The following is a 139,996-nucleotide window of genomic DNA, read 5'->3' on the forward strand; positions in this document are numbered from 1 at the left end:
TCCCCCACCCCTCCCCCACCAGCCCATCCTCTGCTGGAACTAAACGCTCTGCAAATGCAGTTCGAGTTTCTCTATTCTGAAGTGAGGGTGGGAGTCAGCTGTTTGCCACCCTCAGGCGTGTGGCTCCCCCCTTCCTTCTCTCTGTTTGACTTCAACCTTCCTCTTGGTCATTGCAGGTGTCTGTAACCCTTCCTTGCACACTTTCTCATCTCACAAACATATTTCGAGTTTCTGCCTGGAACTGGGAACTGGGCATCAGCAACCTTCATTTCACGGAACTCTCAAAACAGATGAGAACCGGGAGGCTCAGAAAAGTTAAGTAACGTAGTCCTGGCCACACGATGATGAACGAGGGAGCAGGGACTGGAATAGAGGCTGTATTGTGAGATGGTCCACGCTGATTCCCGAAGGAAACTTTTCTCACCCGGGTCTCCTCAACAGGTCAGATGCACTGAAGATCTGACCCTGAAGGGAAGGAGGGTGTGGCCGGGTCACCAAGCCCGGCTCGTTCTGTACCTGCCCCCTTTCCAAGATTCTGATGGAGGGCACCGGCCTTGGCAAGTGTCTTAGGCCCCTGTTCCTGACCCAAGAAGAGCTGGTGCGGGGCGGAGAGAGGCAAAGTGAGCTCACGGCTTTCGCCATGGTGCAGACGGCGCGTCCCTAGTCCGGGTGTGCGGGAGGGGGCTACGGAGTCCGGGGCCCGGCGCTCCAGTCCGTTTTTTCTTGCGGATCGGGCAGGGGGGCCGGCCGGGGGTGGCGCCGGGGGATTCCCTCCCTCGTGCGAGCCGGGGACCGGCCCCTCTCCGGGCGCGGGGCGCAGAGCCCGGGCGGCGGACTGCGGGGCCCGCGCGGGCCGCCCCAGCACCAATGCGCCGGGCGGGGCGCTGGCGACTGAGAGGGCATTGAGCAACTGGGCGGCGGGCGGAGAGCGGGGCCGACGGCAGCGCGGGACCCAGTGGCCGCGCCCTCGCCCCTTTGGGCTGCCCCGCCGCGGTCACTGCGCCAGGTGAGTCCCGCGGCCTGCGTCGTCCGCCCCGGGTCCTGGGTCCCCGTAGGGGCGCAGCTGGAGCCGGGGAGGCAGCGCAGAGCCCGACCCCATCCTGTCGTCCCACGGCACATCAGCCCGGGGCTCCCGGCCCCAATTCCCCAGCCGCGACCCTTCCATCCCAGCCGTGCCCCCACGCGCACCCCAGCTGCAACCCAGCTGTGACCCAACCCTGACCCACGCGACCCAGCCCCGCCTCGAGTCCCCAATCCCAACCCACTCATCCCAGCCGTTCCCCCACGCATCCCAGCTGCAACCCAGCTGCGACCTAGACCCACCTGGAGTCACTAGTCCCGACCCACGCGACCTAGCCGCAACCCACGCACCGTAGCTGCGACGCAGCTGCGACCCAGCCCCTATCCACGCGATCCAGCCTGGCTCGCTGGATCCCTCCTCCCAGCCCGACGGAGGTGGTAAAAGGCCCATGCTCTTTGCGGTGGCCTGGCTGAGAGAGGTGTGCTGCGGCCACCCAGGGACTTAAGGGGGGCCCAGCTCAGGAGACCCGATAATGCACATTTGCAGTGCTCGTGGGGATGCTGGGGACATGGGCGGGGGGGTGCAGCGGGTCCGCTCTCGGGGCACCTGTCAAGGGCTCTCCCTGAGAGAGTAGGGAGGATGAATGGACGTGAGCGCCACAGGCGCAACCAGGGAGTGGAATCTGTCTCCGCGATCTGGGTTTGGGGACACCGGGTGGTAACAGTCCCCGCACCGCGCCTGGTGTGCCTCTGCAATACACATAGGTCCTATTGGCACGCACTCGGTCCCGCCCCCGCCCCGAAAAACTTCAGCTTCTTCTGGCAGCGGGTTGTTCCTCGGCCAGTGGCTGATCTTAGGGATGGGAAAGTTGTCTTATGAGAAGACTTCGACATGGTTTACATTTTTGGGTCTGCATCCGACATCTGACGGAATACCAATTTATCCCAACAGTGTTGTTGCAGGCAAGGAGGTGAGAGTTATCCCAGCCCCCTACTCAGGCTGAGTTCCGCCCTCAGCTCCACCCTGCAGCCGAGTCCCCCCTTCCCCAGCGTGAGTCCTCCCTGTAGATCCTCCTCTCCCTGACCCATGTGACCTCAGTTTGTGCTCTCTGGCCAGCTCAGCTTCTGGCCCCCTGACGCTTCACCTGCCTTGGTCCACTGTGGCCTCAGTTCTCTTCAAAGGCCAGCCTCAGGACACTCAATGCCCAGGAGCAAACTAGATTTAAAATCTGTCCTTAACTCCACAGGACCATGTTTCCCCGTAATCCAACCTTGCTCCTCCATTTGTGATGGAGTAAATGAAGCTCTAGCCCCTGCAAGGTGGGAGGAGATGCCCCGTACATGGGACTCTGTCCCAGCCAGCAAGGTTGGTCTCACTCTCTCCAACGCCCAGGGCCTTGAACACTATCCACAGGTGTAATGAACTCTCCAAAATGAGCTTGGGAGCTGTAACAATTCAACACCCAAAGTAAATCAGCAACTACCATAGAAACAAAGAGGGGTATTTAAAAGTCCGTCCTCTGCTCCTAGCTCCTTTTGCTCCCCTTCTCCACAGTGTCAGTGTCCCCTTGAGTACCCAAGTAGAACCCAGAGTAGCTGGAGGGGAAGGGAACCTTGGAGGCAGGAATCTGTGGCCCTGGGGAGCTAGGTACCACAGAGTCTCTGACCTAATTCACTCCTGCAAAATGTCAGCTAGCCTGGTGATATCAGGTCATTGTTTCCTGTCTGAGATCAGCTGTGGCTGTAGCTACCCCTTCTATAGGGAGGACCGCTCTGCTCTTTACCCACACTGCTTTGTTCCTGTCTGTTCCTTATACTCCCTGGTATGGGTGAACTATTAGCTCATTTGCCTGGTTTGAGATAAAGATACACAGTGCCTGAAAGTATTTGAAATTCTTTCCACCCCTGGGGGAAGACAGCACCCCCTATACCAGTGAAACTCACATCTGCCCCACCTCTCCATCCCAGGCAAAGACAGGTTTTCAGGAGATCCCATGGGGGTTGGGGAGACTCCAGGGACCTGCTGAGTACAGGGGAGGCTGGGAGGATGAAGGAGTAGAGAGTTAGAAAGGCCTAGAAGGACTTGCCATTGGCTGGGTTACTCAGCCCTTGCCTCTGAAGTACCAGACGCCGTTCCATGGGCACCAAGAGTACAGAGACATCCAGGAAATCTTTCCTGACTGGTGGACCCCACACAAAGACAACAAAAATCAAAGATCCCGGCTTGACTCCAGACTTGTTTGGGGCAGTGTTTGCAGGTACAAGGGCTGGCAGGTCAGAGAGGTGACAGGCTTTCCTGAGAAGTGACAGCCTCAGAACCAGGGCAGCAACCACAAAGACATATGCAAATGTGTCAGTTGCACGCTGGGACTCTGAATTTAATTGGTACTCAGATGACTCAGAAGATGTTAAATTCCTTTATCCAGGGCCACAGGAACGTTGACACACAATGAAAGCCCATTCACACACACACAAAACTATTACTATATGAACTGGGACTCCACTATTGCCCACTCTGTTCTGAACAAGTTATGGATAAGTTTGCCTAAGCTGTACCTAAACCAGACTCTTGCAGATTAGAAAGTAGGCTCAGAGCTTCTAGGCCAGCAACTCAAAGTAACACAGCTAATACACCAACTGGGTTGGCCTTGCAAGCCAGGCAGCCAGGCTCTGAAGTACCCAGGACTAGGGTCCACATCCAGCCCCTTGGCTGGATACCCATGGCTGTGGGGGTTGGAGTGTGACATAGGGGCTGGAAAATTTTGGCCTGGAGTACTTGGCAGGGAGGGGGGCATAGGCAGTGGCAGCTGACCGGGTGGGCACCAGAGGTGGTGGGGGGCATCTAGGCTGGCTCCAGCACCAGCACCAGCGCCAGGTGGGATCTATCAGGCTCATGTAAACACTCCTCACAGGCAGCTTAACCACTTGAGTGTGTCTGGCCTTCAAAGCCAGCCGGAGAGGCCGAGGAGGGAGGAGGGAGGTACCGAACTCCCTCGGGGGTAATGATTTATCTCCAGTGCAGGTGGGCTCTGCTGGGGCCTCTCTGGGAGGCCAGGGGGTAGGCTGGGCACCAAGGAGCTGAAGGGGAGAGGAGAGAGGGCTGGAGGCACCATGCTAGTATCTCAGGTTTCTCATTAGTAAGCCAAAACAACTTAGAGCTAGCGGTGAACCAATCCCCATTTCATAGATGATGAGCTGGAGGCTCAAGGAGGCAAAATGACTGGTCCAAAGACAGCTAGCCCCTGGGCAGGGCCTCTTGGGAGAACAGGTCAAATGCTCACCCCGCGCGAGAGCCTAAGTGGGTGTGCTATTGCAGGTCTTAGGCAATGCGCGGCAAGCCTCTGTTGTGAGCATATGACCCTGCCTTCGTTAACCCTGAAGGCAGATGCAGATATGTCAGGCAGGGACCGGTGCCCCTGCCCCCATCACCCTGGCCACTGGGTCCAGAGCCCTGGCTCTCTCTGGGCTGGGGGATTATCGCCATTCTCTCTGTTTGTGGCCAGGGCGGGCATTGCTGCTGTTTTTATCCCCTCACAAAAGCCAGGCCCGCCAGGCCTGCTGTGTCAGAGTTTCTGTGGCTGGGGAGGCCTGGTGGGGTGGGGGGGGGACCCTCACTTCCTTTTCTCCCTCCAACCCCAGAGGGCCATGCAGAGTCTGCCTGCCTGCCTGCCAGAGGCCACTGCTCTAACATCTGGATTGGGACAGGTGAAAGGCACCTGGGTGACTCAGCACCAGGAAGAGAAAGCTGAGGAGTCACTCATAGGAGGACAAAGAGTGCTCCTTTTCAAATGTCAGGATATTCTTGCAGCATGAGGTCTGTAGGGTAGACTTAAAGAAGGACTTCCATTTAGAACTAGCTGATATTAGTCAGAGCAGAGGCCAGCTGGTTTGATGTGGGTATCCATTGTATTCCAGTAACTCAGGTAGCTGGCTCCAGTGTTGGGATACAGGATGCGTGGAGGCAGGAGAATGAGAATTTTTTCTTCAGGGGTGCCTGATAGGGAGTGTGCAGTGTCCAGGCCTCCTGAGTTCTACAAAGTTCAAGGCAGGGAATCCCAAAGGAATAGAGAAGGTGTAAGTCAGGGACTCCAAGGCACTGTGGACCTAACCCTTCTCTCTCCTTACCCACAGGTCTATCTTGGGGGTAGTTCTCTGCTGAACTGACGAGACTTCCCATGTGACCCTCTGAGGTGGCTTTGAGCAGGACAGGACCTCTCTGCGGACCGATGGAGAACCCGGCTCCATAACCGCTCAGTTTGCAGCTGAGGTTATGGAGGATTTGGGCTGCAGCCCAGGCCTGGGCCTCCTGCCACTGACCCAGCCTCAGAGCCTTTAGCAAGAGACCACCCCTCCCGCCAGGGGCCCAGGGCTGGGCAGTGACTATGCGGCTTGGGCTGTGTGTGCTAGCCCTGGTTCTGAGCTGGACGCACCTTGCTGCGGGCAACCGGGGGATCAAGGGCAAGAGGCAGAGGCGGAGTGAGTACCTACTGGGCTGAGACGCCAAGGGCCTTGATGTGGGCGGGACTGGGGACCTATGGTGGCTTTCTTCTGCAATGGCTGTTTCGTTTGTCCCTGCTTAGTGAGGACTATGGATTATCCGGTGGGCGGTTTCATTTGTTGAGATGTACTGGTCTGTAAACCTCTTGCCATTAACCCTTCCTTCCTCTTTGAGACTTTGCTTTCTGGCTCAACGCCTCTCTAGGAGGCCTTTTGACCCAACACCAGTTTTGTAGGGTATCCATGGTGATGCTTCATACTGTGGAGAGAGTCCCTGCCTGAGATGCCCCAAGGCTCAGGCGTTCAAGGCACCTCTCTGAACTGCAAAACTCTGGACAGGGTCTCTGCACATCTGGGCAGCAGGCACCCAGCTAGATGACAGAGAAAGGTAGATGAGTTTCTCCAGTAACTTAAACCTGTGGGATTCCCAGAGCCAAAATCAGCACATCCTTCAGAGAGGGCAGCACATACTGCCAGAGTTCTGAGCATAAGAAAAGCTCATAGTCCCAGTGCTGGGGAGGCTGGAACAGGATTGTCATGACTCTGATGTCAGAGTTTGATGGACTACAGTGAGAGACACCCCTGTTTTAAAAATCAAAACTAAAAAAGAAAGAACAGGGCAGAGACGGCTCAATGGTCAAAAGTGTTTACTGCTCTTGCAAGGGACTGGGTACAGTTTCCCAGCATTCATGATGGGTGGCTCACAACTCTCTGTGACTCCAGGAGTATGACACTTCTATGGATACCTGCACTCATGTGCATATTCCCCCCACACACATGCATACACTTAATTTAAATATTTTATAAAAGAAAGGAAAAATTAGCAAATCCAGTTTTCTTTTCTTTCCTTCTCCCCAGCCCGTGTCTATTTGAAACATAATGTTGCTATGTTGCTCCAGAACTCTCTATGTAGGCCTCTAATTTGCATCCATCCTCCTGCCTCATGCTCCTTAAAGCTAGGTTAGCGGTTATTCATTATGGAGCCCAATGAACAATGTTCAAAGTTAACTTATCAACCTTCTGGCCTGACCCAGGCACCCCTTACCCTCGAGAGCTGCGGTTACAGGGGCATTGTGTACCGGGAGTAGCCAGGGTATGCTAGTGGCCCTGCCAGAGAGTTGGGTGGGGGCCTCTCACTCCCAAGGCCTTGCCCCTCTTTCGACATCCCCCATCAAGGACTGTCACGTCACGCAGGCAGGAAGTCTTTCCGAAGTCTCGCTCAATTCTCCCTTACTTCACTTTTCTCATGGGATTGATGCCTGCAAGCCAGAGAAGGCTCAGGGCCAAGGTTTTCCACAGGAGGGACTCAGCCAGCGGAGGGAGACTCAGGGAACCGATGAAGCCGAAAACCTCCAGCTTAACAGTTAGGGACAGTGAGGGTCCAGCAGCAGCAGCCTCCCCACGCCTCTGTTGTGGCCAGTGTTTTAGACTCCGTGGGCCAGATGCAGTTTAGTGGTTTATAATCAGTGTCCTTTATTTCTGAAACGGGAGGACAGAGAGGCATGCCAATGAGATGGAGAGTGGGGCCAGCCCCACTCGTGAACAGGCACAGCAACCCTGCTCACCCATAGGGGGTCACATGCCCACTGGCACAGGTAGCCGTCAGACCTGGGTACAAGGCAGTGGGTACTGATGTACACGCTCTCAAGTGGGATTTAGCAGGACTGACTTCTAGCCGTGGCTATCAAACAGCAATTTCCATAGGCTTGACTTTGACCCAGCCACATCCGGTGCCAGAGCAGTGTGTGCATCAGCTTGTATGACTGACACATGCCAGAGTGTAGGGCGGGGAAGGGGAGAACTCCAGTGCTATGAGGGTCACCAGGCATGAGGGTGTGTGCTGTCAGTTGGTACTTGTTGCTCGGCAACCCTGAAACACTCCCTGTAAGGCTTCGGTGTCACCACACAGGAGCACAGACATCTGCAGGATGACAGGCAGCGATGTGGGGGCACTGCTGGCTTGTTTGTGATGCTAGGTATACACCAGGGCCTCGGGCCTGCACACCCCAACCTTTACTGTATATGTAAGTGTCATATGTATTTATATATTGTGTTCTTGACACAACTGGAGTGTGGCAGTCAGAGGACAGTCTTCACGTATCAGCCCTTGCCTTTCCCCCTTCCTGAGACAGGAGGTCTTCACGGCTCTGAGCCAGTGAACATCTCACTGTGAACATCAGCAGAGTTTTCTCCCATTTTTTACACAGTGATGCTGGGACTATAGATGCTTTTGATATGGGGTCAAGCTTTTATATGGGCCCTGGAGAATCCGAAATCGGGTCATCAGGCATGTGTGTGGCCAGTACTTTTATCTGATGCGCCATCTCCTCAGCCTCTCTCTCTCTCTCTCTCTCTCTGGCTTTTAAGGCGGGGTTTCTCTGTGCAGCCCTGGCTGTCCTGGAACTCACTCTGTAGACCAGGATGACCCCAAACTCACAGAGATCTGCCTGCCTCTGTCTCCCGGGTGCTGGGATTTAAGGCGTGTGCCGCCACTGCCCCCCTCTCTTTTTAAAGCTACTGTTGTACAACATAAAACACTCAGACATCAGTTCACCAGGACCGTTTTGTGCTATGGTTTCTGGGCATGCTGGAAGGGAGGAAGAAAGGCCAGGGCATGTGTGGAAGGGTGTTGGGCTGTGGCCAGCTGAGGAGTGGCTTGATGTGCAGAGGAAACTCTGGCTTTTGCCTCACTGCTATCCCTCTTGGACGTGTCAGTCAGTCACCAACAGCCACTTGTGGAATCTGATTGACCCTCGGGTGATTTGAACCTGGGAATGTGTGATCATGAGGTCTGAGAGGTGGTCTCCCTGTATGGAGTGGGGGAGAGTCAGGAAAGGACATCCTGTTGGCCGTACCCGCTTTATGCTCCCTGACTCTCACTAAGCCCCCTTCAACCCCAGCTCTTACCAGCATACCTTCCCTTAGTTCCTTTTCTATCCGACTCCAGGACCCTCTACTCCATCCTGCCCTGAGCCCTTCCTGCCTCTTCTCGCCACCTGCTCCCACTCTGGCGCTTGCCTCCCTCCACTGCCCATGCTCCAGTCCTGGTCAGCTCATTCCTCTTCTCTCTCTCTCTACACTGAAAATCAGCGGATACAGCCGTGACGGTGGGAATCCATAATCCTAGCTCTTGGGAGCTATATAGTGAGACTAATCTGGACTACAGAGTACAACCCTGTCTAAAGAGAAAGGAAGAAGAGAGTTCCCCACCTGTGGCAGATGGAGCTTGAAAAGGACCTGGGATGGGAAGACACCAGTCATCCCAGTGTTGTGAAACTAGGGAGCACGGCAGCTGAGAGAGTCCCAGGAGGTAGGGAGCACTTGATTGTCTGCTCTGGAAGTGGATGCAGCCAGGAGGAGGTGGGAGCTGGTTAACCACTAACTTCAGGGAGTGCAGAGCACTAACTTCCCCCACTGACCCCCCAACAATGGGCTCTGTCCCTGGGAAGCCAGTACCCATCAGATTGGAGCCCACACTGGCTGGGATGAAGCCCTCCATCATTGGCACGGAGTCCCTGCACCCGGTTGCCTAGAGGAGTCACGGCTGCAGGGAGGAGCAGAGGCCAGCTGCCAATGCCCTTTCTCCCTGCCCATTCCAGGACAAGGACTCTGAACTTGCCCTCTTTTGAGCCGAAGCTGGGGAGAGGTCACCAAGATGCCTCCAATGCAGATCTGGACTGGGAAGGCAGGAAGAGGGTGCACAGAAGGGCAGCTGGTCCCTGTGAGGAAAGTGAGGGTCTTCACCATACTCCCTTAGAGTTATACTCCAACCCCAATGGGCTCAGTGAACATGCCATAGATAGCCTCTGGTCCCGGGGAACCAGGATTAGATCCCGCTCCAAGAAGGGCCCATGTTGCCTTTTCCTCTCTCCTTCCCCAGGCCCTTATTCCTTTACCCACAGACACACGCCTCAGGTCTCCCTTACTGAATCCAGCAGTTATGAGGCTGGAGTTCACCCACAAGCACTATCACGGTTCCCACAGACCCCCTCACTGACCTAGCCCACCTACTTCCTACATGGCCCAGCACCACTCGCTATACTCCAGTGGATGCTCGACACCTTCTATGCCCTCACCACACCCTCCTTGAGACCCTACACCACACGCTACCCTCAGTCCAACACTAGACAGCTCCACCCCATGTGAGTCGCAATCCTTTCCTGGCTCCCATTCAGAAACAAAACGGATTCTGCCCTCCCAAGCCCTGTCTAGTGAGAGGAGTGACATCTCAGAAGAAAGAACAAGAGGTTGGATCCACCAAGATGAATTCAAATGCCGGGGAAAGGCGACCACAGCAAAAGACCCATCCAGACTGACCGGGAGGGAATCAGGGAGGACTTCCTGGAAGAGAAAAGTAGCCTAGGTTAAAGGGCTGACTTAGACAGGCATGGAAGATGGAAAGAGTGGCAATTTGAGGGATGTGGTTACTGCTTGGAGTTGGATTGAGAAAGGCCAGTGGTGGAAGTGGAAAGTAGGTTTTACCTTTAGAAGTGATACAGTGTTTCAGGTAGGGGGTGGGTGACATCCCCGCATGTTTGGTTATACAGGGATGCCTCTCAATGAGGCTGTTGGGAGTTGGAGGAAGGGAGAAGAAGAGACCATGAGCAGGAAGCTGTGTTTCACAGAGGGGCTGGCTGAGCCACCAGGCAGGGCCATCATAGCAACAGCAGCCCCCTTCACCCCTGTCCTGAGGATTGACTCTAGGGCCTCATACATGCTAGCAAGCCTTTACCATGGAGGCACAGCCTTGCCTGTCAGACCAGGAAAAAAGGGGGGGGGGCTTGAGGATCTGGAAAGATAGCTTAGTGGCTAAGAGCACTGGCTGCCCTTGCAGATGACCTGGGTTTGATTCCTAGCACCCTTATGTTAGTTCACAACCATCTGTAAGCCAAGTTCCAGGAGACTCAACACCCTCCTTTGATATCCAGCACCACACACATATGTGGCACACAGACAAAACATCCATACACATAGTTTTGTTTTTAAATATGCCTGGGAAGCAAAGAGTTCCAGAGTAGAGGCAGTAGAGGGACAAGTGGAAAAGGCTGGTGTCCTCTAAGCGCCTTGCCCTCCTTGAATCAGAGAACCCTCCCCAGCTAGGCTGGCAGCCCAGGACCTGATCATCACGAAAGCAACAGAAGGGAGTTCTATCTGGTCCCTTTCTTCAGCAATGGGGCAGAGCCTTGTCTTCCTTTCCTTCTGGGGGCACTCTGGGACACTCAGCACCTTAGGGCCTTTACACAGTCTGTTCCTTGTGGGAGGTGTGTGCCCTTCCCCTAGCCAGCTGGCTCAGAGAGTGAGTGCCCATTACTCCTCTGCAGCTATCTGTCCCAGTGCCAATCTTGCTTCCCTAGTGCTGGCTAAACATTGCTTTATACACACACAGACACACACACAGACACAGACACACACACACAGACACAGACACACACACACATACACATAGACACACCCACACACACACACTCACAGACACACAGAGACACACACAGACACACACAGACACACACACATACACACAGACACACACACACACACACACTCACATACACACAGACACACACACTCACAGACACACAGAGACACACATACACACAGACACACACACACGTTCTCAAATAGCCCAGGCTACTGAGAAAGATCTTAAACTTCTGATCCTCCTGCCTCTGCCTCCTGTGTGTTGGGGTTACAGTCTTACACTACCACTGGCCCATGTAATGCTGGGGCTGGAGCCCGGGCTCCATGCATACTAGGCAAGCACCCTCCCCACCCAGCTACAGCCCCAACCCTTCCCCTTTTGTATCCTCTGTGCCTCCTGAGACACTCATCATCTTCCTTGGGACTGCCATTCAAGATCACATTCCCTGTGTGAGCACCAGTCCTGTCTCCATGGAGCCCCCTCCTCCAGCTCCAGCTGTCCGTTTCCTCCCTGCCACTGCAGAGATGCCCTAAACTGAGAGTGCCACGGGGCTCCCGTTCCACCCTAGTACACATTCCTTGGTTCACCAAACTGACCCCTGCCTGTCACTGAGTTCCCACATCTGAGCTTCTGAACCCTCATGCCAGCTTCTGGGTCCTCTGCTAACCCAGCCAAGTCCCGCCACTTCATCTGTATCATCAATGTCTCTGCCTTCCAGAATCTTGGCATCTTATCCCTCCTCTCCCCCCTCTTTCCTTCTCCCTCTCTTCCCCTCTTCTTCCTTGCCCTTCCTCCTCCTTGTCTTCCTCTTCTTCCCCTCTCCCCTTTCTTTGAGGCAGGATCTCACTCTGTACCCCATGGTCTGGAGCTCACAGCAAGCTTCCTGGTGGTATTGCTCTCTTCCTCTCACGTAGTTCTACTTTATTCTGGAAGCCTTCTCTTCCATTCACTCCCCAGATTACTGGAGTTTGGCTGTTTTTCCCTTCTCAAAGTCACACAGCCAGTGACCACTAATGGCACAGCCTTGTAGGCATGTTTCAAAGCTACGTCTCGGCCCCCTCCCAGCCCTGTCCCTTTAACCTGGTTCCCCCTCCCCATTCTGCCAGCTCCCACCTCCCCAAGATCTCCCCTCTACCTCTTTCCAAGTCCCTCTCCCTCTGCTTCACTGTGGCACACAGGGGCTGCTGGGGCATGGCCTGAGAGCTTCGTCCATCCATCTACCCTTACACTCCTGAAGTTTTACCAGCACCGACCCCTCCCTCCTCACTGCTGCTCCTCCACGGAGCTCTTCCTGAAAGCCATGGCTTTTCTTCTATTCTTTGCTCCCCGCTCTGTGCCTCCTGTACTGACTCCCAGTGTGGTTGTCACCCATACCTCTGCTGATTGCTTACTTGACTGAGGCATTGGCTTGCTGGTACCCCCCCCCCCCCGTTCCCATGGGCACCCTCTTCCTGTGGCTCCTGTGATGCAGGGTGCTTTTTAGGGTCCTTCCCAGACTCTCAGTTAGGCGCATCAAGGCTAACCTCTTCCTTCCCTGTCTTCCTCTTTGCTTCCCAGTCTCTGGAACCATTTACCATCTCACAGACCTATTTGTCTTTTCGTAAGTATGTGGGCGTGGCTTGTTTTGTTTTGTCTTGTTTTGTTTGAGGCAGGGTCTCATGTAGCCTGGCTGAGACTAACTTAGAACTTGCTGTGTAGCCAATACCGGCCTTGAACTCGGATCCTCCTGCCTCTACCTCCCAAGTGCTGGGATTATAGTCCTGCAACAGCATGCCTGGTGTCCCACTTGCCTTGGATGTGTCTTTTCTACTGTCAGTCTACTGACAACCTTCATCTCTTGAGCTCCAGACCCACAGGCCCCACTGCCTGATGGCCACCTTCCTTGAGTGTCCCTCAGGAACTGGCCACTCAGCATGCCTAAGCACCTTCTCATCTCCCCACCCAAGCCTGTTCTGAGATTTCTGACCCAGTGGAGGGTCAACGGTCACCCTGTTACCCAAGTTCAATGTCTCCAAGTCCCCTTAACTTGTGTTTTGCCCCTCCCTTACACCGCATGCAACCCAGCACGTGGTCTCTGGGATCTGCCACCTGCCCATCTCAGGTCTGTTTGCCCCTTTCCCAGCTCGTGGTCCTGCCCTGGCCCATCACTTTTTGAAGCTGGTTCTAAGTACCCTAGGCTAGCCTCAGGTTGGAATTCCCCCTACCTTGGCTTCCAGAGAGGACTGCAGGTGAGTGATTCCACTCAACGTCCCTGCTTGGGAGTTTTAACCCGGGCATCTTTCTGCTTCCTCCTTTACCAGATCTTCAGCCCACTGTCCGCCATACTGAGGGGGCCTTACTAAAGTGAAGCTCTGACCACAGCTCCTGTCAGCCTTCTTGCTGCCTTTGAGTTAGTGTCTTTGGGTCTTCTTTAGGTTGGAGGTTCTTCCTGGTTCAGCCTTGCTTCTCTTTCAGCTTCCTAAATTCCCATTCTCACCGTGTTCCTGCTGACCCTGGGTGTAGCACACTTTCTTAGCCAATACCGACATCAGCCCAGAAACGTGCAGTGTGATTGGTTGAGTGGACAGTGAACACTGGGGTGATGAGAGGGCCTATGCAAATTTGTCCTTTTGTTTGTTTGCTTGCTTTTTTTCTAGACAGGGTTTTTCTGTGTGGCCCTGGCTGTCTTAGAACTCCATCTGTAGACTAGGCTGACCTCAAACTCACAGAGATCCTCCTGCCTCTGTCTCCTGAGTGCTGGGATTAAAGGCGTGCACCACCACCTTGAGCACCTTGATAGCAAGATTTCAATATTCATTCTCTCTTCTTAGCCTCTCTGTTAAGAACAGATTTGCACCTGGTGGTGGCATCTGCGCACACCTTTAATCCCAGCACTTGGAAGGCAGAGGCAGTCAGATCTCTGTGAGTTCGAGGCCAGCCTGATCTACAGAGCAAGTGATAGGATAGGCTCCAAAGCTACAGAGAAACCCTGTCTCGAAAAACAAACAAACAAACAAACAAACCAACAAACAAAAAAAGCTGAGCCTCATATGCAGGCCCAGCATCTCAGTACTGGGGAAGTTGAGGCAGGAGGCTTGAAAAGTTCCAGACTAGCCTGGATCTATAAAGCAAGTTCAAGCAAGGCTAACCTGGGCAACTTAGTGAACCCTTATCTCAAAGTAAAAAGTAAAATGAGGGCTGGGGATGTGGCTCAGTGGTAAACCATTTGCCTAGCACTCAAAGGCCTTGCATCATCTCCCAGTGCTGAAAACAAAAACAAAGGAATAAAAACCCCCTGTAAAGACTGCCAGGGGGACACCTGGGTCATTTCAGCCATTGACGCAAAAGCAAAAAACCGGAGTGAGCATTCCTTTCCTTGACAAACAAAACAGTGGCTCAAAGGACCTTCCATGGAATTCTGCAGTGACCCACACACTTGGTGCATGGCTGAGAAAAAGCCTGAAGACTCCACAGAGTTGCTGTGCAGCATTGTAGCATATCTGTCCCTGCAGTGAGCACAGCATGCCAGGCAATTCAAGAGCGATGCTTAATTTTACCAACTCAGTACCACTGACTCCATGCAAACAAGTTTCATATTGAAGAAGTCATCGAGCTATGCTCTCGGTTTCCATGCCCTCAAGAACAGCCTCCATCTGCCTTTTGTGCTGTGTGCCCCGTGCCTGAAACACATACTGGCTGGTGCATCGAGGCTCAGTAATTTAACCTCTTCATCTCCTCATCTATAAGAAAGGAGGATTGATCATAACAGTGGGGTAGGCCTGTGGCTCACACCTGTCATCCCAGCACTTGAGAGGCTGAGGTGGGAAAATTGTTTCAAGTTCAAGAAAGCCTGGGCTGCATAGCAGTCCCAGGATAGCTTAGGCTACAGCATGAGACTCTTGAAAGCCAAAGAACGAAGTTGGGGAAGTAGCATGATTGGTAGAGGACTTGCCTGGCACTGTGTTTAATCCCAGGAGGCAGGGGTAGGTGGATCTCTGCGAGTTTGAGGGAAACACTAACCACAGAACTGAAGTTCCTTAGTGTGGCACAGAGAAGATACCTTCTCTCCCACCATTCCCTTCCTAAATTATCTGTGTGTCCCTCGCCCCTCTCTTGTCCTTCCAGTACCTTTATTTTTACTCTCTAAAGGACAAATTTCTACTGATCCTCCAAGAAGAGGTCCCATGGCCCCTCCTTTGAGAGTCCTTTCTCTCCTCCCCTTCCTCCCTTTTTCCTTTTCTCTTCCTCCTCCTTTTATTCCTCCTCCTCTTCGTTCTTTGACAGTCTCTTACCATATTGCCCTGGTCTGTCCTCAAACTCATAACCTCCTGCCTGAAATGCTGGACTGCATGCATGAGCCACCATGCTGGCTTTTCCAGACTCCTGAGTCCACTGTCGCTGGCTTGGGCTGCCAGCAGTTGCATGCACACGGGTGTCAGTCCCACTGAAAGCCAGTCCCTCTGCAAAGAGGCTCAGTTTGACACCTGATCCCTGAGCTCCCCTGACATGTGGTACATGAAAGGTGATGGGTCAGTGTGAGCTGAAAAGTTAGTGAAGGAACAGAATGAAAGCGGAGTCTACGTGCTGCTGTGGAAGGTCACAATGCCTTCAAGGACAGCACTAAATCAGGATGTTTCAATCTCACCATCACAGACATTTTGGACCACATGATTCTTTTTGTCCAGGGCTGGTCCACACACTGAAGGATGTTCAAGGTTTCTCTTATCTTTACTTTTTGATGCCAGTAGCAACCCACTTCTCTGGTTGTAATGATCAAAAAAGTCCCCAGCGACTGGGGAGATGGCTCAGCAGTTAAGCACACTTGTTGCTCTTACAGAGGACCTGGGTTCAGTTCTCAGCACCCACATGATGGCTCACAACCATCTGAGGTCACCCAGGTGAGGTGGCATCTACTTGGGATCCCCGAATTCAGGAGGTGGAGATAGGGGGACAGAAGCTCAAGATCATCTTCTGCCTATGCGAGACTCAGAAAAAAAGGGGGAGGCAGGTGCTCAAATGTCTCCTATGAAGTAAAATCTCTCAAATTGAGACCACTGTTTCAGGCAGAGGTTGTCTTTGAGTCTTTATCCTTGCAACTTTTAATCCAGAATTCCTCTTGATCTCAAAACTTCCCCCACCCCACTCCAGACAGGGTTTCTCTGTGTAGCCAGTGTAGTACTGGCTGTCCTGGAACTCACTCTGTAGACCAGGCTGGCCTCGACACCTGCCTCTGCCTCCCAAGTGCTGGGATTTAAAGTGTGTCCTACCACTGCTCGGCTTGATCTTAAAACTTTACCAGCAATTGAAAAGCTTCCTTGGGTACCTGAGGCTGACCTGACGTTTCCTCCCTTGGAGAGAGTTAGGATATTTCCAGGAAGGTACAGATTGAGTTTCATCTCTGGGGATAAAGAACAAGTATATAGGCGCAAGATATGCTGGAGCCAGTAAGAAGTTAGCGGTGCAGATCTAGGTGTCTACACTAGCTACTTAGTTAGGGGCTCTGCGTTTGTGCCTAAGGCAGAGACCTGTTTGCACATCCCTACCTTCTGAGATACACATTCTCTTTGTGTAATGAAGCCCCCTCAGGATCACTCCTGATCTCTGTGGGAGCCTGGAAATATGGGGGCTCCTCTGCAGCCACCTTCTCATCCTATTTTACCTGCAGTCAGTGCTGAGGGGAGCCAAGCTTGTGCCAAGGGCTGTGAGCTCTGTTCAGAAGTCAACGGCTGCCTCAAGTGCTCGCCCAAGCTGTTCATTCTGCTGGAGAGGAACGACATCCGCCAGGTGGGCGTCTGCCTGCCGTCCTGCCCGCCTGGATACTTTGATGCCCGAAACCCTGACATGAACAAATGCATCAGTGAGTGTGGGGGTGGGGGATGGAGAGGCCCTGGACCCTGAAGGGCTGTGCTTTAAACTAGTTAGTGATGGCCAGCAAGGAGTGTAGAGGGGGCACAGGAAAGAAGATGAGGCTCTTGTTTCAAATATACCGGCAGACATCCTCCTAGAAGCTCCATCCATAATCCCACTGGGTACAAACCGGAAACCCACTCTCCTCTGTCCATATCTGCACCTACCTCTGTTCCCACAGGTCACTCTGACTGACCCAACTGAGATCCAAAAGCTAGGCCCTCGCTGTGCTGCCCAACCCATCCACTATCCACAACTCAACTGTTGTCCCCCCTCCTTCCCATTGTTATAGCTAGACTCCCAACACCTGCTTCTCCACCATTTCCATATCCTGCCCATGCAGCCCACCCTCTGCACTGCAGCTACCGAGATGCTTCTGAGATCTACAGCCTGGCCCACATCCCTGCTGCTAGTCCAGCTCTACCCAGGCTTTGGGAATCTTCAGTAGGGCCACTCTGGTCTTTTATGACTCCTCTTGGCTTCTGGTCCTGCTTTTCCACCCCAGCCACAGCTCCATGTGTTGCCAGGCACATACTGCCCCATCTCCACCCCACCCCTTGACTACAACTGGGTCATTCTGGGGGGCACCCGGTGAACCAGTGCATGTGAACCATACCCGTGTTTCCTCCCTCCGTTTAGTGCCTTGAACCGTAGAACTCATTTCCAGACCTCAGATCACTGAGCCTCACAAAAGCCTTTGGAGGGAGGCTGGGCGGAAGGGGCCATAGGTTCTTAAAGCTGATAATTTGGAGGCATGGGTAGATGCCTGGTGCCAGTGCAGCCTTCTGAATTCTGATCTCAGCTTGGCTACCAGCTCTTTGTATGACCTTGAGTATATCTCAGCCCCCTCACAGCTCATCCTAAAATTGGGAGTGCTAGTCTTTCCTCCTCGGGGGTGTTGGGAGACACGCCTATAAACCTCACGGTGTCTGGCACTCAGTAAACGGGAGCTGCTATTGTTGTTTTGGTTCTTATTGTACTAGCACCCAAACCCAGGGATCTAAGCAAATGGTGGGAGCAGAGGGGGAGACGGAAGGAAGGGAGGCAAAGTTGAAGTTAAGCCACCGAGGCAGAGGTACAGAAAGAGGGGGGTGGGTAGTGAGGTGAGTTGAGGTGGGTTCTGGGAGCTGCCCTCTTGGTCTTCAGGGCATTGGGAAAGAGGAGGTTCCTGGATGTGCCAGAGTCTGGTAGACTGGCAGCTTGGCGCTTCAGGTACCAGAAACTGGGAGGAAGCCAGTACCTCCCAGTCTGGGGAGAGGGGATAGTGGAAGGCCTGTCTGTTCCCAGCCAAACCCTGTTCTGCCCACCTCCCGCAAAGGAGGGAGCTGGCAAGAGGGGGAAGGGAGGGGCCCAGGAGTCCAACCCAGGGGTTCCTGGAACTTGGTTTTGCACGGGGAGAGGAATTTTCCCTGAGACTGCTCCCAATCCTCTGAGCGGATTTTTTCTGCTCTGGGCAGGAGGAGACCCAATGCTGGGGTACTGGGGTTGCCCAGCAATGTGAGAAAGGGTGCCACACAGGTGTTACCTGGAGGTTCATTCTTCCATTCAGTCCTACTCTTTTTAGAGGGACTCTGGGATGCGGTGGGTTGCTGAACTGGTCTTCTCTGTCTCCACCAAGCCCAGAAGGACCCCTCATCTCTTGAATCCCTTGAGCCTCAGCTTGGGTTCTGGGATCTGAGACTTCATTTGGGTTCTGATTGGCTGTTGTTGGCAAGAGTACCAGACAGTACTCAGCAGTGACTACTTCAGTGTCCTATCCCTGTCCCCTCCCCCTTTGAAAGATGCCCTCTTCGTCAATCCCAACTGAAGACCAAGATCCTGACCTCTGTGAGTGGGTGTGAGCAGTAGGGTTTGGGGCTGGGGGTAGCAGTAGGCTTTGGGGCTGGGGGTAAAAGAATGTGCCCATCCTGGCCTGGGCCAATCTCCATTCTGTTCCTGTCCTCAGAATGCAAGATTGAGCACTGTGAGGCCTGCTTCAGCCACAACTTCTGTACCAAGTGTCAGGAAGGCCTGTACTTGCACAAGGGCCGCTGCTATCCAGCCTGTCCCGAGGGATCCACGGCGGCCAACAGCACCATGGAGTGCAGCAGTCCTGGTAAGGAGCGGGTGGCAGAGGGTCCAGAGCCCAGAGCAGAGAGGTTGATGGAAGACTGGTGAAGGGTGAAGGGTTGGGGTAAGAGAAAGCTCACCTTCCCCAGCCACCTTTTGGGGCGTTCTTTCTCTGTGGTCCATTGCCTCTGGGCTAAAGAATTCAGACCTGAGGTCTGGACTGAGATTGGGTGGGTGCGTTAGGGTTCCCTAGGGCACTCAGGGCGGGGAGGGGGCGGTTCCTTTGCCTCTTCCTTCCCTCCCCCCTACCTCACTTCCTGTCAGCACAATGTGAAATGAGTGAGTGGTCCCCATGGGGGCCCTGCTCCAAGAAGAGGAAGCTGTGCGGTTTCCGGAAGGGATCGGAAGAGCGGACGCGCAGGGTGCTCCATGCTCCTGGGGGAGACCATGCTACCTGCACTGACACCAAAGAGACCCGCAAGTGTACAGTGCGCAGGACGCCATGTCCTGAGGGTGAGCTGCAGCCTCTGCCTCTGGAGTCAGTTGTGTCTACATCCTGCCGGGTTTCCCATGCTGTGCAAACTGGGGGCATACCCTGGCTGAGGACAACTCCCTGAGATATCCTGTGGCAGAAATTAGAAATTTCTGTGGGCATGATCCGTGTCCCATATCTTCTGTGTGGGCCATTTCAGAAGGGCCCTCGGAGAACAGAGGGGGTTGGGTGGGTTAAGCCCCAGAGATTTGAACTCACTGAAACAAGGCCACAGACCCTGCAGTTGTCGATGAAGTTGATACTGTCCACCCTGCCTGGTCTCAGAGGTAGCTGATGGATGGCAGGGAGTATGGACTGTCCCACTTGTCCTGATGCCTTCACTGAACAGCCAGGAAATGCTCTGGGGTCTATGGGGTCCAAGGGCCGAGAAGAGTGGAGTGGGGTGGAGACAAGTCTCTAGGGGCTGTATCTTGTACTCATGCTATAGGGTCTCCTGAAGAGGTTGCAGCCACAAGAGGCTTTGAGGCAACCTCCTACTGCCTTCCGGCCCAGCTTCCTTGCCATGACCTTCTGAGGACCCTCAGGCACCTAGAGTGTCTGCACATCCTTGGTTGATTTTTCTCCACTATCTAATTGTTGCAGGGCAGAAGAGGAGGAAGGGGGGCCAAGGCCGGAGGGAGAATGCCAATAGGCATACGGCTAGGAAGAACAGCAAGGAGCCAGGCTCCAACTCTCGAAGACACAGAGGGCAGCAGCAGTCACAGCCAGGGACAGCAGGACCACTGACGTCAGTAGGACCCACCTAGGCACAGTGCCCAGTCTCCAGATCTGTGTGGAAGAGTCTTGTGCTGTACTACATAATGAGAACTTTCCAGAACTGGGGCATCTGGGACAGCAAGTCCATACATACTCCATTCACCCACCCACCCACCCATCCATCTGTCCATCCATCCATGCATATCCAGGCACACACACATATGGCCACATCAACACACACACACACACACACACACACACACACACACACACACACACACACACGAGGTCACCAAAGATACTTCCATCCTGTGGCCCAGCCATACACACTCAGTTTATGATGCTCTCGGAAGACATGTCTGAGAGAACCTTTCCCAGCATCTGAATCTAAACTTCAAGGAGTGGAGCCTTCTGGAGGAATTGCTGGGGCAGCATCTGCCAGGTGGATGGCAGATTAGAGCCAAAGCTGGAGTGTGCTTTCCCAGGCCCCGAGTGGCACTCCCAGCTGTGTGACTTGATTGTTGGAGATGAGAGTCATTACACATCCAGGATACGACCTGACTTGGAAACTGCTTAAAAGTTTATTTCAAATTAAAAAGAAAAGACAAAAAGCAAACCAAGCTCTCCATTCATTTTCAGGGTGTGAGGTTTGGTGGGTGTACACAGGAGCAAGGAGGGGCAGGGCCTAATTGTAAAAGCCCCCTAATAACCAACTTTAGGGATACCTAGAGGATGTTCACCAAGTTCTCTGCATTTTTTTCTTTAAATTCAAGACATTTATCTGAATGTATTTTGGCATATGTGAGTTTATATACATCCCAATCATGCAGGTTCTTACAGAAGCCAGAGCCCAGGGAGGTTGTGATCTGCTGGTATGGATGCTGGGAACCGAACCCTGGTCCTCAGCAAAAGCAGCAAGTGTTCTTAATCGCTGAGCCATCTCTCCAGACCTATCTGCACTCTTGTTCATTAGAATGTGGTCTGTGAGCCAGCTGTGAGCTTGTTGGCAAACAGCTTGTTGGGAATGAGACTCGGGTGCCATTCCAGACCTTGTGTCTCACAGGGTGTCCATTAACCAGGCTCCAAATGGTTCACACACACAGCCTATTCAAGAAGCACTCCTGTGACTTCTCTGAAGGACTTCCATCTGGGAGGTCATCAGCTGTATATCCTAGGGGGAGGGAGAGAGCAGGATCTCTGACAATGTTTGGGAACTGTCCTGGCCAAAGGTACAGGGATGGGTGGGATGGCTTTGGGTGGCATGCTGGAATCTGCTGGCATTGGTGCAAACAAGCTCTGCACCAAGTGGTTGGTTTCCACAGAGGGTCAGACTCAGCCTTCCCCCACAAAGCTCAGAGGATGATGGGAGAGACAGATGTCCATCAAATGAAGGGGCAAGCAAGACCCCAAGCACAAACAGGGAGTCAAGGGCAGAAGGGCAGGCAGATTCTGGCACAGACATGGAGCTGGTAAAAGTGGAAAAAAAAAAAAAAAAGGCTGAGACAAAAAACATGGAGCACACCTTTAATCCCAGTACTGGGGAGGCAGAGGCAGGCAGATCTCTGTGAGTTTGAGACCAGCCTGGTCTACATAGTGAGTTCCAGGACAGCCAAGTCTGTTACACAGAGAAAACCTCAAAAAAATGTTATCCTCTGACTTTCATGCACGTGCATGGACACACACACACACACACACACACACACACACACACACAATCAGTAAATAATGCAATTTTTTTGACAGAAGCTTAAATTGTATTTAGACTTCATGAAAACCAACATTGAGTGAAGCAAGAGATTTGCATACTCAGGTTGCTTTAAGAATAGTTCTTCAATAATTAAATTGAATATTTTTAAGTTTTAAATTTCACCGATCAGCACTAAGAATTCAATTTTTTCAGTTGCCCAGTGACCATATTTGAAGAACTCAGTAACCACATGTGGCTGGCGATCATTGCCATACACAACACAGTTCACTATGTAGACCAGGCTGGCCTCGACTCACAAAGATCTGTCTGCCTCTGCTTCCCATGTACTGGGATTAAAGGCGTGTGCCACCATACCTGGCATCAACAACACAGTTCTATAGAGGGTACAGTATAATCAAATGTCCTGTGGCAGAAGGGAGGTTGGTGTTCAAGGAACTGGAAGAAAGCCAGAATGGCTAGAAGGCGTGGAACACAAGTGAAGTGAAGAAATTCTGGGAAGAGTCTCTGCACTGGGCTTGCTTTTGTTCTGCAAACCCAAGTCACAAATAGCAGACTCCGTGACTGTATTTGCACTTTGCAAAGCTCCTGTTGTCTACTGTGTGACTGGAGAGCTGCTCAGGAAGCTGAGGCAGTCATCCAGGAGAAAGAGAGAGAGCTTGGAGGCTTGGGCCTGAAAAGTGACACTAAAAATAGAGAGAAATGAGCAAAGTTTGGAGAATAAAGGGTTTGGTGATGCTGTGTGTGTGTATGTGTGTGTGTCTGTGTGTGTGTGTCTGTGTGTGTATGTGTGTCTGTGTGTGTGTCTGTCTGTGTGTGTGTGTGTGTGTGTGTCTGTGTGTGTGTGTAGAGAGAGTAATGCCCCTGTCTGGCTCAAACACCAGACAGACACAGGACAGTGTGCTGAGGGGAAGCTTGGGAGGGAGACCAGTGTGAGTGGAGGAAGAGTATACACCTGGCTTCAACTGTGTTGAGTTTGAAGTGGGGGCAGACACTGCCTGATCAAAACACGGGTCCCGAGAGGTCCTGGCTAGGGAAACCCTATCTCGAAAAACAAAACAAAAAAGGAAAAGGCCAGAACATATTTAAAACCTTCTGGGAGAGTCCGGGGAAGGGAAAGATTGAATACACAGGAGAAAGAGGGAGTGAGTAATAGGTTTGGGAGAGTGGTGTATTCTTCTCTGGGACTAGGTGACACGGGTATGAGAGGAAGCTTGAAAACGTGGAAGCTAGGACACAGGTCTGTGCACGCGTACCTCAAAGGTCTCATCTCACTCGGGCCCGCCATCCCTTTACTGCTGCTGGTTGAGATTAGGAGCCTGTGTTGGCCCATGTCTGGTCCCAGGCTGTCCATAGCAAGCTGCAGCTTCTTCCCTGTCATGTCTAGCCTCCTTTCCCTGTCTTTGGCAGTCTTTCTGGACTCGTCGGTTTTCCATCTGTGCTTGTGTCTCACTGCTTCTTTCAACGGCCTCCTTAGGCCGCGTTTTGTTTTGTTTCGTGGTTACCCTGTCTGTGTACTCCCATCCTAGTCATCCTATTTATGCGTCGGTTTCCCTTGGTTTAGCACTCCTCTAGACCAGCCCTCAGTCTCTGTATGTCTTGGCTGTGTCTACTTCGTGTCAGCCAATCCCGCAGATCCTTATGTGATTCCAAGTGTGTTCAGCAGCCTGCAGTCTTGGCCTTACCTGGGAACGTGTTAAAAACAGAGTCTCCGACCATACATAGATGTAAAGAACTTGAATTTGTCTTATAGCAAGGTGCCCCTGGAGAACTCACATTTGCCACACTTACATAAGATGCCTTCTGAAACCACACCCAATCAAGTTCCTGAATAAGAGAGGGGTCTCCTGATGCCTGTGTCACCCTGCTGATGCTGAGGGAGGAGCTCATTTGCTTTTTATCACCACACCTCATCCATCCCTCACTCCCAGAAGCTGCTCCTGGAACCCCAACAGCTCAGTTCTGAATCTACAGATGCATAATTCAAGCCTCGGCTTCCACATCTGCAGGATGACTGGTTGGAGGACATTCTCATCCTGGTACCTTGTGAACTTCTAGATTTGACCCTAACACAGTCTGGGCACAGTGAGGCCCAGGCCTATTCTTGTCTGTTTCTGAACTGGATGGTGATGTAGGTTTAAAGTAACGACTGGTTATCTTCTCACAGCCCTAAAACACCCACCTGAGGCCAAAACCCTAGGGCTGCCAACAACCACAGATAGTCCTGAAATAGCACTTGGCACTTTGGAGGATGATGGGTGCTGGAGGACCATCTATCTGTGTCGAGATGCCTGGCTGCTCCTCCCTGCTCCTGGTTTAGATGGTGTAAACACATAGTTCCTATGTGGTTATTTGCCCACATGGTTTTGGAAATGTTAACTTTCTCCTCTATGGAGTCACGCACTTACCCAGACCAACACATTTCTGGCCATCTTTCCCACCTCCAGCTCTGGTATGTTTCCCATCCCTGTGTTTGGGGTGATGAAGTTATGTGTTTTCTAGATTTTTCAAAGTGGGAATTCCCCCCTCTTCTCTGGTTTGTTTGGTTTGGTTCAAGAGGACTGGGAGAGAGCTCAGGGTCAGGGTCAGCTCTAAGGCCCTGATGCAGGTCCCTGACACAGGGCCAGGCCCCTGGGTGCTGGCTTTTTGCCTCAGACCCCTCCAGCTATAGGTCTGCTGTGCGTTCAATGGGTGGCTGATGGAAAACTTCATGGTGTTAGGGAAGGGGAAAACAGGCTACGAGAACGGGTTCTATCTGGCAGGACTAAATGGATTCACTGGAAAGGTCTGTGCCGAAGGTGGATGTGATCAAGAACAAAAGCCTCATTATAGGAGAAGGAGGTGATCTGAAGATTGATGGCCTCGGGGGATGCTGAAATGCAAGCATACCAGGGTTGGGTGCACCTGCTTTAGTGTGGCCTACCTCCCCACTCTCCCAGAGAAAAAACCAACAGGATGAAGAATAAAACTTGGCCAGGTGTGTGGTAGAACCTCTCACTGTGGAGTCAGTGACCGTAGGATGCGGGAGAATCAGCATGTGAGCCCCTACCTACCTCCACCGTCATTGCCTACCAGGTCAGTGCCTGAGGATAAGGGACTCTGGCCAATTGCTGGAGAAGGTAGCTTGGGTTAATGCCCTAGAGCCTTCCAGAACTTAAGTAGGAAATTGCGAAACAGGGCTGCATTTTGAAAGAGAAAGTATGTGAAAAATGGTTCCTCCCTCGCCTGCCCTCCCCGGGGCTTGGTGTAGGGAGGTGGGTGAGATGGATTCCTGGCTGCGCCCACTCTTGTGTGGGAAAAAAGGAAGGCGTAAACTCCCAGCAGCTGCCAGCCTGTGATTATTGATTATTGATGGTATGGTGCACTTTTCCCATTTCTTGAACCTGGTTTATGGACAAGGCCAGCTGCTTCCTCCAGCTCAGTTTTGTGTCTTTAAAGTGATGGCTTCTAGGGGCTCCCTTTCCAACCTCATGTGGACCATGGCTGTTGACTGCGTATTTGGAATGTCTTCAGGTTGAGCCTGTCCATAAAATGGGAGGCATTTGGCGGTTCCATTGCCTTTGGCTCCCAGTCTTGGCCCTGGCCTGGCTGTCTTCTTCAAGGAGCTGTGTGGGCCTCCTGCCAGCATGCTTCCCTGGGAAACATTGAAGTGAGTTAAAGTCAACAATGAGCTCATCTCCAAAAAGAATAAGCCAGCAGCCCCAGGGCATGGAGACTGGCGGAGGCTGACCAGAGAATGGGGACAGAAGAGGGGATAGGTGACGCTAGGGCAGCCAGACCCGATCCAAGTCTGGCAAAAGAAGTGGTGGCCCAAGGGACAGCAGAAGCACTTTCTGACACCAGCCCTGGAAGGCAAGCTTGGCACAAGTGGTGATGACGAGGGTGTCACATCCCCAGAGACCAAGCAAAGTGTTCTTTTAAGGATGGGGCGGGGGGTGGCTGGAGCATGACAGAGGGAAAGGAAGAGGCTGGGGTGATGGGTCCATGAGTTGTGGCCTACCTGTCCTCGGGGCTGCCTAGAGGAATGGGGTGGGCACCAGGATAGACATTTGGGCAGAGACAATGTCCTTCTGCCATCTCATCTCAAGTGTTGGAACAGGGGACAATTTGATGTCAAGGCCAAGAGCAGAGTGGCCTCATGCTTGTTACAAAGTCTGACATCTGTGTGCATGCTGTGTGTGTGTCCAGATGTACATGTATATGAATGTGTGTGTGTGTGAGTGTGTGTGTGCATGCTGCATGCCCGTGTGTGTGTGTGTGTGTGTGTGTGTGTGTGTGTGTGTGTGTGTAGGCTACAGGACAACCTTGGTGTTATTCCTCAGGAACTATTTGCCTTGTCTTTTCAGACAGTCTCTTCACTGGCCTCAATCTCACTAAGTAGGTTAGGTTGGCTAGCCAAAAAGCCCCAGAGATCTGCCCATCTCATCCACCCCAGGGCCAGGATCACAAGTGCATGCCATTATGCCCAGAATTTTAAAATGGGCTCTTGTGACCCAACTCGGGTCCTCATCCTTGCTAGGTAAGCAAGCATTTTACAGACCCAGCTATCTCCCCAGTCCAGAACCTGATGTTTAAATCTGAACATTTCTACTTATTAGATTTGTCTCTAAGGGCCCTACGTGGGATTAGGGTTTCTGACTGTGCCAGGGCCTACTTCTGATTGCTCTTCCTGAAGGGCACTGGACTGGTCTTGACTCACATGACTGGATTCACTGTAGCATTTAGAAGTTCTGAGTGGGGACACTGAAGCCAGCTGAAGCTGGAGCCATTCTCTGTGTGCATCAGAGTGCAATCTTACCTCACTCCACCAGCTCAAGGGCTGTGCTCCTACTAGAGGAGGGTGTCCATGCCTCCCTGATAAAAGCTGGTTGTGCCAGGCTGAAATACACATAAGAAACCTGGCTCAGGCCTGCACTATGCCCTGGAGGCTCGGAGACTTTGGCAACGACTGCCTTGAATATACACTTGGCCTCTCTCCCAAGGGCAGGATCGTTGCCGATAGACTGTGTTTGATTTCTCTCCTGCCCTCACATTCATTCTCCCAAGATATTTTATTGTACGAGGTATTTGCCTACCATGCATATTTACAATTCTTTCCCTGCCACCAAACCAACAAAGTGTCCACAGACATTGAGTCTTGATTTCTCACAAACACATTCTCGCTGATTCCCATGCTTACCCTTCTCCTGTTTCCACCGTTTTTCTTTCTCCAAGCATGCTTCACCCTCTGATCCTCTGAGCCCTCTCCATGCTGGATGAGTGGTGGGGCATCTCTGCTCTTCTAGAGAGCTGATACTGTCCCATGCACCAGAAGCTTTAGTCTGCCTTGTTTTTTTGTTTGTTTGTTTGTTTTTAATGTGCACTTGAAAGTTCTTCAGGTTATGGTATGACTTACTGTCTCCACATGTCTCCTGGATATTTGACTGATGACATTTGCCTTCTGCTATCATGGACTAAACCATGGAGAAATGGAAAAAAGAGAATTGATGTAAAGGTTCCATTTAAATTGTCTTCTTGTGTGTACAGGTATGCACACCAGTGTGTGCACATACGTGTGGAAGGTAGAGGTCAGCCTTGCATGTTGTTCTTTGGGAGCCATCCTCTTGTTTTTAGAGGTAATGTCTCTCATTAGCTTGGCACTTGCTAATGAAGCTAGGCTGGCTGGCCACACCTTCCCAGAGCTGGGACGATGACATGTATGTGCCACCACACCCAAACTTTTTTGTTTGGGTTCTGGGGATTGAACTCAGGTCCTTGTGTTTGCAAGACAAGCACTTTAATGACTGAGCTACCTCTCTGGCCAGAATTTTTCTTTTATTGCCTTTCACTGGAGGTGATACTTGTTGATGGTTCTGGCTCCTTTCCCTTCTAAGAATAAAGGGAGGGGAATGGGGTCAGTATAGCAGATCATTGGGCACACCAGTCCCAAAGCAATCTGACATTCCATCTCCCTGTCATTTTCCCAGTACTAGTCCTGACAAGCCAACTTTCCAGGGGTACTGCCTGCTGCTCCCATCCCCTGCCCATCTTCTCTTCTTATCACTCACTGGTGCCAGTACAAAGGGACTGTACTAGTTGGGTGTTTTGTTTTTTTGTTTTTGTCATCTTGACTGACACAGCTAGAATTATCTGGGAACAGGAAATATCACCGTCAGACTGGCCTACAGGCAGGTCTGTGGGAGCATTCTCTAGATTAGTGATTGGCGTGGGTGGGTCCAGTCCACTGTGGGTGATGCCATCCCTGGGCAGGTGGTCCTGGGTGTGTGAGAAAGCAGGCAGAGCAAGCCATGGGGACTAAGGCAGTAAGCAGCATCCTCCATGGCTTTTACTTCAGTTCCTGCCTCCAGGTTCCTGCCCTGTTTGAGTTCCTGCCTTGACTTCCCTCAATGGTCTGTGATCAGGACATGTAAGCCAAATAAACCCTTTCCTTCCCAAGTTGTTTTTGATCATGGTGTTTATCATAGCAATAGAAAGCAAATTAAGACAGGGAACATCACATGCCGACATGTTGTACAACATGTCTCCACCCCCTGCTTGCCTGCAGCTAGTCCACTCCTTTTTAACACTGAACAAATGATGTCTGATTGTCCTCTGTGAAGCACTCCACCCAAGGGAGTCGTCAATCCCCTCTGCAATGCTGTGGATGGTTCATCCATTTGCAACTTAGCCATGGCTGCACCCTCTAGTTGAATGTCCCTTCCAGAAATTAGTGCTTGAGCCCATTCCTGTTTGGTGGGAGTAGCTCGAGATGGAGATCCCAGGCATCTGCTCTCTTGTTTTCATGGCACGAACACCTCTATTGCAAAGATGGTCAATGTACCTAAAACCGGAAGGACTCTATGTAAGAAGTGTGGCAAGCATCAGCCTCACAAGATGGCCCAGTATAAGAAGGGCTAGGGCTCTCTTTACACCCAAGGAAGGCAGTGCTGCCCCTGGAAGCGGAGAGGCTATCATGGGCAGACAAAGCCAAGTTTCCAAAAGAAGGCCAAAATCACAAAACAGGCAGTGCTCCCAGTGAGTGTGTTGAACCTATGTGAAGATCCAAGAGATTGCCGACCCTTAAGAGGCACAAGCATTTTTAACTGGGAAGAGACAAGAGAAAGGGCTAAGCGAACCAGTTCTGAAACGTGTTGTTTGAGCGAAAAATGCTAAAGCTAAGTAGAAAAAATTACCTGTTAGAGAAAAAAAAATTATTGTTAGTCATGAAAAAAAGAAAGAAGCTGGGTAGCAGTGGTGCATGCCTTTAATCTCAGCTCTTGGGAGGCAGAGGCAGGTGGATCTGTGAGTTCGAGGCCAGCCTGATCTACAGAATGTGTTCCAGGACAGCCAGGGCTACACAGAGAAACCCAGTCTGGAAATACAGAAAGAAAGAAAGAAAGAAAGAAAGAAAGAAAGAAAGAAAGAAAGAAAGAAAGACAGACAGACAGACGGGAGGGAGGGAGGGAAGGGGAGAAAGTAAAAGGAAGGAAGGAAGGAAGGAAGGAAGGAGTGCTTGAGGTATTCACTGCTGCCCAGGACTCCCAAGGATAAGAAACACTTAAATGATGCTTATCTCTGCTCAACCTTGGCTTTGCAGTGCTTCACATAGCTCAGCTCAGCCTTGTGGGGTGGACCACTACCTTTATGCCTGTTTCATAGATGATGAAATTGAGGCATGGAGGGTGGAAGGGTAGAACCAAAGGCACAGCTAATGAATGGAGAGTTTAGGATTGGAGCTCGGCCTAGCTGGAGTGATACACCACTCGCCATGCCTGTGTTCCTGTCTGCTTTAGTATCCTACTTGTTCAGAGTCTCACTCCCTTACAGGAAGAGGGGTCCCGGGGGTTGGGTGACTCGGGCTCACAAACAATGCCCATAGTTCATAGGGCTTCTACCAGTCTCCCATCTTCCACTCAAGCCTGTCTACAACCATTGCTCATGACTGCTCAAGACGGGCTCACCAAAGTTGTAGCTGGCAGGATGTATCTCAGTGGCTGCCTTGGCCTGAAGACCCCAGTGTGCCAGGGCAATGTTAGACAAAATCGTCTCTCCCCTCATGCTTTGACCCCAGGCCACCAAAGTCAGTCTCAGAGAACCCAGTTAAAAGGACTTTTTGAGTAGGGTTCCTTCTAGAAGTTCCCTTCTTCTCTGAGATCAGAGGGAAAAATCCTGGGTCTCCTTCAGGGGCGGGGCATTCAACTGGCAGACCCTTTTTGGCCTCAAATAGCTTCTCTGCCCTTCCCCATGAAATCTAAACCTCTGCAAAGAGCCCTCTGCTGGCCCACGAGAGCATCAGCTACACTCAAAATACACAGAGGGTGCCTGGTTTGAATTTGCAGCGCCTGCAGGGAGTGTGTGTGTGTGTGTGTGTGTGTGTGTGTGTGTGTAGGGGGTTATTCCATATTGGAATGGGGAACACTCTTGAGAACAATGGCAACTGCATCATCTGTCTGTTACATGCCTAGTCAACTTGGGGAATGTGCACCAGTGTCCTTGGATAGGGATATGGGCAAGTGATCTTGTAAAGGGCCAAGGAGTAAAAATATTTTTAGGCTCTGTGGACCATATGTTGTCTGTTGCGGCAATTCATCTCTTCCTTGTAGTGCCAAAGCAGCCAAAGGCCATATGTAAACAAATGGTGTGGCTGTGCTCCAGTAAAACTTTATTTATGAACCCTGAAATTTGAATTTCATATCACTTTCATGCGTCATAAAACGTTATTTTTATTTTGACTTTTTCAGCCATTTAAGAAACTAAAATCCATTCTTAGCTTTAGGGCCATATAAAAATAGTCGGTGGGTGGGATTTGGCCAGTGGGTTGTAAGTCTGCCTATCCCTGTGCTGGGAAATAAGCTAAATGATTTGGTTCATGTTTTTTTATGGGCACGGATGGTGTGAGAGGAGGGAGGCGTGGTGGGAATCCAAGTCCCCAGTCCTGGACAGAGTGGCGAGGCATCCTAGGACCACAGACAACTCTCAATCCTTCAAATTTATTAAAAACAACTAGAAAGTTCCTCTATCCTGATTTGTAGGATATGTTAGAGGCATAGTTTTTCTTCCCCCCAAAATGAAAAGGTGATCGTTCTCTCTCTCTCTCTTTGTTTTGTTTTTGTTTCTTTGTTTGTTTGTTTGAGACAGGGTTTCTCTGTGTAACAGCCCTGGCTGTCCTGGAACTCACTCTAGAGACCAGGCTGGCCTTGAATTCACAGAGACCCTCCTGGCTCTGCCTCCTAATACTGGGATTAAAGGCATGCGCCACCACTGCCCAGTGGTGATCATTTTTCTCATGAGTGCTCTTTCCACAAGTTACACCCTGAGTTCCAGGGCTACAGAGAAACCATGTCTTACCAAAAAAAAAAAAAAAAAAAAAAAAAAAAAAAGGAAGAAAAGAAACAACAGCAACTAACCAACATAATCACCCAAGGGCTGGGGCAATGACTCAGGAGTAGAGAGCTTTCAGAGTTTAGATGCCCAGCACCCACCTGAAAGCTATACAGGGGGTAGCCTGTGTGTAATTGCAGCACTCAGAAGGTGGGGCTGAGACCTCTAGAACAAACTGGTTCCCTGCCTGATTTTGGCGAGTTCTCAGTTCATTTGAGTGATCTGCCTCAATATGTAAGGTAGATAATAAATTGAAAAAAAAAAAAAAGAACTAAAAGGAAGACAAGGCTACTCCTAAAGTATGGAGAAGATTTTTATTTTTATTGTAGATGTAATGGGAAAAGCAGGCAGAAGGAAGAGTCCAGGCTGTACATGGCCAGCAGACTAAACCAGACCACAGTAGGAGAGAGAAAGAGGGAGAGCAAGAGAGATGGCTAAGGCCAAGAGGCCAGAGACCAGCGTAGCCAAAATGGTTGAGTTACACAGGGATCAGGTTGGGAGAGGGGAAGCAGAAGCCCAGCACCCAGAAAGGAGTGGTTTAAGGTAGGGGTATGTAGGGGGTGGGGTGGGAAGTGCTGGGAGGAGCCATAGGCAATGAGCAAAGCTAAGAGGCACCCACACACACATCCATTTTGGTATATAATGGGCACCCCAGATAGTCCTTTGTCCTGGGTTTTTCCTAATGTCAACCCAGAGGTCTCCACAAGGTATATACACATGTATGCACAAGCACCTACCCCTACATACACAAACATTCTGCCCCATCCTCACATGGTACACATATACATGGAAATAAATAATTGAAAACAATACAAATAAAGGTTGGACCACTTTTTCATCTGCATCTTGAGAAATTACTCACCTTACTGTTTCATCTACACACTGACATAAATCTCTACTTTGTAATTAAGGTTCTGCCCTCCATCTAGATCAGACCAGACATAGGAGCAAGAGGCATGGAGGAGGTCACAGAAACCTCAGTGTCTTCTTGAGGAGAAGCTGCCCCAAGGATAAAACTGACCATCTGATAGAATTTTCTGGGACACAACATTTTAAGAACTGACTTTTCTGACTCTTCAGGGTGACAGTATTCTTCTGGGAACAAGCCACGGGACCTGGTGGACCTTTTAAAACAAAATTTCCTAAGGAATAGTGGAGGAGGTAGGCAGGGGAGGGGAAGGATTACACAAAGATTTAGTCTAACAGCTTAAAAATCAAAAGGGTCACTGAACAGATAGATGCCAAATATAATAAGAAACACACTGGTCCTGGAGAGATGACTTAATATGGGCCTCCAGCCTCCTTGGAGCTTAACAGTTATCTCCAATTTGGAATTGGACTTTCAATTCCCACATCAGTGTGTGTGCTCTGGGTGCATTTCTCAGGATGCAGCCAGTGTCTTGGAGTTATCTAAACCAGGCTGAAAATGAAAGGCTGTTTAAGGTATCTCCGATTAAGCACTTCTCTGTTGTTCTTAAGCAGCTGGGGATTACAGGGACCCAGCAGTAGGAAGGAACAAAAGGCCTCTGTTTGTTTTCCCAAAGTTTAATCTAGGAACCTTTCTGAAGACCTTCTTAACCCTGAAATGTGAGCGATGCCAAGAGAGTAGTCTCTCCATCACTTTTCACAGGGAGCCAGCTTGCCAGCTTGCTGGGTCCTTGTGTAAAACGTTCCTGGGCATTTTAAACTGAAAATGGAGGCATGGGGCTGGAGAGATGGGCCAGCAGTTGGTTAAAAAGAGCACTTGGTGCTCTGGCAGAGGACTGGGTTTTGGTTCCCAGCAGCCAAATTAGATCACTCACAACCACCTGTAATTGCAGTTTCAGGAGATCTGATGCTCCCTTCTGTTCTTTGTGGGCACTGCATACACTGGATGATGTATACATGCAGCTAAATGTTCATACAGACCAGGCTCCCCTGGAACTCAGAGACCCACCTGCCTCTGCTTCTCAAGTGCTGGAATTAAAGGTGTGTGCCACCACACCCAGCTATAAAATCCTATTTTTTTTTTTTACAAAAAGAAATGGAGGGTGATTTGATCAGTGAACCCCTAACTTAACACATCCTGGTCTTCTATTCTCTGGTTAACTGTTCAGATTGTATATAATGGAGTTTTGCTTGGTTGTTTGTTTTCTACAGATGAAACAAAGCAACCAAACCCTGAAGCCTCATGAACAATCCTTCCATGTTCAGCACCCCCTGCTTTGCCACTTGAATTGCTTTGCATTGAGTGATAGTCACTCTAGAGTCTGGCCTTCTCTCTCTCTCTCTCTCTCTCTCTCTCTCTCTCTCTCTCAACAAAGTCTTATGTATGCCAGGCTTGCCTCAAATTGGACATGTAGCTAAGAATGACCTTGAACTCCTGGCTCTCCATTCCCCACCTCCTAAGTGAGACATCACAGGCATGTGATCACCCACCATGCCCAGTGGGAAGGGTGGAACCCAGGGCTTTGCACATGCTGTGCAAACACTCTTCTACCTCAACTATGTCTCCAGGACTCTTTTCATGTGTTTGTTTACTTGAAGATCAGGTCTCCCTGTGTAGCTCAGGCTGGTCATGAATTCACAGCAATCTTCCTGCTTCAGCCTTCTGACTTCTGGGATTATAGGCCCTTGACACCTGGCTCTTAGGGAATCTGCTGCCAGTGAGGGACCTAAACAGGACAATGAGGAGTCTCTGTGGCAGTCGCATTGAGAAGCATAAGCCAACAAGCTGTTGCTAATTAAGAGCTAATGTCTTTACAATGGAGCCCTGCCAAAGGATAAGGACCCTGGGCTGCGGCATAAATACAGACACTGGGGCAGAGCCAAGACAGGTTTTCAGAGAGCAATGGAGCCCACTCCAGTCTTCCTACCTTGGCTCTGCTGGAGAAAATGAGAGGATGCAAGATTGCTGAAAAGGAACCCATGTCTTCATGGGCTGGCGTCTGGCAGATCATCAGAGAGCCTCAGGGTGACTTTTAATTTAGGGAAGAGTTTGCTTTTCAGAGCTAAAACTCCGGTGTGGAGCTGGGGATGTAACTGTTGGTTGCTAGAGTGCTGACCAGTACACACATGTCCCATATTTTATCCCCCCTGCTCTGCAAAGCACATGCTTAATCACAGAGCTTGGTAAGTGGAGGCAGGAGAACCAGAAGTTCCAGGTCATCCTCAGCCAAGTTTGCCAAGTTTGAGGCCAGCCTGGGCTTTATGAGATCCAGTATCAGCAAAACAATAACAGCAAAAAGACTAAAATGTCTATGTATACAAGAATCATGGGGGAGCTGGGAGTATAGCTGAGTAGTAGACTATTTACCTAGCATGGGTGAGGCCCCACGTTCAGTCCCTAGAGCCATCAAAGCAATCAATAGGGTCACTAAGACATGAGCACCGAGCTCAGTGGTAGAGCACTTTCCTAGCATGCAGATGACCTAGTCTGACCCTAGTGCTGGAGGGAAAAATAAATCATTAAAAGGCAGATCATTGCTTGCTGTGGTGTATACCTTTAGCACCAGCACTCGGGAGGCAGAGGCAGGCAGATCTCAGTGAGTTCAAGGCCAACTTGGTGTTCAAATCGAGTTCCAAGACAGACAGGGCTATTGTCCAGAGAAACCCTGTCTGGAAAAACCAAAAATCAAAAAGAAAAAAAAAAAGGTAGATTATTTCACCTTTGAGCCCCTTTTCTGCAACCCTGTGGAATGGGGATGTTCTCCGGACAGGCTCAGGAGGCTGCATTTTAAACCATTCCCCCCCCCCCCAGTGATTCTGATGCTGGTGGTCCTCAGACTACATTGAAAAATTCTTCTTTAGAAGCAACACATCTGATACCCATGACAAATGGAAACGAGGTCAGGATTCTCAGCTTCCTGTGAAAACATCAGCTTAGTATCCAGCACAGTTTGTTGGCTTGCTTGTTTTCAGAAAAGTGGCATTTCTAACCCGTCTCTGGGGGACTCTCCCCATCCACACAGACCCAGGGCTGTGAGCAGCAGGACTACTGAGCATGAGGCGCAAACCCTGGGTCAGGAGAAAGAATGAGAGCATTGCATCTGCACTGCTTCTGCAATGTGCTCATGTACCGTAACTCATAGAATCACCCCGCACGTTTCTAGGGTAGTTAAATTAGTCTGTCTGCTGTAAAGCTGAGGGAGTGTCTTGCCTCCTCTAGTTGCCATACATTGTGGGGATGGGGGGAGTGACGAAACACTCACTGTATTACAACTGTGGGAAGGAGGATAAACAAAACGCACTGGTAACTTGAGCTTAACTCACCTCCATCACCAGGCTCTTCATCTGCTGGTAGAACCGCAGCTGGCTGTCAGGCTCAGCAAATGCTGTTTGAAGGGTTGCTAGGTCAGACTGTGAAAGTAGATGGGAAATTTGTACAGTCAACACAAACAGGGTAGGAGAGTAGGGGAGAAACAACACACCATATCATCTGGGAAAAGAAAACTCTTTGGCAAGACTTCACAACAGCCTGATTCAAAATTTCATAATGAAATTATGTCTCTGATCAAAGCCTGCATGAGCTCATGGGCTGATTTTTGCCATTTGTGTTTATTCTGGTTTGCACCAAGTTGAGGCATCAGAAACACATTAATCTAATCTTCTCTCTGGGAGGAGGCTCTTGTACCCTCATTTGGGGATCAAAGGGGCAGAGTAGAGCAGAAGGGACCATCTTCAGCCCCTCACTGAATGTGCAGTGTTCTTTGGTTGGTTCTCAGGGTTCCCTTAGCCTCATATCAGGGGCAGAGCCTTCCTAGCAAAGTTGAGGTTTGTGGCACTTGCCCTTGAGGCAAGAAAAGCAAAGGTTAAGGAGCTGGGCAGTGGTGACATACGCTTTTCTTCCCAGTGCTTGGGAGGCAGAGGCAGAGGCAGGCAGATCTCTAAGCCTGAGGCCAGCCTGGTCTACAGAATGAGTACAAGGACAACCAAGGCTACACACAGAAACCCTGTCTTGAAAAGCAAACAAAAAGATAATGTCTTGTTCTATAGCCTCGCTTGAACCTCCTTATATAGTCCAGGCTAGACTAGCCTTGATCTCATGGCAATCCTACTGCTTCATCTTCTTATGATCCTCCTGCCTCTACCTCCTTCAGCAAATCCTACCTGCGTGCACCACCACCACGGCTCAGCTTCTCAAATGCTGAGATCGTAGTCTCGAGGCACCACACTCAGATTTGTTTTAGGGTCTGAGGACACAGAGGTGAATCCATGTACAAGGCTTCCACTTTCCTGAAGCTCATGGTCCAGATTTGTGTAAACAGCCAATACTCTTGTGAATGAGATCATTTCAACCAGTGGCATGTGCCATGAAGTACAATGGACTGGAATAACAGAGAGGAAGTGGTTGATTTAAGTCAATAAATCAGGAAAAAAAACTTCTACCAATAAGATAAATTGCTAGATAAACCAAAGGCATGTAGTTCAATTTGAAAACAATGAGTAAACAAAGAAAAAAATTATTCTGCAGTAAAGTCTCTCTACGTAACTCAGGCTGGCTCTGAATTTGTGACAATCCTACAGCCTTAGCCTCTCAAGTGCATTATGTTTCCTTGGATTCTTTAAGTTACCCTGAACAGTGCTTGGAATATAAACTAGAAAGTATGTTTATTTCTTTTAATCTGAAATTCAAACTTTGCTGTGTCCAGTATTTTTTCTTTCTTTTTTTTCCAGTATTTTTTCTTGATAATTTTCTTTTCATTTTGTTTGTTAGCCTTGTCTTTTGAGACAAGAAAGGTCTTGCTCTATAATCTGGACCGGCCTGGAACTCGTGGCAATCTCCGTCTCTGGAATGCTGGTATTACAGGTGTGTGCCACTATACTGACTTACTTGTAAGGGGTTGCGGTCCTATGGACAGATGATATTTGAGCAGGGAACTGACCAGAAGGAACCTGCTATCCAGATTCAGGGAAACAGTGATTCAGACGGAACATCCGGTATAAATGTCAGAAGGAGGGACAAATGAGATCAGAGGAAACGGAGCCAGATCACAAGTTTTGTCTGGATGGAAAGGAGTTTGAATCTGTTTCTCTCTTCGTGATAATAAGCCATTAGAGAGCTAGAAGTGTTTTTTGTTTATTTGTTTGTTTACTGTTTGAGCTGAGGCTTGAACCCAGAGCCTGGTGTTGTACTGGATGAGTGCTCTACTCCAGCCTAAACTTTGAAGGAAGAAGATGGCCTGTTCTGATATCAGCCTGCTGCACTGTTGGGCAGCTTTTGGAAAGATTAAGAGTGAAATTCCGATCAGCTCATGCAGTGACCTGAGAAGAGGATTCTCTCTTCCAGGCGGAACTCACAAGGAGCCCAGGGCTGCCTAGTGACCTGGGCGTTGCTATGGAGGAGACGCCTGGCGGTTGCTAGGCCTGGAGAAGTCTAGGAGGAGGAGAGGGCGGGGCGGAGGCGGAGCTGGGCCAGCTCGAGGAAAGCGACGTGAGTTCTCAGGAAGTCGTTCTGGGCCGCGCGTGGCGCTAGCGGAAGTGACGTCACCCGCGTTCGGGGTCCAACGTGTTTCGCGTAGGTCGCTTTCCCAGCTGGGAAGTTTTGTAGTGGTTTACCTCGCGTGTAGCAGAGCGGTGTCGGTCCTGTCGTCAGGATGGTGAAGCCCAAGTACAAAGGACGGAGCACCATCAACCGGTCGGCAGCCAGCACCAACCCGGGTACGGCGGGTCGGGCGGAACTAGGCCGTGGGGACCTGGGGGAGGAAGGCCCGGCCTGTGCGGCTCCCGCGGTGAAGTCGGGGGACGCGTCCCGCTCGCCTCTGTCAGCCCTGCGGCCTCTCAGTCCGAGGGTTAGAGGAAGGCGGGTGCACAGTGGGCTAAGATCCTGGAGTCCTGGCACACGCCTGTCATCCCAAGCACTCGGGAAGCTGAGGCAGTAGGATCGCGGGTTCGAGGTCTCCTGGGCTATAGGGCACAGACTCTGAAAACACGAAGTGGAGTAGGTGGACCCAGGGGACCTTTTACACTCGGCCATAACATTCGTGCCACCCTAGCGTCAACTGTATAAGTGACACACGGTAGCATTGGCTCTTGGAATCAGATGATGTATAGGCAACCCTGCAGGGTGAGTATGATGATTGCAGTACAGGTGTTTAACACTGGGAAGGCAGAGCAGGCGTACCTCTGTGAGTTCGAAGTCACCCTGGTCTACCTAATGAGATTCTTGTCTCAATTAAAAAAAAAAAACAAAAGCAAAATGCTTTAGATAGCTCTTGTCTCCATGAGCCTGCAAGGCTGGCTGATCCCAGTATTTTCTTTTACTTTGCATAGTTAAGATTTTAATTAGATTTATAAAAACACTTAAGGAGACTGCAGAGCCCACTCAGAGATTAAGAGCTCGCTCACTCTGTTCTTGCAGGAGGGTCAGAGGTCAATTCCCAGCACCCAGTTCAATTGACTCTCAACTACCTGTAACTCCAGCTCCTAGGGCTGTCTGATGCCTCTGGCCTACACTAACATGCTTATACTCACATACATACATATAATTAAAAAAAACCTTCAAGTATACTGTTCATGTAGCAATGCTATGTGAGAATATACAAAAATTTAAGGTAGCTGCATTACTTTGCTATCTTTCATAACAGTATTTAGTCATATATTGCCATTTATTTGGAAAATATACTTAGGATTGGTTGGTAATTAGTTCAATGCTTTTAAGCAGAGTTTATCAGCAGCTTTAAAATACAGATGTAAGTAAGCCTTGGGGATTAATAGAAAGAGATAAGAAAAGGACACACAGCCAGGTGTCCAGGTGTGTGTATACTTCTCAATAAATAAAAGAGTTCCAGTGGCTGGGTGGTGGTGTCACATGGCTTTAGTCCCGGCACTTGGGAGGCAGAGCCTGGTTTACAGAATTGAGTTCCAGGACTGCTACACAGAGAAACCCCATGTGTGTGTGTGTGGGAGGGCGGATTCCAGTAGTTTAGTTTTATTTTGGGTTTCCTCTTAAAATTGAGATTATGAGGGGCTGGAGAGATGGCTCAGGGTGTAAGAGCACTGGCTGCTCTTGAAGAGAAGCTGGCTGTGATTTTCAGCACCCATCTGTATCTCCAGTTCCAAGGGGTCTCACACCCGACACTGGACACTGCATTTGTGGTACAGACATTCAGTCAGGATATCCACACATAAAACATAATATAAATCAAATCGTTAACATTAGAATAGGAGGACTAGTTATGAGTTCACAGAGGGTTTCTAGATAAGCTTCTAAACTCAGGAGCTTCAATTTAACCCAGTGATGATGCTTTTTAAGCATCATTATTTCTTAGAAGTTAAGACTACAAATAGTTCCTTTTTATTTTTTAACTTACTCATTTTTATTTTATGATCGTTGGTGGTTTGCCTGCTCGAATGTCTGTGTAAGGGTGTCAGATCTTAGAATTACAGACAGGTGTGAGCTGCCATGTGGGTGCTGGGAATTGAACCCAGGTCCTCCAGAAGAGCAGTCAGTGCTCTTAACCACTGAGCTGGGCAATAGTTACACAGGCTTTTAAGGCCAGCACTTTGGAAGCAGAGGCAGGTGAATCTCTTGAGTTCCAGGCTGGCCTGGTCTATAGAGAAACTGTCTTAAAAAAAAAAAAAAAAAAAAAAAAAAAAAGGAAAAGGAAAAAAAAAAAACAACAATGATTATTTTATGTATGAGTTCATTCCTATAGCTGCTTGTGAGCCATCTTGTGGGTACTGGGAACTAAACCCAGGTCCTCTGCAAAAATAGCAAGTTCTCTTAGCTGCTGACATCTCTTCACGTCTTTATTTATTTATTTATTTATTTATTTATTTAGGATCTCAGTGTATCACCATGACTCACTGTAGCCAAGCATGTCTTTGAACTTTAATCCTCTTGGTTTTCTAATGCTGAAATTACAGGCTGTGCCACAATAGCTGGTTTGTGAAGTACTAGGGGGCAAACCCAGGGCTTTGTACATGCTAGGCAATAATTTTATCAGTTGAACCACATAATTGCTGTGGACATGATAGTGTTTAGTCAAATTTGTTAAAGATGGCTACTGATTTTATGTGACCAATGTAGAGTGTGATTGGGAATTCAAAAACGTATGGCTGTGAGGACATGACAGTGTAGATCTTTAATCTCAGCACTCAGCAGAAGCAAGCCGACCTTTGTGAGTTTAAGGCCAGCCTGGGCTATATAGTGAATTCCAGGCCAGCCAGAGTTAAGATGTGAGACCCTGTCTCAAAAACTGTCAAAAAGACAGAGGGTCTGAAGAACAGATGCTAACCCTGCCTGTCTCAAAAAAAAAAAAAAAATTAAAAAAAAAAAAAAAAAAAAAATCTCATGGCTATCACAATCAGTTCCTCCCACAATGGCACTTCCAAAGTTCTTGTCATTTTTTGCATTTTTACTTACATATTTTCTTTAAGAAATAAAAAACCCACAATTCTGGAAAAATTAGTTTATATAAATAAAGCTGAATGAGAGCTTTAATGTTTGATATTCCAATGTCCCTTTTATCACAGACTTTTTCTTTATTCTGGGGCAAGACAAGGTAAAACGAGAAGCATAAGATTCCTAAATTACAGTTGTGAGGTATGAAGTGTCTAGGTGAATGGGCCTGAGCGTGCTGTAAAGTTTCCTTGTGGGGCTGCTCTGTGCTCCTGCTCAGGATGGTTCTTAGAGTCCTTATTTAAGAGGGTCTGGAGCTGGTTGTGGTGGCCCATGCCTTTAATCCCAACAGAGGAGGCAGAGGCAGAAGGATTTCTGTGAGTTTGAGGCTAACCTGGTCTATAGCGAAAGTTCCAGTATAGCCAGAGAAACCCTGTCTTGGGGAAAGAAAGGGGCAGGGGTTGGGACGGGGGTGGGAGTGGGGGATTTGGTACTACACTGCTTTAATTCCTGTACTTGAGAGACAGGGTGATCTCTATATGAGTTTGAGGCCAGCAAGGCTACATTGTGAAGACCTTGTCTCAGACAGTCAAAAAGACAGGGTCTGGAGAATGCTTGCTAGCTGCAAGATGATTCTTTGAAGATTGACTTTGTGTAGTTTCTTGTTTTTTTTTTTTTTTTTTTTTTTTTTTTTTTTTCCTCTTTTCAGTTTTGCCAATATTGCAACCTTGTTTTGTTTGTTTGTTTGTTTTTTCAAGACAAGGTTTCTCTGTGTAGCTTTTAGAGCCTGTCCTGAAACTCTACTATAGACCAGGCTGGCCTCCAACTCACAGAGATCCTCCTGCCTCTGCCACTGCTGCCCAACCTGCAAGTCTCTTTTTTAAGATTATTTTATGTGGGGGCTGGAGAGATGGCTCAATGGTTAAGACTGTTCTTCCAAAGGACCTGAGTTCAGTTCCCAGCACCTACATGGCAGCTAACAACTGTCTGTAACTCCAACAGCCTCACACAGACATACATTCAAACAAAACACCAATGCCTTTAACCACTGAGCCATCTCCCCAGCCCGTCTTTTTTTTTTTTTTTTTTTTCTTTTGTTTTGTTTTGTTTTTTGTTTTTGTTCTATTTTATTTGTTTGTTCAACTGAGACCTAGATTGGTATCCATTGTGGTTGAGAGCACTGACTGTGAGCAGATGCTTGTGTTTAAATTCTGGCTCTGCCGATTAACAGCCATATGACTCTGGCACAACACCCACTCAGTGTATCTCAGTGTCTTAGTCTGTAGCACTAAACATAGCATATCTCTTTATGTGATTGTTGTGTGGATTGAGATGAGCCTGTAGTGGGGACAGCGTGGTGCCAGTGATGGAATTAAAACTGGTGATACTAGCATCAGGTTGTCATTCACGGTTCTTTTGGAAGTTAAGTGGTGGACTCCAGCTTGTAATAGTCATTTATTGGAGCAGCATACGGAGAGAGTAGACATTCTTTGGTGAGGATAGCTTGGCTTGTTGAGTAAGCTGTTTGTTGTACTTTAAACAATGACCGTACTTACCAATTGTTGGTCATCAAATAATTTATTATCTGTTTCTAGATCGAGTACAGGGAGCTGGAGGCCAAAACATGAGGGACCGGGCCACCATTCGGCGACTGAATATGTACAGGCAAAAGGAGCGCAGGTGAGCATTGGGCACAGCCAGCCTTTCTTTTCCTTCATGCCCTGAATTTAAAACTGAGACTCGGTAAGCCTCTGTTCCTACCCTCACTTTCTCCAAATAGGAGTAGGATGCCATTTCACGTGAGGGTTGCTGTGATGATAATACACTTAATACAGCTAAAGGCAGGGTAGTAGATTGTGAAGAGGTGATTGTTTCCTAACACTTCCCAGCAAGTGGTCATCCTGTTCCTCACACGCTAATCTCCAACAGTGTTGTGTCAAATCTCAGTTTAAATACCCATCAGAAACAAGTACAGAGTGTATAGACTGCTTACGAAACCTGCCAGACTTCAGAGCACAGTATTGTGGCACTAGGATGCTCATCACAGCCCAGAGTTCTGCTGAGGCAGCCTCCACTCCAGGGACTTGCTGAGAGTGGCATTTTGCTAGCTGGTTTTAATTTGTTTGGTAATTAGATTCATTTCTTCTAAAAGTTGTGTGTAAAACACAAACGTCAGTAACCTAACCTGCCTTAGTCGCCTACTTTGCAGTTTGTTTTACAATTTTGAGTTCCAGGATAAATCACCGTCTACTTAAAATTCATTTAAACCAGCCTTTAAATAATTACCAAAAAAAAAAAAAAAAAAAACCCAAGTATGTGTGGTTTTTTTTTTTTAAAGCAAACAAACAGTAAATGGATTTTTAAACATCAGCATTGTTACTCATCTAGCAGAAATCATTATGTGCTCTGTTGCAAGAGGTTAAACGGCTTTTGGGCAATCTGTTTCAAATGTAGAAGGACTTTTTGTTTACTGAAGTCTGTATTTCATGATTATCTTAAATCCCCCCAAAGTCCTTTTGATGGGAAGCATGTTCTGTAAGCCAGCCTGTGCTGTTGCTGCCTTCCTTCTGTCGTCAACCCAAATCTGTTATTTCCTCAATTTAGGAACAATCGTGGTAAAGTGATTAAGCCACTGCAGTATCAGTCGACTGTGGCTTCTGGCACAGTGGCGCGAGTGGAGCCAAACATTAAGTGGTTTGGTAAGTGTTGTCCTGTGCTCTACACGTGTATGCGGAGGGGAAGAGACTCACAACTTTGAAGTGTGTACACAGGAAGGTTTTGGTGAGTGAGACTGAAAGGATTGTGAAAAGGAACTGAGAAAGTGGCGGACTCCTCACAGCGTTCCTTTGGAACAGAGCTGCATAGTTGGAAATGAGCCCACGTGACCACAGAGACAGATAGGACCGTCCTCATAAAAGCATCTGGAGACCTTGGCCCTTTACCTCTTCATTTCTAGTTGCCTGAGAAAATGGCTGTACAAGAAGTGGCCTTGCAGGTGCTCTGGTCCCTTTACCTTGCCCCGGGGTGGATGTCCTTTATTGGTCCTTGTGGGAATGAAGAGAGTTTCTACAATCACAGGGGATTGGGCCTTCTTTGGGAACTCCTGCTTTCCACTGTAACATGTAGTTTGTTTGCCTGGCATCTGACCTCTGTGCTAGCTGCCTTTGCCTTTACTCTATTTGATACCTTTTGATGGGCTGCCCCCTAAGAACTGAAACAGAGAGAGTCAAAGACAGAGTCGGGAGTAGCGCTCGCCTGCTATGCGCAGAGCCTAGAGGCCATGCCCATTATTGCCAAAGCACATAAATGTTGATGTGTATGAACGTCAGAGAAGACTGTGGAGGGATTTTTACAATGGACCTGAGTACTGGGACTCCAGGTCCAGAGTATCTGACTTTGGAATCAAGTTGTGTGTGTGGCTGTAGACAATTTTTAAGTCTCTGTCCCTTAATTTCCTAGTTGCTAAAATGGAAATACGAAAGGTACCATCTCAAGATGGTTGTGGTGAGGCACACTATTCTCCTAAGACTTTGAGATGGCAGCAGGAGATCAGAAGTTCAAGTCTAGTCTGGACTACATGAAACCTTGTCTCCCCTCTCCCCCATTTAAAAAAATAAAAAAGAGAGAGGGCCAGTGAGATAGCTCAGTGGTAAGATGGTTACCCAAGCTTACCTGAGCTGTCTCTGAAACCCACATAGTGGAAGGAGAAAAGGAGATAGCTAACTCCTGTCTTCACACAGGTGCTGTGGTGCTCCAGTCATAAATAAGTTTAAAAGAAGTCCAAACGAAGCACTTAGCATAGTGCCTGGCAAGTAGTAAGTGTGAGGAGTCCTTGATGCTTGTGTCTGCACGTGCTATTGTTGACCTGAATGCTTTCTTTGAAATCAAAGGTCTGGCATTCTCCAGGTGCAATTGTCTCTTGGAGGGTCCTGAATACCTGAGTCTTGGGGTTCTTTCTCTGTCCGTGTGAATGATAACTGTGATTGACTCCAGGTTTCTTTGCCAGGGCTGGCAGGAACTAAGACGTTTGTCTAATCTCAGTTCCATTTGGTGATGTTTATTTTTTGGTTTCATCCAATCAGGAAGTTGGGCTGAGAAAACTGTTGAAATCCATTGTGTGTCTGAGTTTATGGGTGAATTCCTACAGTGCGAATGCCAGAGGCATAGTCCCTCTTTTTCTAAGTTTGCAAAGAGATATAAGGAGTGGATGGATGTGCAGGCACTTGGGTAGTTGAGAATGCCCTATGTCTTACCTTCCCCGTGTCAGGGAGAAGATGAGTACAGACACAAAGCCAATCTCCTTATTAAATGTTCTTTATCTGTGAAATAGGAAACACTCGCGTGATCAAGCAGGCATCATTACAAAAATTTCAAGAGGAAATGGATAAAGTTATGAAGGATCCATACAAAGTTGTCATGAAACAGAGCAAGTTACCGATGTCTCTTCTGCATGATCGAATCCAACCTCATGTAAGAATGAAGCGCCATGTTGGTGGTAGGGTTTTGTGGGCCTGCTCAGAGCAGATGCCACTCTGTTTGTCTTTGGCTTTCATAAGCAGCAGTAGAAGTTTTATGAGACTTGGTTCTCTCCTTTGTCACCCTTTGTATGAATTGAGTTTGGCCCAGGAGGTGCACCACTGTGGATCCAAAGAAAGGCTTTTCAGTGAGGTCTGAATTTTAATCTTCACTCGTCCCCTTCTTTATCCTTAGTTGGCTTTCTCCATGAACCTTAACTTCCCTGCCATAAAGAGAACTTGCCTTTTTTCATGTTTGGAAAGAGCTGAAGCACTGTATGTGCTTGGCTAGTAAGCATGCAGCACCCTGCCTGATAAGGCTAAGAGGATGATAGCTGTTAGTAATGTCATTTGTGTGTTTGTGCATGCATCTCTTCTTCACATGTGCCTGTGGGGACTAGAAGACAACCTTGGCTGACATTCTTCAGGCACTATCTACTTCCCTGTTTTTCTTTTTGAGCCAGGTTTGCTCACTGACCTGGAACCTACTAAGTAGGCCAGACTGGCTAGAAGCCCCTGGGACTGTCAGTGATAGTTCGTTGTGTTTGGGGCGATGCAGAATGAAGGTTGAGATGGAAGGAATCCTTCAATGTTGTATATATACCTCCCAGTCTTTTTGAAATCTTTGGAAGTTGTTGTAGCTGAAGGAAAGGTGCTATTCCGATTGTCTGTCGATTACTGGAGTTTTGTAGTACGGTAAGGGCTGAGTCTGGCCAGAGTAGAATGGGTTCCCACACAACAAAGAAAATGCTCTAATGTTTGCCTGCGCGATTTTAACTTGCGTTGAATAATTCCCAGAAATAGCCAGTGCACATGCTTCAGTGCCAGTCTGAGGAGGGGAGGGAAACACTGACGTGCATACAAGGATTAAACAGTTCAAAGAAAAGTGTTTACTTACAGAACAAAAATCAAAAGGAAAGCTGACTATTGCCTCAGGTTTTGTCAATTATGTTCTGTTTTATGATGGACTAGAAGAATGGCACCTATTAGTGCAGTGACTGTTTTCTTTCAGGGAAACATATGAGCGTAATTCATGAACCACAGACAAGTTGCTCATTTCCCTTGTTCTCTTTGTCTCATCTCCCTAAAGCCATCTTCTGACCAACTATTGAGTCCCAGTTCTGGGAAGAGCAAAGGTTCTATTGTGGATTTATTGCTTTGTTGCATGCTTCAGTTGCTTCTCGCTCAGATATCTGAGGTGTGGAGTGAAGGAACCTTCAGTCACAGGCATTTGCATGTATTTTTGTTGTTGGATTGTGGTTTGATGGGGGTTTTTGGTTTGTTGTTGTTTGGTTGAGTTTATGGGGTTTTTTTTTTTTTTTTGTTTGTTTGTTTTGTTTTGCTTTGGTTTGGGGTTTTCAAAACAAGGATTCTCTGTGTAGCCTTGACTGTCCTGTAACTCACTCTGTAGGCCAAGCTGGCCTCAAACCCACAGAGATCCACCTTCCTCTGCCTCCCTAGTGCTGGGATTAAAGGTGTGTGCCACCACCACTCAGCTAGCTTGTATTTTAATGCAGAAAAATATTCAGAATAAGTGGAGGGCTTTCTGTTTTGTCTTTGAAAACCCTATTTTAATCCAGTGGCTGTGGCATGGTATGGACTCTAGTTCTGAAATGGTTCTGCACAGGAAAGTCAAATCAGTTATGTTTTAACTTTTGCTCATTCAGTTCTGTGTATAAGATGTATTTCTGTAGCAATGTAGTAAAGGTACTATAACTAGCTTTACATCTGTACTTTAATCGTATGGTATTATAGTAAGCTTATAAGTTCAAAAACAACATGCTTCATAGTTTATGGGGTTTTTTAAATATTTGATTTTTATCTATTTATTGGCTTTAAATCCCTTAATATTTTATTTTGTGTGTGTTTGTGACGTGTGTGCATGTAAGCACAGGTGCCTTTGGAGGTTAACAGTATTAGATCCCCTGGTATTGAGTTACAAGCCACGTGATGTGGGTGTTGGAAATGGAACTCAAGTCATCTGGAAGAGTGGTATGTGTTCTTAATTGCTGAGTCATCTCTCCAGCCCAGTTAGGAGATTTCTAAGGATAATTTTTGCTCATACATGATTTTTTTTAAATTGATATATTGATTGTATGTGTGTGTGTGTACTGAGTATAAGCTATTACGAAACTTTCATAAATGGATTCTCACCTTCATTCAGCTCAATGAAGCAGGGTCTCTTTTGTTTCTACTGTACTGTGTAGTCTAGGCCCCTGACCTGCAAACTTCCCAGGCAAGTCACTTGTTTTCACCTTCCAACTCTCTGGGATTACAGATTCACACCACTTTATCTTCTTACAGAGCTTTTTACACACCCTCCAGGGATAAACTGGGTCTTTACTGGGCCCTCTCCTCAGCCCAGTCATACTTATTAACTTCAGAATACTTTGCCACAGAAAATGCTGTTTTCCTTGTGTCTGTTTCTCAGTTAGAAGATAGCAAGGGAAAATAAACGAAGAGGACAGTGAATCCAAGTAAATGATGGCCACTTAATAAACTGGGGAAGTTGGAGGATCAGTGGTTGTTAGGAAGGCATGGGGCTGTTCCATCACTCAGGACTTTCTTAGCTGGTGCTTACCCAGGGCTTTGTACTAAGGTGAGGAAGGTGCACTTTTTGTTTGGTTTTGTTTTAAAGGCGTCTCTGCAGACTCTTAACATGCTGTTATGTGGGAGATCCTAACTCAAACTTTGACTTTTATCCTGCTTCAAGAATTCCTATGCCTGTAACTCCTTTACAGGCGCATCAAGTTCTAGTTAGGATCAGGTTCCTTTATCACATCTAACCTATTATTTTGGACTTTTGCTAGATGTTTTTCATCTGAAGAGTTCCCATGTGCATTTAATAAAAACGTTACCTAAATTAGGGAGAATGTTATCTGAAACTAAAATGCATCTTATAAAACAAGCAATTCCTTTTAGCCATGAGAGAAATTAACTTCCAAGAAAAAGTTGGCATTTACAGTTGGTTTAAAAAAGAAAAAACACACACACAAATTTGACTGATTGTCCTTGACAAAACCTGTGAATCTGGCGAATTTTATGCACTTGGTTTGAAAGCTCCAAAAAAGGGTCAGAAAAGATAAGTTAACTTTTATCATTGTAGCCCTGATTACATTTGACTGGAGTCTATGATGGGTGAAGGAAAGCAAAATTTGGCAGGTTTCACATGGCTGTTCATACTTGGTGTCTGTGTTACCTTTAGATTCCTGCAGGGAAGCTCATAGTTCACTCCTGCAGAAAAAGAAGCCCTTGTGCAGTTTAAACATGCATTGCAGATTTGAGACCAGACTGGGTATAGCCTGGAAAAAATAAGTGCAGACACCTTTCCCCAGGTGGTTTTAGCTTTTTGCTTTGGCTCATTGTTTTCCTTTCCTAAGTCTTAACCTGTGCTTCTCCTTTGTCTTTAGAACGCAAAGGTCCACATTCTTGATACTGAAAGTTTTGAAAGCACATTTGGCCCAAAGTCACAGAGAAAGCGACCAAACTTGTTTGCAAGTGATATGCAGTCCCTTTTAGAAAATGCTGAAATGTCTACTGAAAGCTATGACCAGGGCAAGGACCGTGATTTGGTGACTGAGGACACTGGTGTAAGGTATGCATTTGAGAGTCTTATCTTTGCTGCTATGCTACAGAATGTTTTCTCTGAGCCCTTCATGCTGGTGTGGGGCATAGTGATGTCCCACAAGTTGTTTCCTCAGACTAGAGGCTTCAGTGCAGTGGAGGCCAGGCCGAAACTGACTCCACGTGGCTTCATCACTCCACACCTCTGCATTCCCAAGGAAAAGGGAGCAATGTTTTCTTCTTCCATATGTCATTCAAAAATTACAGAATGTCTTTAAGTTGGGAATTGACATTGGCTTCTGGGGTCTCTAGACCACTTCGGTTTATGGTTGGTCTTCTTCTGTGACCCTCCAAAGATAACTATGAAAAAGTGATGAGCCTGCATAAAGACTGTGGAGTGGGTTTGTCTGTTAAAATTTGTATCATTCTATGTTGTGAATGTGTGTGGGTATATGATGCCACAGTGCATGCAGGGAGGTCAAAGGAGTTGATTCCTTCCTTCCCCCACATGGGCCCTGGCGATCCGACTCAGGTTGTGGGCTTAGAGCAAGCATTTTTACACACTAAGCCATCTTGTTGCTCTCAGCTTAATTTTTAAGTTGTCACACACAGTAATGATTTTCATTATGGCATTTTCATATGTATGCCTACTTTGTATAGTGAATTGGGTTTTTTTGTTTTTGTTTTGTTTTTCTTTTATATTGTTTGGGGAGAGGAAAAGGAAACGAAGAGGAAGGATCGTAAACTTTCTTTATTCTCGTGAGGATTCATATGCTGAAGATGACAAATTACTGATAGGGATCCCCTGCACCCCTCCTTTGTGAGACAGGGTCTACTATTTAGCCCAACTGGCCTAGAACTTGCTATGTAGAATTATTACATAGCTTCAAACTCACAGAGATCCTCCTGTTTCTGCCCCCCCAAGTGCTTAAAGATATGTGCCACTACACCCAGCTATTCTAATTTTTTATTTACAAATACCTTTTTCAGTAGACTTTTCATTATGGAGCTTTCCTGTTGGTTAGCTATGCTGTTCCTAGATTCTCCTGTAGTTATCAGACATTGAATCTTCCTCATCCTTAAGGATTACTGAGAGACAAGCTGGGTATAATGGGAGGCAGAGGCAAGTGGATCTCTGTGACTTTGAAGCAACCTTGGTCTAGGTCTCCATAGTGAGTTCCAGAACAGCCAGACCCTATCTCACAAAACAAACAAAAAAAGAAAACAAAACCAAAAAAGGATTACTGAGAGGCAAGTCCTGATATCAGATCAAAGGGTATGCCTACTTTTGATAGGTAGCTGCCACTTTGTCCTGCACAAAGGCTCGGCTTCTCTGGGACAGTGCTGGAGAACTCCTGTTCTCCCCACAGTCGTTTAACAGTGTGCTGTGCACAGAAATGTGTGGACCGAAGACCACAATGATGTGGTCTTCATGGCTGATGCCACCCCATCTCAATAGAGATAAAAGCAGGCCATTTGAGCCCAAATAGAAGTAGCCTGTTTGTTTATTCTTAGAATTGTTTGAATGTTTGTGTTCATGTGGAGGGGATGTAAATGTGCACATAGACAGAGGTCAACTTGAGAGGTCAACTTAAATTTTTTTTTTTAATGTGTATGGGTATTTTGTATACCTGTATGTCTGCACCAAGTATGTGTTTGGTACCCACAGAGGCCAGAAGGGGGCATTGGATCCTCTAGAACTGGAGTTTAAAGATAGTTGTGAGCTGCCATGTGGATGCTGGGAATTGAACCTGGGTCCTCTGTAAGAGTAGCCAGTGCTCTTAATCTCTGAGCCATCTTTCCAGCCCCCAGATATCTTCTTCAATTTCTCTCTACTTTTCTTTCTTTTTTTTTTTTCTTTTTGAGATAGTATCTCTTGTTTTGTTTTTTAAGACAAGGTTTCTCGGTAGCTTTGGAGCCTGTTCTGGAACTCTGTAGATCAAACTGTCTTCGAACTCACAAAGATCCACCTGCCTCTGCCTCCTGGATGCTGGGAATAAAGGCCTGTGCATCACTGCCTTATTATTTGTTTGTCTATGCATATGCACATGTGTGACCACACGTATACTTGTGTGGTGTGAGGACAATCCCTTGTGAGAGTCAGTTCCCCTTGCTCCATGTGGGTTCCAGGGATCAAACTCAGGTTGTCAGGTTTGGGAGCAAGTGTTCTCCTTTTTTTTTTTTTTTTTTTTTTTTTTTTTCTTTTTTTTTTTTTGGCTTTTTGAGACAGGGTTTCTCTGTGTTGCCCTGGCTGTCCTAGAACTTGCTCTGTAGACCAGGCTGGCCTCCGCCTCCTGAGTGCTGGGATTAAAGGTGTGCTCCCTACCACCCGGCTATTTGAACTTTTTTGTTGGCTTTGTTGTCATCTTCCTTCAAAAGGTAGAGAAGATAATTGAGGAAGACAGACTATTTTTGTTTAATTTTCCTTCAATTAATGTCCTTGAAGCTAGTAAGTAAGCAATTAGAAACTTTATTTAAAAAAAAAAAGTAGTACCTCTCTTGAGAGCTGTGAAGGGCCTGCCTGTACCCTTCTTAGTATGTGGTGACAATGTCTAACTAAAGCCATGCCTTTTTTTTTTTTCCTTTTTATTTACTTTTTTTTTTAATTGTAGTAACATACATGCAGCATAAAATTTGCATTAGTGCACAGTTGTCATCACTGTCAGCTCTGAGGGTCTCATCATCCTCGTTAGACGAGTCTAGCTGTGGATGAAGGAAATTACATGTTATTTGTCCTTTTGTGTCTTGCTTATTTCATGTGGCATGATACCTTCAAGGTTCACTCAATGTCAAGGCACATTAGACTTGTATTAGAATGTTCTTCCTTTTATTTATTTTTTAGTAGCATCCTTTTTGTGTTTTTGAATTTTTATTTTAATTATTTTTAAATTGTGTATACATGTGTATGTTTAGGGATTTGGGGGGGTCGTTTGTTTTCTTTTGATTGATTTTATTATCTTACTGTGTTTTGCTGGTGTACATACGGGTGTGGATCACAATGTGTACAGTGCCTGCAGAGGCCAGAAAAAGGTTTCAGATCTCCTAGGGTTGGGGTAACAGACAGTTGTGAACCAGCCATATGAGTATTAGGAAATGAGCGTAGGTCTTCTGCAAGAGCAATAAGCACTCTTAACTGTTGAGTCATCTCCAGCAGCTGCCTTTGCCCACTTTTTGATGCAGGGTCTCACTATGTAACCCTGACTGGCCTGAAACTCACAGAGCTCTGTCTGCCTCTGCTTTCATGGTGTTAGAATTAAAGGTGTGCATCCCCATTCCTTTTTTAAAGTGGACTTTGCAAATTCACACAGATATTCTTCCCTTTGATATGTTTTGGGTTTGTTTTTGTTTTTCTGTGTGTATGCTTTCATTTTTGAGACAAGAGTCTTAAGTCTGAAGTCCTTGCTGGCTTGGAACTTAACTGTGTAGACCAGGCTGTCTAATTCACAGAGCTCCATCTACTACCTCGTGATTGCTGGGATTATAGGTGTGATCCACCTCCGTTTCCTTTAAATCTTGATGATGTTTCAGTTGCTCATTTCTGGTCCTTTTTTACCTAGAAATGAAGCTCAAGAAGAGATATATAAAAAGGGACAGTCGAAAAGAATTTGGGGAGAGCTCTACAAGGTAAGACTCATGGCGTTCACTGAGCAACTCCTTCACCTTCATGAGCTTGTAGGCAGTGACTGACTGACTGGAGCTCTAGAGTAAAATAACTCTGCTGCTGGCTTCACTCCCTTTACTCCATGAAGGAACTGTGATGTAGCCTCTCGCATACTCCCACAGTGCTTGAAAGGAAGAGCACTTGTGCTCTGTGTTGCCTGTGAGTCTTCTGTTAACTATCCATCAGGATGACACCCCACACGGTTAGGTTAGTGCTGCATAAGGATTGTAGGGTATTCGGCCTCGCTGCCTATTCTGTAAATGAGAGCCACATGTCTGGAAAGTGTTACTGCCTTAGCCAGTTTGCCTCACTCTGTGGGGAAGGGAAGGAAGGGTTTGTGTATGCTCTTGAGTACTGACCTAGTACTTTTGAACTGGCTGAGCTTTACGTCCGTGGGGGGATGATATTACTAGGAGTTCCAAGCACGGCCATGTAATTATAATTAAACAGTCACAATAGGTAACTAGGACATAAAGGTAAACTGGGCAGATTTAATTTTCTGTAAAAAACACAAAGCCATCTGTAATACGGACTTGTGAATCAGGTGGGTTTGCCCCAGGCTAGCTTTCCTATTTGAAATCTGACAAGTTTTGGAATGAAAAGCTTTTGAATTCTGATCAGATGCCACCCACCCAGTCTCCTTACTAGATCCTTTGCAGTTGCCTCTTAATGCCATTTTGTTCCTTTGGGCTCCCTTAAATGTTCCCCTTTATTTTGTATGTACTGTAGCCAACTGTTTCTTTCTTTTTGATTTGCAGGTGATAGACTCATCAGATGTTGTAGTTCAAGTTCTTGATGCTAGAGATCCAATGGGTACTCGTTCTCCTCACATCGAAGCTTACTTGAAAAAGGAAAAACCCTGGAAACACCTCATTTTTGTACTCAATAAGTGTGATCTTGTTCCAACTTGGGCAACAGTAAGTTCAACTTGTGACTTAAAACCCACTGCGGAGGCCACTAGGACAAACCTTTCACTGCACATCAGTGGATAGGCTCTCAACACAGTATCGAAGTGTCACACTCTTGGGATTTCAGTCACTGGTGTGTCCTTATGAGGGCGAATATGTACACTAATGGTGGGCAGAGCCACCTTCTATCTTCTGGCTGGGGGCAATTGCGGGATTTTATATCCCCTGGTGGAGACAGCTGCCAGTCGCTAACTGCTTCCCCATTGTGTTCCGTTAATTGCATTTAGTCATGATAGCTTTTCTGGAATATTGTTTTACGGTCAGTTATTAGACGAAAGACAAAGCACTAACTGTCACACTTGAAAGAACATCTCAAAGAATTACAGCTGTTGTTTCCCTTAGGCAACACTATTTGAAGCCATCCGGTAATTTCAACTCAGATTCTTCTGAATATTGTAAACAAACAAGCCATAATTTACCAGCATGTTTTCTTCTCCCCTTTAGAAACGATGGGTTGCTGTGCTTTCCCAGGACTACCCAACACTTGCCTTCCATGCGAGTCTCACCAACCCCTTTGGAAAAGGAGCGTTCATTCAGCTGCTGCGACAGTTTGGGAAGGTAGGGAGATAGCTTCTGCTGGAGTTATGAGGCTGCGTTTATAGGATGGCCTGGCCTGTGGGTCCAGAGTTGCTAACTTCAGGTCGGCACCTGGGAGGTTGAAGCAGGAGGATCAAAAGTTTGAAGCCAGAATGGGCTCCATAATGAAATCTTCTCAACAGCAGCTTGTTGCCTTCACTTCTCACTGTTTTCTAGAGTATAAAACCCACAGGCCCTCTGGAGTGTGAGGCACCTGAAGTGTTTTCTCATCTACCTTTTGCCCTTCTTCCTGCCATATCCCTGGCACCTAGTGGTTCAGCCTTTGCCAGAGGATAGATGCCCAACCCCACATTCTGTGTTCCCTCACTTCAGTGATATCCTGGAACCAGATCCCCCCTCTTTCTGCCTGGCTCTAACAAAAGACACAACTTTGTCCTACCCTTCCTCATTTCCCAGAAGCAATTTTTGACTCTTAGCCATCATTTCTGGTATTTCCTACATGCTGTTAGTACATACTTATGATCTATTTCTTGATTTCCCCAATTCTTCCCCATAGTTTCATATACTTCCTAAATGTTTCCTGCTTTAAAAACTTAGGGCCAGGTTTTTTTTGTTGGGTGTGTGTTATTCTGTGTGCGTGTGTTCTTGGACCCAGAGCCTTGCACATGCTAATAAGTACTTGTTACTATTGCGCTATAAGGTCGGTTAGAAGTGTGCTCATGCATGCTCCCTGTCTCTAACTCACTATTTTTGAGGGGTGGGTTGTATCTTGTGGTATCATGTGGTCCAGGCTGGCTACATAGTCACTGTATAGCCAAAGCTGGCTGAAATTTGCAGCAATCTTCCTGCCTCGGCCTCCTGTTGTCTTCTTACACTGGGCACAATTAGGTTACTCTGTTTATCTTCCCTACACACATCTTTCACTCACTCTGCTTCCTCTGTACTATGGACAGCAGTGTTGGGCTGATTGTTACTTGGTGTTCACAGTATTCTGACTGAAATGCCATTTATAGCAGTCCACTCAGAGTGCTGTTGCTACAGTTCTCTGCTAGAGGTGCTTGTCTCCTCTTCTGTTAATTTTCTCTGTTGTTTCTTTGTATGTTTAACATGCGGGCAGACACCCTGATAGAGTATTTGGGTAAGCCAGTAGTTCAATTTATAGCCAGCCCTCTCCCATGGGAACTGGCTGTTACCAATCTGTGGTCTGCCTTCAAGTACTATTCTGGGCACAGTGGCACAAGCTTGTAATCTCAGCTGCTCAAAGACGGGAACACCCCACCCTACCCCCCACCTCAAAATAAAATCACTTCAGCTCAGGAGTTTTAAACCAACCTGGGCAACATAGGACTGGTATCAAACTGAAAGCAAAAGTCCCCACAACCTTGATAGACTCTTGGTGTCTCTTTTGGTATGGGGACTGTTAGGTAGCTAGATTGTTGATTGATGGATTTCACTGCAGGGTAATATTAGTTAGGAACACGGACATTTTCCTTGGGTTTGTGAGTATCTCCTGAAGGGAGTCTTCTCAATTTAGTTCTGGGACCCCTTGGGGAGCAGGGTACTAGAGGGTTGGTCTGGTGGTTTGATTTGGTTAGGCCTGAACACTTGTTTTTTTCTGCTGCTGCAGCTAAAGCTGTGGTTAGACATACATGTCTCCGATAGGGATCTGTCAGTCTCCTTCCCTAGAGACGTCTCCCCAGTGGCTGGTGATGCACTGCAATGAGGAGTTGCATAAACTACCTCTTCTCGTTTTTTGTTCTACATGCTATTATCCTAAAGCAAGGATGCTTTATGGGTGTCTAAGGATGTGGCTCACTCTTAACATGTAAATACATGTGTATCTCACTCACTTGGGCTGTGTAGCTGGCTTGTGTTTAGGCCTCACTTCAAGTTGTATTGTGCTGTGCACTGTAGTACGTAGTCTTCCAATAGCCAAGTAACACAATTTGACCCAAGGGGATTTTATGGTTGCATATATGTGATGGTTGGTACTTTTTTTTCCACAGTTACACACAGACAAGAAGCAAATCAGTGTTGGGTTCATTGGCTATCCAAATGTAGGCAAGAGCTCTGTGATAAACACATTACGATCCAAGAAAGTTTGCAACGTGGCTCCCATTGCGGGAGAAACAAAGGTGCGTATGGATTCTGGTCTACGTTTTATTTCTGTGGACACTTGACTATTTCAGATATGGAGATCTTCCTTCCATTTCTCCTTCCCTTCCTCGTCCTCTTCTTTTCTCTAACAGTACTGGGAATCAGACTCAGTGTTCTGTAGTGAGCCTGGACCCAATCCTTGTCAGCTTCTCAAGACTGAGCATGACTTGTATACTACTAGGTAGCTGTGGTGTGATTTGGTTGATGTCCTTTATATTTAAATTTTCTGTAAATTGCCACTCCATCCTTTATTGTTGTTGTTATTATTATTATTTATTTTGTCTAAGTGTTTGGCCTGCATATATACATACATGTTCAATGTGTGCATGTTTGTAGCCACCAGAGGCCAGAGAAGGCACCAGATCCCCTAGAACTATGGTTGTGAACTGCCATGTGGATACTGGGAACCAAACCTAGGTCTTCTACAAGAACATCAAATGCTCCTTCCAGCCTTTAAGTCCAACCTTTTGTTTTGATAAAACCAACTCAAGAATATTTGGTGTCTGGGTTAAAAAGGAACAAAAACTTGGTCTTTAGGTGGGTTCTGGATTTTAGGTAGATTCTAGTTAGTGGCAAAGAAACTAACAGTTCTGTGCTTCTGAGCACTTTTAAGACTTGTAGAGAGGTTCACTGGCGTGTTTGCACAATACTGAATGGAAATCCTGCCCCTGCCTTGTTCTTGGAGTGTTAGTGATAGAACTCTAGTTTGTGCTTGGAGTGTGTCATGCTTGGCTTAAATATTGCTTTTCTTTGGCCCTCCCTTCTCCCCTGTCTAGCTTAATACCGTAACATCACAAATTAGTGAAGTTAAGCTTCCGGTATTTGACTCTGGCAACACTTAGAATTTTCTGTCTGCAGGTCTGGCAGTATATTACCTTGATGCGTCGTATATTCCTGATTGACTGCCCTGGCGTGGTTTACCCCTCTGAGGACTCAGAGACCGACATAGTACTCAAAGGAGTGGTGGGTATTTGGTCTTAACAATTCTGATTCCATTTGGGGGGAGCCCTGAGAGCCTTTGCCACTCCTCGTTCTGAAGGCAGTCTGGGATCAGCCTGTCTAACTAACCAGATGAAGATACTTGCGTTGAACAGAGCAGCCTCCTTTCCACTCAGCCTGCCTCAGGAGGTCGAGGGGCTGTGGGCATATCTGGTCAGTGTCATCCTACAACAGTGTGTAGCTTCCACATGGGACCCAAAGGGAAGCAGGGTTTGTTTGTTTATGCTTCGTGCTAATTCATCTTTATGGGTTTATGGATTGAGTCATCTTGGAACTCACTCATTTCCTCACTTGTTTTTGAATATGACTGAAAACTTTAAATGATTCCCCTTCACCATAACCATGCTTCTAGCATACATCCTTGGCACGTTCCTCCCCCTCCTTCTGAAATTATTGGATTCTTTTTTTGTGTTCTGGGTTCAGTGATTTGCAGACATTTAGCCATCCCTACCAGTGCATAACACAAAGCATTCCAACTCCAGGCTGCCTGTGGAAGGCAAAGCAGGGGTAGAGTTGACCTCTGGGCTCCGTGGCTATGCTTGGTTCTCAGTGGTGCTCCATGCTCCTGCCTAGCCATCTCCACTTCACTTTATAAGATTGCTGGGCTTTCCTGTCTGCGCAGAAGAGTCGAAAAAGTGTTTCTATTGCTCTCTAGGTTCAAGTTGAAAAAATTAAGGCTCCTCAAGACCATATTGGTGCTGTCCTTGAACGAGCAAAGCCAGAATATATCAGCAAAACATACAAGATCGACTCCTGGGAGAACGCTGAGGACTTTCTTGAGAAGCTAGCTTTCCGCACTGGGAAGTTACTGAAGGTGAGCTTGTGTCTTTGGGGGTTGCGACTGGGACACCCCAATCTGCCATCATGAGAACAGTAGGAACTGTGTCAGCCAGATGCTAATGAGTAGCCAGGATGGCTGAACTGGCCCTCGTGGGGAAGTACTTTTGCTCTTTGGGTTTAACTGGGAATCTCTCCTGTCTTTCAGGGTGGAGAGCCTGACTTGCAGACTGTAGGTAAGATGGTTCTCAATGACTGGCAGAGAGGCCGGATCCCTTTCTTTGTCAAGCCTCCCAATGCAGAGCCACCTACAGCTTCCCAGGTAAGAACAGGTGAACATGGGTCCAAATGACCCTGGTGTGGTGTAACTTCGGTTGTCTCCCTTTGGGGAGCATGGGTGTTGCCAAAGTTCATTCATGGAGAAATCTTTATTCATACCAACCACAGCCACAGGGAACAAGGGAGTGAATAGGAGACCTTGCTCTACAGAAAGCTGAGAGCACACGGGATGGGGAACCCTAGAGTTGATGATGTTTTGATGACTTGGGACCAAGCTGAGACTTGAACAGGGAGCACCCTGTTGCCCCGGGGTTCTTACCTTGACAGTAGCTTGGCCTATGGCTCAATCTTAGCACTTGACTTTGATGTTTCTAGGGCCCTTTTCAGAACTCAGGAAGTCTGGAAGTGATGGCTTGGGGTTTTGTTTCTGTGCTTGTATCACTGGGATCCTTGTAGCTCTGGTTTCCTCTTTGGAATACTTCTTAGCTGAAGCAAGATATATCCATTTGGGTATTTTTCTCCAGCATTAAAAATTTTGCATGCCTGAGACCAATATTATCTGTCTTTCCTCACTCTTTCTTAAAAATCACAGCCAACCAAGCACAGCAATTCCCCCCTCTCTCTCCCCTGTAAGTGGTATCATTTATTCATTCAGTCTATTCATTCAACAGTCAGGGTAGGGCTCCTAGGACTCCAGGTACCAGAAGGGCTTCAGTGAAAAGCAGGCGGGGCCCTCCTCTGACGTACTTAGATTTTAGTGGTGAGAGTGGAGTTCAGTTGTGTAAATGCCTGCCAACTACAATTCAGGGCCCTGAGGTGTGATTTGCTAGAGGAATAACAGGACTCAGGAAAGTACTTCATTTGCCATTACTGGTTCATTGCAAAGGCTAAAGGTCAGAAGAGCCCAATGGAAACCATGCCTAGGCAGGGGAGAGGCAGCACCTTGTGTTGTTGAGCTGGGTGGGCACATCAGTCTCTTTACCATCCTAGAGGAGTTTTCCATTATGTAGATGAGTCAGTGGCTGTAGGTGATTCGACTGTCTCTAGCTCCTCTTCTCTCCCCAGAGGCTAGAAGTGGAGCGATGAGTGCTGCCTGAGTCTTTGTGGTGACTAGGTCCTTCCTGAAGCCAGCTTCCGTTAAAGTGCGCTGGAAGGGTGTTCTCAGGGATACCAGAAGACACACATCCCTCAAAAGCAGCCAAAGGGCATAGGAGCTCTTTGCCAAGAACATACTTTTTAATTTTTTTTTTTTAAAAAATTATTTTAAATACTTGAATACAGCCAGGTATTCAGAGAGTTGTGTATACTGGGAAGGTTTGACCAGGATAAGTGTTGAAGGGGTCAGAGGAGGACTTGAGTGGAAGTTAGGGAAGTTAGGGCTTCTGAGGGGGCAGAACCTTAGCAGAAATCTTCAGCACAGTCCCCTGCTCCATGTTTTTCCCTTTTGTCTTTTTTGGTTCCTTTTCCTGTTGGTGAAGTAATAATTTCCTAAAGATCTGAAAGGTAGAAAATGCCATATGTGATGGCTCATGCCTTTAATCCCAGCACGTAGGAGGCAGAGGTAGATGCATTTCAAAACTAGCGTGGTCTATAGAGCTAGTTCCAGGACAGCAGGTCTACACAGAGAAACCCTGTCTCGAAAGAAAAAAGAAATCACATCACTACAAAATGTACAAACATAAACTTAAACTCTGTATGCGTGCGTGTGTGTGTCCACATGCATGTGCTTGTGTACATACACATACCATGGTGTACATGTGGGGATCCAAGAACAGCTTTGGGGAGTTGGTTCTGGCCTTTCACTGTGTGGGTTCTGGACATTGAACTCAGGCTGTCAGGTTGGGTAACAAGTGCCTTCACCTGCCAGCTCAAAACGTGCAGACTTTTGTACAATTTCCTCCATTTCATGAATTCTGGATTTGTTTAACACTTTACCCAGCCACACTTGACTTTGGAGAGTCATTATATGAATGTAGGTCACAGAGATAAAATGATCCACATGAGAAATGCTGTGGAAAGCTTGGCACATCTTGTGTGTGCATGGATACCTAAAATAGGCCAGTCAGCTCAATGTTTGTAGACTCAGTGCACATTCTGAATTCTAGCCGAGGATGAGTCTTTGAAAAGGTGTCTCCCCACATCTCTCCTTATACTTCTTGGCCCTCATTTAATATGGACTTGTGTCTTCCATTTTTCTATGGGCCTCCTCTGCTCCCTATTCTGTTACCCATAGGAGGACATTCATTGGTTATTTGGTTCCATTGGGTTGGTACGTTTCCTCCCGAATCAGAGCTCTGTCCCTTTTATCCTTTCTGGTGTTTGGCTACTACGTTGAGTTACGTTCGCTCAGAATAGATGAATGATGCAGTTCAAATTTGATGGTCTTCCCCTCTTTGTTTAGATCTGAGAGGAGTACTGTTGAGAGCTAGGTAGGAATTAAAACATGGGTTTCCTTTTCTGATTCTCTTTCTCATACCACTTTTGGTCCTTACTAGCTTCCACCTTCCTCACCGTTGGAACTTCCCACAGAAACAATCGAGAACAGCCCGGAAGAAGAGATCTCAGAAGCAATAGTTAAAAAGTCAGACTCTACCATTGAAAAGGAACCAGAAGCAGACCGTTCCCAGGACTCAAACTCGGAGATGCAACAAATCCTCACACGTGTCCGCCAGAACTTCGGCAAAATCAATGTGGGGCCTCAGTTTTCTGCAGATGACCTAGTTCCTGTGGAGCTGTCAGACATCGAGGAAGACCTGGGAAGCCTTTCAGCAGAAGAGGAGGAACCCGAACAGGAGCAGCCAGGAGAAGATGCTGAGGAAGCGCCTTTCCAGGACTCTCAGGAAGAGCCAGTGGGAAAGGACACCAAAGCTGTGATTAGAGCCTTAGATGAAAAGATTGCCAAGTACCAGAAGTTTCTAAATAAAGCCAAAGCTAAGAAGTTCTCAGCCATCAGGTCAGATCTTTCTTTCTTCCTCTCCCTCTCTCCCTCCTTCCTTCCTTCTTTCTCTCTTCTTTCCTCCTCCTCCTTTCTTCTTTGTAATTCTCTTGCTTGTTCCTTTCTCACTTGCCATGAACATTGACTTTGGAATTAGTTTAAAGTAATTAAGGTGGAAGCCATGGCCTAGGTCTGCCGGGCAAGTGCTCTACCACTTAGCTGCAATCCCAATCTGAATAGTATTTTTCTAGGAGATAGAAATGGTTGCTTTAATTAAAATAAAAACAAACAAACAAAAAAAAAAAACTAAGCTGTAATTTGTCATCTCCGGCCACCTGAAATACAAGGACTTTGGTTATTTAGTTTTTTAGCCCAGGAGCTGTATGAACTGCTGGACTTTGTATCACCCAGCGATCACCACAAACATGGTGGACTTTTTTCCTTCAAGAGTTGGCACCTCTTCAAGTCGGCCAGTTTAGAGCAGTTAAAAGGGAGTGCTGGGCAGCTTTGTGACTTTGCTTTTATTTTTCAGAATATCCAAGGACTTAAGTGACAAGGTTTTTGCAAAATATGAAGAAGAGAAGAAAAGATCTGCAGAAATCAGTGATGCAGGTGAGGCTGATTTTGAGCCATTTAGACATGTTTTGTAGCTTTAGGATAATTTCTTCCATCTAGGTAGATGCTAGGCGTCTGGTTTCATATCCAGCTTACCATGGGAATTGGATTCTACACTTGAAATTCTGTACATTTGTTAAGATCAAAGTTGATAGCTCTGGAATACTGCTTTTCAAATAGTACAGGCGGTGGTGTACACCTTTAATCACAGCATTCAGGAGGCAGAAGCAGGCAGATCTTTCAAGGCCTGCTTGGTGTACAAAGTGAGTTCTAAGGCACCCAGAGCTGTTACTCAGAGAAACCCATCTCAAAACCCAGAAAAAGAGAAAGCCTCATTTTTGCCAGCAGTGGCACTGCATGCATTTAATCCTAGCCCTTGAGAAGCAGAGGCAGGAGGATCTCTGTGAGTTAGAGACCAGCCTGTTCTACAGAGTGAGTCCCAAGATAGCCAGGGCTACACAGAGAAACCCTGTCTGGGAAAAACAAAACAAAACAAAAACCAAAGAAAGGAAAGTGCATATTAATAACACCACAGTGGAAGAGAAGAGTCTGCAGACAAACTTGGGCAGGAGGTCTGTTACTTTTCTGTTGCTATGATAATATGATAAAGCACATAACCAAAGCAACTAGCAGAAGGGGGCCTATAGTTCCAGAGGGATAGGAATCCGTCCCAGAAAGGGACATGGCAGTGGGCAGGCAGGCATGGCACTCACTGCACTCACTGGAGCTGAGTGCTCACAAATCCACAAACAGGAAGCAGATAGCCCATGGAGGATGGCTAGAGGCTTTCTTAGCCTCAGAGTCCACCTCTATGACACATGTCACCATTCCCAAGCTGTTCCACCAATGAGGACCAAGGGTTCAAACATTATGAGCCCATGGAGCTGTTCTCATTCAAACTACCAGAGATGTTTCTTAAACTTATGACAGTTTCTGAGTGATGCAAGTCAGACCCCCACAGTGCCCCTGGCCTCCTGCTGTGATCCTGCTTCTGTCTGTTTCCCTACACGGGGTTTGTCCCCACTGTAGTCTTCCACAGATTTTCAAATGCTGTCTCTGTTTTTAATCTCCTCTGTTTTATTTATCATTTGTATCCAGCACCCACCAAAAAGGGAAGGAAACGGAATGCCCAGATGGAAGAAGAACCTTCAAATAAAACTCAGAGGATGCTGACTTGTAAGGAAGTAAGTACCCTGCTTCTTTTAATGAGGCAGGGGCATTGTGGCGCATTCCCACGTGCCCATCATGCCTTTAGCCCCAGCATTGGGAGGCAGAGGCAGGCACAGCTCTCAGTTTGAGGTCAGCCTGGTCTACACGGTGAGTCTTTGGACAGCCAGAGCTGCATAGTGAAACTGTCACGGGGGAGAAACAACACAAAAACAGTAGAAGTTCGCGTTGAGGTTTTTTTTTACATTTATTTTGTGTGAATGCATGTGTGCAGGCATCTCATGACATGTGAGCACCTGGAGATGAGAGGATAACCTGTAGACAGCTTCTATCCATCAAATGGGTCCTGGGGATGGAGCTTAGGTTGTCAGGCTTTGCCCCTGAGCCATTCCTTCAACTCTTTTTTCTTTCCTTTGAGGCAGGATCTTGGTCTGTAGGCCCTTGTTTTCCTCACACTCAGGCAGTCCCCTTGTTGTAGGCTCAAGTGCTGAGATTACAGGTATAAGTTACCGTACCCAACTAGAAGTCCAGTTCCAAAAACCTATTTCTGAAACAAGCGTTTAGAGCTGAGAGTCCTAGGAACCCCACTTTTTAGTGACCTGATGTAATTTAATTTGGGTCAAGAAGGGCCCACTCCATAAAGGTCCTTGAATCTGAGTCTTAGTTTCAGGAATTCTAGTTACCATCTTCAAAGTTGTGTCCTGCTGGCCAGAAGAATTGATGGTTTTGTTTGGTTCCAGGGAGGAGACATACAAAGAGTACAGTGGGTGAGGCAGGCAGGGAACTGGGAAGAACTGGGAAGAACACCTTTGCAGAGCTGACGCAGACCCCCTGGGGAGAGCGAGGGCTGGGCCCAGTCAGAGTCTGCTGCTGGTCGGCAGGTCTGAGGTGGATTGGACACTGCCCCAGCCTTGCTTCCGTTGCTATGGTAGCTGCATAGGCATGGAGAGGGAGGGCTGGGAAATGGCCTCCTGATTCATGGCCTTCTGTGTCTGACTGGTTTCTTTTCTGTTGTGTTTTACAGAGGAGGAGAGCTGCACGGCAGCAACAATCCAAAAAAGTTGGTGTGCGTTACTATGAAACACACAATGTGAAAAATAGAAACAGGAACAAAAAGAAGACAAACGAATCAGAGGGACAGAAGACCAAACACAAGAAATTCAGACAGAAGCAGTAACATCTAGAAAGTTGTTTATTAAATTATACAAAAATATGCCTTAGGAATTGTGCTCATTTTTTTCATGCCAAGTTGGCATCTGTAAGACACAACACACTTGGGAAGCGTAGCAGTTGAGCTGTATCCCAGTGCTAGTGACAGCAGTAAGTCATCCCCCAGAGAGTTCTTCAAACACTTGACCTGGCCTTGTGTGTGTGTCCACTACAGACATGTGTGTTTCTTACTCCACTATGCAGCCCTAGGGGTCATTGGAGCCTAAAGGCTGTAAAGCACAAGTACTTCATGGGGGGCCGGAGAAACGAGGAGTGCGCCAGCAACTGTGCTGAGTCTGCCTGGGCTCCCTAGGGCACAGATGCTTTCCTGTGCAGGCCACAGAGCCAGCACAACACAGGGTATGGGCTCTTCCAGGAAGGTGGCAGCTTGGGCAGCTTGCTTTAGTGGAGACCTAGTTCCTCAGGGTACCGGGTGAGAGTCAAAGATGTGACGTCCAGTGTAAGGTCAGAGTGTTGCAGGGTGTTCAACTCAGTTCTTGGGTTCGTAAGCCTTGACTGGGATGGAGGTCAAAGCTGCCAAGGAGTGAGCCCTTTCTGGCACCCCTTCAGGGTGCTGAGTACTTGAGGCATTCCCAGCAACTGGAAGGAAACGACTCTTGATTGAATATGGGTGTCACCAAGCTCACTGCCCTCTCCCGCCCTGGGCTTCCCTGAATGGAAATTTGTAATTTAAGTCTTCTGGATCTACAGACTGTCTTTGGGCCATAACCTGACTAGAGCTGCATGCGAGATGTGCCTGCCTCCTTAGCTGTTCAGTAATGGCTAGTTAGGGAGTGTGGACTCAGGCTTTGGTGTCCTTTCAGCAGGTGAGTAACGGGAGGCCCTGGGACTTTGATAACCCTCACAGTGAGCAGGAGTTTGTCTCTGCTGTTGTTTCCTCCTGGAGCCAGGCAGACTGAGGACAGGACAGGGTCCTGCTGACTTGGTGAGTGGGAATGAGACTAAATCCAAACTCTGAAATGAGTTGCTAAAGGGTTACACTAGGGAAGAAATGAAGGGAGGGGGCAGAGAAGCCCAAGTACAAGGTAAACCGTGAACTGAATTTGATGCGATAGTAGTTTCTTTGGGGAAACACTTGCTTCCTGAGTTGTTGAGATGACAAATCCCCAGGCCAATCTATAAACTGTACATGGACATGGGGTTACACCACCTTCCATAGCCCCACCAGGAGCCTGGCAACAGTTCTAACAATTACATGAGTGGTGATCAGGGGAGGGGATGGCTTGCTTGTTCACTCAGGAAACTGGCTTTTTATTACAATGGGCTTATGGTGGGGCACAGTGCCTGCTGAGACCCATGTGGAAATTATCACTTCTTTGGTGCGATGATGCCTTCCAGTTGGGCCTGAAAAACAAAAACAAGACTCCATTAGTATTTACATCTTGCACCTTAACAACACATAGCTGAGCCCTGGAGGCTGCCACTCTGAGCACACCCCCTTTCTGACTCAGCTCCACATTTTCTGGATTAGCTGGATTCAGGCTTGGCATGGTTTTGTTACATGAGCAGAAACCAGAGCTGCCCTGGTTTCCATACAATAATAGCGCAGTGTATAATAGAAAGCACAGAAAGGGAAATGGAATAAAAGTTGTTGAAATAGTGGTTTCCCATCACTCCTACTCTAAGCCTGCATATGTCCACTAAGTTAAACATTGGGCTCTCTGACTTGGTACTGTGGAGCTCTGGTTGGACCAGAGGTCTGGGAAATGGCAAATTAGACAACTTGACACTCAGAAGAAATTACTGCCTCTGAGAAGGGAAAGCATAATACACTAGGGGGTTATGTACTCAGTTCCTCTAGCAGCCAGCAGTGATTTACTGCACTGATATGTGAAAGACCCTTAAGAAGGTCTGTCCTGGGGACTGAAAACACTGCTTTCTTTGTAGTGAAGCTTTGCGCCAATAAAAAGAGCTTTCTTGTAAAGAATCCTTCGCCCTAGGGATTTCAGGGCTGCCTTTGGACGTTAGAAGGAAGCTAAGGTATTCAGCTTTGGTCTTGTTGGAACTAAGGAACCAGCTTTGGAATCTGCTGAGTCAACATTTACATCTGGCTGGGGAAGACTCCAGCTTTTCTTCTAATAGACTCTTGAACAACTAGCAAAATCTCTCATCCTCTGCTGAAGGCTCATACAAAGCCTTCCTTATCTCAAGGGCCAGACCTTTTGGCTTTAAGTAAGGGAGGTAAGAGAGAGCTGCTTATAGGCACCATATTTAAAAGAGTGATGCTTAAGCCAGGGCTGTTACACAGAGAAACCCTGTCTTGAAGAACTAAAACCAAAAACAAGTCTTTAAAAGAAAATTAATAAAAGGAGAGCTGGACATGGTGGTACATGCCTATAATCCCAGCAGTACAGAGGCTAGGAAGGAAGGGTTTGAGTTTGGGGGTAGCCTGGGCTGCATGAGACTCTGTCTCAAAAAATCCAGACCCCCCCAAAAAAAAAGTAAAAAGGGCTGGAGATAGAGTTTAGGGTATAATTCCTCCCTCCTGGTGTTCTTCACCACACTGAATATCCACATCTCAAAAACAAAACAAAACAAAAAACCAACGAAGAAACAAATGGGCTCTCTTTTACCTTCAGCTGCTGATTGGTCCGCTTCAGGAACTGGATCTCCTCATTGTGCTTTTTCTCCTCCACCTGTCGCCTCTCGCTCTCCCGCTTCTCTGTGGCCTCACATTTTGCTTTCTGCTCATTCACTTGCCTCTCCAAATCTCTCTTTTCTGTCTCCAAGTCTGCAATCTGCAGATACAATGGACATCATCCTGGGACATTCTCCAGGGGATGTGAAAGCCTGGGTGGGGAACCTTAGGACTCTACTGCCCTGCTAAGACAATGCCAGGGTATGTACTGCCACCCAGTGGGAAGTCAGTGATTGGCATGGAGTGTCCTCAGATGAGCCACTCCTCACCAAGGCCTTGTACTGTGTGCATGGAGGACACCCTCAGGACCAGAGTTCAGGGTTGCAATGACACCTGCATGCCCCAAGATTAACAGAAGCATCTGGCAGCCATGGGGACATGGTGAAGCCCACTCACTTTCCTCTCCATGTCTGACTTCCCCTGTTCAGCCTGTAGTGCCTTCCTCATGCCAAATGCCACACTGCTCTCATACAGAGTCTGGTAGGCAGCGATGGTCATCCGGATCTCGTCCCGGACTCGCAGCAGCAGCAGCCCCCTCTCTGCACAGTTGATGGTGACCTCCCGGATCAGCTCATCTTCCAGTGTGGACACAGGGAGATAAAAGGCAGTGGTGAGGGGACATGCATTTTGTCTATGGCAAGCTACCCTTCCTCTTGAGAAGGACGTAGGATACATTCTCAGAAGCATGGGTCTGGGGAAATGATTGCTGGCAAAATTAAGATTTCCCAACGTATAAAAAGCCAGGCACAGAGGCACACATGTAATTCTAGCCCTGGGGAAGTGGAGACAGGAGCCTGCTGGCCAGTTAGTCTTGCTAAATCAAAGAGCTCCAGGTTCAGTGAGAGACCCTGTCTCAAAAAATAAGGTAGAGGGGCTGGAGGGATGACCCAGCAGTTAATGACTGCTTTTCCAGAAAAATATGTGGTGTTTGGCAGCTAAAAAGCATCTGTAACTCCAGTGCCAGGGTTTCCAATGCTCTCTTCTGGCCTCCTTGGGCACTGCATAGATGTGCACATACATACATGCAGGTAAAACACCTACACACATACAGTTTTTCAAAAGATCTCCAAAAAGAAGTGGAGAATGATAGAAGACATTTGACATTGACTTCTGGTCTTCACACACGTGCATACACATTCACACACAACCACACACACATACACACATCACACACAAAAACCAAACATATGGTCTATAAGAAGACACTATCAGGGGACTGGAGAGGTGGCTGAGGGGTTAAGAGCATTAGCTGCCCTTCCAGAGGACCGGGGTTTGATCCCCAGCACCCACATGGAGGTTCTAGGGCTTCTGACACCCTCACACAGACATCCATGCAGGCAAAACACCAAAGAAATTAAATAAAAATAAATTATGTGAAAATTACCAGCCAGGTAGTGGCGGTGTATGCCTTTAATCCCAGCACTTAGGAGGCAGGGGTAGGTAGATATAAGAGTTCAAGGCCACCCTGGTATATAGAGTGAGTTCCAGAACAGCCAGGGCTACACAGAGTAACCCTGTCTTAAACAAAACAAAAATTATTTTCATTCTTGACAGTTATGGAATGTTATATAAGGTTCCCTCTTTCCTTTCCTGCATCCTTCTTTTCCCATGTATGGCTCCCCCCAGTCTTTCAAATTCATACTTTTTCTTCTTGTTACATATATGCGTGTGTGGTTTTTTCTTTTTTCTTGTCTTTGTTTTTATGTTGTTGTTTTGTTTTGTTTTTCAAGATAGGGTTTTTCTGCCCTAGCTTTCCCAGAACTTGCTCTGTAGACCAGGATAACCTCGAACTCAGAACTAAGAGATTTGCTTGCCTCTGCCTCCTGAGTGCTAGGATTAAAGACATGAACAACCACTTTCCTGGCTGCTAATATCCTTTTTTAAAATTAATTAATTTATTTTAATATTGTGTGTGTGTGTGTGTGCGCGCGCGCGCTCACGAGTGTGCCTGACATATGTGCACTAAATATGGGCAGTGCCCATGGGGGCCACAAGAGGGCACTAGATCTTCAGGAGCTAGAGTTACAGACATTTGTGAGTGTGCAGCAGTTATAGGTTAATACACAGCATCTTCCTCAATCCCTTTGTTCCTTATTTTCTTTAAATAATCTTTTTATTTTTATGTACTTTAGTGTGTTGCCTGCATGTATATCTGTATGAGGGTGTCAGATCCCCTAGAACTGGAGTTATAAGACAGTTGTAAGCTGCCATGTGATTGCTGGGAATTGAACCCAGGTTCTCTGGAAGAGCAGACAGTGCTCTTAACAACTGAGCCATCTCTCCAGGCCCACTGCCAATATTCTTAAATATATAAATACAACCTGTTCACTCCTGTTCACAATGTTAGTTGTGTGTATGTTTCCAGCGCTGATCATTTGGAATTGAAAAATAGATTTTAAAAAATTCAAATGCATGACTTTAACTCTAATACTCAGGAGGCAGAGGCAGGCAGATCAAGAATCCGGGGCAGCTGGGGCTAGATGTTGAGATCCTGTTTGTTTGTTTGTTTTTTAATTATCAGGGGACAGGGGAGGAGGAGAGGGTGAGGGAATTGGGATTGACATGTAAAACAAGCTTGTTTCAAATTTAAATAAAAAATTAGCACAGGTTCATTATGAAAATCTTTGAAAAAAATCAACAAAGACTCAAAATAAAAAGGTCTTCTTCCTTCCTTCTTTCCTTTAATGTAGCCTTGGCTGGCCTAGAACTCACTATGCAGACCAGGTTGACCTCAAGCCAGAGAAATCTGCCTGCCTCTGTCTTCTGAGGGCCTGTATTAATGGCATGTGCCACTACACCTGGGAGTGCCTAGCTTATCCCAAATACCTACTAAAGGGGCCAGTGAGATGGTTCAGTGGGTAAAGGCACTTGCCACCAAGCCTGATGACCTGAGCCAATCACCAGAACCAACATGGTAGAAGGCGACAATCAATTCTTGCAAGTTGTCCTCTGAAATCCACATTTGCACCATGGTACATGTGTGCCCTCATAAAAACATGCATGCGCACATGTGTGCACCCACACCCGCACCCAAAAATAAATCTAAATCTGCACGAAAATCAAACAACCATCTGTGAGGGATAAGCACGGGAGGGGCGGGGCTATGTCTGGCACACCTACAAAGGCTGAGGTGGAGCCTGGTGGGGGAGGGGACTGTACTCAAGCTGCGGGGGAATCGGAAAAAAGAAGAGCTGAGTCCTAAATGGGGGGGGGGTAGTTTAGGGGTAACCAGGGCCTGGTTTTGTGCTAGAAGGAGGCAGACAGCGTACAGTACTCACCCCACCAAGCCTACTCACCGAAACACTGAGAGTAGAGCTCCCTGCGCACAGGGCAGATCCCTGTCTCCCTGGCCTGTCTCTGCTGCAGCTTCAGGTCCAGCTGTTCCTGCAGATGTACTACATCCATCCTGGTGCTGGGCGTGCTGGACACCTGCTGGATCCATAGCTGTGTGTCTTCCACCCATTCCCTGTGACACAGACACACGCCACCCAGCGTGAGCCAACGGGACTCTCTGCCCGAGCAGGACTGGGAGGCAGCGCCACGGCAATCAACTTGCCTCTCTTTCATAAGCCACACCCACTATGCAGCCTCCTCAGGACACCTACCTCAGGGTTGGGTGGACGGACAATCTCCACTGTCCATGAGACCACAACCCTCATGCAGGTCATATCTGCCTAGCATGGTGAATACAGATGTGTGGTCCTGCGGCTTGATTTGAATAGAAGATGCAGTGGGAATTCCCCACACTGGCTTAAGGTGGAGACACAGAACATGGTAAATCTCATGCAAGCCACCAGGAAGCACATGTGTGTGCTGGGAGTACAGAGGTTCCTGGAGAGCCCTGTTTGCAATAGCTGCCCATTATGGAATCTGTGCTGGAGCACAGCCGATTCCTGCAGTGATGAACTTGCAGGCAGATTGACAAAGGGAGGGAGAGTGTCTATGTTGGTGGGAGAGAATCCATTGACAAATGGCACCTCTCTCTTGATTTCCATCCTTGGAGAAGATCACAGGTTCTCTGAGATTCCTTCATTCTGAGAGAAAGCGTTATTGCCTTAGGTATAAAAATGTTCACTAGGTGGAGGTTTTTGAAAATTCTAGCTAGGCGATGTAGCCCAGGCTAGCCTCAAACTCTTATCCTCCTGCCTCTGCCTCCTGAGTTCTGGGATTAAAGGTGAGATTCACCGGGCCTTGCCTTATTGGACATTTGTGGGTTGTTTGAGACACAACCTTGCTGGCCTGACACACCCGCTGTAGTCCAGGCTGGCTTGGGCTTTGAGGCAATCCTCCTGTGTCTAGCAGAGAGCTGGGATTAAGCACATGCCACCACACCAGGTTCTCTATGGGGAATCTTGATGGACGGACCAAGGAAGGAGAATGTTAAGAATGGAGTTTAGAAGGAAGAGGGCTGGGCTAGAGACCTATACCTGAAAGCTGACTGCATAGCTGACATCTAATGTCATGAAACTAATAAGAACATGGGGATTTAGAGGTTTCCTGCCTGGCTGCAAGCATCTAGCCACATTCAGACTCTATGAAAACCTAAGGCAGAACACAGGTAAACTTTCTACCCCACACATCTAAGTTCTGGTGCCAATAGCCTAGACCCTCTCCCTGCTTTTTCGTTTCCTCTCTCTCTCTCTCTCTCTCTCTCTCTCTCTCTCTCTCTCTCTCTACCTTGGAGGCAAGATGGCATTCAAGATTTCTTCTGCCTGTTTCGTAGGATCTGGGACACAGGAAGTCGAGGGTAGCTTGGTCTTGGGTGGCTGTGGGACTGGACCTGAGGGTCCAGGCTGCTGGAGGCTGACTTTCAGTGGCCGAGCCTAAGAGACAGGTGAGACAGAATCTCTTGATGGCCCCAGCTTTCTTGCACAGACTTCCCCATTTCCCTACTTCCCTCCCCTGTGGTCTCAGCATAAGTATGAACTGAAGGGACCAAGAGGGTTACCTGGCTCTGACCCTGTGTTTAAACTGGTGTTTCTAGAGTCAGTGAAAGGTCAGGCTTCTGTTCTCACTCCTAGAGACAGGGAAGTCACTACATGGCCTGTACTCGGACCTACCTACCACAAGCCCCATCCATTTCCCTGTGACTTCTTTCTCATCTTAGACCTGTCATTTGGGGTCACAGCTAGGCTTGTCGTACTCCTCTCCCAACCACCATTGTCCCTGTCCTAATTCCCTTGGCTGTCAGTAGGAGCAATCCCTGTCTCCTGAAATTCCAGAGATTCTCAAAGCGGCATGTACTTTCCCCATGGGAATTTGTAGGATCTTGAATCCCCCGAGACCTGTTCGTACCTTGGGGCTCCGTTTTTCTGTGTTCCGGCTCACCAACACCGGGGTGTCATATTTGAGCAGAGAGTCTGCGGGAGGTATCATGGTGGCAGCAAGAGTGGCAACTCTGTAGCGGCCCCTTCAGATGGGGCCTTGTTTGCGGTCACCATGGAAACCCCTACTCGCCTTGCCCCATGGATGGGGCGGGGCTTCGTAGGGAGGCGGAGCCGTTCACGTGCAGGTTTTATTCTACTGAACTCGCTCCACAAGCTCCAGGCTTCTTGGTAAACAAGATTGGAGTCCTTGCACTAAGTCTAATAAGGGATATGACGAAATGGACAGACCACCTTTGCTGAGCCTTAAAACGGAAGCCATCTCCTGACTCCTTAGATGGTTCAGCAACGATTGGCGCTTAGAAGGCAGAGCCTGGTGGATCTGTGTGAGTTTCAGGACAGCCAAGATTACATAGCGATGCTGTCTCAAGAAACAAAAAAGAATTTACTATTGTTGAGTATTTGTGTTTTGTAACTATCAGCAATCCTCCATGAAACAGCGTTGGATCAGCTTTCCCACATAAGATTTTTCTTTTTTTAAAAGCCAGGCAAACACCTTTAATTCCAGGACTCGGGAGGCAGAGGCAGGCGGATCTCGAGTTCGAGACCAGCCTAGTCTATAGAGTAAATTCTAGGACAGCCAACATTATTTATAGAAACCCTGTCTTGAAGAAGATAAAAAGGATGTTTTTTCTTTGGGCCACTTTTGAGGTCCTAGGGATTACCCCTAGCTCTTTGCACACGCGAAGCAAACGCTCACTTTACAGCTAAAATACATCCCCAGGCTTTCTGCCCTTTTAACTTTAATTAATTTCAGCCTGGCGTTGGTGGCACACGCCTTTAATCCCAGCACTCGCGAGGCAGAGGCAGGCGGATCTCTGAATTCTAGTCCAGCCTGGTCTACAGAGCTAGTTCCAGGACAGGCTCCAAAGCTACAGAGAAACCCTGTCTCGAAAAACCAAAAAGAAAGAAAGAAAGAAAACCAAAACTTTAATTTCTATTTGGACTGGAATCCAGGGCTTTGGGCTGGGCTAAGCAATCTCTACCTGACCTGACCGACTCACTAAATTGCCCAGGCTGGCCTTGGATTTACAGCGATCCCTCTGCCTCAGCCTCTCCAGATGAGGCCCTGACTTTTCTTCAAGCCTCTCTTGCCCAGAAGCCGGGATCCCAGGGTCACGAGCCCGGGTGTTCCCAGCATAGGAACCTCATCACCTGTGGCCACGCCCACCAAGGGGGCCTCGCCGTGAAGGCTTCTGGGATAGCGCGCTGTCCGGAAGCGGAAGTACAAAGGCCGGCCCGTCACTTCCTTCGGCTCGAGTTGCTCAACGGACCGTGCAAGTGGCTCTCGGCCGGGCCGCAGGATGAAGGCCGGGAAGAGCGACCGGGAGCGAAGCGGCCGGCGACGACACCGGGCCGACGACCCGCTGGCGACCGTGGTGGTGAAGCAGGAGCGTCTGAGCCCCGAACCTATCGCGCACCGGCGGCCCGACGCCCCAGCCGCTAGCCCGTCCCCGCCCGCCGCCGAGCAGGGCCGCGCTAGCCACCGCGGGAGTCGAGCCCGGGGAGTGAGCCGGTGAGAGGGCCGCGGCCGGGATGGCGCGGGGCCGGGATGGCGAGCGACTGGGGGTGTCGAGCACCTGTTGAGGTGAAATGAGGTTCCCCCGCCTCCCACGGGGGACGGTGGGAATGTCTTTCCACTTGCCTGCCGCCAAAGTGTTTAATGTTGGATCTTGGCGACTTCTTTGCAGCACTCATTCGCCGATGCTTCCGTACAGCACCGATTTACTGAGTGCATAGTGTGGGCTAACGATCAATTGAGGTATGGACTAAGGGTGAAGAAGAGAGGTGATTTGACCCTGGCGAAATTGGGAGTGCTCTAACCCTAAGAAGGAAGATAATACATAGATTCAATTAGTGTTAAGGATAGAATCACCACCGGGAGGTGGTGGCGCACGCCTTTAATCCCAGAACAATATATACGAAGAACCTGAAGTGGAATTGTGTTTGTTTTAAAAGTTGAAACAAAACAGGCAGTGTATCTGGAATTGTGTGCTGAAGGATGAGCATTGTAATCTGGTAGGAATGACGTGGGATGGAGGACAGGCTGGGTACCTAGGACTTGCCAAGGGATTGGATGTGGTTACAAGGGGTGAATTAGGAAGAAAAAAGAAAGAAAGAAAGAAAGAAAGAAACACAGGCAAGATTTACTTCCTGGATAGTGGTGTCAGTTAGTAGGATTACAAACTGGGAAAAGAGCTTTGGGGTTCAAGAATCAGGGTATCTTAAGTGAGCAGGCTTTGGCAGGCAGTTGTGTATATGAGTTTGGGAGAAGTGATTCCAATAGTGATTTCACAAATGTGTTGTGTTTAGTAGGCAGTAGGAGAGCCTGATACTTAAAGCTTATTTATTTGGGGGAAGAGACACTGAGGTAAAATTCTGTGTACCATGCTCTTATCAGGTCCCCAGCCAAAAAGAAAATCAAGTCTTCAGGGAGAAGAAGCAAATCTCCTCGGACTAAGAGAAGCCGGAGTCCCCACTACACCGTCAAAGTGAAGCAGGTGAGTGGGCAGGAACCTTTGCTAGGACCAACGTTCAAAGTTATTGATCTGATTGTGATAACTCTTTTTCAGAAATACTACAGAGAGATGTACTTTTCCTTGTTTCTCCCAAGGGCAGTATCACAGTCAGGGTACAGGCATGTCACTGCCATTGGGAGGCCTCAAACTGTTCTTTAGAAAATGCTATTCCTTTCCACCTTTATCCTTCCTTGCCTCCTGGCCACTTCTGTTTCTCATTTCTTGGATGCACATTGTTTGTAGTACGGCTTAAACCAGCACGGATGGGTCAGGTTTGACCTGTGAGTGTCCACATGCTCCAAAACCGTTTTTCCCCCCAAAGGGAATTTTACTCTACATTGAAAGTCAGCATGTGTCTATTGTTATGCCAGTACCATGCTGTCTCAAGTACCACATTAAATAATAATAAGTCTTGAAACCCAGTGCCCTGATTCCTTTTACTTTAGTATTTTAAAAATTATCTTAGCTGTTCTACTTTCTTTATCTGCAACTCATTTTGAACAGTCTTGAATGTGTGTGTGGGGGGGTTGATAAAAATAAAGTTTTTTTTTTTTGCATGTGTATGAGTGTTTTGCCTGCCTGCATGCATATATGTGCAGTGTGTATATGTCTGGTACCCCAGAGCCCAGAAGAAGGTAGCAGATTCCCTAGAACTTGAGTTAAGGATGGCTGTAAGATACCATGTGGGTGCTGGGCACTGACCTGAGTCCTCTGGAGAATAAAAAGTGCTTTTAATTGCTGAGTTATCCTCCAGATTTCCTAGTAATGTCTTGCTCCAGGCCAGTGTGGTGGTGTGTACATGTAACCCTACACTGAGGCTTGAGGATCACAAGTTCAAGGCTGGTTTAAAAGTTTAGTGAGAGACACTGTCTCAAAAAGTAAAAAGGGCTGGGGCTAAAGTTTAGAAGTAGAGTGCTTGCCTAACCTGTTTCCCAAATTCTAATCCCATTACCATTACCTAAATATTTATATTAAATGGACTATTATTAGTCTTAAAAAGAAAAAAATTGTGAGACATGTTACAAAATGTCTGAACCATGATGACTTGCTTACTAAACGGGGGGGGGGGGGGGGAGAGAGGAGGGAGATGCATGATTCTACATCTTTGTAACTGAGATAGTTGATCTCCTGCTAATTAGGCCCAGATTGGCCTGAAACTTGCTTACTAGGTATTATAGGCAGGCCTAGAACTCTTTGGTTTTTTTGAGACAGGGTTTCTGTATGTAGTTCTGGCTGTCCTGGAACTTGCTCTGTAGACCAGGCTGGCCTGGAACTCAATACAGATCCAGCTGCCTCTGCCTCCTGAGTGCTGGGAGTGGATTAAAGCCACCAGCATCTGGCTAGGCCTAGAACACTTGATAACACACACATGTGCGCACACACCCAGTGGAGATGTGATCTCATTCTCACTAGATCACTTGGCTGACCTGGAACTCTACTTCCTGAGTGAGCAGCAATCCCTTCTCTTTTGAGAGTAGCTATTTCTGACCTTTATAGTTTTGTTAATCTGAGAAAAATTCTATTTTAGCGTTATGCTCTGGTTCATAGTGAGATTGGGGGTCACTAAGTGTTAGCTTTTTCTGTAGACAGCTGTTGAAAGGCTTTGCCTTCGGGCTGGTTGCCTTGCTGATTGATTTCTCATTGTCTATTTTTGTCATTGTTTTTTCAAGACAGCATTTCTTTGTGTGATAGCCTTGCTGTCTAATAGCATGCTGGAACTCTGTGGATCAGGCTGGCCTCAAACTCACAGAGGCCTACCTGTCTTTGCCCCCTAAATGCTGGGTTCAAAAGCATGTGCTATCAACACCACCAGACTCTTGATCTACTGGTGTGTTATGGATATTGCAGTTTCTGCCAGGCTAATTATTAGCATGTGTCTCCATTTTGTCAGAAGTTTGGAGACTGCCAAGTAACACTTTTTTGTAAGTTTGTTTCTTGAGGTTTTCATGTTTCTTAGGTTTATTCCTAGATGTCTGAATAATAATCTTTGTAATTGTTGAAGTTGGAGGTTTTGAAATTATTTCAGTTTCTTTTTGGCTTATGAAGAAGTTGACTTTTTCCTTTACATATCTTAAATGTTTTCTATTTCTTTTTTAAAATTACTTGGAGGGCTTTTGGAGGGTGGTTTTCAGGTAGCCTCGGCTGGCTGTCCTGGAACTCACTCTGTAGACCAGGCTGGCCTCAAACTCAGAGATCCACCTGCCTTTGCCTCCCAGGTGCTGGAACTAAAGGTGTGTACCACCACCACCTGGCTACTCTGTTCTGTTCCCTACACATGCTGCCCTATGAGTTTGCTGGCAGGTGACTGATGGGAATATTATTTCTTCTTCTCTCTGTATCAGCTCTGGATGTGGGCTTGGGCTATCAGGCCTGTATTTGGCCCTCCAGGGGAACAGAACTACCACAGATAGCACTCCAGGGGAATAGAACCGATAGCCTTGTGTGGATAGGAATTTGTTCTGAATACCAGCACTCAGGTCATAGATGTGTTGTTCATTTTTTGGGATTTGATTATTTCATGTGTGGGTATTTTACCTGCATGGATGTCTGCACCATATAGATGCAGTGCCCACACTTAACCACAAGAGGGCATTGGATCCCCTTGGAATGATAGTCATAGATGATTGTGAACAGTTATGGGTGCTGGGAACTGAACCTATGTCCTTTGGAACAGCAGTCAGTGCTCTCTGCCAAGCCATCTCCCCAGCCCTGACAGCTTGTTCACAGAGTAGAAGCCATCTTTCCTTTACTGAATGCATCTTAATTTCAGGAACGTGAGGACCATCCACGGAGAGGACGAGAGGATCGGCAGCACCGGGAGCCATCAGAACAGGAGCAAAGGAGAGCTCGTAACAGTGAGCGAGACCGGCACCGAGGCCATTCCCGACAAAAGAGGAGCTCTGATGAGAGGCCTGTCAGTGGGCAGGGTCGGGACCGAGACAGCCAGATTCTGCAAGCCCAGGAAGAAGAACGGGACTTTCATGACGCCAGGCGCCGGGAGCACCGCCAGCGGAATGAAGGTGCTGCTGGTGAAGCTCAGGAGGCAATCCCTCGCCCTGCTGCTAACAGAAACAAAGAGGTGCCTGCTAAAGAAAAACCAAGCTTTGAACTTTCTGGGGCACTTCTTGAGGACACTAATACCTTCCGGGGTGTGGTTATTAAGTACAGTGAGCCCCCAGAAGCCCGGATCCCAAAAAAACGGTGGCGTCTGTACCCCTTCAAAAACGATGAGGTACTTCCGGTCATGTACATCCATCGGCAGAGTGCTTACCTTCTAGGTCGACATCGCCGCATCGCCGACATCCCCATTGACCATCCCTCCTGCTCAAAGCAGCATGCAGTCTTCCAGTACCGGTAGGTAGACCAGGAGGAGGACTGGAAAGGGAGCTGGGGCCAGTTTCTCATTCAGGATTCCTGTGCTGTCTATGTAGAGATGCAGAAGAGGCCATTACCCCTTGTATCTAATATAAGCTGGGCTGAAAGAGGCTATCAGCCCTTGAGTAATCTCTTAACATTTGTAGGAGAGTCTTGAATTTGATATCAGAAACCCAGGTTAGCCTCTGTCATTGCAGTGATGAAGGCCTATAATCTCGTGTGTCAGGAGGCCTAGCAGGAAGATTGGTGTACTCTGTAGGTGTGGGCTGTATACCAAAACCCCATCTCAAAAAAGACAAAAAAGAAATGTAGAAAGTCCTGCCCCACTCTGGACCTGTTTCCACCTGCCCCCAGGTAATTAGGACCAAATAGAAGTAAGTAGAAGCCAGAGTCAGAATGCCAAGTATATGCTAGCTGAGTGTACTGCTTGGATCAGACGCTCTTACCATCTGATCCTCTACAATCCTGTGGGGAAACAGGACCAATGTTAACATCCTCGTTTGATAGCTGAGAAAACTGCAGCTCAGCACAGTTGCTGATGGCCAGAAATGCTCTGTCTCATATCTAGCTTTTGACCCTCAAGTTCTCATTCAGATGTTTTTCCCCATTTAGGCTGATGCTAACATAGCTGTACAGCATTGGAAGAAGTATATTTGTAGCCATACCTAGAGACCTTGAGTTCTACCCTGGGCTCTTTCATGGCCCTTCATCCCCACCCACCACCCACAGCCCACTCTACCTTTTCTGCTCCCAATTTCCCTGTTCAAGGAGGTGCTTCCCCTGTGACCTTCCAGAGTTTCTGTTTGAACCATGTTTGAGTCAGGACAGTGACATGTAGATCTGTAGTAGAGAGCTTCAGAGTAGAGGGTCTCTGGTAGGTCTTGGCTCACAGGCTTCTCTTCCTGATCTCTTCTAGACTTGTGGAGTACACTCGTGCTGACGGCACAGTTGGTCGGAGGGTGAAGCCCTACATCATTGACCTGGGCTCAGGCAACGGAACCTTCCTGAACAACAAGCGTATTGAGCCACAGAGATACTATGAACTGAAAGAAAAAGATGTCCTTAAATTTGGGTTCAGTAGCAGAGAATATGTCTTGCTCCATGAGTCTTCAGACACATCTGAACTGGACAGGAAGGAAGATGAAGATGACGAGGAGGAAGAAATGGTGTCTGACAGCTAGCAACTGAGAAACACCCTCCCCCACATTAGAAACTTTCTCCTGGAGGCCATGGGGTTGACTCCAGCGCCTCTTCTTGCCTTAAGTCTTTTCTCTGTTGCTGCCCAGCTTGTGTTGCAGTATGAGAACTCTCACGTCATGTTTTGTTGAACTTGGCACAGCAGCTGCCTGCCTGTGGGCACTTGTTTTCAGAACAATCTCACCAATTACAGCATGTTGAGTTTGGGTCAAAGTATGTGGCTGTAGTGGGTGCCTTCAAGACCGCTGCACAGGAAACTAAGCCCTTGGAAAGGTTATTGTGGCTTGTTCTCTTTGTACAGTTTCTTATTTATATAGTCCTTGAGCTTTGTGGACCAGGAGTTCTGTTTTGGTGATAAACCCTAGAGGAGAGAATCTCAGTAAGCTTTGGTTGTCACCAGAACAACCTCCAGCCTATACCAAAGCTTTGACCTGGGTCAGCTCTTGAGTCATAGAAGTTGATTTTGCACTTCAGTTTTGGGGGTGACAATTTACCACATGACCTCATTATTGACTGTCTCAACTAAACAGACACTCTGCGATGCCTGTGTAGACATGGCTGTGTTGGGAGGTCATGGCTATACCAATGGGTGCTGGTGACATATCTGCACTGGGTTGTGGAGCTGCGTCCTCTAGGATTCCTGATTTCCCCATGAAGCACAGACCTAACAGTTTGGATCATCTGGTCTTTTTCTTCAGCTTCGCGTTTTTATTCAGATGTTACCTCTCTTCTCCCTTCGGGAAACACACTGATATTGACCTTGTAGCAGGGGCCCTGCTGTGGCCTAAGGTCGTGTGTATGTGTCTAAAGGAGGTCGTGTAGCTTCCACATTCTGTGTTTCAGCTTTGACTGGGTTTGTATTTACTTCCCAAGGGTGGAAAGCAAGGGGTAGCCCAGCTTCTGAACTTCCCACCTGTGGTCCATGTAAGTAGAAAGGAATTCATTACTTACAGTGTGTATGCTTATAAAATGGTGTGTTTCAGAGGTATGTGCTGATTTTCATATGACAGTGTTTTGTGATAGAAATAATACCACATGATGGGCAAAGGCCTGTCTGCATTTGGAGAGCAGGTTTTCATTAATATGTATTTTTGAGATAAAAAAAAATAAAATTTGTAAATACAGCTCCATTTTAGATGGTAATACTTTCCTAGCATAAAGGACTCTTGTTCGTACGTGTGTTTGCTCCTAAAGGAATATTTGTGTATATGCGTAGGGAGGTATGGGGAGAGGCCCGTAAGTACCGAGGACAGGAACCTCATCAGCAAGGAGGGCATGTGTCAGTGGAGTTACCAGTGCCCTTTTGAACTGTCAGGAAGGTTTGTGTGGATAGCCCTTCATGTGGAGAAACATCAGGACCACTTCATCCTCAGGTGGTGAGGGCAGGGACACGGTCGGTCTGTGCTGCTCTTAACTTCCTGCTGGGGTAGGACTTAGATGCTGACAGTAGTCACTGTCTAGTATAGTCAGGGCAGCTCAGGAATTTACATTCAGAAGAGATCACACAGTCCCTACCATGTCCAGAAAGCAAACTATACTTTGATGGACTTTAAAATCCAGACAGTCTTCTGTCTGGAATTCCACAATCTGCCATCCCACTCCAGGGCCTCCTTGTCCAATGATAGTTTAAGGATTTGCTTTCTTCATAAAATCAGGGAGATGAGCACTTTGCCTACACCTTTTAGTAAAGTGGTCCCAGTAACCAGAAGGAGTGACTCATGCCTGTAATCATGTCCCTGGAGAGGATGATAACAAGAGGATTGCTGCAAATGTTAGGGGACATGGAATGTGAGGCAGCCTGCTCTACACAGTGGGACTTTTGTCTTAATAACGTTCCAGTTCTATTGATTGTGAACGTTTGCTTTAGCGGAACAAGGAGTCCTAGGTTAAGAGCTCCTTTTGCAGACACCTGGGGAGATGGACTTGTTCGTCTCAGCTGTTTGCAAGGTCTTCCCTGTCTTTCCTTGTCCTGTTGAAGTGCAGCTGTGTGTGAACAGCTCCTGCACCAAGTTTTCCTTGGTGGTCCCAAGTTCTGCAGAGGTGGGAACAAGACTTGGGCCAGTGAGATGGCTCCTCTAGTAAAGGCACTTGTCACCAATCCTGATGACATGAATTTGATTCCCAGAACCCACATGGTAGAAGGACAAGCAACTCCCACAAGCCGTCCTCAGACCTCCACATCTGTGTGCACACAAGATAATGTTCAAGTGCTCACCAATGCTTTCACCTACAGTTGCTTCCTTGTTCTGACTTTACCAAAGATAGCTCATTAAGTGCAGATGCTGGTGGCTCTTCCATCTTGTACTGTGTGTTTTGGTGATATGTGGACAACAGGAACAATCAGTTGAGATAATGAATATTTATAATGAATGAGATATTTGAAACAAGGTGCTGTAGCTCAGGTTGGCCTGGAATTCACCTTGTAGTCCAGTTTATCCTTCAACTATTGGCAAACCTGCCTCATCAAGTTTCTCCCCATCCGGTAACAACACACTTTCCGGTCTTTACTGTGGTCTTCCAGCATTAATCTGAGCACCCAAAGGAACTGGCCCTAGAGGCCATCGACATCAACAAGGTCCTATATTTTATGCACAAACACCTGGCATCCTGTGAGTGCAAGCTCTGCTTAACACTGCATATTGAGGACAGCTACCTGGCTCATACCCAAGGAAAGGAACATCAGACTGACTTCGCAGTGGGAGTTGCCAAGGAGGCTTGTGCCCTAGCTCAGGGTGGAGGTGAAGTTTATAAAGATTGACCAGCAGGGCTACAAAGTGATCAAGCAGAGGGTCATTGAAATGACCAGCAGAGCTTGCGGTTTCAGGTCAGCTGAGACCATGGGGAACATGTTACACAACTGCTTCATGTTCGCTTAGGAGCAGAGGATCAAGGACCATAAAGCCAAACCCTATGAGACCACAGCTTGCTTGGGGGATTGACAAGGCCAAGAATGAGTCCTAAACTTACTGCAACCATCAAGACTGAGCAGCTCTTCCTCCAGATTCATATTAAGGTGGCGATACCCCTATCCCACTCATGTCAAGCTGTTCCCACTGTTGCTCATGAACTGCTGGCTTCCTTGCTCTAAGCCCCCATCTCTGCCTTGTCCAATGGCCTTTTCCTGCCCCTTCTGCATTTTCCTTTGCCCCACCCCTAGGCCTCCCCAAATGCTGCAAGTGGTTCCAGGACCACCTCCCAGTACCAGAGTTCCACCCATCAAACCCATGAGTTTCCCTCTCAGCTGGGATTCACCCCCAGGCTCCAGGAACACACCTCCTTGCTTGTGCAGTCCCTTCTCATGCCCCAGGAGTATATCTGGGTTCCATCTATAGTTACTAGGGATATAGTCCCAGTCTGGTAGGGGTTACCCCTTGAATCCCAGGGTACATACAATCCTATGTGTCCCAGGCTAAGGCCCCCACTTCCATCTGAGGGTCCTGGAAACATTCCCACCAGCAGTCCTGGCTAAATGCCACCTTTCCCTATTGCCAATTCTGAGAAAGTTTTGTATTTTGTCCTGAACCCATTAAACAGCCTCCTCTGTATGTGAGGGTAAACTAAAATGGCTGGGGATTAGTTTAGTAGAGTGCTTGCCTGGCATGAGTGACAGCTGCATGTGGTGGCCACTCCCTTACTATTAGTACTTAGATGCAGAGGCAGGCAGATCCGTGAGCTAGAGATCAGTCTGGTCTACATAAGGAGTTTGATGCCAATCAGGGCTCAAGTAAAAATTTCAAAAGTACAGTGTAAGCAGAGTTTTCTGCCTAGACCACCAGCCAGTTCTGCCCCACCAGCCACTTCTCAAATAACCACTTGGAGACTTATTAATTATAAACGCTTGGCCGATAGCTCAGCCTTATTTTTTTTAGCTGGCTCTTATAACTTAACCCATTTCTATTCTATGTGCTGATCCAAGGTTCATGACATACTTCCCATTCTGCTTGCTCTTTGTCTCATGGCGACTCCTCCGACTCCACCCTTCTCCCCAGCATTCTCTCTGCCCCCAAAATCCTGCCTAGCTATTGGCCAGTCAGCTTTTTATTAACAATGAGAGGAACAATCTTCACAGCAATATAGTTTACAAAGTGACAACAGTTGAGTTCACTTATCGAAAGCTGGAGTGACTTAGTTGTATGAGCACAGCATGCTAATAGTTGGCTTGCAACTGTGGGTTAGACACAGCGACAGTGAAGCAGGATGCTCTTGGAAGGAGTGATATTGGATGATTGTCGTAAAGCAGAGAGGGACTTTGACTTAGTTGGAGGGCTCTGCACCAGTGGGGACAGCTGAGGAAGTAGTGGGACTAGAGAGGGGTCCATGGAAAATATCTTTAAGTCATGCTCTGAAGTTCCACAGTGGCGAGTGGCACTGAGGTCACAGTCACCTGCAGAGAGAGCATGTGGAGTGGACAGAGTGGAGGATGCAAAAGGACTGCGTAGGCTGCTCACACCCAGGAGTCACAGAAACCACGTGGGGGGAACAAAGACAGGCTTGGCGAATCCTTGTCTCAATAATAACAATGGTACAGTGCTTGCTTTGCAATCATGAAAGCCTGAGTTTGGTTCCACAGCACCCACATAAAAACCAAGCACAGAAGTGTTAAGTGTTGGCAATGTGGAGACATGGGGGTCCTGGGACGTCATTGGCCAGTCAGTTGAGCTGCAGGTTCTGTGAGACTATATCAAAAAAGTAAGGTGGGAGTGACAAAGGAAGACACCTGGTCTTGACCTCCGCCTCCGCAAGCAATGCATGTGTGCATGCCCCTGTTGTGTGAAAAGCTTTACCTGAGGAGACGCAACACGCCAAACTATGGATATCACCAAAGTCCAACTTGGTGAACCAAGTAATTTTTGTTTGGTTGTTTTGTTTTTTTGTTTGTTGTTTTTTAATGGCTTTTTTGAGACATGACTTCTCTGTGCAACACTGGCTATCCTAGAACTCACTGTAGACCAGGCTCACCTTGAACTCCCAAAGATCTGCCTGCCTCTGCCTTTCAAGTGCTGGGATGGTGTACCACGTTTGATGGGTGAGGGCTCATTTATAGGAATGGAAATGGCTCAGACAGCTGCATTACCAAAGCTCACCCCAGCATGGGTGATGGTCACAAAAAAAGCTGGGAACCGGAAGCACAATGCACGGCCTGCAGGCATCTCAACAGGTTGGAATCTTTCCAGGTGCCTCAGTTGGTCTATGCCTCTTCCAGGCAGCTTGACTGGTTCAAAGAGTCTTTACAGTTCAGATTCCCTTGCTTCCAGAGGGGCTCTCAGCTTTTTATTGTTTACTCAGGAGTGGGATGGGGGGTGGGGGTGGGTCGAGTGAGTGTGGTTAGTTTCAGGAACTTCCTAAAGCTATTTTGATTGTTTATCTTTCTGCTTGAGTTTCCCAGAAGGCTGGAATGTTTCAATTTCCTGAAAGACACAACAACCCTCAGAAATGTTGGTGAATAAGAGCACTTCTTAAGCACTCTAAACAAGTACTAGCTTGTACCAGAACTAACTCCTTATCCTCAGTTAAGCAGGCACTGACACAGTAAAAGTCAATTGTGTGCGTGTGGGCCTCTTGGCTGCATGTATGTCTGTGCACCCCTTGTATGCCGGGTACTCGTGGAGGCTAGAGTGTGGGATCAGATGCACTGGGGATGGAGTTATAGACAGTTGTGCTTATAGACGTGGGTTGGCATTATAGACGTGGGTGCTGGGATTGTAACTCAGGTCTTCAAGAACCACAGCACTCTTGCTGGTGAGCCATCTCTCCAGCCCCATAGCCCACATTCTTTTTTGTTGTTTTGTTTGTGTTTTTTTTTTTTCTTCTTCGGGACAGGGTTTCTCTGTTTAGTTCTGGCTGTCCTGAAACTCTCTGTAGACCAGACTGGCCTCGAACTGACAGAGAGAGACCTGCCTTCTTCTGCCTCCCCGAGTGTGCCACATTCTTCTTAATTGAATTAATTTTGTATGTATGGGTGTTTTGCCTGCATATGTGTCTGCATCTTATGTATCCTGGGAAGAGGGAGTCAGGTCCCCTGGAACTGGAGTTACAGAAAATTCTGAGCCACCATGTGGTTACTGAGAATTGAACCAGGATCCTCTAGAAGATCAGCCAGTGCCCTTTAACTCCAAGTCCTCTCTCTAAGCCTCAATTTATAGGGTATTTTTGTTTTCTTCCCTGGTGCTAGGAACCAAACTTTGTAAAAAAAATCAAAACCCCTGTTAACTCCAGTTCCAGAGGATCCAGTGCCCTCTTCTGACCTACAAGGGCAGCGTAAGCATGTGCACTCATGTAAAGGCAAAACCACCCATACACATGAAAATTACTAACCCTTTAAAATGACAAGAACTCCACAAGTCATTATCACTTGTGAACTTAGATGCAGAAATCAATAAAATAGCAAAGTAGGTCAGGTGAGATTTATCAGGTAAAGCACTTGATGTGAAGCCTAATGACACAAGTTCAAGCCCCAGAATCCAGATGATAGAAGGAATGAACTGACACCTGCAAGTTATCCTCTGACCTCCAAGCACTCACATAAATAAGTGATAGAACAAATACATTTAAGGGGCTGGAGAGATGGCTAAGTGGTTCAGAACACTGGCTGTTCTTCCAGAGGACCCAGGTTCAATTCCCAGCACCCACATGGCAGCTCACAACTGTCTAATTAGAGTTCCAGGGGATCTGGCATCTGGCATCTCTACATCTTCACATACATTCAGGCAAAACACCAAATTCACATAAAAATAATGTTTAAAAAATACATTTAAAATTAGCAAATAATCCAGGAAGAGAAAATATATAGAAAGGTGTCCATTGAATTTGATGATATATGTAAATAATTAAACAAGTTGTCCAAAAGTTATTACTGATATTCATGGCTGCTACAGCATTTGAAAATCACACCCATGTGATCCATTACGTTAAGTTAAAGAGGAGACAGAGGCAGGTAGATCTCTGGGAGTTCAAGGCTAGCCTGGTCTGTAGAGCTAGTTCCAGAATAGCCAGGGCAACACAAAGAAACCCTGTCTCAAAAACAAACAAAACTTAAAGAGGGGCTGGAGAGATGGCTCAACAGTTAAGATCATTTGCTATGCTTTCAGGGGACATGGATTTGATTCCCAACACCCACATGTTGGCTCACAACTGTCTATAACTCCAGTTCCAGGTGCCCTCTGGCTTCTGCAGGTACCGGCTTCATACATAGTGTACAGATGCACATGCAGACAATCATAAAATAAACATCTGAAAAGAGGTATCTTTTTTAAAAAGCTGATAAGCCACAAGTTGGCCATCTTGTACCACCACCACCACCCAAAGGCTCAGGAACCTGAGCCTCCCACTTCAGACTGGAAGAGCCAGAGGTCTCAAGGAGGACTGACATGTCATCTGGACATGAGAGGATTGCTGTATTTGTGAGCCCAGCAGCTGTGGCTGCCTACAAAACCTGCCTCACAAGCCCCCATCCCTAGCTTTGACAGTGGATGACTTCTGTGGGGGAAAAGTCAGTTTTAACTGGCGGTAGGTTGATTGAATTCCATTGGATGACCTCATATTCATAAGCATATGAGTATCTCAAACTGGGACTCAAGGTCAATGGCGAGGGTGAGGGTGAGGGTGGGGGTGGGGGGGAGATTGCTGGGGAGATGATGGCTCAGCACCGACAAGGCAGCTCACACCTGTTACTCAGGTCCCAGGGGATCTGATGTCCTCTTCTAGCCTTTTTGGAAATTGCATGATTGTGCAGACACACCATATACTTAAAAGGCTGGGTGGTGGCACATGCCTTTAATCCCAGCACTCAGAGGCAGGCATATCTCCATGAGTTCAAGGCAAGTCTGTTCTACAGAGTGAGTTCCAGAACGGGCTCCAAAATGACACAGAGAAACCCTGTCTTGAAAAAAACAAAACAAACAAAGCTAGCCTCAAATTATGTATTTTTTTTTTTTTCTGAGACAGGGTCTCACTATGTAACCCTGGCTGTTCTGGTACTCACTATGTAGATCAGGATGGTTTTGAACTCATAGAGATCCACCAACCTCTGTCTCCCGAGTGCTGGGATTAAAGGTGTGTGTCACCATGCCTGAAGTTCTTATGTGCTCCAGCCTGGCAGGAAAAGGGGTGCTGGGCTCAAAATCAGGGATTCATTCATGCTTAGGCACTGTCCTACCAAATGAGTTCTATCTCCAGCCCTTGGCTTGTTTTTTTGAGACCTGGGTGGCCTAAATACTATGCAGCTTCTTGACCTTCCCTCTCTCAGATGCTAGGATTATAGACATGTACCTTTAGAGAGGAACTTGAGATACACGAGATTTATGTTTCAGTTCCAAAAGAGAGAAAATTAGGAAAGAGAATTTCTCAGACCTGTTGAACAATATCCAACTAGAGCATAGCAACTCAAGGACATCCACACATGGGGGAAAGAACAATGCCACCTAGAGTCACAGTGAAGATGCAGAACACTGAGAAATGAAGAGCTGGGCTGGAGGATGTAGGCCCCATTGGTAGAGTGCTTGCTTAGTCTGTCCTGGTTCCCATTCCCAGCACCAGTTAACAGTGTGCATGGTGGCTGACACTTGCCATCCCAGTACTGGGAAGGCAGAGGCAGTACAATAAATTCAAGGCTGTGTGTTCTGTTCAATACCTGCCTGGGATACAGCACTGGACCCAAAGATAAAAGCTAATTCTTCCCCAATTACAAACCACATATGATAGATAATAGGAGATTTGCCTGCTTTTGCCTCCAGAGTGCTGGGATTAAGGATGTCCAAGTAAGCGATGCACTTACAGCAACTGTATTCAGTAGGATCTCTTACGATAAGGTAACAGAAGTAAATTTAGCTACATGCCACTGGCATAGATAGGAATATAGATAAATTTATTAATTGAACTTAATGTTTTCTGAGGGTGTAAGTGTTACAACTTGGATAGAAACATATTCTGGCACTCAGGAACCAAAAACTACTGTTAACAACTCAGATGGAGAAGTATTCTGGCACTTGGGAGCCAAAAAATACTAAATGTACAGCTTGGAATGAAAGGTATTCTGGCATTCGGGAGCCAAGGAATACCACAGGTCACACACAGCCAAGTGTAGCAGCTTACAGCCCCGCTCTGGGGAAAGGTTTCCCCAATGTAACAGCTCAGCTCCGGCAGGAGAGGGCTTCTCCAGCTCCAGGGAAAGGCTTCCCAATGTAACAGCTCTGCTCCGGCAGGGGAGGGCTTCCCTAGCAATGTTGTTACAGTTCAGCTCCAGTCCCCCAGAGTGTAACAACTACTTGACTCTAGCAAAGGTTTCCGTGGCAAAAGGTTGAAAGGTCATCACCCAAACCTCATTCAAGAGATTTATTGGGAGGGAAGAATCCAGGAGAGTGGCTGCCTCTGCCAGGGTGGAAGAAGACAGCACCAAACTGAACAGGCACAGAGCTTATGTAGGGCTTCTTGGGGAGTGTGTGAGTCTCCAGGGAGAAGATTTCCAGGGTGGGGATTGGTCAGATTTCTGTCCCTCGAGCTCAGATTGGCTGGATCTTGTGTTCAGAGATTGGTTCATTTTCCCTGCTCAGAGATTGGCAGGTTTTCTGCTTAGTTGGTCAGGGACAGATTGGCTCTAATTTCAGGGCCAGGGCATATTTCTTTCACTGGCTCTGATTATAGGGCCAAAGTGTGTTTCTTTGGCTCTGGTTTTAGGGTCAGTGTGTATTTCTTTGGCTCTGGTTGCAGGTCAAAGTGTGTTTCTTTGACTCTGCTCAGGGTGTGTTTCTTTGGCTGGCCCTTTCCCCCTACACAGGGTCTCATTATGTAGTTCTGGATGGTGAATGGCCTCGAACTCCATATGTAGACTAGGTTGGCCTCTAGCAGAGGAGCAGAGCTAAAGATCCTTTTGCCTCCTGGTGGTGGTGGGACTAACCTTTAATTCCAGCACTAATGGAACAGAAGCAGGTGGATCTCTTATATAGGGCTTCTTGTGGGGTGGGTCAGTCTGGTCTACAGAGTAAATTCCAGGGCTGCCAGGATCCATCTGCCTCTGCCTCCAAAGTGTTAGGATTAAAAGCATGAGCCATTAAACCTGGCCTTAATTTGTTTTTGAGGCAGGGTCTCTGCCATGTAGAACACATTGGCCGCAAACTCATGATCCCCTACCTTCACCTCCTGAGTTGCTGCCTTTATAGGCCCGAGCCACTAGGCTCTGCTGATTCTCCCATATGGTCTCACAATGTATCTCTGGCTGGCCTGAAATTCTTTATGTAGGCCAGGCTGACTTCACACTCAGGATATGAGCCTGTTTTTCCCTCCCAAGTCCAGAGATTAAGGTCATGAACCACCACCCAGGAAAGGGCTGGATTTGGGATCTGCTCTCCAGCCCAGATGGTGAGGCTAGACCTTGCTCAGGTTTCCCACCTGCAGTTGGGTGGTGAGGCAAGGGCATAGTCTGAGGCAAGGAATATAGGACACTTAATAGGCTTATGCTGTGGGCTGAGCTTTGGATGCAATGAACGTTAGTGGGTGTCTGCAAGGCTCAGAGGTTCACAGTGGGACAAGGGCAGCAAGGACAACCCCACACGAACCGGCCCTACTCCATGCCTGCTTTCGCGCGCGCAGCCCGCCAGCCGCCCGGAAGCCGCACGCGCAGGCGCAGTGGCGGCGCGCCCCCTGGCGGCCGGCGGCGGTAGCGCGCAGGGTCCGCCTACCGGTCGCGCGCCGCCGCCTCCGCCGCCGCTTGAGCCCAACATGGCGATGCACAACAAGACGGCGCCGCCGCAGATCCCAGACACCCGGCGGGAGCTGGCCGAGCTGGTGAAGCGGAAGCAGGAGCTGGCGGTGAGTGGCTGGGGCCCGAACGCCGTCCCCTGCCTGGCCTCGCAGGCCGCTCTGGAGGCGAGAGCGGCGGGCGGCCGGGATCCGGGAGCTCTGGGCGGCCGGGCGCGGCGCGGTTCCCTGCGGCAGCGGCGGCTCCCGGCCTGCGCTCGGCGGGGCGGGGCGGGGCGGCGAGGGCGCGGGAAGGGCGAGAGGCAGGAGGCGGGGGCGACACTCCGGCTGGGCTTAGCCGGTGGGAAGGAGGCTGCTTGACCCCGGCCTGGGGAGGATTCGGGAGCGTGTCGGGTGGGTACCCACGGCCGATTGCACTGGCGGCGCGTTTCAATGGCCGGAGAATGTGGTGTATTTGAGGATGCCTGGAAGGGGGCTGGTGGGAGGCGCAGGACGCAGTCTAGGGAATTTGGAATGGTGACGCGCACCCTGAGCCGCCGGCACCCTGGTGGCTCAACCCTCTAGGCTCCCGCCTTTTGCAGCGAGCATCCGGGAGGCAAAGCTCACCTGAAGCTGCCCTTCCAGGTTTCCATGGCAACCGGCATCCACTGCGGGCGGCCCTTCCAGAGCTAGCAGAGAGGGAGCAGTTGATGTAAAAAAGATGGTTTTGAAAAGCTCTTCACCCTTGTCTCTGCTAGCAGCGACACATTTAGTGAGTGAGAATAGAGGCAGCTCACATTCAGTGAGTGAGAATAGAGGCAGCTCACATTCTCTCTCATCCTTGCTCACAATAGCTAGGTTTCCCTCTGAAGTAGATGTAAAACCTTGCGTGTGTGTGCATTTTCTGAGGACAGGCTTCACATTCCATTTTATTTATAAACGAGTCTGTCGTCTCCACTCTTCCACAAAAATGGTTTAGTGTGGGTAAGCTTGGCTTTGCAAGTCTGTATCCAGATTTCAGTTTGCTCATGCTTATGCTTGCTTCTCCATGCCTCTCTTTTCATCACTTAGGAAACACTTGCAAACTTGGAGAGACAGATCTATGCTTTTGAAGGAAGCTACCTGGAAGACACTCAGATGTATGGCAATATTATCCGTGGCTGGGATCGGTATCTGACCAATCAAAAGTGAGTGTCAGAATCTAGTAGTATCCATTTTATTCCCCAGTAATATATATCTGTACGGTTTTCATTTTGTTTTAAAACATGGTCTTACCATATAGCCCTGGCTACCTGGAACTTAATATGTAGTTCAGGCTACCTCACACTCACAGATTACATAGATCCTTCTCCCTCTGACTCCAATTCTTGATTTAAAGGCATGGACTGCCATTGCATATCTTGGGATATTTGTCCTTGGCATCTTCTTTGTAGGGAGACAGTAATAGAGTAGTGTGAAATGAGGTCTAAGCTTGAACTTGTACTCTGACTCATGGAGTAACCGTGGACAAAGCCCATATTTGTGACTAGGGAAAGTTGGACCTGTGGTGCAGGTGTATGTAGGTGTAAATGAAATACAGCATGTACTTTAACTGTCTTCCACATTTTAGTCAACCATGATATCCAACTATGATTTTTGCCATAACTGTGTGCTAACTGTACCATTGTTGACTTGGTAATGATTCTATAAAAATTTCTATAAACTTTTTTTTCAAGTCTATAGAAAAATTGAGATCATGTAATGAATGCATGGCTGGTTTGTATTTTTTCCTACATATTCATGAGTTGCTAACTTAACTGTGTGTTAAGCTCAAATATTTGAAATCATCTATGTGTGCTTAAGATTTTGTGTTTTGAAATAATTGCAGACTCATAAAGGAAGCGGCAAAAACATCAGAGAGGTCTTGTATGTTCTTCACACAGTTTTCTCTCATGGTAACATTTTATGTAACTATAGTAGTACATTGTCAAAACTAGGAAACTGATATTGGCATAATGTCTGTGTAGTTGTATGGTATTTTATCATATTTGTGTAAGCACAAGATACAGAACTAGGCCCCGGAGAGATGGTTCAGTGGGTAAAAGCGCTTGATGTGCAAGTCTGATGACGTGAGTTCATTTCCTAGAACCTATGTTAAAAACGTGCAGTGAGAGAGAGATGGCTCAGAAGTTAGGAGCACACCCTGCTCTGGCAGAGGACAAGTGTTTGATTCCCAGCAGCCATGTCAGGTGCCTTACAACTGCCTGTACCTCCAGCTCCAGGGATCAGAGTCTCTACTGCACTCACAGATACTCCCCCCCCAACACATATTAAACACACACACACACATATGTATATAATTTTTTAAAAATGCACGTCTGGCATTTTAGCACATTGATGTGGGAGGTGAGGGCAGGAGAATCATTTGGAAGCCTGTAGGCCAGCAAGCCTACAGTGCTGTCAAAATAATAAGATCGATTCTGGCTCAACAAGGTAGAAGGCAAGGGCCAACACTGGGAAGTTGCCCTCTCATTTTAGTATGTGTATAAAGATGCAGAACTAGCCTGGTGGTGGTGTCGGCTCATGCCTTTAATCCCAGAACTCAGGAGGCTGAGGCAGGCAGATCTCTGAGTTCAGCCTGGAACAGAGGGAGTTCCAGGTCAGCCACGGCAACACAGAACCCTGTCTTGAGAAACCAAATCAGAGCTGTCGTCATGAAGATTTCCTTCATGTTGCTTCTTTGGTTACACTTCTGTTTCCTTGTACTTTACTGCCCTGCTAACCATTGAAAATTGATATGCTTATACCATGAATCTTTCCATTGGAGTACATTAGCAGTTACCTCCTCAGAACAATAGGACATTTCTGCACGTAACTCTGATGCATGTAGCTTAAAAAAAAAACACTGATTCCTTCGACTTCCTCAGTTGGCCCCAAAAGGCTTTGCTACTTTTTTTTGATCCTGGATCCCATTGCCTTTAGCAGCTATGTCTCATTAATAATATGTTTGTTTGTTTGTTTGTTTGTTTATTTATTCTGGGACAGGGTTTCTCTACAGACACCAGGCTGTCCTGTGACTCACAGAGATCCACTTGCCTCTGCCTCCCAAGTATTGGGATTAAAGGTGTGTACCACTGTGCCTATAAGGTTCCACTTTCAGATTTATTTATTTATTTTTGCTTAGGGGATAGGACCCAAGACGTTGACCATGCTAGACAGGTGCTCTGCCACTGAGCTGAACCCTGTAGTTTTTCTTACTCATGAGCAGTCTTTTAAACATAATTGTTCAAAGTGTAAGTGGCATGTGAACCTCTGGTTCTGTGCCTCTGTCTTATCCAGTGGCATAAGGTCAGGTGGTTCCACTACTCTGCTGTAAAGACAGCTTTTTTTCATGCTGGCAAGATGGCTTTAATGAGTAAAGATGCTTGTGGAGAAGTCTGATGACTTGAGTTGTGTTCCCATGATCTACAGTCCCCATGATCCATGTAGTGGCAGGAGGGAAAGGAACTCATTCCAGCTGTCTCTGCCTTTTACATCTGCATACACATATGCGTGCTAAATAAGTAAAAAATTAAAACTTTCTTATTGTGAGATTAAACTTTTAGATACTGTGAATGTCCTGCTCTCACCGAGGTTTTTCTTCTCCCCCCTCCCTCCCTCCCTCCCTCCTTCCCTCCTTTCTTTCTTTTCTTTTTCTTGAGACAGATTTTCACTATATAGCCCTGGCTGGCCAGGAACTAACTTCATAGATGAGGCTGGCCTCGAACTCACAGAGCTCTTTCTGCTTCTGGCTCTTGGATATTGAGATTAAAGGATTGTGTCACCACATCAGCATCTCCCCAAGTATTTATTCAGTAGTGCTAGTCAAGATTATTTATTCTTTTTTTTTTTTTTTTTTTTTTTTTTTTTTGAGACAGGATTGCTCTGTGTAGTTAGTCTTGGCTGTCCTGGAACTCACTCTGTAGACCAGGCTGCCTACCTGTGCCTTCCAAGTACTGGGATTAAAGGTGTGAAAAGTGTGCGCCACTACCATCCAGCTAATATTCCCCCTTCTTTGCTTACAAAACTATTACATTGTTTTTCTCCATGGGGGATAAGGCATGCTTATGCCTTAACATGTGTGTGTGGGTCACAGGAAAACTTGAGGGAGTTAGTTTCCTTCTTCCATGTGGGTCCTGGAATTAGCTCAAGTCCTCTTGACAGCAAGTACCTTTACCTGTTAAGTCATGTCACTGGCCTATCTTTTGCTTGAGACAGGAGACCTCTGAGTGAGTATTGGGATTACAGGCGTGTGCCATCGTGTCTGGTACTCTTGTCCTCTGCTCTTGCTCTGTTATAGAGCTGTAGATTTAAAAAAAAAAAAAAAAATCAGCATTTGGATTTAGTACTGTCACTTTGACTGTTAGAGGATTTTTGTTGTTGTTGGGTTTTTTTGTTTTTGTTTTTTTTTTTTTTTTTGAGACAGGGTTTCCTCAGGTTGTCTTAGAACTCATTTTGTAGACCAGGCTGGCCTTGATCTCAGAGATCCAACTGCTTCTGCCTAATGAGTTCTGGTATTAAAGGTGTACACCACTATGCCTGGCAGACGCTTCTTAAAATTTAAAAAAAAAAGTTTTTTTTTTTTTTAAAATGTGTGTTTTGCCTTTGTGTATATACTGGTACAACAGCCTGGTGTCCTCAGGAGCCAGGCGAAGGCATTGGATCCTCTCGAACTGAAGTTACAGGTGGTTGTGAGCTGTCTTGTAGGTGCTGTAGGTGCTGGTTCCTGTGTAACAGTAGCAACTGTTCTTTGTTTTATTTTGTGTTTTGTTTTTTGATATTTTTTTTGAGACAGAGTTTCTCCACATTACTATGACTGTCCTAGGATTTTAAATGTAGACCAGACTGGCCTCAAATTCATAGAGATTTGCCTGCCTCTGTTCTGTGTGCTAAGATTAAAGGCAGGTAGCACACCATGTCTGGCCTTCAACTGTTGTCAACCACTGAGCCTTCTCTTATCACTGTCCCTTGCCCCATATATTTCTCAAAGGAATCATGGCAAAAATTAAGTTTATTTAGAAGGGACACTTCCTATCGCTTGTCTGTAGTAGTCATTTTATATACTTATTTATTGAGACTGGAACTTGGTGTATAGGCCAGGCTAGCCTGTAACTCACAGAGCTCCATCTGCTTCTGCTTCCTGAATGCTGGAATTAAAAGCATGCACCACCATGCCTTTTGTAGTCACTTTTTTTTTTTTTTTTTTTTTTTTTGGTCTTGAGACTGTTTCTCTGTGTAATAGGCCTAGCTCTGTGCTAGAACTTGCTTTGTAGGCCAGGCTGGTCTTAAACTCAGAGAGTTGCCTGAATGCAAGAATCAAAGGTGTGCGCCATCGCTGCCCCTCTATAGTCACTGTAACCTCTGAGCCATCTCTCCAGCCCCACTGTAGTCACTTTAAAAAATTGTTTATTTTATGTATGTGGGTGTTGTGTCTGCATGCATGTTTGTATACCACATGTGGCCTAGTGTCCTTGGAGGCCAGAAGATAACATCTGATCTCCTGGGATTGGAGTTACATTTGTGAGCTGCCATGTGGGTGCTGGAAATTAAACCAGGGTTCTCTGGAAGAGCAGCCAGTGCTCTTAACTGCTGAGTCATCTCTCTAGCCCCATTTTATTATTTTTTCATAGTCATTTTTTGATTGAAAAAATTCGTCCTTGGCCAAGGTGGCACATGCCTTTAATCCTAGCACTCAGGAGGCAGAAGCAGGTGTTTCAGTGGGAGTTCAAGGCCAGTCTGGACCATAAAATGAGAAAGAAAAAAATTGTTTATCACATGTGTGTGGGGTGTGCATGTGCCACAGTGTGTGGGTTGGAGGATAGCTTTGTGGAATTGGTTCTTTCTTTCTACCTTTCCATGTTGTCTTAGTTAGGGTTTCTATTGCTGTGAAGAGCTACCATGACCACAACAACTTTTTTTTTTTTTTTTTGAGACAGGGTTTCTCAGTAGCTTTGGAGCCTGTCCTGGAACTTGATCTGTAGACCAGGCAGGGCTTGAACTCTCAGTTCCACCTGCCTCTGCCTCCTAAATTCTGGGATTAAAGGCTTGAGGCACTAAGGTGACTCCCTTACAGCTTCAGAGGTTCAGTCTGTTATCACCAAGGCTGGGGAGCATGGCGTTCGGGAATTTGGCATTGTGCAGGCAGACAGGAAGCTAACTAAGACACTGGGCAATATCTTGAGCATATATGAGGCCTCAGAACACACCTCCAACAAGGCCACACCCACTCCAACAAAGCCACACTTCCTAATAGAGCCGCTCACTTTGGGGCCATATTCTTTCAAAACACCACACAAGGGTTGAGGATTGAATTCAGGTTGTTCAGCTTTGCAGCAAGTCCTTGGTGCCTTTCCCATCTTGTCAGCCCCTGCGCTAGTCATTTTTGACAATAAACGTTACCATAAATGCATACTAAAATAGAGTGGGGGTCGGGATTGGGTTGGGCAGGCCAGGCTACACCACTCCTGTGATAATGCTGGTTGGTGCTCTCTGCCAGGCAAGACGTGACTCTGTGTCCTGTGGTCTCCTGAGCTATTTCAAACAAACAAGTGAAGATTTATAAATATGACATTGTTTATAAAGCAGCTAGAATAATCTCACTTCCCACAGTGGAAATTGTTAGTGTTTGTAGGCATTCAACATGAGGTGTGTTTTGGCCAAGAACGTGAGTCAGAGGCATTCCTGAATTGACCTTGGTTAAAAGGAAAAAGAGTGGGTTTGGGGAGATGGCACAGCGGGTGACAGTGCTTTCTGCAGCCTGGTCACTGGAGGTGGAAGGACAGGACAGACAGGTCAGTTGTTCTCTGACCTACACACACACACACACACACACACACACACACACACACGCACGCACGCACGCACGCACACACACACACACAGTGGCCCAAATGCATCCCCACACATTCATCAGTCACAAGCACAATAAGAATCTGTAACTTTGCATCTGCCCCAGGCACCCCAGTTGAAGTCATAGCTTGGTACTTGCTTCTGTGTTGTAGAAACTCCAATAGCAAAAACGATCGGAGGAACCGGAAGTTCAAGGAGGCGGAACGGCTCTTCAGCAAATCCTCAGTCACATCGGCCGCTGTAAGTGGTGGGAGCCGGGTGGCCCTTTATTAAGATTCCCTTCCTCGCTGTGTGGGTTGGTGTCTTGGGGGTCTGGTCAGTTGTCTGGTAACCAGTGACTTCTCTTTTAGGCAGTAAGTGCCTTGGCAGGAGTTCAGGACCAGCTCATCGAAAAGAGTGAGTCTGCTTTTACCTTCTTTATCAGTTTGTTTTAAAGCAACCACAGACCCTAAGTTAACTCTGGTTTGCCCAGTTGGTTACCTAAGGACTGCGTCTTCTATGGTTTTCCCTTGTTCCTGGGAATTGGGAGGCTTTGGGCATCTTCCCCAAGTCTTTTTATTTATTTATTTATTTTCTGGTTTTGTTTTGAAGGAGGGGTCTTGCTATATGGTCTGTCTGACTGTCTGACTGTGTAGATTGTACTTGTCCCAATCAGACATACACTTGCCCCTGCCTCTGCCTCCTGCTTGCTGTGATTAAAGGCCCGTGCCACCATGCCATCTATATTGAAGGAAGAGCCTACTGGCCTCCTGCTACTTTTTTTCCCGTGAAACTGGGCTGGAGATACCAAAAGACCTCAAGCTACAGTAGGGCTTAAATTCCTAGGAATTTTGTTTGTGTTTTTTGAGATAGTCTCTTCTAATCCATGCTGACCTGGAACCTGCTCATAACTGAGGCTGGCCTCAGTTTTGTGACCCTGTTACTAGGTGCTGGGATCGTAGGCATGTGTCATTATCCGCTGAGAGAACTTTTCCAGTAATAAGTTGTTTAGATCTGGAGAGATGCAGTGATTAAGAGTGCCTACTTATCTTGCAGAGGACCGGGGTTTGGTTCCTAGCACCATTTGGTGGCTCACAACTGGTAACTCCAGTCCCAGGGGATTGGTTGCCCTCTTCTGGTCTGTGAGGACACCTGTATGCATGTGGTGTGCATAAACTCCATAAATAAAAGCAAATTAATAAATAAATACCCATATGACTGGATGTGGTGGCTTATACCTTAAACCCAGCACTTGGGAGGTAGATTCAGGCTGATCTCCTGAGTTTAAGGCCAGCCAGTGCTACATAGAGAGACCCTGTCTTAGTTACCTTTCTACTGCTATGACAAGCCACTGTAACCAAAGCAACTTCTAAAAGAAAATTGGGGCTTGCATTTTCAGAGGATTTGAATCCATGACTATCATGGTGGGGAACAGACAGTAGGTAGGCAGCATGGTGTGGGAGCCGTAGCTGAGCTCACATCTTGAGGCATAACCACAGTCGGAGAGAGAGGGAGAGAGAGAGACACACACACACACAGAGAGACAGACAGTCACGCAGAGAGACAGAGACAGACAGAGGGAGACACAGAGAAAGATAGAGAGAGACACACAGAGACAAGGACACACACTAGGGATTGGAGATAGAGAGAAACATTGGGAATAGCTTCTGAGCCCTCAAAGCCTATCCCTAGTGACATTTCCCCTTCAACAAGGCCACACCTCTTAATTCTTCCCAAATACTTCTACCAACTGGGAACCAAATGTTCACATATGTGAGTCAATGGAGACCAGGATCATTCACACTACCACAGACCCTATCTCAAAACAGAATAACAGCAAATAAACCCCTAGTGCAGATAAATCCCTAGTGCTCAATTTAGGAAACTCTAAGGGTGTATCTGTGTATTCTTAAATATAGAAGGGGGTGTAGATGCTGTTTACTTTCACAGGTCTGATTTTAAAAAACAGCTGGGGTTTGTGTGACTGCTGGGCATTTCCAGTGATCTGTCCTATTGTAGAATTAGAGCCCTGCTTTGGGGCAGGGGTTTGAGGAGGGATTTTGGTAACTTGGACCTGAGAGTCACTCAGTGGCTTCAGTTTAGCTCTGTGTAGATTTCTGTCCCAGCCAGACGCCTGTGCCTTAGTGCTGCCTATCCCAGAGTCATTTCCACTCAGAGTTAAATTCCAACTTTAGTCCCAACAGAATTGTTCTGTGTCCTTCGGAAGTTTTCATCCAGCTTTGTGTTACGTTGCTCCCATCCTTCCCCTTCTTAAAAGGCTACCCAGTGCCGTTGGGTGCCTTTTTGTGTTATGTTCCATCCCTTGTCTTCCCAGAACCCTGCACGGTGTCTCAGTGCCTTTCTACCTACCTCATCAGATGCTACAAATTCTTTAAATTTGAGACACATTCTTGATGTGTAGTTCAGGCTAGCCTTGGGCTTAGGTATTAAAGATTTTCTAAAGTATGTACTGGCCAGTGTTCTTTGAAATCTGCCGAGCATTGAGACACCTGCTTATGGTTGGTATTATCTACGTGTCAGGTTATATATGTATGTGTATACACACACACACACACACACACACACACACACACACACACACTTTGGTTTTGTAAAACATTTTATTTTATGTGTCTATAAGCGTTTTTTCCCCCCTGCATGTATGTATATGTATCACATGGTGTCTGATGCCTGCAAAGTCCCGAAGAATGCATCAGATCCCCTGGATGTGAACCACTAATGGCTGTGAGCCACCATGTGGTACTAGGAATCAAACTCTGGTCCTCTGGAAGAATAGTCAGTCTCTTTACCATGGAGCATCTCTCCAGCCTCTGTCCCTGTGTTTCGCAAGAGGATGTTGGAGATGCTTTTCATCACTGCTGACTGTCAGCCTCCTTCTGGACTGGTTTTCCCTTGACAACTAGTTGTTTTGGGTTTTTTTTTTGAGTCACCATCTCACTATGTAACCTTGCCTGGCCTGGAACTCAAGAGACCTACCTGCCTCTGGCTCCCAGATGCTGGGATCAGATGTGTGCTGCACACCTGGCATGTGACTTTATTTTTATTTAGTTATTATGACATACTAGGTTAGTGTTCTACCTTTGAGTTACTTACAGGAATAAGCTAAGCTCTCACTGTAGATTTTTTTTTTTTCAACTCTTTGGGACCAGCCACTCAAGCTCCCAAATAAATATACAGAGACTTATTCTTACTTATGAATGCCTGACCTTAGTTTGGCTTGTTTCTAGCCATATTTTCTTAACTTAAATTATTCCATTTGTCTTTTGCCTCTGGGATTTTTTTCTTTCTCAATTCTGTATTCTTTCCTTCTTAACTCAATGGCTGGCTGTGTGGCAGGGTAGCTGGCCTCTGTTGTCCTCCTCTTTATTTTCTCTGCCTGGCAGCCCCGCCTATCCCTTCTCCTATTGGTCTTCAGCTCTTTGTTATACCAATTAGGTGTTTTTGACAGGCAAAGTAAGAGGAATGTAACACATCATCTTTGCATCATTAAACAAATATTCCACAGCATAAAATAATGTAACACATCTTTAACATTTCACAACATAGCACTTCACTACTGAGTTACTTCCAGGAATGTTCTAGATCATTGCTCTTCCACTGAGTTACTTATAGGAACGTGGGTGTGGGATTATTCACATGACCATGGGCAATTTACCAGTGACTGCTCCACTGAAGAAAATGTCCTTGAGCAGCCATTATGTGCTTATAGATCAGGGAGAGCTGGGGACTTGTGAATATGTCAGATCTTCGAGGATGTGTTGACAGGCTCAGTCTTGCCCAAAAGTCATAGCTGCTGTGAGTCTTGAGTTCAAGGCCATGTCATTCCCAGAAGGCAAGGCTTCCTATTACCCTACCCCTTTCTCCTGTGAGAACATTCTTGCTGCTGTGGTCCTTGAACCTTTGGATGGAGTGATGTAGATGTCCCAGTTGGGGCTGAGTGTTCAGTCACTCATTCTCAGCACTTTGACTAACCAGTTGTGAGTCACTGCCCACTGCAAAAAGGCTGCATTGACCAAGGCTGACAGTGCCAGTCTGTGGGTGTAAATAGAAACATCTAGAAGGTGATTTTCCAGGTCCATTAGCAAATCCACAGCTATGGCTTTTCCACTAGGGCCTGTGACCTCCTCCCACCTCAAACTTTTGACCAGGGTTACAGTGGCTCCTGTAGAGTGAGCATTATACCCAGCCGTTGAATGCTTGGTTATCCCTTGATACTCATGCTGGTTTTGTGCTGGTGGACCCTTGCCTAGCATGTAGGTAGTGTTACACACAAGGTCCATAGCTGAGTAAAATTGCTGATGATGTCTTCCCCCAGAAGCCAGCATAGAATCTATGGTATTGTGGAAGCTAGCCAAGAGGGATAGAGACTTTTGCATGTCCTGTAACCAAAATCTATGGTGTTTCAATGTTTTTAACAGATTTCTAAAAATATTATTTTATATTTGAGACAGGATCTAAGTACTGGGAATGTAGGTTTAAACCACCTAGCATTTCTAAAAAAATTATTCTTTCCTTTTTTTTTTTCTCCCACTCTTTAAGACATGGTCTTTCTATGTAGGCCTGGATAGCTGGGACCAGGCTGGCCTCAAACTCAAAGGGCTCCTTATGCCTCTGCTTCCCAAGTGTTGGGATCAAAGATCTGTGCCACTGTACCTGACTCATCTTGATTTTTTTTTTTTTTAAAACTAACTAGAATTTACTAAAAGTTATTTGTCTGACTCTGTGTTCCTTGGATTCCTTTTCTTCTTATTTCTGTTTATTTTGATTCACAAACCTCCCTCCCCCCTTTTTCCAGACAGGGTTTCTGTATGTATCCTTGACTGTCTTGGAACTTACTCTTTAGACAAGACTGGCCTGGAACTCACAGAGATCCGCCTGCCTCTGCCTCCTAAGTGCTGGGATTAAAGTTGTGTGCCACCACCGCCAGGCCCCTTTCATTTTTTTAATATTAGTTTTTCTAGTTATTTCTTATTATATGTAGCCACACATGTGTCATGGTGTACATGTGGCAGTCATAGGGCACACTCTGGCAGCTGGTGATCTCCTTTCACCGTGAGACCCAGGGATCAAGCTCAGGTCATGAGGCTTTGTTGCAGGGACCTCTGCCTGCGGAGCCGTCTGAAGGAACCCTCTGCTTGGACGTCTGTAAAGCGGATGCAAGGCTTGAGGGTCCCTAGAAGCCCAAGCGGTTGACAGCATGATTGTGTCCCACAAGAGGAGCAGCGTGCTTGGCCTATCCTTCTTTCCTCATGTGGACTCTCCAGGGCTATAGACTCTGAAAAACAGGCCCGTGGACGAGTCTGTGGGTGAGGCCTCCGATCTCCAGGAAGGAAAAGGCAGAATTTTGCCTTCTATCTTCTTTAATTTGAGGATCTCAGAGTTTTCTACTTTGAACATTTTGTTTTCCAACCGATTCACAAAAACCCACTCTCGAAATTCATTATTTCTGCTTCCTTTGGGTTTGTATATTTGCCCAACAAGAAAGAGGGTGGATTTTCATGGCCCCTAATGAGGACTTTGGTATAAGTTGTGAGGCATCAGACATTTTGGTGAGAAGAATATAGTAAAAGAAAAAGCTAGCAGGCGGATTTTCACCTTGCTTTGGTAGGGGCAGCAGGCACTGCTGTCTGCTCTGGAGTGTCCCACAGAGTTGCTTTTTGCTCCAGGGCTCAGTGCTGTAGGGCGTCTCTTCCTCCTGGAACCCTGCCCTCCGTCTGAGGTCGCAGCCCTCAGTCACCTTCCTCTTCTTTAGTGTATAGACTTCCTCGTCTTTGCTCTGAAGATGTGCTGCTCACTCTCCTCGTCTTTGCTCTGAAGATGTGCTGCTCACTCTCCTGTCAGGGAGAAACAAGCTCTTGTGTCGTCCTCAGTTCGGCGCTGCTAATGGGACGTTGATGTGACAGTCTTTGAGCTTCCACGAGCTAAGGAAGGACATTCTTGTTTGTATTTTAATAGCATCTAGTCCCTATGGTTCCTTGTCTGTCATGTATCATCAACAGAGTAGTAATTCTACAACAAGTGGTCAGAAACTGGAGTTCTGTGGTAGAGCATTTCCCTAGCATGTATGAGGTCTAGAGAGATCCTCAGCACTGCACACCAACAACAATTGGAGTCCTGTGCAGAAAGTTCTTGCGTTTGCCTGTATCTTTTGTGTGTGTGTATATATGTGTATATTTTAAAATTTTTATTTTTGTTTTGTGTGCATTGGTACTTTGCCATGGGTGTTAGGTCCCCTGGAACTGTAGTTAGACAGCTGCCGTGTGGGTGCTGGGAATTGAACCTAGGTCTTCTGGAAGAGCAGTCTTAACCACTGAGCCATCTCTTCAGCCCATATGTATTGTTTTTATGTGTGTGTTGGGTAGGGGTGGGGTCTCTATAAGAATGTTGCGCCTGGAGCCAGAAGAGGGTGCTGGATTCTCTGGAGCTTGAGTTAAATGTGATTGTGGAACCCTAAGAACTCAGCCCTCTGCATGTACAGGGCTAGCTTTTACCGCTGAGTGCTCTCCAGGTGAGCACCTGTGCCCGTGTCTTCAGTGCTTCTCCGCAAGCAGTTTCAAAGCTTCCGGTGTTACGTGGACAGCCGTGATCTCTGATGACTTGGTGTCTGTTGTGTGAGAGATGCAGATCTAGCTTCATTCTCCTGCATGTGCTACAGAGGCTCTTGTTCAGTGTGTGCAGTTGATGGTGTCAGAGTGGGCTGTGATTGTGTGGGCTTTCTTCTAGTCCATGTGTCTACATATCCGTCTCTGCCCGTACCATGCTGTGTTTGTTACTATGGCTTTATAGTGCAATTTGAGATGAGGATCTCTAGCTTTGTTTTCCTTGCTGAAGAATGCTGTTGCCATTTGGGGCCTTTTGTACTTCCATATGGATTTTAGGATTTTTTTTTTTAAATAATTCTATGAGGAATATCCAGGATTTTGATGGGGTTCCATTGAGTTTGCAGATTGCTTTTGGTAATAGTCACACGTTAGTCTTCATGAATTCTTCCTGACCATTTATTTCTTCAGTGGTCTAAAGGTTTCTTGTTTGTTTTTATTTTTTGAGATGGGAGGTTTTACTGTGTCTCTTACTGGCCTGGAATTCTACATAGATATGGCTAACATTGAGCAGGGAGCTTCACCTGCCCTGACTCCTGACTGCTGGGATTAAAAGCATGCACCACCATTACCAGAGAAGTGTCTTACAGTTTCAGTTGTAGACATCTTTCAGATCCTACGCTAGGTTTGTTTATTTGATTAATGTTTTTTTGACAGGGTTTCTCTTCATAGACCTGGCTGTCCTGGAACTTGCTCTGTAGACCAGACTGGCCTTGAACACTCAGAGATCCACCTACCTGCCTTTGCCTCCTAAGGGTTGGGGTTAAAGACATGTACTATCATACCTGGCCTCATTTGCCTTTATTTGTTTGTTTGTTTGTTTTGTTTTTTGAGACAGTTTCTCCATGAAACAGTCCTGGCTGTCCTGGAACTCACTCTGTAGACCAGGCTGGCCTTGAATTTACAGAGATTTCGAGTGCTGGGATTAAAGGCATGAGCCATCACTGTCTGGCTTTATTTTATCCTTTTTTTAAGTCTTAAAGTTTATTTGTAGTTTATATGTATAGGTATTTTGTCTGTACGTATGTGCACCACATGCACACTCCTAGATATCAGGTATTCTGGAACATGAGCTGCCATGTAGTGCTGGGGACCAAACCCAGGTCCTCCAAAAGCACAGTCAGTGCTCTTAAATGCTGAGTTGTCTCTCCAGCCCATTTCAGCTTTCTGAGATGAGGTCTCGCTGTGTTGCTCAGGCTGGTCTTGCACAAACAGAACTTCTCTCTTCCTGACCTGTCTCATTAAACTTGTCAGGGATCAGCTGACCTTAACATAAGGCTTCATGCCAGAGTGAACTTACACTGCAAGCAGTGGACACAATGCTGATTACTGTAACTTTGTGGGCATACATTTTTAAGTCTTTTATTTTAGTCTTTTTATTGGATCATGTGTTTTGAGACAGAGACTTGTTCTGTAGTCCAGGCTGGCTTTGAATTCAAGTCTTCCTTTCCCAGCTTCATGAGTGTTGTGATTATAGGTGTGTGCCAATACTTACTTGGCATTTTTTTTTTTTTTTGGTAAATTTTATGTGAAATCAGATGTTTTTCTGGTCCTGTGCAGCTCCTTGGCTCTGGAGCTCCCTCTCCTGGTGCTTTCCTGCATTGTGTTCAAATTAGTTCTGTCATTTCTGAGATCTTTGGTAGAGAAGTGTGTGTTGGTTAAGTGTTCATGGCATGCATTGAACAGTTTTGGGAGCTGATTCTCTCTCTCCCGTAAGCTTTAGGGATCAATCATAGGTTGTCAGGCCTGCACAGGAAACCTGCTAAGCCATCTTGCTGGGCTCTTCTGCTTAAAAATTTATTTATTTATTTTTAAATATGTTTTTGAGATAAGATGTCCTATGTAGTTCAGGCTGGCCTTGAACTCCTGATCTTCCTTGAGCTTCCTAGCTCTGGACAGTGTGGAACTCACTGTAGCCCAGGCTGGTCAAGGACTTGGGCAGCCTCCTGCCTTTCTGTCTTTAAAAACAGTTTATTTTTTATTTACTTATTTTTCTAAGACAGGGTTTCTCTGTATAGCATTGACTGTCCTGGTAAGTCATTCTCACTCTTTAGACCAGGCTGACCTAGAACTCACAGAGATTTGCCTGTCTCTGTCTCCTGAGTGCTGGGCTTAAAGTTGTGTGCCGTCGCTTCTAGGCTTTAAAACCCGTTAACAAAAAAACAGATTTAACAAATTCCTATCAATATATTTTTATTAAATGTGTCTAACTTCCTTCTCTCTTTCTCCCTCTTCCTTCCTGTTTCCTTTTCGTTTGGTGCAAGGATTGAACCTAGTGCCTTGTGAATGCTGCTCGAGTGTTTTTTCTGCAGGCACCCTGCCCCAAGATAGTGTTATTTTTTTTTTTTTCCCTTTGAGATAGGGTTTCTCTGTGTAGCCTTGTAGACCAGGCTGGCCTTGAACTCACAGAGATCTCCCTACCTCTGCCTCCTAAGTGCTGGGATTAGAGGTGTGCACCACCACTACCTGACTTCTAAGTGGGTTGTGTGTGTGAGTCTGTGCTTTGTTTTTATACAGGATTTTTTTTTTCTCTCTCTCTCTCTCAGATTTATTTATTATGTATACAGTGTTCTGCTCCCATGTCTGCCTGCACACTAGAAGAGGGCACCAAATCTCATTACAGATGGCTGTGAGCCACCATGTGGTTGCTGGGAATTATTACTCAGGACCTCTGGAAGACCAACCAGAGCTCGTAACCTCTGAGCCATCTCTCCAGCTCCAACACAGGATCTCTTAGTTAGCCCATGCTGGCCTTGAACTTGAGATTTCTTATTTCACCTTCCTAAGGGCCAGGATTATAGGCTCTTTTTTTTTTAATTTATTATTCGCTCATATATTATATCCTGATTGGGCTTTCCCTCCCATCTCTTCTCCCAGTTCCTCTCCCCCACCTTCCCTCTCCCCTAGATCCACTCCTCCTCTGTCTCCCTTCAGAAAAGGGTTAGGCCTCTCCAGGGTATCAATTAAACATGCCATATCAAGTTACAGTAGGACTAGGCACATCCCTTTGTATTAAGGCTGGACAAGGCAACCCAGTAGGAGGAACAGTGTCTGAAAAGCAGGCAAAATAGTCAGAGACAGTCCTGTTCCCACTTTTAGGAGTCCCACAAGAACACCAAGCTACACAACCATAACATACATGCAGAGAGAGGGCCTAGCTCAGACCCGTACAGGCTCCCTGATGGTTGGTTCAGTCTCTGTGAGCCCTTGTGTCGTCCTTGACTCCTCTGGCTCCTACAATCCTTCATCTCCCTCTTCCACAGGATTCCCCAAGTGAGTGCCTTTTCTTTGTTATTTATGTATGTATTTATTATTTTTAATCATATGTATATATCTGTATGGGCTATATTCGTGTGAGTGTGGGCGTCCAAGGAGAGGTGTTAGCTATCCTAGAGCTGAAGTTGTAGGTGGTGAGCCTCATCTTGAGTTCTGGGAATTAGACTCTGAAGAGCAGTACATGCTCTTAACCTTGGAGTCATTTCTCTAACCCTCACCACGCTCCATCAATCTTTACAGAGAGACAGGATTCTCTGCAGGTTTATCAGTTTTGCCAGGGTCGTCATCATCCCTTATCCTCTGGGTTAAGTCTTCCTCTTTTGAGCGCAGTCTTTGTTACAAAGCCCATGTGTAGTGGGGGTGGTGCTTGTGTTGCGGTCTGGTTTGTCTCCAGTGTTGTTCGGTTACACTGTTACACTGTTGCAGATTGCATGGTTTCCAGGAACTCTCTAGCTTTGATACTTTGAATCCTTGTCAACGTGGATCTTCTCTGTCGCAAGCAGACTTTGCTGCTCACAGGAATTTGGGGAATACTGATCAGGCCTTTGGGACTTGTTTTCTTTCCCTTAGGGGAACCAGGAAGTGGGACAGAAAGTGATACTTCTCCTGACTTCCACAATCAGGAGAACGAGCCTGCCCAGGAGGACCCCGAGGACCTGGACGGTTCAGTTCAGGGAGTGAAGCCCCAGAAGGCTGCCTCCTCTACTTCCTCAGGGAGTCACCACAGCAGCCACAAAAAACGGAAGAATAAAAACCGGCACAGGTTAGTGGCAAGGTCCCACCCAGTCCCAGAGTTCTCGTGACTACTGGGAGGGATTTGGTTGGAATGAAAATGCCTGGGACAGTGACAGAGCCCTCATACTTCGGGTGGCAGAAATCTTCTGGTGCAAGTCAAGTGGGCTGGTGTTGTATGAGGGAGGAGTGGGTGGCAATAGAGAGGCCATGCAGGATCAATGGGAGCCCTGTAAGCCACCCGGCATCATGAGCATTGGGTCCTTTGCTAAGAGGAAAATGGAGATGGAATGACTCTGATTCTTGGGAAGCTGTGGCCTGGGATTGAGAGTTCTTTGAGTCCTGGGCCCTGTCTGCTGAGTTGCCATGCCTTCCTTGACTTTAAGTGCGGGTTTGGTTTTGATTGTTACGACTTTTCTATTTTGTAGTTCTCTGAGTACGCTGCCTTCAGATACGGGGAAACACTTAAAGCTCCTAAATGCGAGCATTCCTTCGTAGGAAGCACCTGAGCACTGCTCCTTTTGCAGTGGGAAATGAAATGGGGATGACACCAGTCCACAGAGAGGTCAGGTGTCTCAGGGGGTCTTAGTGGTCACTCTGCCTGGGTTTGTATGCTAATGCTGGGCCTTAACTCAGGGTAATGAGTCTGTAGGGCTCTCCCCCCTCCTGGTCTTGGAAGCCTGAACACTGTGGGCTGAAGGGGTGTGCAGGGCTAATGAGTTACGTTGCATTAGAAAGCTGTGGGGTGTCCCTTCCTACACCTAAAGTGTTCTGCTGTGAACGTCATAGACCTGGCACTGAGGCTAATATAGAATTATATTTAACTGGTTTTAAACCGCTTTGGTTTTTAAGTTTTTCTTGTTTTTTAAATTGCAGAAATAAGTATTTCCTCCAATTAAATAGTGCTGAAGGACCACCACTTTACGGTTTTCTGCAAACCAAAAACCACTGTTTTAATCTCAAAGTACAGTAAGAAGCAACAAAGATTTGCTCCCTACCATCTTGGTAAGGGTGTAGGTTTTTGGAGCATTGCCGTAGGCTTGGGGCTACCTTATCACAGAGAGTAGAGACCCATACTCTTTTTATAGAGTATTTTGTGGGCTGGGGAGATGGCTTAGTTTATAAAGTGTTTTCTCTGCAGGCATGAGGACCTTAGTTCTAATCCTGGCACCCATGTCAAAGCACTCAGTAAGTTGTATGTATCTGTAAATCCAGCGTTAGGGACAGTCCTGGGGGCTTGCTGGCCAACCAGTCTAATAGAAGTAATGGGACCCTTTCTCAAAAACTGTGTGGAGGGAGCCAACATTGACCTCTGGCTTCCATGTGCACACACGGTGTTTACACACAGATTGGCAAGATAATTCAATTTTTTTTTCTGTTGTTTTTATTACATTTATTTTCTTGTCATTTTGGTGATTCTTTTCCTATTTCAGAGTGTCTAGAGCAGGGAGAACATTCTTGAAAGCCCCTGGGACTCTTCATCACTGACCAGTGTCCTCTCCAGACCCTGCTGGTTTTGTGTAACACCTCATGTGCTCTAGCGATGTTGATCAGCTCTTGATTGGTGAAAGGTGCTAGAGAGGCATTCCATCCAACTGTGTCCTTGCAGGTCTCTAGGACACCTCCACGGAAATAACAGTTCTTATCCCTCCCTTTCCTGGCCCCAGGATTGAGTTCCTTCCGGAAACATACTAGCATTTGGAGAGATCATTGTTGGACACTGCTCTCCTAAGGGGCGAGTCCTTCTTGGAGGGTGTACTGAGTTTTCAATCTCCAGAATTCCCGATTGTCTGATGTCCTCCCCAGGCCTTACGTGCTCATTTGCCCCCAGAGAGGCTCGTGGCACAAGTTGCTTTGTTTCTTAGGAACTGGGGTCAGGACTGCCCTAAGTGGCACCTCAGTGGGCTAAGACTGTTGGGGTCCTGCCCTCTTTGCACACTCGAGGGCAGGGGTGGAGCACATTATCCAGACACGCTGTTGAGTTGACACCCAGAGCAATGCTTCCATCTCTGCTGTGCCCTGTAGTCAGGCCATGGTGACAAGATGTCCCAGGACTTGCCACGTGCCACCATTTGAGGAGAGACAGGATTGAACATAAAGTTTCATTCGTGCTAGTCAAGTGAAAATCACCAGTTTCCTGAATTCTTATATTTTACATGTCTGAGCAATAGTTAAGTCCCACTGTCTTTAAAGAGAAGAAAGTAAATGCTAGCTGCTCTTATAGGTTTTTACTATTACTTCAGACCCAAGATTTGTTTCTGTAAATCTTTGTTTCTTTTTAAGGCAGAGTTTCATTTATTATGTAGCTCTTGCTGGCCTCAAACTAATGTCTTCTGCCTTAGCTCTCCCCCCCCCCCAATGCAGGGATTACCACACCTGCCACCAAACCAAAGTTTGGCTAAATAGGTATACGTCTAATTTGTGGTATGTATTTCCATCACTAGGGATTGAACCCAGCATGTACCTACCAGTAAGCCACACCCCTAGCTAATTCCATCTGTTTTAATTTGTGAAGGTTCAGTTTGAGAGAAAACGTTTTAAAAGCCCTGCTTGAGTACTGATGTGTGTGTGGCCAGGAAAGTCTTAAATGAAATGGTTTTACAAATGGTGCTGAAATTCAGCTCTCATATGACTCTCACAAATGGGGTCTAGCATCACAGCCATTCCAGTGTCGTCTTCCTACCTGTCTACAGTCTAAAGTTGTCAAAGCCAGTGAGGAGCTGGAGTCAGATCCAGGCCGATGCTTGCTGTGGAGAGCTGTGCAGACCATAGCCTATCAGCGAAGACCTTGCAGAATGAATGGCCTCCTCTCCTGTGTGCTCATGGGTCCCGGTTTTCTTTATTTTACTGGGGGCTCTGCAGACCCTCGATTCCTTAGTTGCTGCACTGTTGTAAACAGTTAACTGCCATACTAGGCAAGGCATCACATGCCTACAGTCACAATTCCTGGAGGCTGAGGCAGGAGGACAGGACAGCAGGGTTGAGGCCAGTGTGGGCTATATTGTGAGACCTTCCCCATCTCATTAAAACCAACAACAACAAACAAAAGACAAAAAAAGCCAGTGGAGTGAGGTCACCAGTTTGGGAGGCTGAGGCTGTGAAAGCAGGACTGACTGTCACTGTAGTTCATGCAGTCAGCAGATGGCTTCCAGGAGGGACCCTGCAGCAGGAGCTGTTGGCACTGGACGTGTTTAGGACATGAACTTGAACAAAAAGTTACATTTTTGCTGTTTTCAAAGTGCAAAGTGTTTTGTCGCCTTTTGTTTTAATGACAATATGCTATGCCTACTTCTAGCATCTTCTGCTGTATGACTAAACCTCTCCCTCTCTCTTATCCCTCTCTTCCGCTCTCCTCCTTTTCTGCCCCCTCCTCTAATGCCCTAATTCTGTTTTCAGTACAGATGTCTTACCAGTTCTAACCCTGAGTCTGGCAGCTAACACAGGGCCGTGGCTGGCTGAGTGCTCTGATGCAGTCACTTGCCCTCCCGTAGTCTGCTCCCTGCTCTGGTCTGCACTGCGGGAAGGGAATCCCCTGACCACACAGACTTTAGTGCTTTCATGTTTGAAACCTTATGGCTTAAGATCCTTAAAGCTGACTTTGTTTCCACAAATCTTGCTAGGATGGCTAATCGACTAATTTATTCAATTAGTATATTAATTTCTGTTGCTTTCTTCCTCTCCAATGCTGCCCCTCAGCCCGTCTGGCATGTTTGATTATGACTTTGAGTAAGTTTGATTTGCATTAGTGTCTGTGCTGTGTTGTTTAGTGTGTAGACCCGGGATACCGTTTTGAGACCTTTCTAACCCATAGTTTGTCTGTTTGATTGTAGGTATGTATATTAGGTTAGGCTGGGAAGTTTTTTTTAAAAACAGAAAAACGTGATGGAGGTAACATTTTATTTAATAACTTAAGCAAAATTAAGTAAACTTCACTCTTATGCATTTTAATTTCTTTTTAAATAGATAACCTGTACTTTTAATTCATATTTAAATTGATTTTCTGGCTTTGCTTCATAAGGAGATTAGTAGCTTAAGATTTTGATACTTTGCTTTGAAAGATTTAAAAATTGAAATTCTTGTAATTTCTTTTGTGTTTCATATCCAGAAACACAAACTCCTAGTCTGATTGCTGTTGGTCACTGCGTGTCTCAGAGCTTCTCAGTGACATAGTTACAGAGCTAACACATTGACCTGAGCATGCCCTCTTAATCCAGTTTCTCTAATTTTGCAATAGTTTTCATTTAAAATTATGGCTTTTGTAACTGCTATGTATTTCCTTTTTGTGTCACCTCAGTTTTGCCTTATGGCAAAAGTATCTGCTCATATTTTTTTAATACTTGCTTACTACCTGAGGAAACAGCTAAATTATGACCTAGTCTAATGAAGAATGTGGACTTTAACTGAGTAGTAGCCTTTGTAGCTGTGCCCTATGCAGTAGCTGCTTGTTGCCCTGTTTCTGAAGTTAAAGTGCAAATCTCTTTGTATTTTTTCCACCACAGGATTGATCTGAAGTTAAACAAAAAGCCCCGAGCTGTAAGTATCAGTTAGATGACTCAAAGACTGGCTATGTCTTGTTTTTGTTTGTTTGTTTGTTTTTCATTGGTTTTGGTGGGTTCTAACAGGGCTCACCTGTGCTAGACAAGGGCCCAGCTAGGGGCTGATGAGCATGTAGGCAATTTTGGTTTTCAGAATTTGAAAACATAATCTAGGGTCACATTCTGGTTTCTAGACTCTGAGCGTCCATCTGGATACTCCAGCTTCCAAGTGTTCTTTAGTAAAATGCTTTAGAACAGGTGGTGGTGCACAACTTTAATCCCAGCAATCAGAAGGCAGAGGCAGGTGGATCCCTGTGAGTTTAAAGTGAGCCTGGTCTACAAAGTGAGTTCTAGCACCCAGGAACACACAAACCCTGTCTCAAAAAACCAAAAATCCACAAAAAACAGCAGAAATGGTTAGAGAATGAGTCACACATTTTTATTGAAGAAAACTGTTCTTTGTTTAATTCATACTAAATTATTAATGTTGGTTTTTTTGTTGCTGGTGAGTTAGTGAGCAGAATTGAAATTTCTGTTGATGGTCTTTTAGGCCTTGAAGGTGGATCACTGCACTTGTGAAATGTAGTGTATTATGCTTGAAATAGAACTTTTAGCTACACAGAAATTCCCTAGCACAGTTGTTTATGATATTCTTTTAAATGTTTACTCTATAGATTAAATTAGATAGTTTTCACCCAGTTGTATAATGTTCCTCAAGCATATTCCCTCCTAAGATTTAATATACACATATGACTATGTATATACATGTGACTTCTGTTTCATCTTTCTTTAGGACTATTAGAAGACTTGTTAGCAGCAGCTTCTTGCTGTGGAGCCCTGCTTTCCCTCTGACCTCACAGCGACAAATGTTCCTCACCTGACTGTGGCCATCCGCCTCTGCTTCCCCAGACCCAGTGCCTGTAACTGGCTAGTCTGTCATAACTGTAGTGACGAATCCTTTCTATACGATTGGGTCATTTGCTGTTGTCATCGTTAGTAGCAGAACAGCGAGCGGGAAGATCTGTCCTTGGTCCCAGTCCCCGCGGGTGGCTAACTGTGCATTTCTCCCTTCTTAGAATGAATGTCTCCCCCCAAACTGGCTGGCACCAGCTCCATCTGTGATTTTCCCCCCATCGAGAAGTGCACATCTCTGATTTTGTGTTATGCTGAAAGTAGAACCTAAGTTCCATTGCAGATGGAGGCTGTAAATATCTGCCATTCTTTTGTTTTGTTTTGTGTTGTATTATTTTTTTATTGTTGTTTTTACCATCTGATTTTCTTTTGGGACATTTTGTGATGCCTGTACCCTTCCTGATGACACATCTGAGCATCTGTTTCATGTGGTATCAACATTCATAACGGAAACTAAAGTGGCTTTCTAGAACTGAATGGGCAACGTGGCTCTTTGACTTTTTGATTTGTGAGGATGCTTAATAATGGCCTATTGGAAGCAGTCTCGTGTCAAGAAACAAGAACACTGAAAAACATGCATCATACTCTTAGAACAGACACTTTGATTCCTTTGTAGAAATAAAATGTCCTTGCCTTCCATTTCTCATGCTTTTCTTCTAAGCCTGAGATATTCTTTTCCATCTCCCTCTCCCCGCCCCTTTCTCTTTCTGAGACAGGGTTTCTCTCTGTAACCCTGGCTGTCCTGGAACTTGCTCTGTAGACCAGGCTGGTCTCGAACTCAGAGATCCGCCCGCCTCTGCCGCCTCAGTGCTGGGATCAAAGCCGTGTGCCACCACTGCCTGGCTCTCACCTTTTCTCTTTTTGCTGACATTCACCTGGTTAGATATTGCCCTAAAAATCACTGCGCCAATGGAAAAGCCCAGAAGGGGAGTGAGAGCTTTACAAGAGCCAGCACTGCCCTTAGACAGCCCTTCCTGCAGAGCTCAGTCCCTGCTCATGTCCTTGGCTGTTCTCAGTGCAGAGGCCTTGGCTGCACATTTCGGTCACCTGGGAAGCTCAACCTAATGCCGATGCCAGCATCCCAACCGCAAGACTCTAGGGTATGCCTCTGTGTTGGGGTTCTTTTACGGGGCCCAGGCTGCTGATTAGGAGCCTGCTTGAGGCCATTATGTTAGAAACTGAACCATACAGCCTGGGTCAGACGAGGAGTAAGGTTCAGGGCCTTGCCTGTCCTCTATCTATTCATAGTCTTTTCTTATGCCTGGGCCTTTGTAAGAGACTTGGGCCATCCTGGCCACACTGCTATCATATTACCAAAACAACTGTCTGATGTGCAGAAGCCGTTTGTTCTTGTTTGTTTGTACTTTTGCTTTTTGAGACAGGGTTTCTCTGTGTAGCTCTGGCTGTCCTGGGACTCACTCTGTAGACCAGGCTGGCCTCGAACTCACAGAGATCCACCTGCTTCCACCTCCTGAGTGCTGGGATTAAAGGTGTGTGTCACCACCGCCCATTTCTTTTTGTTCTTAAACTCCCATTTCCTTTGATGATTTCCCAATCTTTGGCCATGTCTTTGACCCCAGAACTACTTTAGGAAGTAGTTTATAATATGTGGGTTGTTCCTTAAAAATGAAACCCCAGAAGCATTTTGGATCCTTCCTTGTGAGTTTATTGCCTTGTCCTTAACTCTGGGGAAAGCGTTTAACTGACTTTAAAACATCTGTACCTCCGTAGGTGGCTGTGTGCTAGAGGAGTAGTAACTGCTCAGTAAAAGGTGTATTATTTATTTATTGCATTGTAGAGAGTGGGATATAGGACCTCAGTCTTGCTAGCCAAGTGATCTACACTGAGTAGTACCCTCCCAGACCTTAAATGTGTTATGTAATGGCATGACAGTGTGTGCGACTGTCCCTGTGTGTATGCAGATTGTGGCTTGTGGGCTATTTGCTTTATGCCTCCCCCACCCCATAAAAGGTTGAACCATTGATTGGGTCTTCTAGTTTTCCTGTAAACTGATCAGTGGTACCCAGGCTCCAAGAGATTACTTGCTTTTCCTATTTCGGGTGACTTAGAGAAAGGCATCTAGAAGCCTAGTGGTGTAGCTCAATTGATGAGGAGTGATTGGCATGCAAAGAGTCTTGAGGAGTGATCCTCAGCACCACATGAAGCTGGGCATGGTAGTGCATGCCTGCAGTCCTAGCTCCTAGAAGAATCAGAAGTCAAGGTCATCCCTGACTACACAGGCAGTTTGAGGTCAACCTGAGCCACAAGAAACCTTACTTTAAAAAAAAAAAAAAATAAAGACCAATTCCAATAGGTTCCTGCCTCTCTGTACCATACTGTGATATTAACTTTATCAACCAGGTTTGCTTACAAGTCATCGAGGGAAAAGAATGGATGTGCTTACACAGAAGAACATTAATCTCAGTGAATAGGATAGTCTTTCATTGCAGCCAGCCAGCCAGCAGTCCCTAAACTGCAGTGACCTAGGGCCCAATGTGTTGTGGGAGGAACTGCTTTAGAGGAGTAAGCTAACTCTAAATCAGGTGTGACGGCATACATGCCTGTAATCCCAGTGCTTGGGAAATGCAGGCAGAGGAGTTTAAGGCCAGCCTAGATGTAATTAGTGGCCTGTGTTGGAGGAGGGGGTAAGAAGCAACCGCCGAAAGGACAAAGGGTGGCACGCCTTGTTTTCTGCCACCAGGTATCCTTGTTGCTCTGTGCGTCGCTCTTAACACAGAAAGAGCTTGCCCTTGACCCAATACAAACAAGACTTCGCCTTTTGTGGTAACATTTTTGTCAGCTGCTTGGAAGACAGTCTAGCGTAAAGCTTTATGGGAGTGTCAGTGTACTGTTCCAAGGACTGAGGAAGCGGCCATTCTGTTTAAAGTCAGTGTTCCTAATACTCCTGGGGTGCATGAGGAGAATATGAAGAACAAGACCGGCCTACAGAGTTGGGGCCTGCAGGGGGGAACTTTGGAAGCTTAGGAATCGGGACAAGGCCAGTGTGGACCAAGAACAATGTTTTCCAACCTGCTATACTGATCCAGAGGCTCCAGGTCCCAGGAGCCTCACGGCACTGGGATAAATGGATCTGTTGCACGGGTTAGCCCACTTCCTCACACTCGGGTTTGTACTGTTTGCTTTCAGGAAAGAAAATCCTTTGTTCCAAGAGTAGGAAACAAACAGAGGGGGCTTCACCTCAAAGCTTTCAGTCCTGGGTATGGGAAGTGGAGAGGGTGATACTCCCATCTCCACCCACGCAGTAAAAAACAGAGCTCTAAAGAACCTGTGCCTGAAGTAGTTGGCATGTGTGTGGTTTTGGTTTTTTGTTTTTGTTTTTTGAGACAGCTTTGGAGCCTGTCCTGGCACTCTGTAGTCCAGGGTGGCCTTGAACTCACAAAGATCCGCCTGCTTCTACCTCCCGAGTGCTGGGATTAAAGGTAGGTGTGTGTGTGTGTGTGTTTTAAAGGACTCTCTGGCTTAGTTTTTGTATTTATTTGGTCTTTCCCACCCTCAGCCTTATTCCAAATCATGAAGGCATTTGCACACTTGCAAATTTTTTTCAGAAGCTATAACCTGATGGGAGTGGAGGACAGTGCTCGGTATACACAACTTGCTGCCAGCATGCAGCATGGGGCTGTGAATAGTGCCTAAGAAGGCTCTGTGTGAGTGTGTGTGTGTGTGTGTGAGAGAGAGAGGGAGGGAGGGAGGGAAGGAGGGAGAGCAAGAGTGAGTCCATGGCTTGTCAGTCTATCCCTGTGTTCAAAATGTGTTTCCAGGTCCCAGGTTTGGATCTTCAGGGTCAAGGCATCAGGATTCGAAGCACAGATTTCATTTTGAACACTGCTCTGTGGGGTCAGTCATACCGTGGTCTGAAAGGAAGCAGGTGCCACAGTGCTGGCCTTTTTATGTGTTCAAGGGAAAGGGAATGGGTGTGGATAGCTGGGGGTGTGGGAGGGAAAGACCAGATCTTGGAAGTGTTTTGTCTTTGGACCTCAGCCTTGTGTAGTTCTTCACTTTGAGTATGTTGTGTAATACATCTAAATATTAGTTCATTATTACATGTGGATAATTTATAAATAAATATTAGGTTGAACCACAAGAAACTGTTGATAGTGGAATTGTTTTCATGTATGAAAATGACTGCTGTCATGGTTTAATAGCATGTGTTGGAGGTGTGTGCCCTCCAGAGTTTTGTTGTTCATGTACAAGATTGTACTGTAGGCCCCTGGTCAGTGTTCCCCCAGATCTACACCTTCACCCCTAGATAACCTAGTCTGCATCTCAGGAAGGATAGGGGCTTTGAAATACGCCATCTGAATATGTGTCTCAGTTTATTGAGGCTACTATGACAATAACACAAACTTTTCATAATTAATTTTGTTTTTCAGATGGGGTTTCTCTGTGTAGCTTTGGAGCCTGTCCTGGAACTAGCTCTTGTAGACCAGGCTGGTCTCGAACTCACAGAGATCCACCTGCCTCTACCTCCCAAGTGCTGGGATTAAAGGCATGCACCATCACCTCCTGCCAGACAATAACAAACTTGATAGCTTACAAGAGGTTAAGAGCATTGACTGCTCTTCCAGAGGTCTTGAGTTCAATTCCCAGCAACTACATAGTGGTTCACAACCATCTGTAATGGGATCTGATACTCCCTTCTGGCCTGCAGGCATATGTGCAGACAAATCTTAAAAACAAAACAAAACAAACAAACAAAAAAACCCCCAAACTTCTAGAGGCAAGAAATCTAAGGTCAGGCTGCCAGTAGATGCATGTGCTTGGTAAAGAGTCTGGATCCTGGTTCCCAGAGGCCTTTGCTGCCTCCTTGAGTGGTGGGAAGGGAGCTCCTTCAAGCTTTTTGATAGATCACTTTGTAATTCTTCTGTAAGAGCCCCACCCTTTTGAATTCACCATCTGCAGGCCTTCCCTCTTGATAGCATCACCCTGGGGGTTAGAACTAGCATGGGTTTTTGGAGGAACTTTTAGCCATAGCAACATTCAAACATACACATTCAAACATAGCTGGGGTGTCTACAGTGGAAACTTTGGTTTCAGTCATCAGTGCTCTCTAGAGACAGCAGTGCTGTGTGTCTTGCAGGAGCTTTGTGGGGTCTGAGGAGTATGGACAGACTGTGTGCAAAGATGGTAAGGTGCTGGCTTTACCTTTCCTTTTAAAAATAGCTTCTTAGATTAGGAAATATCCCAAAGCCTTGGGCTGGCAAGATAGCTCAGCAGGTTAAGGCCATTTGCCAATAAGCCTCATGACTTGAGTTTGATTCTTAGGACTCACACTTTGGAAGCAAGGGAACTGACTCTCTCAAGCTGTCCACTTACACACTCGTATGTGTGCACACGCAAATACAAAAACATACAGTGCTAGGCTTGGTGGTGCACACCTGTAATCCCAACCAGCAAGTGACAAGCAGAGGCATACCTGCAAAACAAAAGCAAAACCAAATTCCAAGTCCACAAGTATCTCATTTTCACTGGCTTGAATACTCTACAGCTGTGTGCCATTTTCTTAAGCCTGGGCTCTATTGGTGGTGGTGGTGTTCCCCAGCTTCTGCTGCTGTAGGAAATGCCTCCATCAGTTTTGCAGATGAGGGCTCGGGATAAATTAGGATTGCTCAGTCAAGAGGTGTGTGCTTCTTAGGCAACTCCAGTACCCTCCAGAGTTGATACTAGAACTCTAGTGATAGGATGTTGCCTATTTCCCCATATGACAGCATTTTAATTTTTTTTCTTTCTTTTTGATATGGGGGACTCACTGTATAGCAGCTCTGGCTGTCCTAGAACTCACTTTGTAGACCAGGCTGGCCTCAAACTCACAGAGTTGCTCCTGCTGCTGCCTCCAGAATGCTGGGATTAAAAGCATCACACCTTCCTTTCAATTATTTTGGAATAGCAGCTCATGGTAGTTTTTATGAAATATATGTAATTGTAATTTTTCTCCTTGGTTGTGTGTGTGTGTGTGTGTGTGTGTGTGTGTGTGTGTGTAACACATGCTAGGGGTTGAACCAAGGGATTGATATGTGTTGAGCAAGTAAGTACTCAACCATTCAGCTATACCTTCTACCCGAGAATTTTCTTGGCAGCCGGCTGGTGGTGACACACACCTTTTAATCCTGCCCGGCACATGGGAAGTAGAGAAAGGTGGATCTTTGTGAATAGGAGGCCAACCTGCTCTACAGAGTGAGTTCCAGGAAAGCCAGGACCCTTACACAGAATTTTCTTGGCTAATTCATTGGCTGGACTGTCATAACTTCATGCAAACACCCTTGAAAACTCACTGCTTAAACAAAAAACACACACCTGTGAACTTTAGGAGCTGAGGATTGTGAGACTGAAGAAGTCCCGCACTACATACTGAGACCCTGTCCAAAACAAAAGCCAACAAGAGCTCCCAGAGCTCATTATTTCAAATCTCAGGCAGCCACCCCTACCATTGCCTCCTGAAAAACACTACCAGTTTGAGCTTTTAGCAGTTCAGGTGGGCAAGCCACTCTCAGTCCAGTCAGTAGTAGAACCAGGAGCTGCCAGAAGGTGGCAGCAGGGTGCTGCACGCCTGGCCGATTGTGGGCTCGGGTGCCGAAGCCGTTCCTCCCACGGAGTCTGCTTGCTGTTTCTTAAATTGGTATGCCATTTAGGATCACCAGCTGCTGCCTTGATAGCAGCTTCAGGAGGCACACCCTGGTTACAGCCTGGGCCTCCTCCCCCTCCAGGAACTGGCTGGAAGGATTTACATGCCATGGCCTGGGATAGCTTGTGCTTCCTTAACTACAGTGCCCTACTTCCTGCCTCTTCCAGCCAAATCTTCCACACCCTTCCCATGAACTAGGAGGTCCCCGGGACAGGTTCTTGCCACCCATCTGCTATGAGCTAATGACAGAAGATGAGCCAGGAGTTGAAGAAGCCTGGGACAAAGGTTAGGCTTAGCTGGCGGAGCTTAGCTGATGACCCCTCCCACCCCCAAGTTCTGTCTGCTCACCCAATACCTTGAGACAGGGGTTAACCTTCTGTGCAGGCTGTTCCTAGGGAGGGTGGGCATTAGTGGTGGGGAGAAAGGGAGTGAGAAATGGAGCTGCAGAGATGGGTGCGAGCCTTGTCCCAGCTGTGACACCGCAGTTCGGGGCATTAGCTGCTCCCGGTGGGCTTTGCACAGTGGCTCTTTAGGTACCAGGCAGGATCTTCAGGGACTGCCAGGCCTTCCCATGCCCTGAAGAAGCCTGATGGGGACTGAGTAGATGGTGACATCCAGAGCAAGGGTGCTTCATTCCATTTTGGGCTGGCTCAGTCTGGCAGCTTCATTCCATTTTGGGCTGGCTCAGTCTGGCAGGTAGTACAGAGAGTTCCTGTATCAGGCTACAAGCAAAGGCAGACTGAAGTCATTTTGGCTTCTGAGCAGGCTGCCCCCCTGAAGGGGTTAATCTTGTGTTGCAGAACTTGCGGAAGCACCTAGGGGCCAGCACCTGCTGGTGCAAGTGGGCGGAGCCTTTGAGAAGGCCCAGCTCCTAGGGATCATTTCCCAACAGTGGGAATTTGCATATACACAAGTTTCCCCTTCAGCCATTTGGCTCAAGTAACCAGGAAAAGCGGGAGGAAAGAGCAACTGGGACAACTACTTGGAATTTGATCCCTTGCAGCATGCCTGATGGCTTGAGCTTTGGTCTCAGGAGTCACATTCTGTCCTTGCCACCCTCTCCCGTTAAGTAAGCCCACACGTGGATCACTGTGGATCAGGCAGCTGAGGCCCTGTGAGAAGGGTGTGAGTCACCTACGGCTGCCCAGCTAGTGAGTGGGACTTGAACTGGGTCCTGGCTGCCACTAGCTAAGGTATCCTATCCTCTTGTAGTATCTGGAGAGGCCCCGTGACCCAGCACCACCCATCTAAGCTGCTTTTGCGGGCCAGGGGACAAGAGGTGCTGAGAACTTCAGAGTTAAAGCTGAGGCAAGTCACAGAGAAGCAGCTTTCTTTGGCTTTGAGCCTGGCTGCCTGCGCAGCTCTGCCCGGAAGCTAGATTGAGAAAGAGGCCTGGAGGTATGGCACTGTGGCTGGCTAGGCCAGCTAGGCTGAGCTGACAGGAAGCCTGGGTGCCAGGGCAGGCAACAGAGGACCTGAGCTGACCCTCTCTTCCCCAGGGGGCCCAGTCCCAGTTGGCAGCTTCTGTGTGGATCTGTAGCCCTCTTGGTTCCTGTCAGTGAACCAGCAGGGCCAGGCCCTGCCTCCTGACATTTGCTACAGCCTGCTGGCATTAATGCTACTGCCTGTCTGCCAGTGGGGTCACCCCATATGTCACCCCCATAGGACAGTTGGCGGCAAATGACTTCAACTCTGGTGAAGATAGCAAGTGGGAGTTTGCCACTTCCCCTTGCAGAGGACCCCTGATTCTCACAGCCCCCAAGCTCCATTACGTTTTACAGACACTGGGGTCTCCTGAGCAGCTGAGCCGGTGGTTGTTACAGTTGTCTCTCTGAGAGGACACTTCTCAGACTCAAGCGGGGGCTTGAGTCACGGTAGACTGGTGTCAGATGTTGGGATCAGGGACAAATGCTGAAAAGCCCTGCCCCAGCCTGCCTTCCTCCATGGGACCTTGGGCAAGTCACTCAGCATTGCCAAGCAGCTGATAATGAACTAGATAGTCCGGTATTTTAGCTTCCTATCCCGTAAAGGCAAACAGATGCCCGTAAACAGCCATTTAACACAAGGGCGCTTTGGAGCATTTGAGTATCTTGTGTGTTTTGTCTCATGTCTGAGATAGGGTCTCAGGCAGGCCAGGTTGGCCTGGAACTTGCTTTGTAACCAAAGGTGGCCTTGAACTTCTGGCCCTCTCACAGCTTCTTCCCAGATGCTAGGACTGCCAGTGAATGCCCCAAGCACCAGGTGGTGAGTAGTGAACTCTGTGCATGACTGGCTGCATTCCCAGCTGCCTGAACTACAAAATATAGTTTGGTTGTAAAGTATAAATAAGGCTTTACCGTCTCCTTATGCTGGAAAAACCTCTCGAGGAGGCTGGGAGGAACCAGCTTGCGACAGACACCTTGAATGCCTGTGGGAGGGAGGCTTCCAGCTCATGCGGGACAAGGTACCCTGATCCCTGCCTTCAGCTGGGACTTCTGAAGGGTCGGGAGCTGGCGGGCAGGGCCTCTGGGGTGACATTTTCTTTCACAGCATCACAGCTTCTGTACTGAAATAGTTTTTAAGACAGAAAACATAGCTGCACCGGCCATTAAGTACAAATCAGAGGAATTGTTCAAAGGTAGCATTATTAAAGCCGTAATTTTTTCCCCCTTCATTTTCCCTGGCTGATAGTATTTGTCTGGGGACTGTGTGACAGCTAGCCTTTCATTTAAAATACTTAACACTCATGTTCATTTCTGAGGTTGGAGCAGGGAGGAGGAGGAAGAAAGAGCAGTATCATCTTGCCTGGGCTTGTCTAGGCTGGTGAGCAGTTTGACATGGTGGATGGGGTCAGTCCTGTGAACCCACCCACGGGAGTCACACTTATGGAGGCCTCTTAATAAGCAGTTCTTGTGTGGCAGGCAGGAGGCAGCTCACACACTCAGCATGTATTATGTCGCTGAGTCCTTGTGACAAACCTGTAAGGTAGCTGCCATTAGTATTCCCATTTCATAGGTGAGGAAACTGAGGTCTGGGAGGGGCAGTCCCTTTGCTCTAGCTGCCAAAGCCAGTGTCAGGGCCTTTCCATGATGCTGCCCCTACCCCAGCCCTGCTCAGCCACCCTTATTTGGACATAGCAGGTCTGGGAGGAGGGCCCGGAGTGCAGCACCCAAGGGCTCCCTCACACTCGCTGAGACACCCGCCCTCTAAGGCCATCGTCTGGCAGGTCGTTTCCCCATTTCCTACCCTCAGTTCTCGTCAGCACAGAAAAGGGGAACAACTCTACCCTGCCACCACCAGTGTCACTGAAGCCTACATACACTTCTGCTTCCTGCACCTGTCACCTGCTGTGTCCAGGGACACCTCACCTGCCATCCAGGCTCTGCTCCAAGGGACCAACCAATTCTGGAAACCCTCCTTTCTGAGGACAGGGAGTGACATCAAATGGCGAAGGCTTGATGCCACCTGCCCTACTGGCCCCTTGTCACTCCAGGTCAGCTCTATCCTGCCCTCTCAATCATGTCAAAGACAACTACCTCTTACAAGGACTTAGAATATCCTTTATTTTTTTGTCATTTCTTTCCACTTAAATTTTGAATTTTGTATCTGTACACAGCATACATGTGTCCTCCCACCCATGGGGAAAGGTAATAGGTATGGGAACAGAGGGCCTTGGAGCCCTGGTGGGGTGACGGGGTAGGTGGACAGAGCGGGCGGGTGGGTTATAAGAAGCATCTTGCTTACTGACATGAAGCCTCACACCCTGTGAACAGGGATGAAGCCGCATTGGCTTGAGGGGGGCCTCGGAGGGCAGGCACATGGTGCCCAACTAGCCGGTGGTGCCGGCATCCCAGGGACAGGGTGGAGGGTGGGGTCTAGTTCAGGCCTCTGCTCCCCCAGGCCTCCCTCCCTGCTCTCTGAGAAAAAGAGGGTTTGGGCATCAGCCACGGATGGACGGCCTGACCGGCAACGTCTCCTTAAATGACAGAGATACAATGTGTATCAACAGGGTGATCACTTCTGACCTGTGTGGGATAGATAGAGGTGCCACAGGGCCAGAACCAATCCTATGGTATCTTTGGTTCGAGGATTCTCTTGCCTGCTCCACTCATCCCTCTGTCCAGCTTTGAGGGTGGGTCAGGGGCTGGAGACGGATCCAATGCCTGATAGCCCCTTGAGCCACCTTCTGGCTTACTCACTGAGGTGCTGGGACTTGTAAGAAAGTATCTCAGCGGCCAGCTGCTGGGGGTCCAGGAGCTGTGGGAATCGCCCCATCACAGCTTCTACAAGGTGCGGGTGAAAGACACCACACAACTTGGTGTACACACCAGCCCTTTCTTTGGCCCTTTCGTTCACCCTACCCCAGTGGCCCCTGGTAGCCCCTGGGCTGGGCCTCTGTGGCTCTTGCAGGACTGCGGTAGGTGAGGGCAAAGGGTATGGCTCAGATAAATACTCTCTGGCTGGAAAGGTGGGTAGCGGGGGCACGTAGTCGGGGACACTGAAGTGGCCCGCACCCATGGGCTGTCTAAAGGGAGGGTAGGCAGGTGCTGTCGGGAGTTCAGACCTATAGGTATGATAACTAGCATAAGGGCCCTGAGGAGGGCCCGACTCCCCCGGGCTGCCTCCTCGCACCCCCCATAATTCTGACATCTGGCTCTCCAAGGAGCCAATGCCTGAATCAAGGCACTCCTGGGAAGTGTATGGGAGTGAGTCTAGGGTGTGTGGGAGCCACTCTGTGGGCCCAAAGCTGCCCCCACTAACAGGGAGGCTTCTCCCAGCTGCAGTAAAGGTCTGTGTTGAGCCTTCTTGGTGAGGGCCTGGGGATGATCTAGCCCCCAGTTTTTTCCCATCCAGACTGCCTTGCTCAGCTTCTGGAGACTCAGAGCTAGGCTGAGAGGTAGGGGAAGGCCTCTGGCCACTTTTGTCCTTGACTGGGGTCCTGGGGGGTGAGAGGAGGGCATTAGCACGGAGTTCATCAGCCACAGAGCGCTGGGGGCGGCTCGGCCGCTCAGGGTGGAAGAATCGGCACTTGATTCCATAGGTACACTTCCTCCCTGCAAGAAGGACAAAGAGTGTCTCTAAATGGTGCCACCGAGAAGACGAGGTACAGGGACTTGGGGTTTAGGTGGTCTACTACAGATGGTCCCCCCAAGGAAGGCACCAGGGCACAGGTAGGCCTAGGCGGATGGGCAGGTAAGAGGACGTGAAAAAGGCTACTCAAGACGGAGCTGGGTCTCACCATAGGGACACGGCTGCTTCCTGTGTTCAGAAGGCAGTGACTTCTTACGAAGGAAGTTGTCCAGGCTAGGCCCATGCCGTCCCAAAGGGTCATCAGGGGGCATGAATCTGCGGGAGATGAGAGGGACACTCAGGAGTAGGCAGGCGTGAAGAGCGACCAAGGAAAGGGCTAGACAGCCACCTTCCCGGGGGAACAGATCAGCCCCCAAAATGCCTGTCTGTAGGAGGCCCCCAAAATCTTCTGAGTCTGCAGTTGTGTTACCCCAAAGGAACAGGGGATCCCTCAGTTCAGAGCTCAGGGTTACCTTCAAGGCAATCCCCAGGCTGGGAGTTCTCAGGTGAGCAAGAGGCCACAAGCTAACTGCGTCTTGGGATGTATGCTGCCATAGACTTCCTCCAGAGAGCCATCTAGGAACTCACTGGGTCTGTCTCAAGCTAGCTTCAATCCCCAGTCAAAAGCTCCCCTGGCCCCAGCCTTCTCTTCATTACGCATGCCTCCCCCAAAGCTGCAATCCAGTCCACCCCAGTATCTCTCCCGGTCCTCCAGCAGGAACATACTTGTCATTGACGAAAGAGTACATGAGCAGCCGCTCCTCAATGAAGCGCTTCCACTCCTGTCTCTCGCCTTGGAGGTCCCGGTACGTGTCATTGGAGACTACCACCCCATCAGATTCGTACGCCAGCTTCACAATGAAGCGGTCATCATAGCACACCACACGCTTGCCACCTACACGCCTGGATGGCGTGAACACCAGGATCTTCTTTTTCTCTAGTTCCCGCAGAATGTGCTGGTCTGGGGAGTGACAGAGGTGCAGGTCAGGGGCTGCTGGGGACCCTGAGACACCCACAGGGCTCCATGGCTCACAGTGGTGGGGCTCAGAGGCTGTTCACATCAGTTTCAAGAGGACAGAAACCAGCCATGTGGAAACCACATGCATGAGTACTCCCTTCAGCAATAGTGCTGAGCCTGCGGGGGAGGGGTGTCTTTCTGCTTCCCTCTGGCTCATGTGCACTGTCTGTACCATAGGGGTCCAGGAAGAATGGCTTTGTCCCTTGCACGTTCAGAACAAAGCTCTCAGCCTTGTTCAGAAGGAGCCCAAGTGTCCCCAGACTGGCCAGACTTGCAGACTTCTAAAGAGGTTGTCTTGTCACTCCTTTCTCCTCAAGGTGGGGGCTGTCATGAGGGTGGTGGCCACGGCTAGACCATACCAAGCATTCACATTGTGCTGGGTTAAACACTCCATTCCATCTCAACTGTTTCTTCAGCAGTGTGTGGTGGTATGCGAGAGCATACCACCTCCCAGCCCCATCTAACAGCTGAAGAGCCCGTGGCTCAAAGCATAGCTACTTAAGCCCCTCACCTGGGTTACTCGGGCCAAGCCTCTCACCCTGTCTTCTTGGCTCAGCACCCACAGTCTCAATCGTGAAGCTATACTGCCCCTCTGCCACTGGGGAGGCTGAACATCCCTTCAGTAGGATGAGGGAGACACCTCGAGGCTACACAAGGTGACTTTTGGCCATTTACATCTGAGCTGGGCTGCTGAAGGCATCAGGTATTGGAAAAAGGCAGGCTGGTCCTTGCTTATAATCTAGAAGGTGCTGGCCCTATTTGAGGACTCTTTGGTGGAGCATCAGGGTCTCTGGCACAGTGAGGCCATCTCATTTCCAGCACACATACATACCTGTGATGGGCACATCTGGCCGAGGCTGTTCTTTCCTCCAAGATGGTACAAACACAGTGATATCTGTGTGGCCTCGCTCCAGAAACCAGTTCACAGCCAGCAGAATGCCTCGACAAGAGAAGACTTCCTTGTTCCCGTGGCTGGCAGACGAGAGACAAGTTAGCTCATGGAGTAGCCAGTCTGTGGTCACCCTGGCTGGAGCAGAAGTGGGAAGTGGGCTACGCTCTGGCCCTGTCTGGCCTTGTTGGGTAGCTGTAGGACTCAGCCCCTGGCCCTCTGCCAGTAGAGCCTAAGGCCTTGTCCCTGGGCCGGTTCCCACAGCGCCTGGTGGCCAGCCCCAGATGGGACTTTCCCTAAGATTCCATCTCCTCAAAGTGTGGATCCACCCAGGAATCTGGCTACACTGGCTCCCCATGCAAAGGGGGAGGGGCGGGCCACTTGCAACATACCTGGGGGCGGGGGAAGGCGATGGGAGACTTGGGGACCCTGCCCTACTCAGGAGTTATGGGGACCAGGGGGACACAGATGTACACATGTAGGCTGAGTCACCTCTTTCCCTCAACACTACACGGCAAGGAGGCACCACCGTCAGAGGAGGAGCCACCAGTCATGCTAAGCAGGAGAAAAACCAGACTGTTCCGGATTAAAGTTCAGTCTATGCACAAGGTCTCAGCTTGGGTCCTCAAAGAGCAAGGTGAAGGAGTCACCCTTCTGCAGGGGTCAGGAAATGAAAGCCCAGCCCGGAGGTACTCCAGGGTGAAAGTGAAAGGGTCACCTCTTTTCCTCTCAAGAGGCCAGTTCCCCCGCAAGCCTGCCCCTCCCTGCATGTCTGCCGCTCCCCCCTCCCCGCTCCCCCACAGCCCCAGGGAGGGTGTGACTCCTGGCAGAAAGATGGGCAGGAAATTGCTGGGGAACTCTGCTTGCTCACAAGGAGGGCTGGGGCATCAGGCCTTGGCCTTGTTCTAGCTAAACATGACTTTCCTCAGAAGGAGCCTAGCTGACTCCTAGGTTGCCCTAGTCTGTGTCTCTCTCTCTGCCCATGAGGTTGGTGGATAGCACCTTTTTTAGACAAGCTAGTTCACACCACCAGGGGTACAAACTTCCCCAAGGCTTGAGGCTCAAGACAGCTGGTAAGGTGGAGTTCCTGGAAGTGTTGAAGGGGGGCTCCCTCCCCAGCAATCCTGGCCTCTGGTTAGCCCCACAGTGAGCAACTCAGACTCATATTTGGCAAATAAGGCTGAATAAATGTTACGCAAAAGAGGCAAGTCCATGGCAGACCACATCCTGTGTGTAGCTTTGGGGGAGTGACAGCTGGAGAGACCCAAGAGGGTGGGAAATGGGGCAACTAGATGCATGGAGGCTGTGTGGGGGGGTGAGGCTCCAAAATCGACAAGTCTTTGAATTGTCTCCAAGGTAGCGCTCTTCCTTCCCTGTCTCCCATGTGGCCTACTCCTAAGAGTGAAAATTCACTGGAGCTGCAAGCCTGGCCATTCTGTGCTCTCCCTGGAATCATTAACAAGCCCACAAGAAGTACACTGCTATTACCCTCCTGCCTGTTCAGGTGGTCCAGAGAGGGTAACTTAGTCACCAGGGTCACACAGCAGCCAGTAAGCAGAATCACTTCCATTGGTATTTAGGTACCAACAGCCCTGATAGTTGGGAAAGGCACAGAGTTCACCTAGACCATCACTCTCAGTGCTGGGAAGGAAGACGCTGGGAAGGAAGACTCCGGGACTCATACAAGTTACCTGGCTGCCGCAAAGAAGTGAAAACGGGGTGTGGGGCTAGTGGATTGCCACCCTGTCCCTTACAGAAGACCCAAAGTTTACATGAGAGATAAGTAGTTTCCGAACTCAAGCATCAGTGATTTGTATTCTGCATATGGACAGGAAGGAGCATGCCTGGAACCAGAGGGATGATGGACTTGGCAAATTCTTACACTTCCTTCTGGAAGCCAGGTGACACATCAAAACCTCCGAGAAACCCTCCCTCACCTTCCAGGGCAGGTCCCAGTCTGTGGTTTCACGATGCCCAGTGCTACCCCATCAAACTGTCTGTCTCCTTCCCTGGGCAATCTGCTGGCTTCCCCAGATGTGAGGTAGTCATCTGCTCCACGGCTCACTGTCCTGAGTGTGCAGTGTCCACATGTTCCATGAGCTCTCTATAATTTCAGGAGCTCCTCCCAGACCAGCAAAGTCAAGTTTGAGGATCCCACACCAGGGACCTTAGGTCATGTACTGCCTCTGGGCACTTAAAAACCTGGCTGGGGACAAGTCTACTCCCAACAGTGCTGGTACTGGAATGTTCCCTCAGCAGGTAGTCAGAGCCCTATTCTTGGCAGGGAGAGCACTTGAGGCCTAAGGCCCAGAACAGCTCATTCAGCTCACTGCAATGCAGGAAGCTTGGTTGGCCCAGGAAAACCAACTTCCTCCCACTCTCAGAGTCCTGCAGGCCCACAGGTCAGGGCCCCTAGCCTGATGGGCTGTGTATGTAGAAGACTCCAGCCCCTGCCCAAGGACAAGGCAGGGCTACCTCCCTAGGTGAAAAGAACTGCTTGGGCTGGGCCTAATGAGTGGAGGAAAATTCCCTTAGAAGGAAACAGAGGTGAATTTCCCCACGATTTGCATATGGTGGGGGCTAGCTGGCCTGCCCTTGTGTGTGTGGGGAGCAACAGGGTAGGGACCAAGCAGCTGCTGAGACAGGAAGTGTGAGGCTGGAATTCCCCTTCCGTGGCCACCCCAGCCCAGAAACCCCCACCAGATAGGCAGGAGGCAGGCCCACAGACAGTAGCTGTCTGTCTCCTCGGTATCAGCTCTCCTGAACCCCTCCACTACTGCCCCTCCTCCCGTCCAGGCCCCTCCTTCCTCTGCCCAGGATACAAATACACATAGCACATGGCTGACCACAAGACGCATAACACCCAGCCCATGACGCCTAGGGGGAGTCAGACCCCTCTGAATGCCTACTGAATGCCTACCCTATTTCAGAACCTCAGAGGGAACTCTAGATTCTGAGAGTACAAGTTTGACCTGCTGCCCTCTGGCATGGAAGCAGTGTTTCTCAGCCAAGATCAGCCCATATTAAAGATGTGAACATGGACCCAAAGGCGTAGAAGAGGGCTGCCCCCATGTGCCAGCTAAGTAGGGCCAGGACCAGCTGGACAGCTCACTTGACCCAGCTGGGCTGAGAATAGGTGGGACCAAATGCCAGGCAGGGAAGAGGCTGACAGTATGACAAGTTGGGCAGTCCACTTGGAAGAGCCCTCAAGGCATCTAGGAAGAGTTCCCCTCTTCCTGTTCTCTTGCTGGGGTCTCCCCTGGTCCCTGCCAACAGGAACGTTTCCTTGTGTGTGATCCACCCAGTCCTGACTCACCAGCCCATTGTGCAGGGAACTGGGAGAAAGCGGGGCTGGAGGGTGCGGCCTGGATGGAAGGGAGAAGTCAAGGGCTCCTTAAGGTCAGAGGCAGCCTGGCTCCTTTCTGCCTCCACCCCACCCCAATACCTGAGAGATCAGCAAAGGGGACAATCACCGAGGTCTGGGGACCCCCGGAGATCAGTCCAGCCCAAGCAGAATCTGTTCAGTCAAGACAGATGCCATCAGGGCTCACATAAGCCAAGAGCATCAGGCCACCTGCACACACCCATCGAGAGCCAGATCTGGCCAACAGTTCACACCTGGTTAGGGCTAGGAAGTTCTCAATAGCTAACTAAGCCTTGCTTTGTGGGAGCGCAAGTCCAGGACAAGGAGGTCCCAGAGGAGTCAGCCACTGAATGACAACTTAGCACTTGCAACTCCCCATATTCTACACGCACAGAAGGGTCACTTGCTAGGAACGACTGATGAGAGAGTGAAGAAATGGCTCAACTGCTTCAGTAACTCCAGAAAGCTCAAGTCCATGGGCTAATCCCCTGCATGGCCCTGCCTCATGTGATAGGCCAAGAGAGGACTGGTCTCAGGAGAGACCATGGTACAAGGTACAATCTGGGCACAGAAGGCTGAGTTTGAATCCTTGCTTTCCATTTATCATGGAGTGTGACTCTTGGCAAGGGTTGGAGCTATTTTCCTTCTTAGGACATTCATGAAGTCTTGAGGCTTCAGAAAGCCTCCTAGCACATGGGGCCTCCCAGAGAGCATTTGCATCCTCTCACGAGTCCACGAGGGAAAACGAGGGAAGCAAAGCTTTCTTCCCAAAGGAAGAGTCACAGACACTATGCCACAGGTCCTGTCCACAGAAGTGACACATACCTCATGGCCACGTTGCTTCCATCAATGACCACAGGCCTCAGGTCACTGCCGTCCTTGTCCTCCTCTGGGAGTGAGGGTTCGGAAGGCTTGGGGGTGCTCCCGCCCCGGGGCACCAGAGGGGGCTGGGGGCAGGAATCTGTCGAGGCCTGGCACTCTCTCTCAGTAGCAGAACCATGCTTCACCAGCTCCCCCAGTACTGTGTTGGTGTCCGCTTGGACCCCCAGCTTCTGCAGGACACTGTGGATCTCAGAGGACGAGTAGCCCAGTTTCCGGAAAAAGTCCACCTTCATCTGCAGCTCAGCAGAGGCCTCTTTAGCTTCAGGATCCTGGGCTGGCTGAGGGCGACCCCGGCAGCTGTGGCTGTCCTCAAGATCCCACAGACTCATGGTGGGGCTGGCTTCTTGGACAGACTTCTTTCCACAGGGGTCACTCATATCTCAGATTCTTGGAAGGCGTCCATCACAGCTCCTACTGACCAGAACGCAGGGTCAGAGGCAAGGTATGCTCAATATAGCTCTCTTTCAGCCTCTCCCCCACAGGATGAGGCAACATGAAATGAGGTGACACTACCCAAAGCCATCCTCATGTGTCATCTCAGGCTGTGCCCTCAAGAGCTCTCGGCAAGGAGTTATTCTTACATGGAGGAAACTGAGGCACAGGCAGTAAGAATTTACTCAACCTCATCAACTCATAGTTTGTGACACAAAAAATTGAACTTGTCTGACTCCACCCCCAAACCCGTCCTCATCCACACCAACCCAAGGGACCTAGAAGGCAGGGGCGGTGCTCTCAGAAGGAAACTGGGGGCTGGAAGTGCGTAGAGGACGGACCCAGGGGCTTCCCCTTTGTGGCCGTCGCCTTCATTCTCGAGTTCCACACTAAGCGCCCAGGACCGGAGTCGCATTCCGGGAAGGACAAGTTTCCGGGGTGACCCACAGGGAGAAAAGTTGCTGGGAGACTCTGGTTGGCTACAGGACCAGTGACGCGAAGCTGTCCCGGCTAGAGCCTTGCGCATGCCGGGTGCCCCAAGACACCCCTCTTCACTCACTAGGGTGAACTCGTAGGGTCCTGGCGATCAGCGATGGAGACACGGCCCGCGACCCTCCCGAGGCCGGACTCAACAAAGCGTCCCACCCGTCCCACCCCGTAACACTCACTCACCCCGCCGAGCGCCGGACGTAGCCCGTAGCGTGTCCATGGAGCCGACTCCTGGGCTCAGACTGCACCTTCGTAGCGGCGACAGGCGGGCAGGTGCTTTAAGGGCCGTGACGCGGAAGCTGGCCAGGGCCGCCGCCCCTTCCTGCTCCGCCTGCTCCTGCCCCGGCCCCGCCCCCGGCAGACCCGCGCTGGTCCCGCCCCGTCCCTGACCAGACCCCGCCCCAGATATTAGCCACGCCCCTGGCCACGCCAAGTCTGAGCAGCCTGCAGCTTGTGCCAACCAGACTGCTTAATTAAGGCAGGCGCTGCAGAAGCAGGTTCTGCACACTGTGCAAAACCGGAATAGCACGGGCTCCATGGTTCAGCTCAAGAATTTGACAGGTGTACAGGCCTGGTCCAGACTTCCAAGTGTACGAGTGAGGCCGCAGGCATTGGTGGTCGTACCTTCCTGTTTGATGGAGACAGGGCCATTCCACTTCAGTCTCATAAGCTGTGTCTGAAGCTGGTTCAGAGATGGGGGCACACCCAGGGCCAGGGACACTTTTCCTGAAATAAATACTTTCCCAAGACGGGAGGGCACCAGCACCACAGATGTACTGTAGTGGAGGAAAAGCCATGGAACGGAGGGACATTGACACCAATATCTATGAAGAATGCCACTGAGCACACTGCAAAACTCACCCCATCCCTCACTCTCAAGAGGTGACACCAGCACAGCTCTTTACTGTACCTACTTGGGGCCTAGATGATGGACAGATCCTTGTGCTCATGGACCTTTTATTTCCTCTGGGTTTTGTTGTTCTTTCCGATACAAGGTCAAGCCTCACAGCCCATGCTGGCCTTGAGCAACCCAGTGGCCTACTATCTCAGCCTCCTGAATGCTGCAGTTACAGGCAGGAGCCAGCTCCATTTACCTCTGAGAGATGCAGAAAAGGCCAGATGGCCTCAGCCAGAGAGTCCAAGACCAGGAGATACCATTCCAGAGCATCAAGGACCACTATAAGCATTCTGGGGGCTGTGTCTGAGTGTATGTGAGTCCCAAAGAAAAGAGAGGGGCAGAGGAGAGGGAGAAAGGGACCCCAGGACATGCACATGGAGGACAAAACCTATTGTATTACCAGCATGCTTGTATATAGGGAAACTGAGACCTGGGAAGCCAAAACACTCAAAACTAAGTGCTTATTACCATGTATCAATATTTTAGTCATGTTATACCTGCCTTGTCAAATAGAGGGTTGTCTAAGAATGCTGGCTATTAAATAAAACGGTTTTACAGTAAAAGTCACTACATATACAACTGCACATGTTCAGCCTAAAAATAATAAAATAATTTTATTGATTTTATTTTTTAATTATCTTATTTACATGCATGGGTATTTTGCATACCATGTCATGTCTGGTGCTCAGGAGGCCAGAAGGGGATTAGGATCCCCAGAACTGGAGTTTCAGATGGTTGTGAACTGCAGTGTGGGTGCTGAAGCAAACCAGGATCCTCTGAAAGAGCAGCCAGTGCTCTTAACCACTGAGACATCTCTCCAGCTCCCCAAAATAAAATTTAAAACTGTCTATGTTATCCTTTGTGTTATTTTTAAAGATTTATTTTATGTATGTATATCAGTGTTTTGCCTGCATCTAATTTTGTGTACCACTTGCATGCCTGGTACCTTTGGTGGTCAGAAGATATGAGATCCCCTGGACCTGGAGTTATGGAGTGTTGTGAGCGGTTATGTGGGAAATGAATCTGGGTTCTTGGCAATACCAATACATGCTCTTAATGGATGAGCCATCTCTCCAGCCCTGTTTTGTTTTTTGAGACAGGGTCTCATCAAGACCAACCTACCTTTGAATTCACTACGTAGCAGAGGCTATCCTTGAATTCTAATCCTCTCCCTCCAATTCCCACATGATGGGGTGACAGGCCTGTGCCACCATGCATGGTTTCCTATGCGTCTGTCATTTAACTTAACAAGTGGCCGGTGTGGTGCCTTTGAGAACTTCTGGCTGTCCCCGCGACACCTCTTTCCCTCTTCTGGAGGAACTGCTGTGCCAGTCATCCCTCCATGTTGCTCCCTTGTGTTAGCATTGTATTGTTTAGCTGTGATTTCTGTTTAGAATTTTAGGTAAATAGACTCCCTTATACCACACAGGTGGTATAAGTCCATGTCTTTGCCAGAATACTATACTTTATTTGGCTTTCTGCTGAAAAGCAACCCACTTCATGGAGAAACTCAGAACTATTTATCCCTTTACATAGATGTAGTTTCTATGGTTTGAATATTATCTGTTTTCTTCTTTTTCCTTCTTCTTCTTCTTTTTTTTTTTTTTTTTTTTTTTTTTTTTTTTTTTTTGAGACCAGGTCCCACTGTGTAGCCTTAGCTTACCAGAACTCACTATGTAGACGTGTCTGGCCTCAAACTCACAGAAATCTGCCTGTCTCTGCCTCCTAAATACTAGGATTAAAGGTATGTGCCATCATATTGGCTTTCTTTCTTTTCTTATTTGCACATTTACCTATTGAAAAGGTCATGCTGTGTAGACAAGGTTTGATCCCAACTTGTGATCTTCCTGTCTTTGTCTCCTGGGTGCAGGGATTACTGACATGTACCACCATGACTTGCCCTCATACAATTGTAGAGTTGAGAAAATGCCTCTCAGAGGTTGGCAAGAGTAAAGTTAAGGCCCCAAGTTGGTGGGGCTGGAAATTCTGTAGCTTTCTCTCCTGCATCCATCTCCCTTGGATATTTGCTTTTGTGAAGGCTTTGGGAAGTTGCCAGGAGGAGGAAGTACATATGGCTAGTTGGTCCTGGGGTTGTTCCTTGAACTTACTGAATGTCACCAAAACATGTAGGCATGCGATTGTCTGGTTCCTGGTCTTATTTACTTATACTGGAGGGCTGAACAAAGAGGGAATCCAAAGCCTCCCTGCTGAGCGCCAGATCATGGCGGGTGCTGGGCATGTGGCATGCGCATGGTCATTCCTGTTGAACTCAGCACATTGTACCCTCTTCTCTTGCATCCCCTCTTTCATCTGTGCTCAGTGACAGTGGGTATCATTCTCTATGGCAACCACCTTTTAGATGGTGAAAATGTAAGAACTACTTCATCTGCCTGGGTCACCCTCTGGTGAGGGGACTAGACAGGGGTTCCCACTAGTGTTCCCAAGCCCTGTGCTGTCCAGCACTTCACAGAGGCAGCTGGCAGGGCCAGCAATGAGTCATGCATCTCCCCATAAGCCACAGTCTCCCTCTCTTCCGGTTTGTGATGATGACTCCTTCCTGAGACACCCTCTTCTGCAGAAAGCCCTGGCTGCTCCTGAGAAGCCATGCTCCGTTTACAACTGGGTTTTGCAAGCCTTGGCCAATTTCTCAGGATCCCTATGGATCTGTTTATCCCAAACCCACATCCCACTCTGCCTCTTGCATGCCTGTCTTGGAAGCTAGGCTTTGCCACTTCCTTCCTAGAGTCATCATGCCCTTTGTCACCTGAAGAAGGTCTAGAAACTTCTGGACTGTTTAGCCCACTTAGGGCTAAATGGGGAAGACTGGAGAGGGAAAGGTCCCGTAAATGATTCCAGCTCAGTCTGGGGATGACAAAGGAACTTGAGCCTTCTCTAGAGGGATGAACAGTGATTCTCATGCCTTCACTGAGTGGCTATAGAGTGGCTAGGACTCCTGCAAGCCAAGAAAGAACCTTCCTGTGTTCTGAATCTTTATGTGGGATCCAAGGATTGATCCAAGTTGTCAGGCTTTGTGCATCAGGTGCCTCTACCTGCTGAGCATCTGGTGTATGTTTTTCTATCTATCTATTTATCTATCTATCTATCTAACTATCTATCTATCTAATTTCAAGACAGGGTTTCACAGCCTTGGCTGTTCTGGAAATCCTTCTGTAGACCAGACTGTCCTCGAACCCACAGAGATCTACCTGCCTTTGCCTCCTGAATGCTGGGATCAAAGGCGTGCGCCACCACCACTCAGTGTATGTTTTAATAAAAAAGGAAAAAAAAAAAAAAACTAAGGTTTTTTTTTTTTTTCCCAGACAGGATTTCTCTGTGTAACCTTGGCTGTCCTGGAACTCATTTTGTAGATCAGGCTTGCCTTGAACTCACAGAGATCTGCCTGCCTTTGCTTTCTGAGTGCTGGGATTAAAGGTGTATGCTACTACTATCTGGCAGTATATTTTTTTGGGGGGGGGTATTTTGCTTGCATGTATGTCTGTATACTACACGAATACAGTGTTCACAGAGGCCAATAGAGGGTGTTGGATCCCTCAGAACTGGTGTTATAGACTGCTGTGAGCTGCCACCATGTGGGTGCTGGGACTCAAACCCTTGTCTTTTGGGAGAGCAGCCAGTGTTCCTAACTGAACAATTAACTTTTTTTTCTTTGATTTTCCTAGGCAAGTTTTCACTATATAACAGCCCTGGCTGTTCTGGAACTCGCTCTGTAGATCAAGCTGGCCTCTGGCCTCGAATTTACAGAGATCTGCCTGCCTCTGTCTCCCTAGTGTTTGTATTAAAAGCATGCACCACCATTGCCAGGCCAATTAACTTTTTTTCAAGTCAGGTTTTCAAATGTGGTACAATGTATTTAAATAAGGCTTTCAAATGTAGCACAATGTGTTTGTATTATTAGCTTGTTTTAAAAATACTCTTTTGTTTAGGTTTCTTGGTTCTTTTGAGACAAAGTGTCGCTATGCTGCCTTGGCTGGCCTGGAACACATTACATTAGTGAACAAGTCCAGAGTGGTTCTCAGTCTTCTAATGCTGCCACCCGATAATACAGTTCTTCATGTTGTGGTGACATCCAATCATAACATCATTTTCCTTGCTACTTTATAACTGTAATCTTGCTACTGTTACGAATTGTAGCATAAACATCTGATATACAGGGTGGATGAAGGGGTCACAGCCCACAGGTTGAGAACCACTGTGTCTTTGAAATTGTGGCAATCTTCCAACCTCTACCCTGTCTCCTGAGTGCTTGGCCACAGCATGTGTCACCATGCCAGGCTGAAATATTTGTTTCTTTGGAACAGTGTCTGATTCTAGGACTGGGACAGGGAAAGGTGAACCCGTGGCACCTCCTAGTGCCAGATAGTTAGGACACATCTGACCATGGAAAAAAGACACAGGGTAAAGAGGTGAGTAGAGCTCCAACAGCTTCAACTGGAACAATGTTCCTGAGGGACACAAAGCAGGACTTTTGTTTGTTTTTGTTTTGAAATTGGGTTTCTCTGTGTAGTCCTGGCTGTCCTGGAACTCACTATGTAGATCAGGCTGGCTTTGAACTCACAGAGATCCACCTGCCTCTGCCTCCTGAGTGCTGGGATTAAAGGTGTGGGCCAGCATTGCTGAATTGAGAAAGCAGAACATTTGCCTCCAGCTTCAGCTATCTCAAGTTCTAAGCTGGAGGGCTAGAGAGATGGCTCAGGGGTTAAAAGCACTGGCTCCTCTTTCAGAAGACCTGCATTTGAGTCCCAGCATCTCCATGGCGGCTCACAATCTGTAACTCCAGTCTCAGAGGATCTGATGGACCAGGCACCCTCTTCTGGACTCTACATTAGGCACACACATGATGTATAGACATACATGCAGACAAACACCTAAACACACAAAACTAATGAAATCTATTCTTTCTTTTTTCTTTTCCTCTTTCTCCCTCCTCATTTTCTTTCTCTTGAGATAAGATCTTTGTATGTAGCCCTGGCTGGCCTAGAATGAACTCTGTAGATCAGGCTGGCCCCGGACTCACAGAGATCTTCCTGTCTTGGCCTCCCTAGTGTTGGAATTAGAGGTGTCCACCGCCTCACTTGACCCAAAATAAGTAAATATTTAAAAAAAAAAAAAACCAGGATGGAGAGTGAATGAAGAGGACATATACTGTGCTTTTCACACATGCACATGTACACATGTGCACATGCACATGCACACACACACACACACACTTTTGAAAATAAAAATAAAATACATGTTTTCTGATGTGTTCAAAAGGTGCGCTTTGGTGATTGACCCAAGATGGTCCTGTTGTTATGCAACTCTGCTGGCTATTTGTCCTGTACCTGAGTCAGACCCACATGGAGACAACATCTTGAGGCCTCTTTATCTGGGGTTTTTGATTAGATGACCCTTCTGCCAGGCCTCCTCCTTGATGCCCTGGTCCAGTTACCCCAGCTTCCTCCTTTACAACCTTGGAATGGCCCAGAAGGCTGGAAAGTCCCTGCATACCGGTCCACTGGAAACTGTTTTATAGACTAGAGACTGGAGTCTATGGGAGGCCTTGCCTTGGCTTGCCAGGTTCATTTAGGTCATGCTGGGAACAGGGTGAGGCCCGCTTTCTCCACCTCAGGCATCCCTGCCCCTATTTGTACAAAGATGAAAATCAGCTGCATACAGGGCCCAAGTTGCTATGACTCTCCTTGGACTTCCCCACCCCACCCCAACCCTAGAACAGCAGGTACTGGCTGGAGAGCAAGATTGAAGGCCTTACTGTTGACATCAGTGTGTGTCCTTCATTGGTGAGTCTCATCTGGTTTTGAACCTCCCAGAAGAGATGTCTGCCATCTGCCTGGCAGGGCTCAGAGAAGACTGTGGGAATTCTGAGTGTGCACAGCAGAGTTGGGCCCTCAACTAGGGGTTGGATTCCCTAACTCTGGTAATATACAGGAAGCTTCTAGAAGACATGTGGTCTTCCTAAGGGCAGTTAGTAATCTGGCTGAGTTGCCCTGCTGTCGAGAGATCTGGCTATCTGAAGATTTCGTTGCTGAATAGCCAGGAAGGCACTGTCCTCTGCTCTCTGTCTGTGGCTACTGAGGATTGGCCAAGTCCCATCCCTGGAGAATTGGTGTGGGAGGGAGCCCTAGTTACTCTCACGATGCCTTGCAATGCCCACCTCTGCTGCGTCCTCTTTCCAAGCCCGGCTGATGGATTGTCTGTTTGAGAAGGCTATGCATGTGCCTGGGAAACCAAAGCTGGAAGGGAGCTCAGGGCTACAGTGGGGTTCTAGCTAATCTGTCTGTGAAGAAAATCACAAGAATGGAGGACCAAGTGTGTCCTGGAGGGATAGGTCACAAGCCCCGATGTGACCACCTTGTAGGATCTGGGGGTCTACTGTGCTGACATCAGCTCACATGAATCTCATTTGTGGTCACACACAGATAAGTGTCATCACTGCAGCACCCCACAAGCCCTGGGGTTCGCTCACATGTGATTCTTCTGGGCAGAAGCCTGCTAGCCAATAAAGTTGCTAGTGTTTGCCTCTGTAGCACCCTTTGCCCCACACCCTACCAATAGGGGATTTCCTAGCCATGTGACTTGGTCAAGGGACCCACTCAAGGGGAGGGGTCTGCTCTGCATAAGCAAGTTAGAAAATCTCATCCTGCAGGTTATAGTTATTGGTCCAGAAAAGATGCAGGCCCAACTTAGACGAGCCAGAGTTAATGGATGTGTCTCAATTCTTGTCTTTTCTCTTTCTTTCTTTCTTCCTTCCTTCCTTCCTTCCTTCCTTCCTTCCTTCCTTTTGATAACTGGGAAAGGAACTGCTTTCTGATTGTTACAAATGATGAAAGCCAGTGATGCCTGGAATTTCTGGCTTCCTAGGAATCATCACAGGTGAAGCTGACAGGAAGAACAGAGATCCTTCATAACAGCTGTTGGATTAACCCTTGCTAGCTAGTGAAGTTCTAGGCTTTTAGGTGGTTTCTGCCTGTAAATACTGTTACTCACAGATTAAAAATCCTTTCTAGCTGGGAAGTGGTGGTGCACATCTCTAATCCCAGCACTTGGGAGGCAGAGGCAGGTGAATCTCTGTCAGTTTGAGGCCAGCCTGGTTAACATATAGTGAGTCCCAGGACAGCCAGGGCTGTTACACACACACAAAAACTTTCTAATGAAGTAATTACTTGATAACTATTAAGTATATAATAATTACTTAAACAGAGCTTAAGGTAAAATCTTACACACTATGAAGTCTGTGTTTGGAAATAGTACAACAGATGCTAAGTAAAAGGCAGCAAACCAGTGGTATGATTTGGCCTTGGCTTTTTGGCACATGGCCAAACTAGAAAAGTCATGAGACTTACTTGGTAATTTACAGTTGCTAGCAAGCCCTCCTCCTTTTCCATTTGTTATTATTGTTGTTGTTGCTTTTTTTTTTTTTTGAGACAGTTTTTCATGTAGACAAGGTTGGCCTCAAAATTATGTAGCTGAAGATAACCTTAAACTTCTGATTCTCCTGCCTCCACTGACTGGGATACATGCCTGGGCTACTATGCTTGTTTTTTTATGCTGTGTTGGGAATTGAACTCAGAGCTTTGTGCTTGCTAGGCAAGCATTCTACCAAATCCACTAATGTTGCTATTTATTGACTTTCTCTGTATCCCCAGAGAAAGAAAATCATCACTACATTTTTTCTTTTCTTTCTCCTTCCAGTTTTTCCAAT

The 139,996-nt window shown here is 47.7% G+C and overlaps 6 protein-coding genes across 8 annotated transcripts; 4 read left to right on the forward strand and 2 right to left on the reverse strand.

The window, feature by feature from the left end:
• The first annotated feature begins 723 nt into the window (after positions 1-723).
• Rspo1 (R-spondin 1) lies at positions 724-20,736 on the forward strand. Its single transcript, XM_051188756.1, has 6 exons — positions 724-1,006; positions 5,152-5,496; positions 16,581-16,772; positions 18,768-18,917; positions 19,196-19,384; positions 20,007-20,736. Exons 2-6 carry the CDS (start codon positions 5,403-5,405, stop codon positions 20,168-20,170), a joined length of 789 nt encoding a protein of 262 aa, XP_051044713.1. The 5' UTR covers positions 724-1,006; positions 5,152-5,402; the 3' UTR covers positions 20,171-20,736.
• Positions 20,737-37,631: 16,895 nt separating this feature from the next.
• Gnl2 (G protein nucleolar 2) lies at positions 37,632-63,893 on the forward strand. The gene is made up of 16 exons (XM_051188742.1): positions 37,632-37,824; positions 42,103-42,187; positions 43,112-43,206; positions 44,838-44,977; positions 48,432-48,616; positions 52,143-52,209; positions 53,005-53,163; positions 53,659-53,772; positions 55,758-55,886; positions 56,767-56,871; positions 57,563-57,721; positions 57,893-58,006; positions 60,459-60,916; positions 61,431-61,510; positions 62,612-62,697; positions 63,705-63,893. The coding sequence occupies exons 1-16, from the start codon at positions 37,761-37,763 to the stop codon at positions 63,855-63,857; spliced, it is 2,193 nt and encodes a 730-aa protein (XP_051044699.1). The 5' UTR covers positions 37,632-37,760; the 3' UTR covers positions 63,858-63,893.
• A 1,244-nt stretch (positions 63,894-65,137) lies between these two features.
• Dnali1 (dynein axonemal light intermediate chain 1) lies at positions 65,138-72,039 on the reverse strand. The gene is made up of 6 exons (XM_051188757.1): positions 71,844-72,039; positions 71,226-71,371; positions 69,845-70,014; positions 66,945-67,123; positions 66,484-66,648; positions 65,138-65,254 (listed from the first exon to the last, which is right to left on the reverse strand). The coding sequence occupies exons 1-6, from the start codon at positions 71,922-71,924 to the stop codon at positions 65,219-65,221; spliced, it is 777 nt and encodes a 258-aa protein (XP_051044714.1). The 5' UTR covers positions 71,925-72,039; the 3' UTR covers positions 65,138-65,218.
• Positions 72,040-73,172: 1,133 nt separating this feature from the next.
• Positions 73,173-80,147, forward strand: Snip1 (Smad nuclear interacting protein 1). The gene is made up of 4 exons (XM_051188753.1): positions 73,173-73,448; positions 74,334-74,433; positions 77,222-77,805; positions 78,743-80,147. The coding sequence occupies exons 1-4, from the start codon at positions 73,237-73,239 to the stop codon at positions 79,005-79,007; spliced, it is 1,161 nt and encodes a 386-aa protein (XP_051044710.1). The 5' UTR covers positions 73,173-73,236; the 3' UTR covers positions 79,008-80,147.
• A 9,510-nt stretch (positions 80,148-89,657) lies between these two features.
• On the forward strand, positions 89,658-113,092 carry Meaf6 (MYST/Esa1 associated factor 6). Of its 3 annotated transcripts, XM_051188761.1 has the most exons (8): positions 89,658-89,826; positions 90,766-90,881; positions 96,714-96,801; positions 96,912-96,957; positions 107,007-107,199; positions 110,865-110,894; positions 111,668-111,701; positions 112,497-113,092. In XM_051188761.1, the coding sequence occupies exons 1-8, from the start codon at positions 89,737-89,739 to the stop codon at positions 112,503-112,505; spliced, it is 606 nt and encodes a 201-aa protein (XP_051044718.1). In that variant the 5' UTR covers positions 89,658-89,736; the 3' UTR covers positions 112,506-113,092. The 3 variants fall into 3 exon arrangements, with proteins under 3 accessions (XP_051044718.1, XP_051044720.1, XP_051044719.1); XM_051188763.1 differs by lacking the exon at positions 110,865-110,894; XM_051188762.1 differs by lacking the exons at positions 110,865-110,894; positions 111,668-111,701 and having other exon boundaries at positions 112,780-113,092.
• A 10,087-nt stretch (positions 113,093-123,179) lies between these two features.
• Zc3h12a (zinc finger CCCH-type containing 12A) lies at positions 123,180-131,701 on the reverse strand. Its single transcript, XM_051188745.1, has 6 exons — positions 131,562-131,701; positions 130,401-130,868; positions 126,155-126,294; positions 125,031-125,265; positions 124,474-124,580; positions 123,180-124,288 (listed from the first exon to the last, which is right to left on the reverse strand). Exons 2-6 carry the CDS (start codon positions 130,832-130,834, stop codon positions 123,426-123,428), a joined length of 1,779 nt encoding a protein of 592 aa, XP_051044702.1. The 5' UTR covers positions 130,835-130,868; positions 131,562-131,701; the 3' UTR covers positions 123,180-123,425.
• Between the last annotated feature and the right edge of the window lie 8,295 nt (positions 131,702-139,996).

The sequence above is a fragment of the Phodopus roborovskii genome, unplaced genomic scaffold (assembly GCF_943737965.1).
Source record: "Phodopus roborovskii unplaced genomic scaffold, PHOROB, whole genome shotgun sequence".
NCBI lineage: Eukaryota > Metazoa > Chordata > Mammalia > Rodentia > Cricetidae > Phodopus > Phodopus roborovskii.

Excerpts from the sequence above, each read along its gene's own strand:
- Rspo1 (XM_051188756.1), top strand. The coding sequence starts at position 5,403 with ATGCGGCTTGGGCTGTGTGTGCTAGCCCTGGTTCTGAGCTGGACGCAC. Across the intron at positions 5,497-16,580 it reads GGGCAAGAGGCAGAGGCGGA|TCAGTGCTGAGGGGAGCCAA; the intron begins GTGAGTACCTAC and ends TTTTACCTGCAG. Across the intron at positions 19,385-20,006 it reads CAGGACGCCATGTCCTGAGG|GGCAGAAGAGGAGGAAGGGG; the intron begins GTGAGCTGCAGC and ends TAATTGTTGCAG.
- Gnl2 (XM_051188742.1), top strand. The coding sequence starts at position 37,761 with ATGGTGAAGCCCAAGTACAAAGGACGGAGCACCATCAACCGGTCGGCA. Across the intron at positions 42,188-43,111 it reads TACAGGCAAAAGGAGCGCAG|GAACAATCGTGGTAAAGTGA; the intron begins GTGAGCATTGGG and ends TCCTCAATTTAG. Across the intron at positions 60,917-61,430 it reads AAGAAGTTCTCAGCCATCAG|AATATCCAAGGACTTAAGTG; the intron begins GTCAGATCTTTC and ends TTTATTTTTCAG.
- Dnali1 (XM_051188757.1), bottom strand. The coding sequence starts at position 71,924 with ATGATACCTCCCGCAGACTCTCTGCTCAAATATGACACCCCGGTGTTG. Across the intron at positions 70,015-71,225 it reads AATGCCATCTTGCCTCCAAG|GGAATGGGTGGAAGACACAC; the intron begins GTAGAGAGAGAG and ends TCTGTGTCACAG. Across the intron at positions 67,124-69,844 it reads GCTCTACTCTCAGTGTTTCG|ATGAGCTGATCCGGGAGGTC; the intron begins GTGAGTAGGCTT and ends CCACACTGGAAG.
- Snip1 (XM_051188753.1), top strand. The coding sequence starts at position 73,237 with ATGAAGGCCGGGAAGAGCGACCGGGAGCGAAGCGGCCGGCGACGACAC. Across the intron at positions 73,449-74,333 it reads CGAGCCCGGGGAGTGAGCCG|GTCCCCAGCCAAAAAGAAAA; the intron begins GTGAGAGGGCCG and ends TGCTCTTATCAG. Across the intron at positions 74,434-77,221 it reads ACACCGTCAAAGTGAAGCAG|GAACGTGAGGACCATCCACG; the intron begins GTGAGTGGGCAG and ends TCTTAATTTCAG.
- Meaf6 (XM_051188761.1), top strand. The coding sequence starts at position 89,737 with ATGGCGATGCACAACAAGACGGCGCCGCCGCAGATCCCAGACACCCGG. Across the intron at positions 96,958-107,006 it reads GGACCAGCTCATCGAAAAGA|GGGAACCAGGAAGTGGGACA; the intron begins GTGAGTCTGCTT and ends TCTTTCCCTTAG. Across the intron at positions 110,895-111,667 it reads ATGTTTGATTATGACTTTGA|GATTGATCTGAAGTTAAACA; the intron begins GTAAGTTTGATT and ends TTTCCACCACAG.
- Zc3h12a (XM_051188745.1), bottom strand. The coding sequence starts at position 130,834 with ATGAGTGACCCCTGTGGAAAGAAGTCTGTCCAAGAAGCCAGCCCCACC. Across the intron at positions 126,295-130,400 it reads GGAAGCAACGTGGCCATGAG|CCACGGGAACAAGGAAGTCT; the intron begins GTATGTGTCACT and ends CTCGTCTGCCAG. Across the intron at positions 124,289-124,473 it reads GAAGCAGCCGTGTCCCTATG|GGAGGAAGTGTACCTATGGA; the intron begins GTGAGACCCAGC and ends TCCTTCTTGCAG.